Below are 144179 nucleotides of genomic sequence, written 5' to 3'. Positions count from 1 at the left end.
TTTGGGGGGCCGGACTAGGATCACTCACAAGAAGTTTCGTGACGATATCTTTGGAAATGACGAAATGGGAGGCAAACGTAAGGCCAAGGCGGTACGCCTGAATTCGCCGCGCCACCACAGCCCCGCCCTCTGCCGAAAACTCCCATAAAGTGACGCCAAGCAACCCCCACTTGTCTTGAGTTACCAGCTACAAATTTGTGGTGATTAAGTGAAATGGGGCAATTTGGGACCTTTCACAGTAAAACTTGATCTTTTTGGTCCTGAGGGGGCGGGGCTTGTGTGATGTCATCATCCGACCTTTCAATTTACTTTGTGGGTGGATGACGAATGACCACAGAAAGTTTGGTAACTCTATTCCATTCAGTTATGAAGTTATAGCAATTTAAATATTTTTGGCGAGTAGTCAAACTTCGAGGCCTGGCTCCGCCCCTTCAACATATACGAAAACTCAGAATCCTTATCTCATTTTGTTCGCCCATCCCTTCTGAGCAATTTTACACAATTTTTGAGACGATCGTGCGAAAAATGATCGAGCAATCCAATCAGAAACGGACCCTAAAAACGGCAAAAACGGCAAAAAATCGCCATTTCAACCCAAAATGGCCGACTTCCTGTTTGATATTGACCATGGTTGCAAGAGACTTTTCTGTGCGGACTGTTGAGTACTACAAGTGTACCAAATTTCATAACTGTACGATAAACTAAGCTTTATGGAGAGGGGTTTTTTTCACTTTGTAGGGGGCGCTGTTCAGCCATTTTCTTTGCGATTTTTTTGGGACCTTTAAAATATCAAATTTTTCACCAGGCCTGACAAGTGTGCAAAATATTGTGAGTTTTGGGGTATGTTAAGGTCCCCAAAAAGCTGTTCAAAGGGGGCACGGAATAACAAAAAATAATTAAAGCTGCAAGCAGCGTCGTTCGGCCCTCGCAGCTCTGCGCCGCTCCGGCCTCGCTGGCAGCCCGGGGCACCAGGGCACGTCCACGGAACAGAAACGTCGACCACCCCAAAACCAGAAACCGCAAGCGATCACCTCATCCGCATCTCACCCTGACTCAGCATCCCCTCTGAGCACAAAATTATATTACACGTCTCACAACTAGGGCATACTCTACCTTTACGACTCTGGTGGTGTGATGACACAGACCAACTGTAATGCTTTTCTGACCACGCTGTTTGAAGTTATTGTAGGTTAAACTTATCTTGGTGCACTGGAAAGCTTTCAGATCTTGACAAATATGGGCATTTCACCATAAAACAATAGACTTCCTGTAGTAGGGGGCGGGACTTAGGGGATGTCAGCTGTCCACATTGTCATTATCTTTAGATGTGGTCAGTGATCACACAGACAAAGTTTGATATAGATCTGATCATGCACATGGGAGTTATTGTCAAGAAATGTAATGGCGAAAGGTCAAAGTTTGAGGCTTAGCCACGCCCACACCTTTCAACTTTTGAAAAATCAGACGGTTGAATTTTTTTCCCTATGTCTTAAGAGGATATAGCAGAAGTTTGAAGGCAATTGGTGAAAAGGACGATGGGGCATAATACTCCAAACAATGCCTGCGAAAACCACTAAATCGAGTACTTGGACCAAAACGGCCGACTTCCTGTACGACTTTGCACTTGGCTCCAAGAGACTTTTTTGTAGGTCCTGAGACACCACATTAGTGTACCTAAATTTCGTAATCCTCAGTCAAAGCATAGCTTGGGGCTATTAGTTTAAATGGTCCTAGGGGGCGCTATTTCAGAAGTTAGGCCACGCCCACAAATTTCAGATGTCTATGTCGCTTGGGGGTCAGACTAGGATCACGCACCAGAAGTTTCGTAGCAATATCACGATAACTGAAGAAATGAGAGGCAAACATACTTCCATGGCGTGATGGCGATTTTCGCCATGCTCCTGAAGCCCCGCCTTTTTTTGAAACCTGCCAGTACTGGATACCAAGTGACCTCAAGTTGTCTACTGCTGTTTGCCAGAGATTCCTGCTGATTGGGTAAAAGGAGTCCAGTAGGGAAGTGTGAAAAAAAGAGTGGCGTGGCGACAGGTCAAAGTTTGAGGCTTAGCCACGCCCACACCGTTAAACTTTTGAAAAATCCGACGGTTGAATTTTTTCCTCTTTGTCTTAAGAGTATATAGCAGACGTTTCAAGGAGATTGGTGAAAAGGGCGACGGAGCATCACTCTCCAAACAACGTGTGCGAAAACCACTAATTCGAGTACTTGGACCAAAATGGCCGACTTCCTGTGCGACTTTGTGCTTGGCTCCAAGAGACTTTTTTGTAGGTCCTGAGACACCACATTAGTGTACCAAATTTCGTAATCCTCAGTCAAAGCATGGCTTGGGGCTGACAGTTTTAATGGCTCTAGGGGGCGCTATTTAAGAAAATAGGCCACGCCCACAAACTTCAGCTGTCTATTTCTCTTGGGGCTCAGACTAGGATCTCTCACCAGAAGTTTCGTAGCGATATCACCAAAACTGAAGAAATGAGAGGCAAACGTATTTCCTTGGCGTGATGGCGATTTTCGCCATGCTCCCAAAGCCCCGCCTTTTTTCGAAACCTAACTGTACTGGATACCAAGTGACCTCAACTTGTCTACTGCTATTTGCCAGAGATTCCTATTGATTGGGTAAAAGGAGTCCAATAGGGAGATGTGAAAAAAAAGAGTGGCGTGGCGAAAGGTCAAAGTTTGAGGCTTAGCCACGCCCACACCTTTCAACTTTTGAAAAATCCGACGGTTGAATTTTTTCCCCTTCGTCTTAAGAGTATATAGCAGAAGTGTGAAAGTGATTGGTGAAAAAAGCAACGGAGCATCACTCTCCAAACAACGTGTGCGAAAACCACTAAATTGCGTACTTGGACCAAAATGGCCGACTTCCTGTGCGACTTTGCGCTTGGCTCCAAGAGACTTTTTTGTAGGTCCTGAGACACCACATTAGTGTACCAAATTTCGTAATCCTCAGTCAAAGCATAGCTTGGGGCTATTAGTTTAAATGGTCCTAGGGGGCGCTATTTAAGAAAATAGGCCACGCCCACAAATTTCAGATATCTATGTCGCTTGGGGGTCAGACTAGGATCACGCACCAGAAGTTTCGTAGCAATATCACGATAACTGAAGAAATGAGAGGCAAACATACTTCCATGGCGTGATGGCGATTTTCGCCATGCTCCTGAAGCCCCGCCTTTTTTTGAAACCTGCCAGTACTGGATACCAAGTGACCTCAAGTTGTCTACTGCTGTTTACCAGAGATCCCTGCTGATTGGGTAAAAGGAGTCCAGTAGGGAGCTGTGAAAAAATGAGTGGCGTGGCGACAGGTCAAAGTTTGAGGCTTAGCCACGCCCACACCGTTAAACTTTTGAAAAATCCGACGGTTGAATTTTTTCCTCTTTGTCTTAAGAGTATATAGCAGACGTTTCAAGGAGATTGGTGAAAAGGGCGACGGAGCATCACTCTCCAAACAAGGTGTGCGAAAACCAGTAAATCGCGTACTTGGACCAAAATGGCCGACTTCCTGTGCGACTTTGCACTTGGGTCCAAGAGACTTTTTTGTAGGTCCTGAGACACCACATTAGTGTACCAAATTTCGTAATCCTCAGTCAAAGCATGGCTTGGGGCTGACAGTTTTAATCGTCCTAGGGGGCGCTATTTCAGAAAATAGGCCACGCCCACCGGATGTTCACATCAGATCTTTTAGGGGGCCAGACTAGGATCACTCACAAGAAGTTTCGTGATGATATCTTTAGAAATGACGAAATGGGAGGCAAACGTAAGGCCACGGCGGTACGCCTGACTTCGCCACGCCGCCACAGCCCCGCCCTCTGCCGAAAACTCACATAATGTGACACCAAGCAACCCCCACTTGTCTTGAGTTACCAGCTACAAATTTGTGGTGATTTAGTGAAATGGGGCAATTTGGGACCTTTCACAGTAAAACTTAACCTTTTTGGTCCTGAGGGGGCGGGGCTTGTGTGATGTCATCATGTGACCATTCAATTTACTTTGTGAGGTGATGACGAATGACCACAGAAAGTTTGGTAACTCTATTCCATTCAGTTATGAAGTTATAGCAATTTAAAAATTTTTGGCGAGTAGTCAAACTTCGAGGCCTGGCCCCGCCCCTTCAGTATTTACGAAAAGTCAATTTTATTGTCTCATTTTGTTCGCCCATCTCTTCTGAGTAATTTTACAGAATTTTTGAGATGATCGTGCAAAAAATGATCGAGCAATCCAATCAGAAACGGACCCTAAAAACGGCCAAAACGGCAAAAAATCGCCATTTCAACCCAAAATGGCCGACTTCCTGTTTGATATTGACCATGCTTGCAAGAGACTTTTCTGTGCGGACTATTGAGTACTATAAGTGTACCAAATTTCATAACGGTACGATAAACTAAGCTTTATGGAGAGGTTTTTTTTTCATTTTCTAGGGGGCGCTGTTCAGCCATTTTCTTTGCGATTTTTTTGGGACCTTTAAAATATCAAATTTTTCACCAGGCCTGACAAGTATGCAAAATATTGTGAGTTTTGGGGTATGTTAAGGTCCCCAAAAAGCCAGTCAAAGCGGCACCGGAATAATAAATAAAAAAAATAATAATAAACAGAGCAAAAACAAGAGGCCTTCGCAGCGCTTTCGCTGCTCGGGCCTAATAATAATCAGAGCAAAAACAAGAGGCCTTCGCAGCGCTTTCGCTGCTCGGGCCTAATCAGAGCAAAAACAAGAGGCCTTCGCAGCGCTTTCGCTGCTCGGGCCTAATTAAAGCTGCAAGCAGCGTCGTTCGGCCCTCGCAGCTCCGCGCCGCTCCGGCCTGGCCGGCAGCCCGGGGCACCAGGGCATGTCTGGCAGAACAGAAACGTCAATCATCCCGTCACCGGAAACAGCAAATGGCCTCCTAGTCCGCACCTCACCCTGACTAAGCATCCCCTCTGAGCTCACCATTAAATTGAATTGTAAGGTTACGGCATACGCAAGAATTCGCCATGGCATCAAAGCCCCTCCCTTTCTGGAAAGCTATCAGATTTGAATGGCCATTACAGCATCATGAAGACAGTGCATGACCTAGGTGTCATGTTGACTAAATTAGAGGGGACAAATATGGGCATTTCAGCATAAAATAATAACTTCCTTTAGTCAGGGGGCGGGGCTTAGATGATGTCAGCTGTCCACATTGTCATTGTTTACAGATATGGTCAATGATCACACAGACAAAGTTCGAAAAAGATCTGATCATGCACATGGGAGTTATTAAGTCAAGTAATGGCGAAAGGTCAAAGTTTGAGGCTTAGCCACGCCCACACCTTTCAACTTTTGAAAAATCCGACGGTTGAATTTTTTCCCCTATGCCTTAAGAGTATATAGCAGAAGTTTGAAGGCGATTGGTGAAAAGGGCGACGGAGCATCACTCTCCAAACAACGTGTGCGAAAACCACTAAATCGCGTACTTGGACCAAAATGGCCGACTTCCTGTGCAATTTTGTGCTGGCTCCAAGAGACTTTTTTGTAGGTCCTGGGACACCACATTAGTGTACCAAATTTCGTAATCCTCAGTGAAAGCATGGCTTGGGGCTATTAGTTTAAATGGTCCTAGGGGGCGCTATTTCAGAAATTAGGCCACGCCCACATATTTCAGCTGTCTATGTCTCTTTGGGGTCAGACTAGGATCACTCACCAGAAGTTTCGTAACGATATCACGATAAATGAAGAAATGAGAGGCAAACGTATTTCCATGGCGTGATGGCGATTTTCGCCATGCTCCCAAAGCCCCGCCTTTTTTTGAAACCTTCCAGTACTGGATACCAAGTGACCTCAAGTTGTCTACTGCTATTTGCCAGAGACTCCTGCTGATTGGGTAAAAGGAGTCCAGTAGGGAGCTGTGAAAAAAAGAGTGGCGCGGCGACAGGTCAAAGTTTGAGGCTTAGCCACGCCCACACCTTTCAACTTTTGAAAAATCCGACGGTTGAATTTTTTCCCCTATGCCTTAAGAGTATATAGCAGAAGTTTGAAGGCGATTGGTGAAAAGGGCGACGGAGCATCACTCTCCAAACAACGTGTGCGAAAACCACTAAATCGCGTACTTGGACCAAAATGGCCGACTTCCTGTGCAATTTTGTGCTTGGCTCCAAGAGACTTTTTTGTAGGCCCTGGGACACCACATTAGTGTACCAAATTTCGTAATCCTCAGTCAAAGCATGGCTTGGGGCTATTAGTTTAAATGGTCCTAGGGGGCGCTATTTCAGAAATTAGGCCACGCCCACATATTTCAGCTGTCTATGTCTCTTTGGGGTCAGACTAGGATCACTCACCAGAAGTTTCGTAATGATATCACGATAAATGAAGAAATGAGAGGCAAACGTATTTCCATGGCGTGATGGCGATTTTCGCCATGCTCCCAAAGCCCTGCCTTTTTTTGAAACCTTCCAGTACTGGAGACCAAGTGACCTCAAGTTGTCTACTGCTATTTGCCAGAGACTCCTGCTGATTGGGTAAAAGGAGTCCAGTAGGGAGCTGTGAAAAAAAGAGTGGCGCGGCGACAGGTCAAAGTTTGAGGCTTAGCCACGCCCACACCTTTCAACTTTTGAAAAATCCGACGGTTGAATTTTTTCCTCTATGTCTTAAGAGCAGATGGCAGAAGTTTGAAGGAGATTGGTGAAAATGGCGACGGAGCATCACTCTCCAAACAACGTGTGCGAAAACCACTAAATTGCGTACTTGGACCAAAATGGCCGACTTCCTGTGCAACTTTGCACTTGGCTCCAAGAGACTTTTTTGTAGGTCCTGAGACACCACATTAGTGTACCAAATTTCGTACTCCTCAGTCAAAGCATGGCTTGGGGCTGACAGTTTTAATGGTCCTAGGGGGCGCTATTTCAGAAAATAGGCCACGCCCACCAGATGTTCACATCAGATCTTTTGGGGGGCCGGACTAGGATCACTCACAAGAAGTTTCGTGACGATATCTTTGGAAATGACGAAATGGGAGGCAAACGTAAGGCCAAGGCGGTACGCCTGAATTCGCCGCGCCGCCACAGCCCCGCCCTCTGCCGAAAACTCCCATAAAGTGACGCCAAGCAACCCCCACTTGTCTTGAGTTACCAGCTACAAATTTGTGGTGATTAAGTGAAATGGGGCAATTTGGGACCTTTCACAGTAAAACTTGATCTTTTTGGTCCTGAGGGGGCGGGGCTTGTGTGATGTCATCATCCGACCATTCAATTTACTTTGTGGGTGGATGATGAATGACCACAGAAAGTTTGGTAACTCTATTCCATTCAGTTATGAAGTTATAGCAATTTAAATATTTTTGGCGAGTAGTCAAACTTCGAGGCCTGGCTCCGCCCCTTCAACATATACGAAAACTCAGAATCCTTATCTCATTTTGTTCGCCCATCCCTTCTGAGCAATTTTACACAATTTTTGAGACGATCGTGCGAAAAATGATCGAGCAATCCAATCAGAAACGGACCCTAAAAACGGCAAAAACGGCAAAAAATCGCCATTTCAACCCAAAATGGCCGACTTCCTGTTTGATATTGACCATGGTTGCAAGAGACTTTTCTGTGCGGACTGTTGAGTACTACAAGTGTACCAAATTTCATAACTGTACGATAAACTAAGCTTTATGGAGAGGGGTTTTTTTCACTTTGTAGGGGGCGCTGTTCAGCCATTTTCTTTGCGATTTTTTTGGGACCTTTAAAATATCAAATTTTTCACCAGGCCTGACAAGTGTGCAAAATATTGTGAGTTTTGGGGTATGTTAAGGTCCCCAAAAAGCTGTTCAAAGGGGGCACGGAATAACAAAAAATAATTAAAGCTGCAAGCAGCGTCGTTCGGCCCTCGCAGCTCCGCGCCGCTCCGGCCTGGCCGGCAGCCCGGGGCACCAGGGCACGTCCGCAGAACACAAACGTCGACCACCCCAACACCAGAAACTGCTAACGGCCACCTTGTCCGCAACTCACCCTGACTCAGCATCCCCTTTGAGCCCACCATTATATTTTATGTCTCACCACTAGGGAATCCTCTATCTTTACCACACTGGTATGTGTGATGACAGTGACCAACTTTAATGCTATTCTGACCATGTTTTTTAAAGTTATCGAAGGATAACGTTATCTAGGTGGCGCTGTGACCAACTACAGAAAAGTCCCATTGAGGTCAGCTTTGGTGACATTATATAACATTCACCAACCGTTTGTGCCTCATTGGCTAAAGGGCATGATTGTTCATTGCCATATTCAGTTTCGGGCAAATCGGAGGCCGTTTGTGGAAGTTACAGTCAAATGTAAGGTCATGGCGTCACGCCAGCATTCACCATGGCATCAAAGCCCCTCCCTTTCTGGAAAGCTATCAGATCTGAATGGTCTTTAAAACATCATGAAGACACTGTATGACCTGAGTGTCATTTTCATTAAATTAGAGGGGACAAATAGGGGCATTTCACCATAAAACAATAGACTTCCTGTTGTCAGGGGGCGGGGCTTAGGTGATGTCAGCTGTCCACATTGTCGTTGTCTTGAGATGTGGTCAGTGATCACACAGACAAAGTTTGAATTAGATCTGATCATGCACATGGGAGTTATTAAGTCAAGTAATGTCATGGCGAAAGGTCAAAGTTTGAGGCTTAGCCACGCCCACACCTTTATACTTATTTAAAATCCGACGGTTGAATTTTTTCCCCTTTGACTTAAAAGTACATAGCATAAGTTTGAAGGTGATCGGTGTAAAGGGCAACGGGCCATCAATGTCCAAACAACGTGTGCGAAAACCACTAAATCGAGTACTTGGACCAAAATGGCCGACCTCCTGTGCGAAATTGCGCTTGGCTCCAAGAGACTTTTTTGTAGGGCCAGAGACCCTACATGAGTGTACCAATTTTCGTAATCCTCAGTCAAACCTTGTCTTGGGGCTGACAGTTTTAATGGTCCTAGGGGGCGCTATTTCAGAATATAGGCCACGCCCACAAATCTCAGATGCCCATTTCTATTGGGGGTCAGACTAGGATCACTCACCAGACATTTTGTGGCGATGTCACGATAATTGAAGAAATGAGAGGCAAACGTATTGCCATGGCGTGATGGCGAATTTCGCCATGCTCCCAAAGCCCCGCCGTTTTTCAAAACCTGCCAGTACTGTAGACCAAGTGACCTCAACTTGTCAGCTGCTATTTACCAGAGATTCCAGGTGATTGGGTAAAAGGAGTCCAATAGGGAGCTGTGAAAAAAAGAGTGGCGTGGCGAAAGGTCAAAGTTTGAGGCTTAGCCACGCCCACACCTTTATACTTATTTAAAATCCGACGGTTGAATTTTTTCCTCTATGTCTTAAGAGTATATAGCAGAAGCTCGAAGGCGATTGGTGAAAAGGGCGACGGAGCATCACTCTCCAAACAACGTGTGTGAAAACCACTAAATCGCGCACTTGGACCAAAATGGCCGACTTCCTGTGCGACTTTGCACTTGGCTCCAAGAGACTTTTTTGTAGGTCCTGAGACACCACATTAGTGTACCAAATTTCGTAATCCTCAGTCAAAGCATGGCTTGGGGCTGACAGTTTTAATGGTCCTAGGGGGCGCTAATACAGAAAATAGGCCACGCCCACAAACTTAAGCTGACCTTTTCTATTGGGGGTCAGACTAGGATCACTCACAACAATGGTCGAGGTGATATCACGATAAATGAAGAAATGAGAGGCAAACGTATTTCCATGGCGTGATGGCGAATTTCGCCATGCTCCCAAAGCCCCGCCTTTTTGCAAAACCTTCCAGTACTGGAGACCAAGTGACCTCAACTTGCCTGCTGCTATTTACCAGAGATTCCTGGTGATTGGGTAAAAGGAGTCCAATAAGGAGCTGTGAAAAAAAGAGTGGCGTGGCGAAAGGTCAAAGTTTGAGGCTTAGCCACGCCCACACCTTTATACTTATTTAAAATCCGACGGTTGAAATTTTTCCTCTATGTCTTAAGACTATATAGCAGAAGTTTGAAAGTGATTGGTGAAAAGGGCGACGGAGTATCACTCTCCAAACAACGTGTGTGAAAACCACTAAATCGCGCACTTGGACCAAAATGGCCGACTTCCTGTGCGACTTTGCACTTGGCTTCAAGAGACTTTTTTGTAGGTCCTGAGACACCACATTAGTGTACCAAATTTCGTAATCCTCAGTCAAAGCATGGCTTGGGGCTGACAGTTTTAATGGTCCTAGGGGGCGCTATTTCAGAAAATAGGCCACGCCCACCAGATGTTCACATCAGATCTTTTGGGGGGCCGGACTAGGATCACTCACAAGAAGTTTCGTGACGATATCTTTGGAAATGACGAAATGGGAGGCAAACGTAAGGCCAAGGCGGTACGCCTGAATTCGCCGCGCCGCCACAGCCCCGCCCTCTGCCGAAAACTCCCATAAAGTGACGCCAAGCAACCCCCACTTGTCTTGAGTTACCAGCTACAAATTTGTGGTGATTAAGTGAAATGGGGCAATTTGGGACCTTTCACAGTAAAACTTGATCTTTTTGGTCCTGAGGGGGCGGGGCTTGTGTGATGTCATCATCCGACCATTCAATTTACTTTGTGGGTGGATGACGAATGACCACAGAAAGTTTGGTAACTCTATTCCATTCAGTTATGAAGTTATAGCAATTTAAATATTTTTGGCGAGTAGTCAAACTTCGAGGCCTGGCTCCGCCCCTTCAACATATACGAAAACTCAGAATCCTTATCTCATTTTGTTCGCCCATCCCTTCTGAGCAATTTTACACAATTTTTGAGACAATCGTGCGAAAAATGATCGAGCAATCCAATCAGAAACGGACCCTAAAAACGGCAAAAACGGCAAAAAATCGCCATTTCAACCCAAAATGGCCGACTTCCTGTTTGATATTGACCATGGTTGCAAGAGACTTTTCTGTGCGGACTGTTGAGTACTACAAGTGTACCAAATTTCATAAATGTACGATAAACTAAGCTTTATGGAGAGGGTTTTTTTTTCACTTTGTAGGGGGCGCTGTTCAGCCATTTTCTTTGCGATTTTTTTGGGACCTTTAAAATATCAAATTTTTCACCAGGCCTGACAAGTGTGCAAAATATTGTGAGTTTTGGGGTATGTTAAGGTCCCCAAAAAGCTGTTCAAAGGGGGCACGGAATAACAAAAAATAATAATAATCAGAGCAAAAACAAGAGGCCTTCGCAGCGCTTTCGCTGCTCGGGCCTAATTAAAGCTGCAAGCAGCGTCGTTCGGCCCTCGCAGCGAAGCTGCTCGCCCTCCGTCCGCACCCCCTCCGCTCCATCCCCGACGCTCTCCAAACCCAGCTCCCCGCCGCTCCGTCCTGGCCGGCAGCCCGGGGCACCAGGGCACGTCCACAGACTGAAACGTCCACCACACCGACACCAAGAACAGCTAAAGTTCACCTCGTCCACACCTCACCTTGACTCAGCATCCCCTCTGAGCCTACCATTATATTACATGTCTCACCACTAGGGCATACTCTATCTTTACCACACTGTTGGTGTGATGACACAGACCAACTTTAGTGCTTTTCTCCCCATGTTTATTAAAGTTATCGAAAGTTAAAGTTATCTAGGGGGCGCTGTGATCAAGTCCAGAAAAATCCCATTGAGGTCAGCTTTGGTTGACAAAGACAGTTTTCTGTTATTTTGGCATCAAACGGACGTTGTGTGTGTTATCTAAAGCCAGTGAGCTGAAAGGGGCGGAGCTACAGGGATTTGAACCAACAACCACATCAATGTGCTTGGTGCAGTCACGTGATGTCACAAGCCAAGTATAATGCCATTCTGACTTTGACTTTAGAAGTTAATAAAGTTTGAACCCTTCTAGGGGGCGTTGTGATCATTTACAACTAAATGCCATAGAGGTCATCTTTGGTCATCAAAGATGGTTTTCTGTTAATTTGGCATCAATCAAACGTTGCATGGGTCATCTAGAGACAAAAAGCTGTAAGTGGGCGGAGTTAAAGTGAATTGAACAATTGATCACATACATGTGTTGATTGCAGTTGTGTGATTACTCCCACAAAGTTTGATGTAGTTTGCAGCTTTTTTGCAGAAGTTACAAAGGTTTTTTGTATCTAGGGGGCGCTGTCCCAGATTTAGGAAATATTCCATGAAGAAGTTTGTAGGTTGATGACAGTCATTTGTGTGCAGTTTGGTGTGAATTGCATCATGCATGTGTTATTCAGGGCCTAATATCTGTCAGGGGGCGGAGCTAAAGCGATATCAACAACTTACCACAGGATTGTGGTGGGTGCCATTGTGTGAGTACACATAGCAAGTTTGGTGCAGTTACGACCTCATCTGTAGGAGTTATTACAGTTTTAATGGTGTGTAGGGGGCGCTGTGGTGACATTACACAACTTTCACCAACCGTGTGTGCCTCGTTGAATAAAGGGCATGATTGTTGATTGCCATGTTCAGTCTCGGGCAGATCGGAGACTGTTAGTGGAAGTTACAGTCAAACGTAAGGTCACAGCATCACGCCAGAATTCACCATGGCATCAAAGCCCCTCCCTTTCTGAAAAGCTATCAGATCTGAATGGTCATTACAACATCATGAAGACAGTGCATGACCTTAGTGTCATGTTGACTAAATTAGAGGGGACAAATATGGGCATTTCACCATAAAACAGTAGACTTCCTGTAGTCAGGGGGCGGGGCTTAGGTGATGCCAGCTGTCCACATTGTCACTGTCTTGAGATGTGGTCAGTGATCACACAAAGTTTGAAATTGATCTGATCATGCACATGGGAGTTATTAAGTCAAGTAACGTAATGGCGACTGGTCAAAGTTTGAGGCTTAGCCACGCCCACACCTTTATACTTATTTAAAATCCGACGGTTGAATGTTTTCCTCTATGTCTTAAGAGTATATAGCAGGAGTTTGAAGGTGATCGGTGGAAAGGGCGACGAGATATCATTCTCCTAATAACGTGTGCGAAAACCACTAAATCGCGTACTTGGACCAAAATGGCCGACCTCCTGTGCGACATTGCGCTTGGCTCCAAGAGACTTTTTTGTAGGTCCTGAGACACTACATTAGTGTGCCAAATTTCGTGATCCTCAGTCAAAGCATGGCTTGGGGCTGACAGTTTTAATGGTCCTAGGGGGCGCTATTTCAGAAAATAGGCCACACCCACAAACTTCAGCTGTCCAATTCTATTAGGGGTCAGAGTAGGATCACTCATCAGAAAGTGTGTGGCGATGTCACAATAATTGAAGAAATGAGAGACAAACATATATCCATGGCGTGATGGCGAATTTCGCCATGCTCCCAAAGCCCCGCCTTTACTCGAAACCTGCCAGTACTATAGACCAAGTGACCTCAACTTGTCTGCTGCTATTAGCCAGTGATTGCTGGTGATTGGTTAAAAGGAGCCCAATAGGGAGCTGTGAAAAAAAGAGTGGCGTGGCGACAGGTCAAAGTTTGAGGCTTAGCCACGCCCACACCTTTATACTTATTTAAAATCCGACGGTTGAATTTTTTCATCTATGTCTTAAGAGTGTATAACAGATGTTTGAAGGTGATTGGTGAAAAGGGTGATGGAGCATCCTTCTCCAAACAACGTGTGCAAAAACCACTAAATCGAGTACTTGGACCAAAATGGCCGACTTCCTGTGCGACTTCGCACTTAACTCCAAGAGACTTTTTTGTAGGTCCTGAGACACCACATTAGTGTACCAAATTTCGTACTCCTCAGTCAAAGCAAGGCTTGGGGCTGACAGTTTTAATGGTCCTAGGGGGCGCTATTTCAGAAAATAGGCCACGCCCACCGGATGTTCACATCAGATTCTTTTGGGGGCCGGACTAGGATCACTCCCAAGAAGTGTGGTGGCGATATCTCTAGAAATGACGAAATGGGAGGCAAACGTAAGGCCACGTCGGTACGCCTGATTTCGCTGCGCCGCCACAGCCCCGCCTTCTGCAGAAAACTCCCATAAAGTGACGCCAAGAAACCCCAACTTGTCTTCAGTTAGCTGCTACAAATTTGGGATGATTATTTGAAAGGGTGAATTTTGGAAAATTTCCCAGTAAAACTTGACCTTTTAAGTCCTGAGGGGGCGGAGCTTATGTGACATCATCAATCGACCATTCATTTGGCTTCGGGGGGCGATGACGATTGTCCATAGAACATTACTTTAACTGTAATTCTTTCATTTATGAAATTATAGCAATTTGAATTTTCTTGGCGAGTGCTCAAACTTTGAGGCCTGGCCCCGCCCCTTCAGTATTTACGAAAAGTCAATTTTATTTTCTCATTTGAATCATCCATCGCTTCTGTTCGATCGCACACTATTTTTGAGACGATCGTGCGAAAAATGACCAAACTGTTCAACCAAATATAGACCCTAGAAATGGCCAAAATGGCTAAAAATCGCCATTTCAACCTAAAATGGCCGACTTCCTGTTTGATATTGACCGTGGTTGCAAGAGACTTTTCCGTGTGGACTGTTGAGTACTACAAGTATACCAAATTTCATAACTGTACGATAAACTAAGCTTTATGGAGAGGGGTATTTTTCACTTTCTAGGGGGCGCTGTTCAGCCACTTTTTTATGAACTTTCGCATTGCCAGTGAAATACGTAAATTTCACGCACTTTCTATATTGGGCCAGAATTTGGTGACTTTTTGGATATGCTAAGACCCCCTAAAGGCCAGCCAAAGACGCGGAAGAAAAAAGAAAGCGTAATAATAATAAACGGAGCAGATACAATAGGCCTTCGCAGCTTCACTGCTCGGGCCTAATTAAAGCTGCAAGCAGCGTCGTTCGGCCCTCGCAGCTCCGCGCCGCTCCGGCCTGGCCGGCAGCCCGGGGCACCAGGGCACGTCCGCAGAACACAAACGTCGACCACCCCAACACCAGAAACTGCTAACGGCCACCTTGTCCGCAACTCACCCTGACTCAGCATCCCCTTTGAGCCCACCATTATATTTTATGTCTCACCACTAGGGAATCCTCTATCTTTACCACACTGGTGGTGTGATGACAGTGACCAACTTTAATGCTATTCTGACCATGTTTTTTAAAGTTATCGAAGGATAACGTTATCTAGGTGGCGCTGTGACCAACTACAGAAAAGTCCCATTGTGGTCAGCTTTGGTGACATTATATAACATTCACCAACCGTTTGTGCCTCATTGGCTAAAGGGCATGATTGTTCATTGCCATATTCAGTTTCGGGCAAATCGGAGGCCGTTTGTGGAAGTTACAGTCAAATGTAAGGTCATGGCGTCACGCCAGCATTCACTATGGCATCAAAGCCCCTCCCTTTCTGGAAAGCTATCAGATCTGAATGGTCTTTAAAACATCATGAAGACACTGTATGACCTGAGTGTCATTTTCATTAAATTAGAGGGGACAAATATGGGCATTTCACCATAAAACAATAGACTTCCTGTTGTCAGGGGGCGGGGCTTAGGTGATGTCAGCTGTCCACATTGTCGTTGTCTTGAGATGTGGTCAGTGATCACACAGACAAAGTTTGAATTAGATCTGATCATGCACATGGGAGTTATTAAGTCAAGTAATGTCATGGCGAAAGGTCAAAGTTTGAGGCTTAGCCACGCCCACACCTTTATACTTATTTAAAATCCGACGGTTGAATTTTTTCCCCTTTGACTTAAAAGTACATAGCATAAGTTTGAAGGTGATCGGTGTAAAGGGCAACGGGCCATCAATGTCCAAACAACGTGTGCGAAAACCACTAAATCGAGTACTTGGACCAAAATGGCCGACCTCCTGTGCGAAATTGCGCTTGGCTCCAAGAGACTTTTTTGTAGGGCCAGAGACCCTACATGAGTGTACCAATTTTCGTAATCCTCAGTCAAACCTTGTCTTGGGGCTGACAGTTTTAATGGTCCTAGGGGGCGCTATTTCAGAATATAGGCCACGCCCACAAATCTCAGATGCCCATTTCTATTGGGGGTCAGACTAGGATCACTCACCAGACATTTTGTGGCGATGTCACGATAATTGAAGAAATGAGAGGCAAACGTATTGCCATGGCGTGATGGCGAATTTCGCCATGCTCCCAAAGCCCCGCCTTTTTTCAAAACCTGCCAGTACTGTAGACCAAGTGACCTCAACTTGTCAGCTGCTATTTACCAGAGATTCCAGGTGATTGGGTAAAAGGAGTCCAATAGGGAGCTGTGAAAAAAAGAGTGGCGTGGCGAAAGGTCAAAGTTTGAGGCTTAGCCACGCCCACACCTTTATACTTATTTAAAATCCGACGGTTGAATTTTTTCCTCTATGTCTTAAGAGTATATAGCAGAAGCTCGAAGGCGATTGGTGAAAAGGGCGACGGAGCATCACTCTCCAAACAACGTGTGTGAAAACCACTAAATCGCGCACTTGGACCAAAATGGCCGACTTCCTGTGCGACTTTGCACTTGGCTCCAAGAGACTTTTTTGTAGGTCCTGAGACACCACATTAGTGTACCAAATTTCGTAATCCTCAGTCAAAGCATGGCTTGGGGCTGACAGTTTTAATGGTCCTAGGGGGCGCTAATACAGAAAATAGGCCACGCCCACAAACTTAAGCTGACCTTTTCTATTGGGGGTCAGACTAGGATCACTCACAACAATGGTCGAGGTGATATCACGATAAATGAAGAAATGAGAGGCAAACGTATTTCCATGGCGTGATGGCGAATTTCGCCATGCTCCCAAAGCCCCGCCTTTTTGCAAAACCTTCCAGTACTGGAGACCAAGTGACCTCAACTTGCCTGCTGCTATTTACCAGAGATTCCTGGTGATTGGGTAAAAGGAGTCCAATAAGGAGCTGTGAAAAAAAGAGTGGCGTGGCGAAAGGTCAAAGTTTGAGGCTTAGCCACGCCCACACCTTTATACTTATTTAAAATCCGACGGTTGAATTTTTTCCTCTATGTCTTAAGACTATATAGCAGAAGTTTGAAAGTGATTGGTGAAAAGGGCGACGGAGTATCACTCTCCAAACAACGTGTGTGAAAACCACTAAATCGCGCACTTGGACCAAAATGGCCGACTTCCTGTGCGACTTTGCACTTGGCTTCAAGAGACTTTTTTGTAGGTCCTGAGACACCACATTAGTGTACCAAATTTCGTAATCCTCAGTCAAAGCATGGCTTGGGGCTGACAGTTTTAATGGTCCTAGGGGGCGCTATTTCAGAAAATAGGCCACGCCCACCAGATGTTCACATCAGATCTTTTGGGGGGCCGGACTAGGATCACTCACAAGAAGTTTCGTGACGATATCTTTGGAAATGACGAAATGGGAGGCAAACGTAAGGCCAAGGCGGTACGCCTGAATTCGCCGCGCCGCCACAGCCCCGCCCTCTGCCGAAAACTCCCATAAAGTGACGCCAAGCAACCCCCACTTGTCTTGAGTTACCAGCTACAAATTTGTGGTGATTAAGTGAAATGGGGCAATTTGGGACCTTTCACAGTAAAACTTGATCTTTTTGGTCCTGAGGGGGCGGGGCTTGTGTGATGTCATCATCCGACCATTCAATTTACTTTGTGGGTGGATGACGAATGACCACAGAAAGTTTGGTAACTCTATTCCATTCAGTTATGAAGTTATAGCAATTTAAATATTTTTGGCGAGTAGTCAAACTTCGAGGCCTGGCTCCGCCCCTTCAACATATACGAAAACTCAGAATCCTTATCTCATTTTGTTCGCCCATCCCTTCTGAGCAATTTTACACAATTTTTGAGACGATCGTGCGAAAAATGATCGAGCAATCCAATCAGAAACGGACCCTAAAAACGGCAAAAACGGCAAAAAATCGCCATTTCAACCCAAAATGGCCGACTTCCTGTTTGATATTGACCATGGTTGCAAGAGACTTTTCTGTGCGGACTGTTGAGTACTACAAGTGTACCAAATTTCATAACTGTACGATAAACTAAGCTTTATGGAGAGGGTTTTTTTTCACTTTGTAGGGGGCGCTGTTCAGCCATTTTCTTTGCGATTTTTTTGGGACCTTTAAAATATCAAATTTTTCACCAGGCCTGACAAGTGTGCAAAATATTGTGAGTTTTGGGGTATGTTAAGGTCCCCAAAAAGCTGTTCAAAGGGGGCACGGAATAACAAAAAATAATAATAATCAGAGCAAAAACAAGAGGCCTTCGCAGCGCTTTCGCTGCTCGGGCCTAATTAAAGCTGCAAGCAGCGTCGTTCGGCCCTCGCAGCTCCGCGCCGCTCCGGTCTGCCGTCGCACCAGTGCACGTCTGACAGAACAGAAACGTCAACCACCCCGACACCAGAAACCGCGAATGGCCTCCTAGTCTGCACCTCACCCTGACTCAGCATCCCCTCTGAGCTCACCATTAAATTGAATATTAAGATTACGGCGTTACGCCAGAATTCGCCATGGCATCAAAGCCCCTCCCTTTCTGGAAAGCTATCAGATCTGAATGGTCATTACAGCATCATGAAGACAGTGCATGACCTTAGGGTCATGTTGACTAAATTAGAGGGGACAAATATGGGCATTTCAGCATAAAAAATAAATTCCTGTAGTCAGGGGGCGGGGCTTAGGTGATGTCAGCTGTCCACATTGTCATTGTTTACAGATATGGTCAATGATCACACAGACAAAGTTCGAAAAAGATCTGATCATGCACATGGGAGTTATTAAGTCAAGTAAAGTAATGGCGAAAGGTCAACGTTTGAGGCTTAGCCACGCCCACACCTTTCAACTTTTGAAAAATCCGACGGTTGAATTTTTTCCCCTATGTCTTAAGAGTGTATTGCAGAAGTTTGAAGGTGATTGGTGAAAAGGGCGACGGAGCATCACTCTCCAAACAATGTGTGCGAAAACCACTAAATCACGTACTTGCACCAAAATGGCCGACTTCCTGTGCGACTTTACGCTTGGCTCCAAGAGACTTTTTTGTAGGTCCTGAGACCCCACATTAGTGTACCAAATTTCGTAATCCTCAGTCAAAGCATGGCTTGGGGCTGAAAGTTTTAATGGCTCTAGGGGGCGCTATTTAAGAATATAGGCCACGCCCACAAACTTCAGCTGTCTATTTCTCTTGGAGCTCAGACTAGGATCACTCACCAGAAGTTTCGTAGCAATATCACGATAACTGAAGAAATGAGACAAACGTATTTCCATGGCGTGATGGCGATTTTCGCCATGGTCCCAAAGCCCCGCCTTTTTTCAAAACCTGCCAGTACTGGAGACCAAGTAACCTCAACTTGTCTACTGCTGTTTGCCACAGAATCCTGGTGATTGGGTAAAAGGAGTCCAGTAGGGAGCTGTGAAAAAAAGAGTAGCGTGGCGACAGGTCAAAGTTTGAGGCTTAGCCACGCCCACACCTTTCAACTTTTGAAAAATCCGACGGTTAAATTTTTTCCCCTATGTCTTAAGGGTATATAGCAGAAGTTTGAAGGAGATTGGTGAAAAGGGCGACGGAGCATCACTCTCCAAACAACGTGTGCGAAAACCACTAAATCGCGTACTTGATCCAAAATGGCCGACTTCCTGTGCGACTTTGAACTTGACTCCAAGAGACTTTTTTGTAGGTCCTGAGACACCACATTAGTGTACCAAATTTCGTAATCCTCAGTCAAAGCATGGCTTGGGGCTAATAGTTTAAATGGTCCTAGGGGGCGCTATTTCAAAACATAGGCCACGCCCACAAAATTCAGCTGTCTATTTCTCTTGGAGCTCAGACTAGGATCACTCACCAGAAGTTTCGTAGCAATATCACGATAACTGAAGAAATGAGAGACAAACGTATTTCCATGGCGTGATGGCGATTTTCGCCATGGTCCCAAAGCCCCGCCTTTTTTCAAAACCTGCCAGTACTGGAGACCAAGTAACCTCAACTTGTCTACTGCTGTTTGCCACAGAATCCTGGTGATTGGGTAAAAGGAGTCCAGTAGGGAGCTGTGAAAAAAAGAGTAGCGTGGCGACAGGTCAAAGTTTGAGGCTTAGCCACGCCCACACCTTTCAACTTTTGAAAAATCCGACGGTTGAATTTTTTCCCCTATGTCTTAAGGGTATATAGCAGAAGTTTGAAGGAGATTGGTGAAAAGGGCGACGGAGCATCACTCTCCAAACAACGTGTGCGAAAACCACTAAATCGCGTACTTGATCCAAAATGGCCGACTTCCTGTGCGACTTTGAACTTGACTCCAAGAGACTTTTTTGTAGGTCCTGAGACACCACATTAGTGTACCAAATTTCGTAATCCTCAGTCAAAGCATGGCTTGGGGCTAATAGTTTTAATGGTCCTAGGGGGCGCTATTTCAGAAAATAGGCCACGCCCACCAGATGTTCAAATCAGATCTTTTGGGGGGCCGGACTAGGATCACTCACAAGAAGTTTCGTGACGATATCTTTGGAAATGACGAAATGGGAGGCAAACGTAAGGCCAAGGCGGTACGCCTGAATTCGCCGCGCCACCACAGCCCCGCCCTCTGCCGAAAACTCCCATAAAGTGACGCCAAGCAACCCCCACTTGTCTTGAGTTACCAGCTACAAATTTGTGGTGATTAAGTGAAATGGGGCAATTTGGGACCTTTCACAGTAAAACTTGATCTTTTTGGTCCTGAGGGGGCGGGGCTTGTGTGATGTCATCATCCGACCTTTCAATTTACTTTGTGGGTGGATGACGAATGACCACAGAAAGTTTGGTAACTCTATTCCATTCAGTTATGAAGTTATAGCAATTTAAATATTTTTGGCGAGTAGTCAAACTTCGAGGCCTGGCTCCGCCCCTTCAACATATACGAAAACTCAGAATCCTTATCTCATTTTGTTCGCCCATCCCTTCTGAGCAATTTTACACAATTTTTGAGACGATCGTGCGAAAAATGATCGAGCAATCCAATCAGAAACGGACCCTAAAAACGGCAAAAACGGCAAAAAATCGCCATTTCAACCCAAAATGGCCGACTTCCTGTTTGATATTGACCATGGTTGCAAGAGACTTTTCTGTGCGGACTGTTGAGTACTACAAGTGTACCAAATTTCATAACTGTACGATAAACTAAGCTTTATGGAGAGGGGTTTTTTTCACTTTGTAGGGGGCGCTGTTCAGCCATTTTCTTTGCGATTTTTTTGGGACCTTTAAAATATCAAATTTTTCACCAGGCCTGACAAGTGTGCAAAATATTGTGAGTTTTGGGGTATGTTAAGGTCCCCAAAAAGCTGTTCAAAGGGGGCACGGAATAACAAAAAATAATAATAATCAGAGCAAAAACAAGAGGCCTTCGCAGCGCTTTCGCTGCTCGGGCCTAATTAAAGCTGCAAGCAGCGTCGTTCGGCCCTCGCAGCTCCGCGCCGCTCCGGTCTGCCGTCGCACCAGTGCACGTCTGACAGAACAGAAACGTCAACCACCCCGACACCAGAAACCGCGAATGGCCTCCTAGTCTGCACCTCACCCTGACTCAGCATCCCCTCTGAGCTCACCATTAAATTGAATATTAAGATTACGGCGTTACGCCAGAATTCGCCATGCCATCAAAGCCCCTCCCTTTCTGGAAAGCTATCAGATCTGAATGGTCATTACAGCATCATGAAGACAGTGCATGACCTTAGGGTCATGTTGACTAAATTAGAGGGGACAAATATGGGCATTTCAGCATAAAAAATAAATTCCTGTAGTCAGGGGGCGGGGCTTAGGTGATGTCAGCTGTCCACATTGTCATTGTTTACAGATATGGTCAATGATCACACAGACAAAGTTCGAAAAAGATCTGATCATGCACATGGGAGTTATTAAGTCAAGTAAAGTAATGGCGAAAGGTCAACGTTTGAGGCTTAGCCACGCCCACACCTTTCAACTTTTGAAAAATCCGACGGTTGAATTTTTTCCCCTATGTCTTAAGAGTGTATTGCAGAAGTTTGAAGGTGATTGGTGAAAAGGGCGACGGAGCATCACTCTCCAAACAATGTGTGCGAAAACCACTAAATCACGTACTTGCACCAAAATGGCCGACTTCCTGTGCGACTTTACGCTTGGCTCCAAGAGACTTTTTTGTAGGTCCTGAGACCCCACATTAGTGTACCAAATTTCGTAATCCTCAGTCAAAGCATGGCTTGGGGCTGAAAGTTTTAATGGCTCTAGGGGGCGCTATTTAAGAATATAGGCCACGCCCACAAACTTCAGCTGTCTATTTCTCTTGGAGCTCAGACTAGGATCACTCACCAGAAGTTTCGTAGCAATATCACGATAACTGAAGAAATGAGACAAACGTATTTCCATGGCGTGATGGCGATTTTCGCCATGGTCCCAAAGCCCCGCCTTTTTTCAAAACCTGCCAGTACTGGAGACCAAGTAACCTCAACTTGTCTACTGCTGTTTGCCACAGAATCCTGGTGATTGGGTAAAAGGAGTCCAGTAGGGAGCTGTGAAAAAAAGAGTAGCGTGGCGACAGGTCAAAGTTTGAGGCTTAGCCACGCCCACACCTTTCAACTTTTGAAAAATCCGACGGTTAAATTTTTCCCCTATGTCTTAAGGGTATATAGCAGAAGTTTGAAGGAGATTGGTGAAAAGGGCGACGGAGCATCACTCTCCAAACAACGTGTGCGAAAACCACTAAATCGCGTACTTGATCCAAAATGGCCGACTTCCTGTGCGACTTTGAACTTGACTCCAAGAGACTTTTTTGTAGGTCCTGAGACACCACATTAGTGTACCAAATTTCGTAATCCTCAGTCAAAGCATGGCTTGGGGCTAATAGTTTAAATGGTCCTAGGGGGCGCTATTTCAAAACATAGGCCACGCCCACAAAATTCAGCTGTCTATTTCTCTTGGAGCTCAGACTAGGATCACTCACCAGAAGTTTCGTAGCAATATCACGATAACTGAAGAAATGAGAGACAAACGTATTTCCATGGCGTGATGGCGATTTTCGCCATGGTCCCAAAGCCCCGCCTTTTTTCAAAACCTGCCAGTACTGGAGACCAAGTAACCTCAACTTGTCTACTGCTGTTTGCCACAGAATCCTGGTGATTGGGTAAAAGGAGTCCAGTAGGGAGCTGTGAAAAAAAGAGTAGCGTGGCGACAGGTCAAAGTTTGAGGCTTAGCCACGCCCACACCTTTCAACTTTTGAAAAATCCGACGGTTGAATTTTTTCCCCTATGTCTTAAGGGTATATAGCAGAAGTTTGAAGGAGATTGGTGAAAAGGGCGACGGAGCATCACTCTCCAAACAACGTGTGCGAAAACCACTAAATCGCGTACTTGATCCAAAATGGCCGACTTCCTGTGCGACTTTGAACTTGACTCCAAGAGACTTTTTTGTAGGTCCTGAGACACCACATTAGTGTACCAAATTTCGTAATCCTCAGTCAAAGCATGGCTTGGGGCTAATAGTTTTAATGGTCCTAGGGGGCGCTATTTCAGAAAATAGGCCACGCCCACCAGATGTTCACATCAGATCTTTTGGGGGGCCGGACTAGGATCACTCACAAGAAGTTTCGTGACGATATCTTTGGAAATGACGAAATGGGAGGCAAACGTAAGGCCAAGGCGGTACGCCTGAATTCGCCGCGCCACCACAGCCCCGCCCTCTGCCGAAAACTCCCATAAAGTGACGCCAAGCAACCCCCACTTGTCTTGAGTTACCAGCTACAAATTTGTGGTGATTAAGTGAAATGGGGCAATTTGGGACCTTTCACAGTAAAACTTGATCTTTTTGGTCCTGAGGGGGCGGGGCTTGTGTGATGTCATCATCCGACCTTTCAATTTACTTTGTGGGTGGATGACGAATGACCACAGAAAGTTTGGTAACTCTATTCCATTCAGTTATGAAGTTATAGCAATTTAAATATTTTTGGCGAGTAGTCAAACTTCGAGGCCTGGCTCCGCCCCTTCAACATATACGAAAACTCAGAATCCTTATCTCATTTTGTTCGCCCATCCCTTCTGAGCAATTTTACACAATTTTTGAGACGATCGTGCGAAAAATGATCGAGCAATCCAATCAGAAACGGACCCTAAAAACGGCAAAAACGGCAAAAAATCGCCATTTCAACCCAAAATGGCCGACTTCCTGTTTGATATTGACCATGGTTGCAAGAGACTTTTCTGTGCGGACTGTTGAGTACTACAAGTGTACCAAATTTCATAACTGTACGATAAACTAAGCTTTATGGAGAGGGTTTTTTTTTCACTTTGTAGGGGGCGCTGTTCAGCCATTTTCTTTGCGATTTTTTTGGGACCTTTAAAATATCAAATTTTTCACCAGGCCTGACAAGTGTGCAAAATATTGTGAGTTTTGGGGTATGTTAAGGTCCCCAAAAAGCTGTTCAAAGGGGGCACGGAATAACAAAAAATAATTAAAGCTGCAAGCAGCGTCGTTCGGCCCTCGCAGCTCCGCGCCGCTCCGGCCTGGCCGGCAGCCCGGGGCACCAGGGCACGTCCGCAGAACACAAACGTCGACCACCCCAACACCAGAAACTGCTAACGGCCACCTTGTCCGCAACTCACCCTGACTCAGCATCCCCTTTGAGCCCACCATTATATTTTATGTCTCACCACTAGGGAATCCTCTATCTTTACCACACTGGTGGTGTGATGACAGTGACCAACTTTAATGCTATTCTGACCATGTTTTTTAAAGTTATCGAAGGATAACGTTATCTAGGTGGCGCTGTGACCAACTACAGAAAAGTCCCATTGAGGTCAGCTTTGGTGACATTATATAACATTCACCAACCGTTTGTGCCTCATTGGCTAAAGGGCATGATTGTTCATTGCCATATTCCGTTTCGGGCAAATCGGAGGCCGTTTGTGGAAGTTACAGTCAAATGTAAGGTCATGGCGTCACGCCAGCATTCACCATGGCATCAAAGCCCCTCCCTTTCTGGAAAGCTATCAGATCTGAATGGTCTTTAAAACATCATGAAGACACTGTATGACCTGAGTGTCATTTTCATTAAATTAGAGGGGACAAATATGGGCATTTCACCTGAAAACAATAGACTTCCTGTTGTCAGGGGGCGGGGCTTAGGTGATGTCAGCTGTCCACATTGTCGTTGTCTTGAGATTTTGTCAGTGATCACACAGATAAAGTTTGAATTAGATCTGATCATGCACATGGGAGTTATTAAGTCAAGTAATGTCATGGCGAAAGGTCAAAGTTTGAGGCTTAGCCACGCCCACACCTTTATACTTATTTAAAATCCGACGGTTGAATTTTTTCCCCTTTGACTTAAAAGTACATAGCATAAGTTTGAAGGTGATCGGTGTAAAGGGCAACGGGCCATCAATGTCCAAACAACGTGTGCGAAAACCACTAAATCGAGTACTTGGACCAAAATGGCCGACCTCCTGTGCGAAATTGCGCTTGGCTCCAAGAGACTTTTTTGTAGGGCCAGAGACCCTACATGAATGTACCAATTTTCGTAATCCTCAGTCAAACCTTGTCTTGGGGCTGACAGTTTTAATGGTCCTAGGGGGCGCTATTTCAGAATATAGGCCACGCCCACAAATCTCAGATGCCCATTTCTATTGGGGGTCAGACTAGGATCACTCACCAGACATTTTGTGGCGATGTCACGATAATTGAAGAAATGAGAGGCAAACGTATTGCCATGGCGTGATGGCGAATTTCGCCATGCTCCCAAAGCCCCGCCTTTTTTCAAAACCTGCCAGTACTGTAGACCAAGTGACCTCAACTTGTCAGCTGCTATTTACCAGAGATTCCAGGTGATTGGGTAAAAGGAGTCCAATAGGGAGCTGTGAAAAAAAGAGTGGCGTGGCGAAAGGTCAAAGTTTGAGGCTAAGCCACGCCCACACCTTTATACTTATTTAAAATCCGACGGTTGAATTTTTTCCTCTATGTCTTAAGAGTATATAGCAGAAGCTCGAAGGCGATTGGTGAAAAGGGCGACGGAGCATCACTCTCCAAACAACGTGTGTGAAAACCACTAAATCGCGCACTTGGACCAAAATGGCCGACTTCCTGTGCGACTTTGCACTTGGCTCCAAGAGACTTTTTTGTAGGTCCTGAGACACCACATTAGTGTACCAAATTTCGTAATCCTCAGTCAAAGCATGGCTTGGGGCTGACAGTTTTAATGGTCCTAGGGGGCGCTAATACAGAAAATAGGCCACGCCCACAAACTTAAGCTGACCTTTTCTATTGGGGGTCAGACTAGGATCACTCACAACAATGGTCGAGGTGATATCACGATAAATGAAGAAATGAGAGGCAAACGTATTTCCATGGCGTGATGGCGAATTTCGCCATGCTCCCAAAGCCCCGCCTTTTTGCAAAACCTTCCAGTACTGGAGACCAAGTGACCTCAACTTGCCTGCTGCTATTTACCAGAGATTCCTGGTGATTGGGTAAAAGGAGTCCAATAAGGAGCTGTGAAAAAAAGAGTGGCGTGGCGAAAGGTCAAAGTTTGAGGCTTAGCCACGCCCACACCTTTATACTTATTTAAAATCCGACGGTTGAATTTTTTCCTCTATGTCTTAAGACTATATAGCAGAAGTTTGAAAGTGATTGGTGAAAAGGGCGACGGAGTATCACTCTCCAAACAACGTGTGTGAAAACCACTAAATCGCGCACTTGGACCAAAATGGCCGACTTCCTGTGCGACTTTGCACTTGGCTTCAAGAGACTTTTTTGTAGGTCCTGAGACACCACATTAGTGTACCAAATTTCGTAATCCTCAGTTAAAGCATGGCTTGGGGCTGACAGTTTTAATGGTCCTAGGGGGCGCTATTTCAGAAAATAGGCCAGGCCCACCGGATGTTGACATCAGATTGTTTGAGGGGCCAGACTAGGATTACTCACAAAAAGTTTCGTGACGATATCTTTAGAAATGACGAAATGGGAGGCAAACGTAAGGCCACGGCGGTACGCCTGAATTCGCCGCGCCGCCACAGCCCCGCCCTCTGCCGAAAACTCCCATAAAGTGACGCCAAGCAACCCCCACTTGTCTTGAGTTACCAGCTACAAATTTGTGGTGATTAAGTGAAATGGGGCAATTTGGGACCTTTCACAGTAAAACTTGATCTTTTTGGTCCTGAGGGGGCGGGTCTTGTGTGATGTCATCATCCGACCATTCAATTTACTTTGTGGGTGGATGACGAATGACCACAGAAAGTTTGGTAACTCTATTCCATTCAGTTATGAAGTTATAGCAATTTAAATATTTTTGGCGAGTAGTCAAACTTCGAGGCCTGGCTCCGCCCCTTCAACATATACGAAAACTCAGAATCCTTATCTCATTTTGTTCGCCCATCCCTTCTGAGCAATTTTACACAATTTTTGAGACGATCGTGCGAAAAATGATCGAGCAATCCAATCAGAAACGGACCCTAAAAACAGCAAAAACGGCAAAAAATCGCCATTTCAACCCAAAATGGCCGACTTCCTGTTTGATATTGACCATGGTTGCAAGAGACTTTTCTGTGCGGACTGTTAAGTACTACAAGTGTACCAAATTTCATAACTGTACGATAAACTAAGCTTTATGGAGAGGGGTTTTTTTCACTTTGTAGGGGGCGCTGTTCAGCCATTTTCTTTGCGATTTTTTTGGGACCTTTAAAATATCAAATTTTTCACCAGGCCTGACAAGTGTGCAAAATATTGTGAGTTTTGGGGTATGTTAAGGTCCCCAAAAAGCTGTTCAAAGGGGGCACGGAATAACAAAAAATAATAATAATCAGAGCAAAAACAAGAGGCCTTCGCAGCGCTTTCGCTGCTCGGGCCTAATAATAATCAGAGCAAAAACAAGAGGCCTTCGCAGCGCTTTCGCTGCTCGGGCCTAATAATAATCAGAGCAAAAACAAGAGGCCTTCGCAGCGCTTTCGCTGCTCGGGCCTAATCAGAGCAAAAACAAGAGGCCTTCGCAGCGCTTTCGCTGCTCGGGCCTAATAAACAGAGCAAAAAAACAAGAGGCCTTCGCAGCGCTTTCGCTGCTCGGGCCTAATAATTGCAGATGAATGTTTCATCCATCTGGCAGAAGAGTCTGTGGTTGTGATTGTTGCAGTGAGAATTGGTTGTGGTTAAATTACCTCCAACCCTGTAGCATGGTATGAAAATGACACAGAAAGCTTACCCTGCAGTAATTACCATGAGTGAATTGCTCACAAGAATACACAATTTCATTAACTAATAAACTATTCTATGAGACATGTTAAGGTGATTATGTCTTCTACCCAAATACTGATTGGCTCCTGAATGCTGATTGGGTTTTTCTGCTAGGACTAAGTCCTTCTACTGAATGGATCACTCTGCATCATTTGTAGTAGTGACCAATACGCTCCCTCTGCAATGACTGAAAATTCTCCCAAACCTCGGGGAATGTGCACACATACCCAAACACACATGCACACAGAAAGACATTAGCTTCTACCACACTCCCACTCAAACACTGTAATTATTTGTAAAACATTTACTGACAATGTGAGAGGAGGGTTGCAATGGGAGCTACACGGTGTGGAGATTATTGAGCAGAGTTACAGTCTATGCAATTAATCTGAATTATCTGTTGCTGTATCAAATATAAATCAAATTTTTCACATATATGCCCACTCATCTTTTATGAGTAGCTGTGTCCAAACGTTTTACTCGCAGTTATTAGAGACATCTGTTCAATTGCTTGTTAACACTAAGCCAGTCACGTGGTAGCTACTCAATTCATTTAGGCATCTGGGAATGGTGAAGTTCAAACTGAGTCCCAAGATTTTAAGGACTTTAAACATAGCACAAGGTGTCAGACGTGTTGGTTTGAGTAATTCAGAAATCAGTGATCAGCTGGTTTACTCAATCCCGTCTGGAGACTACAGAAAATGTCCAGCAAGAATCAGTTGTGAGGCTGAAATTGTCTTGATGAGGTCAGAATTCAGAGAAGACCTACAGACTGGTTGTAGATGAAGCTCAGATAACCTCTTGTTACACCCAAGGTCTGCAGAATAGTATCTCTGAACCTCAGACTATTGAACATCGAAGCAGATGGACTCCATCATCATCATCATCATCAACCTTTATTTATAAAGCACATTTAAACGGCGACAACTCCAACCAAAGTGCTGTACAAGACAATACATCACCAAACTAGATACAGCAGCATAAAATAGATAAAACAAATAAAATCTATAGTAACAAACAGGAAAGCACAAGGGTACAACTTTCTCAGCCAGGAAGGCCAGGGAATAGAAAAATGTCTTTAAACGTACTTTAAAAGTGGGAAGGGAGGGGGCGAGTCAGACCGTCAGGGGGAGTTGGTTCCAAAGTTTAGGCGCACAAACTGAAAAAGCCCGTTCGCCACAGGCCATATAGGGGGGACAAGCAGAAGGTGCTAGTCAGAGGACCTCAGGGTTCGCACTGGAACACAGGGGCTTAAAAGATGTGCCAAATAAGAGGGGGCCATTTCATGAATAGATTTGTAAACCAACAGGAGAATGTTGAACTTAATACGAAACCGAACACACCTGTGTAAATTTGCCAAAACCGGGGTGATATGCTGCCGTCGGTCTATGCCCGTAAGAAACCTTGCGGCAGCATTCTGTACCAATTGGAGGCGTACCACTGAAGAGGAGGGAATACCATATAAAAGAGAGTTGGCATAGTCCAGACGTGTCTTTACGAAAGCATGAACAACTGACTGAAGATTTTTTTTGTTCAGGACAGATTTTAGTTTGGCCAGCCGGCGAAGATGAAAGAAACATGACCTGACTACCTGGTTTATCTGTGCATCCATTTAAAAAAAAGCGTCCAGAGTGACCCTCAAATTTGTAGTTGTCGGCTTCACCAAAACTGACAATGAAGGGGGCAGAGATGGCTCCCCAGCAGAGGGGGAGCAGGGGGCAAAGAAAAAAGCCTCCAGTTTGGAGCTGTTAAGATGGAGAAAATTAGCCAAGAGCCAGGACCTGACTTCCCTCAGGCAGTCAGTCAGTGGCTGCACAGGGTCAGCAGTTATTAGAGCCACATAAAGCTGACAATCATCAGCGTAGAGATGAAAATTTACCCAGAATTTTCTAAAAATGGCTGCCACTCCAGCAACAGAGGACGCCACCAGGTGTCAAGGCCATCAGCGAAGAATGGGAAACTGAGACTATAATTCCCACAAGGTCACCAGAACTGGACCATAAGAGACTGGAAAACCCTTTCTTGGTCTCTCATGACTCTAGATTTTAGCTGCAACCTTCAGATAGTCTGGTCAGAATTTGGTGTCATCCTGCCTTGTATCAACAGCCCAGGCTGCTGCTGGTGTAATAGTGATGGTGGTAGGGGGAGGGAGAATTACTTTCTTGATCTAATTAGGGTTCCTTAGTACAAAATGAGCATTATTTAAACACCACAGCCTACCTGAGTATTATTGCTAACATGTCAATTCATTTATGAGCACAGTGGGCCTATCTTCTGATGGATAGTCCCAGCAGAATAATTCACCATGTCACAAATCTCAGATTATCTCAAACTCGTTTCTTTAACATAAAAGTAAATTCAGTGGACTCATCACCAGATCTCAAACAAATTATGATCCTTTGAGATTTAGTGGAACAGGAGTTGTTGACAGCACCTGTGTGACCTGCAACCTTCTGATTACGGATTACGGGGCAAGCACTTAACTCCTATGCCACCACCGCCCCACATTTGGTTAAAAATAAGTGTCCAGAAAGTTTTTCTGCAACTTGGAGTGGATCTAGGCAGCACAGACTAAAAATATCTCGACTCCAGGTCAGTTCTTTAAATAAGTCTTTCAAATCAACCATTTGTTTTAGATTTAAAATTTTTAATTCAAGCAGATCTGTTAAAAAGTACAACATTTAGACCTTTCATTTCTTGAGGAATTAATTGCATAAACTGTAATTTTGGATTATTCTGACCAACACCAAGAACACATTTTGTCCAATGCACATTTAGGATGGTTCTTTGATTTAGTTGTTCTCTTTACTTCAGTAGAGAAGAAAAAACAAAATCAAATCAAGATGTAGATAGATTATGTGTTATATATTATGTTTTCTAGTCAAGGAGTTAAACACATTTGCACACTTATTAAAAATGAAGTTTGAAAGGATCTCATTTTGTAATGAACAATTTTTGGAAAACAATAAGATGTTTACCATTGACGAGAAGCTCTCTCAGTGGTTCATACTGGTAAAATTAAGTCCCACTTCTGATATTTCTGGAAACAGCAGGGGGTGGAATCACTAATAAAGGGTTTACAAATACAGGATCCACATGCTTCTTCCAGCAAATGTACATACACACACGGGCGCGCGCGTGTCCAAAAAGCAGGTCTAAAAACGGGACACTAGTTGGTTGCATCCATCTCCTCTGTTCCGCAGCATACCTGCGGCAGAATGCGCGTCTCTGTGGCAACCAGAGCAGACAGAACGGGTTGCCACAGCGTGTCATTCCATCCGACACATCTCACTACAGACGTCAGGACATCTATTAGCACCGTGTCCTCCTCTGATAGTGTTTCCGCGCAACCACACCGTGGAGAAGACGAAAAGTGGAACGCAAATAGATTAAATAATGCGTCAAGACCTCTCTTCCTCTCCTTCATAACCCACATTTACCCATATCCGCGATATTCTCCAGATCAGACGCGATTCTTACCTGCTTCTGTTGTTCTAGTAGGGAGCGGAGGATGCGCAGGTGGTTGGAGATGCAATAAGCCTCACTCACCAGGCTGAGGGACGAATCCAAGAAATCCAGCGCTGATTCGGAACTCCCAATTGAGTCACGACGTACGTCGCTAGGGCGTCTCTCTGTTACAGCCCTGAAAATGGAGAAATAATCCTGAAAGTGATTTTTCTGTGGCTTCTTATGGAATGGTTTAATGTATTCACTCGGTATGCTAATGAGCATCACTGAGTTTACAGCGCATTGTGTATTGCTCAGGGTAACACTGAGAAAGATATTAATAATAAACCAAAAGTGATAAATAGCACCCATTAAAATACAAAAAAAAAAAACAGAAAATCGACATTGCTAGCTAACTATAGTCGTTAAATAAAACTGATGTTAAAGCATAAAACCACTTATATGGCTAACTAACTACTCATACAACTAAAATAAAATGCGTCAAAAGCTCACAAAAACAATGTAGGCTCACCTATAAAACGTCTTAACAATGTAAAGATTACAAAAATATCTTGTTTTGGTATATGAAAACGGTTGGAAAAGCGCGAAAACGAGAGTGCGCGACACTTAGTGGAGTATGAAGGCACTACTAATCAATCCCAGAAAAAGTCATGGTTTACTAGCAGATTATCGATACATGCAATTTGCATGACGCAAATTGTATGGAGCTAGGATTGGGACAATATTCAGCGTAACTTGTACCAAGTTTTGTAACTTCGAACATGTTTCATCACATGTAACTTTGGATTCGTAACTTGTAACTTTAGTTTTCTAACTTGTAATTCTCAATTCGTACTTGTGTTTCTTGTTTAGTAACAGGAACATTGTATTTTGTACATGTATTTTTATTTTTTATTTTTTGTAAAATCAAACTTTTAGTTTGTACATTTACTACTCATTTTGTAACATCAAACATTCATTCAGAAACATGAAACTTTCGTTTTGTAACTAGTAGACTTCCAAATTGAAAAAATCAAGGTACAAGTTTGAAATCAAAACTCTCAAAACACACATTTCATTCTACAGGTACAGACCTCAAATCTACAGTGTTACAGATCTTTTTGTCTCGATTCTAGTGTCAGTGGGAGGAACTTGGGTGGAACCAATGAGAGCACGAGTCTTAGCTACCAATCACGTTTCTCGAATTCCTGTCCAATCATTGGGAGAGGAGGGCAGGGTTCTGTCAGAGCTGTAGAAAGAGAGAGTTACGACACGCTTTGAACTCACCGACTCACGGTCACGTGGTTCATGGAGCTCTCAGTTCCAAACATCCCACAGCTCCGTGAGTCAGTTTGAACGGTGTATGGTGGGACAAATCACAAAAATTTAATATAATCACATTTCCTCTGGCGATTCGTGGTAATTATTGAATAATATTATATAATATAATATTATATTATATTATATTATATTATATTATATTATATTATATTATATTATGTCCTAACTCCTTCACAAAGTAGCCTATTTATATTTTTCCGAGCATTTGTAGGAAGACAAACACCCGTGACTGTTCTACATTACAGGAACACGACAGTCCTAACACACTGTAGAACACATTTAGACCATATACATTACTAAAATATACTATAGCAATAAATTTGATGCAGTAATGCAACAAACTTATCTAATATAAGCATATTTAATAACTTTAAGTCCTACAAGAAGCCCTAAACTCAAGTTGTAATATCCATTTTAAAGTGTTTATTGAAAGCTAGAATTCTGCTCCAGCTTACCTTGAAGAAAATATGTAGCTGTTTATGCTTTGAATGATGATCTATTATGTTCAGTAGAATACATTTTACAATCATTACTTTATATTTTTATGTGAAGACAGTACATGCATCTATAACCAGTTTATCTGGCTTCTATAGCAACTTATTAAAAAGAAATTTTCAATAAAACTGTATGGTTCATCACAGTATAAAAAAGTGCTAACTGTGAAAAAATGAATACAATCTTGTACAACGTGTTTAATAGCATTTTTAATAAAGCATTTTACCAACATTATGTTTAGTCATTACATATGCACAAATAAGCTGAATCATTAATTATGAGCAATGTACTCAAGACCTAATGAAACTCTTTTGAATAACTTTATTTTGATTATTATTAAAATAAAATGTGTCAGTGGGTTAAAATTTGAAATGACTAATTTTAAGGTTGGATAAAATTTTAAAATGTAATTTTACATCTCTATTTTTTTGGTTTAGTTCAATATTTATATATGTACAAAAATAGTATTTTGATAATACCTTTATAGGTTGAATATCTTACATGGTTGGCTGCCCTGCATATAGCAAACGGTCTGAGGGAGGAATCAGAATTATGGCTTACCCAAAGATGTAGAGAGAAGAAGAAAATGGTTGGCTCAAGTCAGCAGGAGCAACCTCACCATGACCAGAGTTCACAATAACAAAAAGCTGTGTGCAGTGAGTTTAATGTGCACTCTCAAATGTTTTCTATCAAGGCTCTACATGTTCTGCTCTCATCTGCACAAGGCTGCAATTAAACTGTTGAATATGGCAGGAAATAAACTAATACACCACTCTACAGGTACATTTTGAGGAGGGACAGTTTGCTATGACCAGGCAAGGCAAGGTGAGACTCAGGGCTGATGCTGTGTTTGTTCATCGCCCTGAACCAAGGAGGAGGAAGGACCCCGCAGTGAAGTACAGCAGAACCACTGCATGTTGATCCACTGACCAGTGACCACACATGTTGTACTCAAGTAAACTGTGGTACAAATCTTTTGAAATATTAAGACATTTTTATTTATTTTATTTTAAAATTATTCTTTATTCTAACAGTGCCATTATAATTTCAGAGAATGAGGAAAGCAGCAGTGAGGCAAATGAGATGAGGGAAAGTGAGAGGGGACATGAGATGGTAGCAGGAGAGAGGGACATCCCAGGTAGGAAGCCATGAGGAGCCGGCGTCAGGGCCAGTAGGAGAAAGGAACAGGCTATGCAACCAGGGAACCCAGCTGGAAAACCTAAGGGAGGAAACAGAAAGTCAAAAAGGCATGAAAAACACAAGAGGCAGTAAATGGAGTAAACAGACAATCAGAAAGGCAGTACAGCTCTGTTTTTCAGTGGGTTCAACAGGCTACAGGTTTCTTCAGGACATGAGTATCCCTCTGCCTGATGTTAGAACCCTGCAAAGACAAATGCAGCCCATTAACTGGAACCAGGTGTGTTAGGAGAGGTGTGTGGCATGCTCAGTTTAAAGGTTAAAAATCTGACAGAGATGGAAAGAGAGTGTGTGCTTACTGTGGATGAGATGGCAATCACTCCAGGTGTTCATCACTCCATCACAGACCAAACTGGGATTTGCTACCACCGTTGTTCCTGGTCAGCTCTCCGCTCAGCCACTATGAAAACATGAAGATGGACACACAACACAGTTTAACCTTTAATGGTTAAATAAGATTTTTGTTTTAGTAACTCTTTGACATTTATTTATTGATAATTGTGTTATTGTTAATTCTTATTTCTTGTCATTCCTTAATAACAAAATTGCAAATGCTAAAATTATAAAGCTAGTGGAAATGAGCAGTTTTATGGAAAATGTCCAATTTTTAAAAGTTATAGTTCGACTACTGTTCTTGAAATATCGTAATTTTATTCTTATTACTTGAGTCTACAAAACAGAACAGCATATCTTCTTACGTTCGTTATCCTGTTTGTCTCATGCTTCAGCAGTTTGTTGTAGTCAGTGTTATTAACTGAAAAATATTAAATAATTACTTGTCTTCACAATCACATTTTCTTTATTATTGTTCTCTCCATTTGTGATTCCATTTCTGATGAATGTTCGTGTTGATACAGCAACCAGCAACGTATTGTACAAAGAATCCCAAATAAAACTAATAATGTAAAAAGTTTATAACCTATCTCAAACTGTGAGGAATATTTTTAAAACGTAGAATAAAACAAGCTGAAAGAAACCCATCTGCAGCTTATCCTTCTGCTCACAACGAACAAGCTGCACACAGTTAGCTCATTAAAGGTTATCTAGCTAAAACTGGCAACATAAAATATCATCGTTGGCTTATTTTGGTACGAAGCGGTTAGCTAACGCTTCACAATGCAACAAAATGATGACATTTCATGAACTTACCGGAGAGAATCCTTCCGAAACACCGAAAATGAACTGCAGTCAATGCAGCAGCAGTGGCTGTTTGGAACTATTCGAAGCTACATGAACCACGTGACTCCCGCATTCCGTGTCGTAACTCTTTCTACAGCTCTGACAGAACCCTGCCCTCCTCTCCCAATGATTGGACAGGAATTCGAGAAACGTGATTGGTAGATAAGACTCGTGCTCTCATTGGTTCCACCCAAGTTCCTCCCACTGACGCTAGAATCGAGACAAAAAGATCTGTAACACTGTAGATTTGAGGTTTGTACCTGTAGAATGAAATGTGTGTTTTGAGAGTTTTGATTTCAAACTTGTACCTTGATTTTTTCAATTTGGAAGTCTGCTAGTTACAAAACGAAAGTTTCATGTTTCTGAATGAATGTTCGATTTACAAAATAAAAAATACATGTACAAAATACAATGTTCCTGTTACAAAACAAGAAATACAAGTACGAATTGAGAATTACAAGTTAGAAAACTAAAGTTACAAGTTACGAATCCAAAGTTACATGTGATGAAACATGTTCGAAGTTACAAAACTTGGTACAAGTTACGCTGAATATTGTCCCAATCCTAGCTCCATAAAATTGCAATTATCTTTAACAAAATTGTAACATGTTGACCCAGCCACTAGATGGTGCTGTGTTGTTGCAAGTCATGGGGAACCAGGAAAGAAGAGGTGAAAAGTTTAGATGACGGAATAAAGTGGAATTGGGACAGAGATCGGTATGTGTGAGCATTTAATAATAAGCTTGGTATCCAGAGAGGATAATACATGGTGTCAGAGTAGCGGTTATATACGCAACCCCTGGCCGTCGGACAGCGCAGACATGGAGGCTTACAGCGTTCCCACACCGCGCATGGATTGGGACTCCAGCAACATGCCCGAGGCATGGCGGCGCGTCAAGCAGCAAGCCGAGCTAATGGTCGCTGGTCCTCTTCGGGAGAAAGAGGAGGCAGACAAATGCAGCTACATTTTTCTATGGGTCAGTGAGAAAGGACGGGACGTCTACAACACGTGGACGCTCACCGCAGACGACTCCCGAAAGCTTCAGACGTACTACGATAAGTACACCGATTACATCACACCGAAAGCGAACCTAATCTACGCCAGATATAAGTTCCATGAAAAGATGCAGGGTGAAAAGGAGGCGTTTGAACAGTTTATTACAGAACTGAGACTGCTTGCTAAAGACTGTGGGTACCCAAATACAGATTAAATGGTCAGGGACCGCATCGTATTCGCCACTAACTCGCCACACGTCCGAGAAAAGCTACTCAGCCAAGGCACAGAGCTCACGCTTGAGAAAGCTATAGATATAGCACGATCACATGAGCTAGCAAAGCAGCAGCTAAAATATATGGGCCACTCGAGGGGCCAGGAAACTGTGCATGCTATCGGCAGGAATCCACACAGACAAGAACATCAAACAAGAAGCGTGAAATCAAAGGAACACGCCAAAGTAACACTGAAAACGTGCAGCTATTGTGCTGGACAACACAATAATAAAGACATCTGCCCAGCAAAAGGAAAGCAATGTGCAAAATGCAAGAAAATGAACCATTTTGCAAGAGCATGCAGGTCAAAACTCCCTTCGCAGGCAAAAGTCCACCTCAAATCAGTACACTCTGTAAGAGAGAACATAGAAGTGACAAATGAGGACACAGATGAGGAGCAAGACTGTTTCTACATTGATAGCATCACAATAGAAAATGAAGGAAGAAACGATGAGCAAGCATATGCTGACATGCAACTTGGTTTCCCCCACAGACAGTGAGGTTCAAAGTCGACACTGGGGCACAAGCAAACACAATTCCAGCCAATATGTTCCAGACGCTCTTCCCACATGTGACACTGAAGCCTGTCACACACAAGCTCACCGATTACGGGGGACACTCACTCAGTGTGGAAGGAAAATGCCAGCTAAAATGCAAACACAAAGACAAAACTCGCACGTTGGAATTCCACGTTGTTAACACAAGCGCCCCACCTGTATTAGCAATGAAAGCTTGCCGTGACCTAAATCTGGTCAGGGTCGTGATGGCAGTGACGGAGGAAAGAGACAAGACAACCAACAGTTTGCAGGCAATACTAGACGAGTTTGCTGACGTGTTAATTTCCTGGTGAATGCAGTTTCCATGTAAACCCAGAAGTCGCACCCACTGTCAGCCCACCTCGTTGAATTCCCATCGCTCTGCGAGCCCGACTCAAAGACGAGCTTGACAGCATGGAAAGGAATCGAATCATATGCAAAGTGACAGATCCTACGGACTGGGTGAATGCACTTGTTGTTGTGGAAAAACCCAAAACAGGCAGACTCAGAGTATGTCTGGACCCCAGACCCCTCAACAAGGCTATACAAAACCCCATTACCCTCCACCCACCTTGGAGGATGTCACCACAAAACTTGCTGGGGCCAAGTATTTCAGTGCCTTGGATGCCAGATCGGGCTACTGGGCCATCAAGCTAAGCCATGAATCATCTCTGTTAACCATGTTTAATACTGTGTTTGGCAGGTACCGCTTCCTCAGGCTGCCTTTCTGCATAATCTCAGCCCAGGATTAGTTCCAACGACGTGTGGATGAGACCTACGAGGGCCTGAGGGGCGTGGCAGCCATTGTGGACAATGTGTTGGACTTCGGAGCAACCAAACATGAGCTTGACGATAACATGAGGGCCATGCTGGAGCGCAGCAGGGAGAGAGGTGTAAAACTGAACCCCGACAAGTGCACCATCTGCGTCAAAGAGGTCAGTTACTTCAGTCACACATTGTCACACAAAGGACTAAAACCAGATCCACAAAAAGTAAAAGCAGTCCAAGACATGGCGCCCCCACAGAACAGGGCAGAACTGGAAACAGTGCTGGAGATGGTTAATTATTTAGCAAGATTTGCCCCACACCTGTCAGAGATAAACGCGCCGCTCCACCAGCTGTTAAAGCGGGACGGTGAGTTTGTATGGGACAAGAACCATGACAGATACTTTCAACAAATGAAGGAGCTGATCACTAGAGAACCAGGCCCAGTCCTCTCCTTCTTCAACCCCAAGAAAGCGCTATGACTCCAGGTCGACGCATCTGAAAGTGGCCTTGGTGCTGTGATGCTGCAGGATGGCAGGCCAGTTGCCTACACATCCAAGTCACTTAACAGCACCGAGTGGAACTATGCCCAAATAGAAAAAGAGCTGTATGCTGTTCTCTTTGGCTGCAAGCGGTTCCACGAGTACATGTACGGTCGATACGTGACCATTGAATCGGACCACAAGCCACTAGAGTCCATACTCAAAAAACCACTAACAGCAGCACTACCACGGCTACAGAGGATGATACTACAATTGCAAAAGTACAACATCAGCATCATCCACAAGCCGGGGAAAGACATCCCGGTAGCTGACACGCTCTCCCGGAAATCCATAGAGTTCCACGGTAAATCACTCTGTGATGGGATGGATGCGCAGATCCACACTGTCCTCAGCAACATGCCTGTCAGTGATCAGAGACTCTCGGAGATAAAAAACGCAACAGCCCAGGACCCTCAGCTCAACGCTCTGAGAAGGACCACATTGAGTGGATGGCCGGATAAAAGGCCTCAATGTTCGCCTGAAATCCAGGAGTTTTGGAACCACAGGGATGAGATCTCACTGATGGACGGGATCATGTTTAAAGGAGAGAAAATGATCATCCCAAAAAGGCTCAGAAAGGACATGATAGATCGGATACATTCCAGCCATATGGGAATAGAAAAAAGTGAAAACAGAGCCAGAGACCTTCTGTTTTGGCCAGGCATGGGAAAGCAGATCGAGGAAGCAGTCCAAGCCTGCAGCACATGCCAGGAGAGACAAGCTACTAACCCCAAGGAACCCCCGCTGTCACATGCAATACCAGAACGACCATGGCAGGTTATAGCCACCGATTTGTTCACTTGGAACTCGGAAGACTACATCATCATTGTCGATTACTACAGTAGATTCTTCGAATTGGAAAGACTGCACAGCTGCACTGCAGAAGCAGTGATCCACAAGCTAAAGTCAGCCATGGCCAGGCATGGTATTCCAGTGTCAGTGATTAGTGATAACGGCCTGTGCTATGCTTCAAGTAAGTTCCAACAGTTCGCAAAGTCATGGAGTTTCACCCACAGCACTACTAGCCCCCATTATCCACAGAGCAACGGCCAAGCCAAAACGACTGTCCAGACAGCAAAAAAACTACTGGACAAGGCCAAAGCTGAACATAAGGATCCCTACTTGAGCCTATTAGAATACCGGAACACCCCTGTGGGCAACTTAAAGTCACCTGCACAACTTCTCATGAGCCGGAGACTCCGCTCCATCCTCCCTGCAACACCAAAACAGCTGGAACCCCAAGTAGTTTGTCGGCAAACAGTGCGTGAGAGGAGAGAAGTCTGCCAACAGCGCCAGCAAACTTATTTCAGCAGAGCAGCCCGACCTCTGCCTCAACTATGTCCTGGCGCACCGGTCCGGTTCCAGCAACAAGATGGTTCCTGGAAATCAGCTATGGTCAAAAGTTGTACCGACACACCCAGAAGCTACAACATAACCACAGATACAGGACAAGTTTATTGTCGTAACCGCTGAAATCTCCGCGAAAGCAGAAACAGCGTAGGAGGTGAGCAGTCCATTCAACCAACAGTCAACAGCAATGAGAGCGCTGTGGTTTCTCAGCCCCCGCCTGCGGAGCCCCCTGATAAAGACATTACAACACCCGGATACACGACTCGATATGGGCGTGTTACTAAACCAAGACAGGTCTTGGAACATGTAATATTGTAAAGGGTGCAGGCGGATCGCTGCCCTAAAAAATAAATAAATAAATAAATAAATAATTAAAAAACTGTTCACATGTTTGTTGTTTCAATGATGTCACTAAATGCATCTGCTTATTATGGTAATGATATAGCCAGTATTGAATTGAGTCAAATGCTATGTTATTAATGGATGTTATGTTATTCAGGATATTTATTCCCGTAGTTTCAGTTGCCTGAAAAAATTTTTTTTCACAGGCCTGAGTAGCTTTGTTGATGTTGTTTTTTTTTAAGAAGGGGGGTGTAACGTGTTGACCTATGTTCGCCCAGCCACTAGATGGCGCTGTGTTGTTGCAAGTCATGGGGAACCAGGAAAGAAGAGGTGAAAAGGTTAGGTGACGAAATAAAGTGGAATTGGGACAGAGATCGGTGTGTGTGTGCATTTAATAATAAGCTTGTTATCCAGAGAGGATAATACAAAAACGACCCAAACATTAATGTGCAACAATAAAAATAAAAAAGGAACTAATATTTAACAGTATATATTTTATAGGTTTGTGTTGCTAAAATGATTTAAGATATATTTTATACTTTTTTCCTTTTTATAGTGAACTTTTAGAGTATGAAATCACTAATGGAAAACAGCTCCAGAGTGTTTCACTGGGTGTATAGCGGTAGTCATCTAACCTATCATATCTCCACTTCACAGTTATACTGTAGTGCATAGCTGCTCCTTGCTGGTGGATGAATGAGGAGTTCTGAAAATTCACTGCTGAGTGTGTAATGTTTTCCCAGGTTTTTGCTAATTCTCAATTATTGCTATTATTGCAAACTTTCTTTACACCTGAGAAATGTTAAATAACATTTCATTTAGTCTGAAGATAAATGGTGTGGATTTTAGGGCTATTGGTGTGTAATTTAGGTCTTAACCATCATCCCATTGTCGCTGTGCCAATTCACGCATCTGTGATGTCAACATGGAAGTGACAAACATTGCAGTTCCACCCTCATCCGCTATAGGGCTGGCACCAGAAGCGAACAAATCCTCATTGACTCCCGTAGGTTAAAATAACAATTTCACGGCAGAAACAAACATGTTTACAGTTTACTGTTATGACAGCTATGAGGGGGGTGACTTTTTTGTAACTCTTACATTTAAGTGTAATTAGATGCTTGAAATTATAAATAATTAGGTTTGATTGACAGGTAGTATGAGAGCTAGCATTAGCGGCTGGCTCCTAGGAAGGCCTTTTCAGTCCACCACAGGAGCACACAGAGACAATCAACCATTCACACACACCAACTCAAACATGCTTGTTTGTGGTCTGTTGGAGGAAACTAGAGTACATGTTGAAAACATGCAAACTCCGTGCAGAGAGGTTGCTCAAGCAGGAATCAAACTGGCGACCCTCTTGCTGTGAGGCAGTGCTGCGCCATCATGCACCCACACATTTGTCTCCATATCATTTCCAGGTGTATTGATATTTAAGTAATGGCTGGTAGAGTTGTTATGTGTATAGGTACTACTGCATATTTTACTGTAAATGACTAGAAATAAACCAGGTTTAATGGGCAAAATGTCAGATTATTGTTATGAAAGCTAACTTTATTAGCACACTACAAGTTGACCAATTTTGCAATGATGGCATGTAACTGTACATAAGTAATTTTACTGTTTCTGTTCTTTACTTAAGTAATTTTCTTGAGGCCTACTTTGGTCTGATGGAGACCAGCAACACACTTCCTCATCCACATTGAAGCAGACTTTAGCCAACATGGTCTTGACTCATGATAAATCAGAATCAGAAGGCTTTACCATATGTGTGAGAAATCACAACATTAGGAAATTGCTGCGGTACATGGTGCAAAAAATAAATAAATAGAAATATGCATTTGTGCACCATTTTCAGTAACTAGAAGTGACCTATATCACAGCTGAGCTTCAGAAGGCAGGCTTTGGAGTTCCTTTTTGGATTTCTCACCTTTGATTGGAGAACAGCAATGCAACACTACCACTGACTTGCAACATGGAAGTTTTTCCTTCACAAATAACACAAGCCTGAGGAGTTCTGCTGTGTGGTGAAATTGCTAATGCTAATAGTTAGCTTCTACTAGCTTAGCTTCTAGTAGCTGATGTGTGTGTGTGTGTGTGTGTGTGTGTGTGTGTGTGTGTGTGTGTGTGTGTGTGTGTGTGTGTGTGTGTGTGTGTGTGTGTGTGTGTGTGTGTGTGTGTGTGTGTATGTGTATACACAAATACATATACATACATACATATATATATACCCATATACATACATACATACATACAGACATACATATTATATATATATATATATATATATATATATATATATATATATATATATATATATTTACACACACACACACACACACACACACACACACACACACACACATATATACATACATATATATATATATACATAAATACATATATATATATACACATATACATATATATATATATATATATATATATATATATATATATATACATATACATAATAAATGTTTTCTACTTCATAAATTTGGGGTAAGTCTGTCTCAGCTTCATTATGCCACTCGTCACTTACATTTTGGAGCAGGCTACACAGGCAACACGCAGGGTGCTGAGAATTGATTTACTGGCAGAGACTTAGATTTTTCCATTATACAGCGCACATGTTGCCAAGACAGATTAGCTGGAATCAGGTCTTATTGGCCTAGATATTTAAGAAAACACCCCTTTTCTTCTACACCACAACTACACTTGTGTGCCTTGCTGTCTTTACAAGTTATATCTAGCCAAGTTGCAGAGTCACAAAAGTGATCAGTTGGAGCAGATTGGAATGAAATATATAAAAGGATGAAGTAGGTTTTAGGTCTGCCATTTAACATGTTAATTTGATTCTGCTCTTCCCAGGAGGGAGGAGAACAAAGCCATAAAATAAAAGTAAGAAAAGGCAAGTGAGAAGAAGGATGATTAAAAAGTGTGTCGTCCAGTTATAGGATGTGATATTTGTGCTTTGAAAGCTGAAATAAAAGATTTTTAAAGAGGTAGTTGTCAGCTCTGATGATAAATGGAAAATATGCATGTAGAGGGACAGCAGAGCTCAAGTAAATGCCTTAAAGAAGACCTTTCCAGTATTTCTACAAATACTTTGAGGTAAGTTTAGTTGATTCCAAAGCAGTGGTAAAAGAAGAGGAAAGATAGTAGAAAGTCTTGTTTCTAAACAAAAAATATGAGAAAACTGGTTGGGCTTTAAATATTGTTTAGTACATCTTCCATATTGTTTATCCTGGCAAGAAAATAAAAGTTTGACACTTTATGCATCTTCTAAACGTATGTTTTAGAAATTTTAATCACTTGTGCACAACATCAGGAATTTTTTTAGCTATTAAATATTAAGCATACTGCTCAGCCCAAGCATAAGTGCACACACAAGTTATTATAGAAATGATCAGCTAAGTCATTGATACAGAACTCATGGATAAGCTTGCACTTCTTTATGAAAGAATTCACAGTAATTTGTGTAAAAGCAGTCCAGTACACAGTGCTGGTGCCGACGGTATACAACAGCATGCAGTGAACAAATGACTACGCATTAGCAGAACCACAGAAGAGTAATACTGTATTTACAAGTTTAATTTAGATGCAAATTAATTGTAAACTCATAGTAGGGTCATCAACATATAAATATTGGACAATGGGTTTCCATAGACTCCAATAACACATTTTTGAAGATAAATGGGAGGTGGCCACACACCGCCATTTTGACCGTGTCACAGGTTCCATCAAGCCCAGACAATTCCACAAAAGGGAAGAGAGGTGGAGCTGAGGGTGGGGCTGTAAGGCTGGGATCAACTCACGACACCCGGTCGAACTAGCTACAAGCTAACCTGAAGCTAACCCAAAGCTAACGCGGAGGTGGGAGCTAAGCTAATGGAGGTAGCAACCTAGCTACAACCGGAGTTAACTGTGCACAACACCAGAGCTTCTGAGTCAGAGATACGCAGGGCTGACTGCTGGGTAAAACCGGGTGGAACACAGAGGTCTCCGATAGTTCCACAAGCCGGCAGCCCGCGCAGCAGACAGGAGCTGTGATCAGACAGAGATGAGCCGAGCTGCGGGGAGGGGAGAAACGGGTGGAAAACAGAGGTCTCCCGAGAGCTCCACAAGCCGATAGTCGGAACCCAGCTCCACCAACATGTTATATTTCAACCCATTTTCTAAAGTGCAGCATTATGTTAAATGCACTGGGTTTTACCCTATTACATTTAAATTTCATGGTTAAACAGTACATGTTAAAATCTAAGCTCAGCTCGGCAGTCACCTAAAATACATAAATATAATTTTACTTACCGAAAAAAATGAAGTGAAGACTCCTTGGACGCTCTATTAGTGCAATTAATGCCACAGCAAGTCATTTTGTCCAACAATTGCACAAAAAATATCCAAAACAGAATACACAAACACGGAGACTCAAAATCCCGAAACAGTTTCCGGGCCAGACCGAGGCTCTACTGAGGCCTTTCCACGGAGCTAGCTTTGTGGTCATGTGGGTCTGAGGCGGCGGTCACGTGGGTCGGATGCTCATTAATTATACAGAAATTTAGGCTTTTGATACACTTAAACAGAAGAGTGAGAAAAAAAATTCACCCCCCTCAGAGTTGTCATGAGTATAAACTAGATAATTTAAACCAAAAACATGTTTTGGTACCAGGCTGTAAACATGTTTATTTCTGCTGTGAAATTGGCATTTTTAACATGGGAGTCAATGAGGATTTGCTCGCTTCTGACACCAGCCCCCAGCGGATGAGGGTGGAACTGCAATTTTTGGTACTTCCGGGAATGCTTCAATTTTTGAGCCACATTGTGGGGGCTCGAGTAAGGTGTTGTACAGACAGGAAGAGAGGTTCTGCAGGAGTATCCTCAGCTGATTATTCAACTCCCATAAACTGTTAATCAAAATGTGGAAATGCACACACACACATACGCACACGTGACCTCACTACATTGGCACAGGGCCTATAAGATGCTGGTCTTGCAGATTAAACACTAAATCCATGAAAAATACTTTTTCTGTAAAACAAAGTCAGCCAAACAATTTGTTTAATCTGCTGTTAAAATAAAGAACACAATATTAAAGTGTCAGTCTCAACATATTATTGTGAACTTTGATTTTTTAACCATTTATACTATAGGAGTATTTGTGATCATGTTTGAACCAGTTGCTTCTAACATATTTGTACCAGCTCTAAATAAAGTGGGCAAAACCTGAAACTTGTACTGAAACCAGCCAGTAGGGGGCGATCCAATTCTTTAATCTTCATCAATACATTATCTACATGCTGATGTAGAAACCTAAATGACAATTGCTGAAGAGTTTGTCCATTATTAAATATGGACCCACTTACATGGGAAACTCTTTATATGATGATGAAAAGCACACACAGTGATGCTTCAATGAGAAAGTAACATTAAAACGTTCTTAAGTATAACCTTAGATTTTTTTTTAGAATCTTTTTAAAAATTGGTCTAAATGACTGAACTGAGCTAAACCAGACTAATATTGTTAGTTTGCTGAGATGGGAAAAAAATACAGTACAGTGTAAAAAATCTGTTTAAAAGCCTTACCATCTTACAGCAACGAGCGATCTGGTTGTACTGTACATATTTCCCTCGTGGAGCAGTTTGACATTTCAGGAAAACAAACCGTTTATACAAACAATGAGATGAAGAAATTCAATAAGACTAAATATTCAATATGGTAAAATGTTAAATGGGACCCAGTTGGATTGGTTTGTCAAACCTTTTGTTTGGTATGTGTAAAAAAAATCTCCACCCATTCCCAAATTGCATACAGTGTTAATCTACCATTTAGAAACACTACTCTCCTTTTTCTATTATCACATTTCATGAATATATTTATTTACCTAAAGGTCCTTTGAAAAGTTAAGTAGTAGACAACATTAATATGATACAATTAGCAACTAATATACAGTATAATATATTGCTTGACTACTTATCCCTTAACGGCTGCAGGGTTGGAAATATTTTAACATTTCAAAATAAAAGAAGGAAGGATGAAGGTAAACCATCAGGGAGCGTGAGGTTGCCGTGTCGCCTGTGAGCCAACGCTGCTGCACCAGCATTTGTGATTCGGCAAAGGCCGGCAAAAGCTCCAGAGTTGTTTAAATAATCAAAGCCAGCAACAAGAGCGACCAAAAGGTTATTTCTTGTACCCCTAAGAAGCCACAGCATCTAGAGCAGGGGTGTCAAACTCAGTTTTGCTCAGGGGCCACATTGAGGAAAATCTAGTCCCAAGTGGGCCAGGCCCGTAAAATTAAAGTATGTATAAATTAAAAACTGCTTCAGATTGTTTTCTTTGTTTTAATACGGTCAACATAAACCAAAGCTGGAGCCTGAGGACAGTGTATCCAAAATAGTTTAAGCACAACTTCACTATTAATAATAAAACACCTGAAGTGTATTTGAAAATGTGAAATACAAAACAAAAAGCCCAGACTATTCCTCAGTAATTCAAATAACTGATTCACAGATCACATGGCTATATCAGTGTCATGCATGTCTTTGACTCCTGATACCTGACATCTCTTAGCTTTCACCAGCAGTTGAACTGAAAAATGAAAGCTTATTTTCAGACTTTACATTGTAAAGTCTGAAAATAAGGTTTATACAATCATCTCGCGGGCCGGATTTAAACTGTGTGCGGGCCTGATCCGTCCCGCGGGCCACACATTTGACACCCCTGATCTAGAGGCTTACGCTGAGCTAACAATGCTAACGGTGAAATAGAAGCAAATACTCATCTCTAAAATATCTCAAGCTACTTTTTAAATTACCAACCGTGAGATGTGTGTGTGTGTGTGTGTGGCAGCTGTAGAAATGCAACCTATCAGTACAGTCAATGAGGCAACACCGCAATCATGGAGTCCATCCTCACCTCTTCAGTTATCGTGTGGTATGCTGGAGCTACCACCAGGGACATGAAAAGATAGCAGCGTGTCGTGCATTGTGCTGATAAGCCATTGGCTGCAAACTCACCTCTATACATGACCTGTACACCTCCAGGACATCGAGGCGTGCAGGTCGGATCACAGCAGACCCATCTCACCCTGGGCAGTCTGTTCAACTCGCTCCCATCTGGCAGGAGGCTTTGATCCATTCAGACCAGAACCTCTCACCACAAAAACTATTTCTTCCCCTCTGCGGTCAGACTTGTGAATGACAATCGTGGACCTGCCCACTCCAGCTGCTTTGTTTCGGTCACGTTACCCTGTGTTGTGGTTGCACCTGAACTGACCCGTTCTGACCAGTACCTACACTGACTTGTATAGCTGCTTCTCTAATTATTGATTCCCTATATTATTAAAATTTCATTGTTTATTTCTTAATTCTAATTTAGTTTATCTTTTTTTTCTTTCACCAAGTACTGCAGCAATGTCCTATTGTTGTGACTTGCATGTATGGCAAAAAGCCCCTTCTGATACTGAAGTGAATAAGTCAAACGAAACTAAATGAGTCCTTCAGAACTAACCATAGACAAGAATATGTAGACACCCCATTGGGCACTGGAGGGTGTAACAGCATTGCCGCCATACTGGGTGGGTTCCTCACTCTCTAAACTAGAGTCAGTGCAGAGTGGGCAACTATGTCCATTTTCTGATTTGTGAAGAAGCATTATAAAATGTATTTTTTTTTTGTTGTATAAACACCTTCCTCAGAAATAAGTGCTGTAGGGGTGATGAGGGACCCATCAAATATGGCGGCCCACTACTATGGCAGCATTAGTCCACAGGGTGTATACGAATGATGTCTGTGAATAAAAGAAAGCCACCAGCCAGACAGTAAAAACACTTCCTCTATAGAGAGCCAGTCTCCTACCTTTCCGGTTGGCTCACGGGTCCCCGGAAGAATGAAAAAATGAATGCATATTAACGAGACTAAAAGAGCTATTTTCTAAACCACTTTGTCTCATACTCTGGATTGCACATATGTTGTACTTCAATTCAAATGAAAAGTAATGTGTGTGTTTTGACCATGCTAGTCACGTAATTAGATTTATCAGCTTGTAAAAGTTTGTAATTAGCATCAGACGACGGCATGTCGCATCACCACTGAATGCCCTCCCCCCAGCGCAGCTACGACTTAACAAATGGCCAGATTTATGGTGGTTCTTTCCTCCTGAAGGAAGAATTTGAAGTTCGATTAACTTACAGCCACTTTTCCCCAGCTTTTCTCTGTTTGATTCAACGTCAATTTTGTGAAGCACATTGGTTCTGGATGTATTTGCCCCCTTTGAAAATAAGCACGTTGTTGGCATCAAAATGCATCTTAAAACTCACAACATCTTAAGTGAAATCTATGGCACATGACGAAAGGGATTAGAAAATAAGAGTTCTTAGCCCTATTGACTTGCATTCATTTTTTCGATCTTCTGGGGACTCAAGGTCTGGAAGATGGGTGTGACTTAGGCTTCCTATGCTGGAGACATATTACTGTAATAAGTGTATTAAGTGCTCCCTACTGAAAAACACCCTAAAGTGCTATCAGCTATGACAATGCATTTATCTACTTATCTACTTACTGTGTATGGCTCGTCTTTGCTTGTTTTCTTGAATCTTCTGGTGCCAATCTGTAACTGGCAATAGCCATGAACAGGGCCAGATTAACACTTTGTTGTACCCTGGGCAACAATATTCAAGGGCCCCATCATCAAGACCCGAGGATCACCATAATATGGTCATATACAGAATATTTTACTGTAATATGCAGTAAATATACTCAATGCCTGATGTCACGTAACCCACTCAGGGTAACCTTTGACCCACCTTGTGTGGACTGACCAATGAGGTGAGGGTCTTAACTTGAGGCCCTCTCTTCATTGGTCAGTCTGAATGAGACTGACTCTCAACCGACGTTCATAGTCATAGGCAGCGAAGCGTCTCTGTGCAGCGCAAAAGCCCGGGTGGACAGTTTGTTGAATATAGGGTGATCATATTTCCATTTCCAAAAAAGAGGACAGGGGATCTGTGCCTGTGACGTCACACTATGGCTAAGCCACACAAACCACGTTGGGACCCATTTTTTTGTAAGAACTAAAATTAATATCAGATTTTGCCAATAAAAGGGCTCTAAAACAATTCATTTAAATATTTTGCATATTTATTGCAAAATCTAATTTTGCTGCTTTAGTGCTGCAACAAGGTTTTATTAAACTACCTACATTTTACTTTTCAACACTTTGTTTTGTTTTCTTGTTTTTATTAAACTATTTTCCTGTCCTGTCTCTCATCTTCCTGCATCTCCTCTAAACTCTCCAGAAAAACTGCTGCCTGGATTCTTACTTTTTCACCTCATCAGTTACTTTTGAGCAGATCAAAGGGATCTCCTGACCGCAAAGCGGAGTGCGTGTTTCGATGCTGCGTCAGTGAGGTGAAATCACCGCAGCACAGGAGATGAGCTCCGCAGTAGCACAGCGCTTCAGGCACAAATAAGGCAGAAAGTAAAGAACATGTGCGGACATGAATGATCGTATGTAATTATATATTTTTGGTTGCACCACTTTGAATGGACCGCGCGCTGGACGCAGCTGCCTGGAGCTCGCCAACGATCAGCGCTGTTCCGCTCTCTGTGCTCTCCACTCAAAAGAATACCTGGTACGCTGAGTCTATAAATGATGTAATATAGGTAGAAACATTTTTTCCGGCTCTCCCTGGATGTGTAGGATATCCAGCTCCCCCATAATTCGATCCCTGCTCCTGGATGAAAAACCGGACATTTTCATCAATACAAGAACCCCCCGGACAGAGAGTGAAAAGTGGACATGTCCAGGGAAAAGAGGACGCATGGTCACATAAAGCAGGAAATTACAGATACAGTATTTTGCTCGTGCCCTTGCTGCCATGGGCCTGGGCACTTTAGAGTTCGTGGACCCCTGGGCAATTGCCCAGTTGCCCATTTGGTTAATCTGGCCTTGGCCATGAATGTCACAAAATAGGAGAGGTGATTACAGTAACCAAATCTGATTGCAGGATCTTACTTTATTCTTACACATTGCACCTTTAACACAAGCTTTAAATGAGCTTGTTGGTAGATTTTCTTACCTTTAGTTTCTCTTGTTTTGGCTTTATTATTAATGTATAAACACAATCGTCCTCATCCAAATCAATGCAAGAACCAAATGCTAAATGTTATGTTGTATTCCACTGGATCACTGTGAGCATCTACAATCCATTTGGCTGCATTTGTTCTCTGACCTTGCTGGGAAGCTGAAACACAGCGGGTCAAAACGTCTCAACCTTAATAATAAAGCCAGGCACATTTTTTTTAACTGCAGTGAAGTCATACACATTGTGTGTCCCTCTGCTAAGTAAAGGGCTGAGTGAACAGAAAGAAAAGAACATGCAGTTTCTTAGTCACCTTTGATTTATTCTGCTTGTCACTTAAAATATTACATTTGTTGCTCTTTATGACAGAATCCTTTATGTCTTAAAAGCACAACAGCCCAAAAATCCATTTCACCTTTTAAATGCCTTTTCTGTTTAATAAGAACTCCCAGGGAAAAAAAAATAATAATAATATTAAAACACAATAGGCTTATCTGTTAGAGTCACAATAATGTAGAAGCACAATGGCCCAAATTCCTTGTGCAATTATGTGCCAAAGCATAATTACTAAGGGTGGAGCACACTGCAAATAAGTCACGAAAGAAAGTAACCTGCATCATTATCATAATAAAGAGAAGCAGCCATTGGTAACTGTGACAGTTCATCGAGTTAGTTTCCTGGAATCTTTTCTACATAGAAAGAAAAAGCTCTACAATGTGTAACAAATTAATCTTTTTCATTTTTCTGTTCGTCAGAAATGTTGCATGTGTGTACTCTGACCAAAAAATTCTGTTTTTTTTACCAGCAAATGCCATTTTTTAACATTTGTCCAATGACAAAGAACAATTTTACCAACATATCTTCTTGTTTTGTCTGAAATTCACCTAATACAGCTGATAAATGAATGCAGGAGTTAAAGAATATGACCATGGAGAAAGATAATTGGCTACCTAAGTGCTAATAAAATAAATTAAACCATGTACTGGATTGTTTTAACACCAATAAGTTCAAAACACCTTGACACATGAACATAGTCTTCAACTGCAGAGCTCTTGGTTCTGATTTGCAGCAGGATTTCTAAAAGATGACCCAACCCAAAAAATAATGTGACTTTATGTTGTTTTAACTTCATGGTAAATCCCAGGAGCTTTGGGGTGTTGATAGGCCTTTACTGGGGGCTTGAGTCTGAGACAAACAGGTTTAAGCTTCGGCGGTGGTTGGAAGAACTCTCACAAAGAGAGTTTTGCTGTTAAGAGCTTTTACTGATGAATCAGCTGGCAGTTCTGGAAGAAAAAATAATGTAAATATTTACACTTTTTAGGATTAAAATAGTCTTCTTTTAACTAAGAACTTTTAAATTAAAATAGTTAAAGGTGCATTATGTAGAAACTAAGTAAACATTACACCCTGTGGTAAAATGTGGTTACTGCAACCACTTTAAAAAACTATGGAGCCTTTTGTCGGCCGTTGTCAAATTACAATTGTCGCCGCTGCAGCATTAGCCCGCGGGAGACATGGCAACTCCACACTCACTGATGGTAAACAGTAGTTACATCCATTTCTTTGTTTGGAAAGAAGAAAAACTGACAATCCCCGCAGCCAGCTGGAAATGAAAAATGTTTCAGTATAACCTTCCTTCCAAAAGATTGAAACATTAGATTTTGTCACTGTAAAATTTTCACTATATCCTTACATACTGCACCTTTAATTATTTCATGCCATCCATTAGAGTTCAGAGATAATAACCCACTTATTTTAGTTAAAATGTGTTACCATGACTTTGGTCCTGGTCTAGGTAGAGTTTAAGCCGCCTACTGCGAAGGCCGAAAACTTTAGCTGTCTCAGAGAGCAGACCAGAGTAATCAAGCGCATTCTGACCCATCGGGTTCACCAACAGGAGGGTACCAACATCTCCAGCCTGGCACTCTGAAGAAAACACAGGATATTAGAAATTTCCAAAATAGGATTTGATCTGAATGAAGAATTTTACTAATCCTAAACTTAAAGGTCAACTTTACTCATATTTTCAATACTTCTGCAGTGGTCTTTAGTAGGAATGAATGCCTCTTAAGTCATACTGTGTGTGTGTGGGGGGGGGGGGGGGGGGGGGGCACACTCTGGTGCACCTGTCTGAGGAGGTAGAAGGCAGCTGGAGCCAGAAGTAGCTTCAGATGATAAGATTTGGAGTCTTATTTCCCGATATTTGGACATCTCACCTCTGATTGGCTAACAGCAATGCAACTCTACCACAGACTCGGTTTGCTGTGCAACGTTAATGTTTTATCTTCATAAATCGCACAAGTCTGCAGGAGTTCTGCTGAGTGGTGGAGTTGCTAATGCTAACAGTTAGCTTCTACTAGTCGAGACATTCTCTGCTGCTTCATGGACGTTAAACCAACAACAGCCTTTCATGTCACGAGTCAAGATGGGTGAGTCCATGAATGTTAAGTGACAGTGCGACGTAGATCTGTCAGGTTTTTCTGAACTGAGCATTTTTCTGTCTATTTTCTATGAGAAGCTAATGCAGGAGATAGGTGCAGGAGACTATTTTTATGTTTAGCCTGCATGAAAAACTTTATAATCAGAAATAACTAATACGTGTTTTTTTTCCCGTAAAGTTGGCCTTTAATCTCTGGGAAAAGGAGTGAGTAAAAGCAAAACCTGCGCAGGAATTAAAGTTGTCAACAATTTCTCCCACAGAATTCAAAAGCCTTCTTCAAGGGATAAAATAAAACATTGCCCCCATCTCAAATATGAAAAACTGACTTCCAGAAAATGAGAATGTATATTAGACTTGGACTCAGACTGAGAACAATCAAAAACAAATGATCAGCTGTTAAGCAGCGAAAGCCTTAAAGTAGAATAAAACCTCTGCAACAGTTCCTGATTATAATAACACTTTTAGGAAACATTGATTGTAATGACTAAACACATGTCCACCCTTCCTCTTGAATAAGGGGAACGTGTGTGTGTGTGTGTGTGTGTGTGTGTGTGTGTGTGTGTGTGTGTGTGTGTGTGTGTGTTGTAGGTGTTTCTCACCAGCTGGCTGTGCGTCGCACAGCAACAGGTTAACATAGGGGCACAGTAGGGTGTCAGCAGCAGGGGGGGCAGAGCCCAGAGAGGAGGGGTCTGACACCACCAACAAAGTTTTGCCACTCAGGGCTTGCAGATCAGTTTCGTTGGACAATTCTGTAAAAAACACACAAAAGAACATGTGAGCAAATAGTTTTTAGAAAAATAGAAGAAAACAAAATTCCGTTTTTGTTCATTTATAATACTGGTCAGTTTTAACATGCCATGGTGGGAGATAATTAGCACACACAATTTATTGTTTTAGAAAACATCACATACCGGTTCCACCACTGAAGAATCTCAGTGAGGTGTTGTTGGTTCCAAAAATGTTCCTGCAGGCATTCTTCAGTTTGTTCCAGTCAAGTCTGTTATCCCCTCTGGGGTTCTCCAACAGCACAACACCCTCTGAGGAGAAAATACACACAAATACAAACAGGATCATCAAAGATACATATTTTGCTTGCATAGCACCAAATTTGTGCTATGTGTGTGTGCAGTCACAGACAACCAAAACATGGTTACAGTAAGACTTTGTGTTACCTTGTTCTTTGTGGTTGACCTTCACTCTGAGGTTGACATATGTGCAGGCTGGTCCGTTTAGTATTGCTCGAGGAGATGAAGATCCTTTTACTATGGTCAACTCCAAGTCTGAGCCCTTCAACTACAAATACAACCAAACAAAAGCTCAAATGAATAAAAACATAGTCTGAAAAGAAGGAATGAGGTGACGAGTACTACATTTATAGATGCAAGGTATTAATACCAATATGAGAGTAATCATGTGTTAAGTGTGACTCATACTTGTGATTTCATACATTGATCGGCATCAGCATGTTTCATGAAGAAACAACAGCCTGCATGTTCGTGAGTATGAATCACACCATGACAAACAAATCCCACTTCTCCTGAAGGCATCGTCTCATACCGGAGTCGTTTCCTCTATGATGACGCTGGCAGTATCGGGAACAGGGAAGAGCAGAAGTGGAGCCTTGGTGGTGGCCAGAATAAAGTCGGTGTGAGCCTGGATCACAGATGCCAAGTATTCCCCCTCTGGTCGGCAGCGGTAGTACACGGTTATTTCATCAGACGGCACCAAATGTCCCTGATAATCAAAAAGATATTTTTTATGCACGAAAATAAAGAAAGAAAACTAAAAAGATTCTGTTCATTCCTGTGATGCTGTGAGACAAAGTAACGGTACAACAAAATGCTGCATAACTAATATTTCAAGCCATGGTATCAAACTCCAGAAGATGCAACAAATCACTTTTTAGCAACAAGTTGCTTTTTGACCATTGTTTTCATTAGTAATAGAAAAAGGGAGTACAGCTCCCAAAAAGAAGAAAAGACAAGGGTAAAAAAAAAAAACTACTGGAAAGACTAACCAGAAAAGGCATTTTGGTAATAAAACGCAGAAAACAGACAGTATAGTAACAAATAAAGACAGAAGAGGATGATGGGATGTTTAGCTGGAACAAAGCCCATCTATTTTGGCATCGCTTGCTGCTTGCTCCCACTAACCTTGCTGCATCCAAACCCATTGATCTCATTCTAATCTACAGTGTGCAGCTGTGCACATCTGTGCATGGCCATACACACACTCCCTCTGCAGTGCACACACACCTCAAGGGCAGAAGAATGGGAAAAGCTAGATATAAAAGAGCAGTCAATCAATGGAGGAAAGTTTTATAGGCTTCTACGAGTCAAGGTCCTCGTTCTGATGGTGTGTGTATATGTGTGTGTCCAGCTCTTAGTCTATAGAAAAGTTTAATTAATATTTCTCAAGTGGCTGAGGGAGGACTTTGGCCAGTTTTTAGATTTATCGCATCACAATCGACAAGCTACTATTGAACATGTGCACAAGTTTTTTTTTTTTTAAATCATTTCCCATCCACGGGGTGGAAAATTCGTCATAGATCTCAGTTTGAAATAACTGGAGGAATTTAGCCTGGCTGGACGCCAGAGCACAGCGCTGCTATAGGGGGACGGAAACAAACTGTTTGTTTCTTGTGAAAACAAGAGGCTGCTGGCTAATCCGTCTTTGCTCCCCAGTTTCCTTCAAAGCTCCAACATCAGAATCTGAAAGGGGCCAGACTGTAATTAAGCTTCTATTAAGTCTGCCTTATGATGGAGAAACCTCTAACTGTGACGCTGTAGTGGAAAGATTTCAAAACCGCCCTGACAATAGAATAAGACATAATAAGGAAGGGAGGGAGTAAAAGAAGGTAGAAACCAAAACAAGAGTGGGACATTATTTTGTATCTTAAGGGTTTCAAGTTGAAGCTTTAGGATTGGCTGTAGAAATAACACGAAAACAAGTAAAACCTCTTCAGGACGCAGGAAAGACACATCATAGTAACAGAATGGAATGTGCTAGCTGATTAATGTAACATAGTGAGCTAGATAATCAACACTGGGTTGCTGAATTCAGTAACAGTTTGTGATGTTTGTCAGTCCTAAAAAATGGTCCCACCTTCTTACGTAGTTTCTGAATGCGGTTGATGACCTCTCTGGCAACACCCTCATCCAACATGGACTGGTCCGGGGTGACGTCCAACAGCACGAGGACCTAGGCCACAAAAGATCAGGAGGGAAGAATATTTCATCAGCTCAGATTATCCAAAATAACATGAATTGAGATTAAATGATTCAGGTTTTAAGACTCAATACCAATTTCTAAAACTTGTTAAGCTCTGGCATGCTGCTTTTGATTTATGTCAAAGAAACATAACTAATAAAATATGTTAATATTTATTTTCCTAAATAAATTTTATAATTCATGATTCTGGGAGAAAACATTTTGACAAAGAAGATCTGCTTTTGCTAGTGTGAGTTTATGGAAATTTCTATTATCTTTATTGCTGCTAGTCAACGATGTGTTCACAGACCTAAATATGACTTTTGAGCCTCTGATCAATGTTGTTGCAGCCGTTTGTCCCAGCTCAAGTGTCCCGCTCTGAGAGCCAGTTGCTGCTTGTGGCTCCTAGAGCTCAGTTGAGGACAAGAGGGGATAAAACGTTCTCTGTGGCAGGACCGAAGCTGTGGAACGCTCTTCCCTTATCTGTTAGGCTCTCCTCATCAGTGGTGGGTCTTAAACTGAGGCTGAAAACCCATTTTTATGGTTTGGCTTTTAACTCTGTGGGTTAGATGTCGCTGATCTTTTACATGACTTTATTTTATCTTTACTTGCATGCCTCATACCTGTAAGGTGCTATACAAATAAAGGATGATAAACACAGCTGATCCGTTTAATTTGGTGATGAACCATTGTAGACACTAAAGGCTGGGGAAACATTTCAGCTGTTAGAGTAAGGTGTTAAAAGACGAACGCACAGTGAGGAGTTAAGTTTTGCTTTCGGGTCTACAAACGGACATTAGGGGGTGCTAAAAGCAAGCCACAACTGCCTAGTCTCCCTTTAAGGCCTTCGTTCACTCTGCTCCTTCTGCATGCAACAGGCTGCAGGAAAACTGGAAATTAAATGAGTTTATCTCCCTGACTACATTTAAAACCAGACTAAGAACCCTTGCTGCCTTTAGGCCAGGACTCCCTTGAAAATTAGGTTTTTAACTTCAGTGGGACCTTCCTGGTTAAATAAAGAATAAATAAATAAGTTTGACTCAATGTAGTAGAGGTGGTGGATATAGTTAATCATGATTGTTCTATATTCGTATTGAATGTTAGTGTCAAATCTTAACAAAAAGAACTTGTTCAAAAAGAATATTCACAAACTCTGTTTACAAAACCCTCTGAGCTAGCTGGCTCTGCCTCACACTACATAGGACAATGTCCTTGCAGGCTTCAGATTTATAACTACTCAAAATTGGGTTTGCGGCTCTCGGGTCAGGGGTTTTAAGATTTTTGGCGTCTGCGTGATTGATCTCGGTGGCTGCCTGGTGGGGTCTGAGTCCCTGGGTTCTGTTGGGTCCCCGGCGGGGGTAGTCGCCCCTGGGTCCCGAGTTGCTGGGTTCCGGGCTCGGCCGGCTTGGGGGTGGGATGCTGCAGACGGGCCTGTGAGCTTGCTGCTGATATCCCCCGGGACTCTGGCGGCTGCTGGTTGTGGCCCCCCGGGGCGATCCTCTGCGCCTCTTGAGGGGGGCAGGGGCTTTTCTGGTTACAGTCTCCCTGGGGTCCCTGTGCTCTGGGGCAGCTCCTGGATCTCTGGGACTTGGAGCTACCTCCATCTCCTACACAACTTTGGGGGGCAGATCTGTAGCCCTCACACTCTCTATTGGACGCTCCTATAGAGAAACCTTACATATACAAGCGCGGGTACACACACAGGTGCTCACATGGTGCTCTCATAAGAATGGACTTGGGCACGTTCAACACATGGCTTAAGGCTGTGGTTGGCACTAAATGCACTGTGAGTTATTATCGTGATTGTTCAGTTAAACAATGTTGATTATACATTTCCTCATCAGGTTGACGCAGTGATAGCTTGCTCCTGTTCTACTGTTATGTGTCCCTTTTCTTTTTTCTCCTTCTGCATGTCTAGAAGTAGACTCTTGTTCATCATTGATTGTTTATTTTTGTGGAAACCCCTCCCCCCTTCCTTTTGTCTCTTCCTTTCTCTTCACCTCTGTCTCAGTGTCTGGTCGGAATTACAAGCATTCAAAAAACAATAAGAATAAAGTTTTAAGTATCAGGCGTGACATTAAAGCAGAAGCTTTGATGCTCCACCTGAGAGTAAATCTGTAAGGATTGTCACCAGCATTCAGACATTAATTCTGTTTGCTTCACAGCCAGACAGGACACGAGGAAAAAATAATAACTGGGTTATGTAGTGACCTCTGACCTTTACATATTATACATTTATATAATAAAGAACCATCTATGTGATTTTCCGCAAAATTCAGAAAATGAGGATTAGAAAGTCCCTCTGCTTAGAAAATAAACAGAATTCATTAGAAAATTATTGGATTTTATTAGGAATTATTATGAAAGATCAGAATATTTCTAAATGTTGTAATGGTTCATAAGGGTGTTGTAGCCTAATGTTAATGTTCCTTTAAGTGACAAGGTGACTGAAACTGAAAGTTGGAGGTGTGGGTTTATCTCAGTTGTTTGTTAAATTACTATAATAAAAGCCTGTTAAGGACAAAATGTCATTCTGTCTGGCGTTTCAGTTCAGCACAAATATCACAATAATAAGAAATGACCCCGCTTTTATAATACAAGCTTCCGGTGTGCCGTGCGCTCCTGCAGGCAGCTGCTGCAGAGACCAGAGACAATCTCTGATGGATTATTGAAAAAAATGTCTGTGTCATGGAATCAGACCAAATTATCAACAAAGAGTCTGCAATTTGTGGTTTTCAGGAAGATTCTTTTTTTTCTGGCAAGTTAAGAAAAGAGTCACGTCGGCCATATTGTCAGAAGATTTAAAGCTTTTCGTCAGACAATTTCAGAACACGCCTGTAATGTCCGATGTGTTTTTGCAAACACTGGAAGCTACAAGACAATATAGTTTCACACATAATCACATCTGATATAACTCTAAATTAGCTAAAAAATCACCCAACTTTTCATATCAAAACATTAAATTACATACACAGTAAAAATCCTAAAAAAAAAGAAAGTCTGCATTAGTCAAAGGTTTCTGAAAACTAACTCAAACCAAAGAAGCAGCAGATATCTTAATCCGTAATAGCTGGGATGGTCGTGAACTTGTTTCCAAATGAGGACTGAAGGTAAAAGTGTGGCAGACCAAGTACATAAAAGCTTCTGAGGATGAGAAAACAAAGAGAGGGAACAGAGATGCAGACAGATGGAAGCTAGAGAGTCCGTTTGAGCAGGAGACAGAATTAAAAGCCGGCTCAGTACAGTGGTATTAAGGTGCAGCCGTGTGGTGTGTATACGGTTGGAAGAGCACTGATTAGAAAGGGCCTGTGGGAGACGCATACGTGCCGCTTTCCACTTAACCGTGAAATGATTTCATACATCACACACTCACAGCAGTGACATATAAATGCATTTTACAGTATATGGCAGCTTGGTGCAGCAGCAGCATTTTCCCTACTTTTTTAAAGATCAGTTACATTTAGTAGCTCAAAACACCCAGCATGTGAAGTTAATGTAGCAGACAGGAGAGGGGCTGGGCAGGAGGATCAATGCCTATTCATCGTTTCACTATGCTACAGCATCAAGAGGTGATAAAGGTTTTGCAAGTCATTCAGAGTCATCACCTTGGGTTTTTGTTACGAACGTACCTGTGCATCAGAGTGAGCTTCGTACTGTGCAGTAGAGCCAGAGGTCTGATCGAAGGTGTACATCAGCCTCAGGTCCTCCTCGTGGAGCTCTTGGCCATCCACCACGATTGATCCTTTAATTTAACCAGACAGCAGCAGCACAAGATTCAACGTGTTTACCAAAGGGATTAATTGTGATGAATGGAATTCTGTCTAGGAAGGACTAATCAGACCATTAAAACGTGTTTTCCCCAAGCCAATACAGATAAGACTTACTTTTACTCAAACTCAGTATGATGAACAGAAAGTGCATATTTAGATTAAAGTAGTATTTAAAAAATGTGGCTCTGTATTTGTAAAAATCTTTAAAAATATCTTTAACTGAGTCTTTAGTATGCAAAGTCTCTAAAACAACATAGAAAACTGTCTACCTATAGCAACACTATATAGCCCGGAGCAGCAATTAGCCACGTCCTGTGTTCTAACTAACAACCATGACCATGTTACACTGTCCTCTTTGCTCCTGCACCCCCGGAGGCTGAATCAAACAGTCTCACTGCTTCTCTTTCATCTGAGATTTCCACGCTTTGGTTTCCTTCTTGGCCTTATTCAATCTTCTGCCTTAACCTCTTTTCTTCCACCTTATCAGACATATTGGTGTCAAAGGTACAAGTAGGGACTTACACGGTTATTGCTGCTAGACTCCTATCCCTGTGATCTAAGCTGGAAAATGTTTTAAAATCAGTAAAAGTGAAATTCTATTTTAGAATAATCATCAATAAATACTTGACTGCAACTCTAATGTTCATGCTTTAAAACATTTGTGTTTTAACCCAATGATGCTGTACACATTTTCGTCTGTGTATTTTCCTTTTTCATCATTTCTTTCTGCAAGATCCTTCTCTTTTCTTCCTACATCCTTGCTCATTTTTTCCTCCATCTGGCCTGACTTCAAACATCCAAGTGATTGGAAATCTGAAGTTCCCATAGCCCAGCTGACCTCTGCTGTACTGTTCCCCTGAGACTCTACGGGCTCTCCTCGTCTTTCTATAATCGGAGAGACAAGATACCTTGACCTGCTTTGATCCTAAGCAGAGCTCTGATTGCATTCTGAGGATAAACTGACTGTGTGTGTGTGTGTGTGTGTGTGTGTGTGTGTGTGTGTGTGTTTTAAGGATTTACTGTTTATATTATATGGCTGCTCTACTGCTCTTCAATTGCTCATTATCTGATAAGCAACATCATTATCCCCCAAATTAAAATGAAATTGTAATATTTTTAAACCGGAGACAAATTTTCCCATCTTTTTAAGATTAAACTGTTATTAGAAACAACATTTTTTTGGACTCAGTTCAATGTAAACTTAGAATGCTGTAACTGGAAAACACACAACAAAAAATGGCAACACAGCAATCGGATTGGGGAAAGATCTCCATTAAGGAGAAGTGACTGATTTAGCCATTTATAGATACATACAGCAACTGATCTCCAGGAAGGTCCTATAGACCCAATCGTTCCAATACTTTATGGAAGACCTTAAAGGTGGAGTTTTGACCATATTGTTTGGAATGCTCTACACATCTGATGGCAACAAATGAATTAAATGTTTTGTCAAAGAAAGGAATAATTTTCAAACACCTCTGAAATGAAAAATCCTGGAAAAACCTATTTCAATCATTGTGAGCTTCCAGTTCTTAATGACTGGATCCTGATCCATCCATCAAACTGCTCTTGGACCGTCCCTTCCCCCTTTGCACAATACCCTCTATGTGCACAAATCACACATTCTTCACTTAGAGCAGCTGAACAGGAGGCAAAACCTGAGCTGGACTGCAGAGTGAAACGGACAAAATATTCCTTTCATACTTTCTGTTTATCTGGTTCGGTTCTTGTTGAGAAATGTTTAAGTGACGGACCTGTTGTCTCTGGGTGCTGCCTGATCTCTGTTAGCTGGCAGAGCAATGTGTGTGTGTGTGTGTGTGTGTGTGTGTGTGTAGCTGTCTCTGAAGCAGAGTGAGTGGAAGGAGGTTCTGCATGGGTTATATTTCATCCCGTTGTTTGTGGGTTTTTCTCAGATTCGTGGTGGCATTGAGCTAATGTGATTTTGAAATTAAAGGTATAGAAAGTCGTTCAAGAAAGCTACATTAAATAAAATTAAAAATCAGGCTTCCCCCTAGAATCACAGAATCACAGAGGGTGTTCTGTACAGCTGGGTGACATTCAGAGGAGCAGATCCATGGATAGTTTATGATAAAATAATAAAGCTAAGGGGCCAGCACTGGATTGGATCAAGTTTTTCCAGGATTGTGCATTTCAGAGCCATTTAAAACTTTTGATGAAACATTTATTTATTGGTTGCCATTAGTACATGAGCATTTCAGGCAATATGGCAAAACATTTTCCAGTATGTAATAAACCTACAACATTTTTTTATGAGTTACGTGAGTGTGTTACATTAGGAATTGTAACAGAAAAGTTGCTAACAGAGGGTCGAAAATGTAAGATGAAGTTATGTTTTTATGGTTGCTTGCAGTATTCAATGTGTCAGAGCTGTGTCATACAATTTCTGTGACCATCAGATTCTGTTACTCTAGGGGGAAGCCTAAAGAAAGGGGGTTGGGTCTTCATTGTGGAGAATCGGGGAGCAAACTTGCACATCTAAAATAATCCTAAACTACAAAAAATAATAGATGTTAAAGAGAATGTTACGGTGTAGCTTTTTACACATCATCACATTTATGTTTCACACAGAATGCATTACAAGCCACCAGAGCTGCGTTCCACCATGGTCAGGCTTTTAGTGTAAAAAAAACAAATGTCTACAGTTATTGTAAAAGTTATAGAATAAAAAAAATGCATTCACTTGAAATGTTTATGGTTGGTTTTAGACAGTGGATGAACATGAGTCGTCCATATATCACCTCACAAAAGCCCTTTAAAGATGTGGTTCACTCATTTAATCAAAACGTTTGCAGTGGTCTAGTAGGATGACTGCCTTGTAGGTCGTACTCAGGGGGAAAAGCTCAGATACTCCTGTTTCAGGAAGTACAAGTCAGCTGGAGGAGAAAGTAGCTTCAGACAGCAGACACTTATTTTCTGATATTTTGACCTCTCTCCTCGGATCGAACAACAGCACCGGGACTCTACCACTTACGCTGTTTGCTCTGCAACTTTGATGTTTTATCTCCACAAATATCACAAACCTGAAGGAGTTCTGCCATGTGGTGGAGCTGCTAATGCTAATAGTTAGCTTCTACTAGCAGGGATGTTCTCTGCTGTTTCCTGCACGCTAAACCAACAACAGCCTTCCCCGTCAAAAGTCAAGATGGGTGAGTCCATGAATGTTAAGTGACAGTGTGACGTAGATCTGTCAGGATTTTCAAATCCTACATTGTCACTGTTTATTATCTATCAGAAGCTAACACAGGAGATAGGTGTAGGAGACTATTTTGATGTTCAGTCTGCATGACTAACTCAGAGGGACTGACTCTTATCAGAAATAATCATAAAACATGTTTTTCATCTTTAAGGTGTTCTGGAAATAAATCACAAACATTTATCAAAATGACATGAAGAATTTCTGTGTCCTCACTGGAAAAAACAAGGACTTTAACTATGAAATGAACAGCTTCCCACTGCTAATACCTTAGCTCTCATGAGAAGGTAAAATAGATATTTAAAATATTTAAAAATCCTTTTTGATTTTTAGGTTATTGTAGCAAAAACATTAGTATCAAAGAGCGAATGTGCATGTAGCTCCTGAAATGGTAAGATCCGTGTAAGTAAGCCTGTCTTTGTTCAGTAATACCTGTCTTCTGGAAGACTTCTAGTTGCTCACTGGTGAGCTTCTTGATAGAAGCAGTGACAGACTTGAAGGCGCCCTTTAATCTCTTGCCCAGCACCATGTGGTCTGGCTCGGCTCTTAGGCGGATACCGTACTTGTCCTTGTCAGTTGAAAATGTCAGCTGTCGCACATTTAGCTCCTATGGGATGGGAAAAAACATTTTAAAGTCAGACTATATATCCTGTATATCATAAAAGACAGTTAAAGTACAAATAAGACACCTGTCAGTGGTGATGCAGGAGTGTTCTTTTGTTGATCTTGATGAGTGACTTTTTATTTAAAATATGATATGCCATGTGACCCAAAACTACAAATTTACCCAGGAGCAAAAGAAAAACCATAAAAGCTGATCTTGAAATCCTCAGTAAGCTCAGTCAACATTGACTTCTTCAGCCTAAATGCAGCAAAATATGTGATACAATAGAATCTGGTGAAACAAAAGAAATACTAAAAACAACTTTACTGAGAGGCTCGCCATCCACTCCTCCTTTCAGTCAATCACACTGTTCATGTTGAGGCAGAGTTCTGGCATAGTTAACTTTTTGACAGCGAGCAACAGACTGAGTGATAAAGGCAGTGTGGGTTGAAAAAATCTGAGCTGGCTACAGGATTCAGTCAAAGCACTGATTTCACATAAATAACCTGCTTATTTTCAGAGTAAATATAGTATTGTGTTTGAAATTACTTGGAAAGTGGCAACATACAGTATACTGGTGCATTACAATGGACTGAGGCTTCTGTCGGCACAAACAGTGATTCATTCGATATTCTACTGAGCATCTTGAGCTCAGTGGAGACAGCCATCAGAGAAGACACCAGCAGGCATGTCAAGTGAAGGAAAGCTGACCATAGCTCAAATTCAGAAGCAAGAACTGCAAGCTCCAGTTTTATGACTGACCTCTTCCTTCTTAACATGTTTGGCCACAAGAGAAACAGTTCAGCATGTAAACAGTGTCACTGAAGAGCTGACCGATGCAAATCCTCTACTACAGCATCCTGTATTTGCAGGGAACTAAATATATACTTAAATATATTTACTTATGTATATATGTATATGTTTACATTAGGGGTGTGCATTGGCAAGGATCAGGGAATGTTAAATTCAACAATACAGGGAAGACAATATGGAATATCGTGATACTAAAAAACTGACAATATTTGAACATTTTAGGACTGACTTTAATCGGAAAACTCGGGCCAGATGCTCCCAAGACACATCCAGTGAGAATGCTGCTGTTGTGTCCTTGGGCAAGACGCTTAACCCGCCTTGCCTGCTGGAGGTGGTCGGAGGTACTGGTGGTGTCAGTTCATGGCAGGCCTCACCTCCGTCAGTGCATCCCAGGGCAGCTGTAGCTACATCGTAGCTCATCATCACCACTGTGTGAACGGGTGAATAACTGATTGTGTTGCAAAGCACCTTGGGGGGGGTTGTAGAACCCTTAGAAGGCGCTATACAAATACAGGCCACAATGTGATGCCCATTTAAACTTTTCCTGCAACTGATGAGTCTGTTCGATGTTTGAAACTGACTTTTTTGTTGAGTGGATAAATAAATAAATAAATACTTAGAAATGTTGTAACAAATGCAACACAATAAAAACGAGATACTTACTTCTGCTAGATACAAACCAGAAAACCAGTTTCTGTCAGCATTTAAAATGTTGCCATATAAAATGGGGTTAAATGTAAAATATCCAAACAAAGCAGATGTATAAATATCAATTACATCTGAGCAGAAAAGTGTGTAAAGATGCACTTCCCTCTGATGTTCTCCCCATCTACACATTCAACAAACTGAAGTGGTTTTGAAACAGGAACACGATTCTTGATGGTTTTTTATTTTCATAAATTGCATGTTCAACAGTATCTATCAGCACAAAGCAAATCATCAAAAACAAATTGCTGCAAAGCACTTTATGAGGAAGGGAGAAAAAAATATCTGGCAACGCGTGTTCCTACAGAGTTACTTACTTCAAGGATGTATTTCTGCAGAGACTGGATGTCTTCCAGAGCTTCTGGGTCCTGGTGGATAACCACTACCTCCTTCAGTGGGTACTGAAACACACGCCAAAGTGCTAAAACAATGAACTGCAGTGATTCAGAATTTGTGTGTGTGTGTGTGTGTGTGTACATATAAACTGCAACAAGATGGACTGACTCGATGTCAGCCCAGATTCACTTTTCAGACCAATATGGAACAGATCGGTTAAAGATTAGCAACATCGACCGTACCGATACATCAAGAATGCTTAGTTAAATTGTTTTTTCTTTTTTTTAGGTATAGGTCGACAAAACATGAACATAAATGTTGATTTCTCAGATAAATTATATAAAACAAGGCTCAAAAGGCACCCATGAACCTAAAAAGTAAACAACCTCAGGTTGTTATTTTAAACCTTACATTTAGTCTCCTATTACAGTATTCTCACGGCACCTTCCAGCAAGGTGTGTAAAATGAATGGCTGGTGATCTACCTTGACGGGCAGGGTCTTCCTGTCTCTGATCACTCTGCCCAGCTCAATCACTGACTGCATCTGAGAGACAGCACGTTCAATACGCTTGTCGATCAAACTCTCCCTAAAAAAAGTAAGAAAGATGTTTTTAAATAAAACAGGATGCACTGAGTTTCTCGTGTAAAAAACAGCGATACCACATCCACATTACAGTTCTGGCTGGTTTTTGTCTTGATACATCTACACCTCACGCCACAACAGAAGGGATATCTTCTACAATTTTGTTTTATCAGTAAAACGTACAACTTCAGGCCCAGACAGGAGTTTGCTCAATTGGTAAAGTAAATGACTGATAATCCTCACCTTCTAATTAACAGAAAAGAAGAAATTCAAATGGGTCTTCTGCAGCACAGAAGATAACTACGTACAGATACAAGGGTGTTTCAGAATTGTTAATCATTTGCAAGAAAAATCCACTAATAAGGAATGACGAGGTCTCCCCTCTGTTAAAAGGGCCATATCATGAAAAATCCACTTTGTGGTGCATTTTACTTTGTGATAAAAAAAAAAAATTTGCTGCATTCATGCATTTTCCTGTTTCGGCTGCAAATTAGAGTTTTACTTTGAAAATCTGTAGCCTTTCCTTTGAAAATCTTGGTGTCAATGGAAACTAGTCTCATCATCAGGCCCTGCTCCTCTCCTAAAAGCTAGTCTTTGGTCTGAAACCTGTCTCAGCGGGCCAGCTTAGGTAACTGGTGTCATGAAGCAGACTTGGTAGTCTAGTGGTTTGAGCGCTAGACTTGCATGTAGTCTTGTGCAAGTTCGCATCCCGGTCTGAGGAGTCACTTCATTTCTTTAGAGGCACAAAATATTTTGCAGGAAATAATCAATAAAACTAAAATATAAATACATGAAATCTGCTTCAGCTAGCTACATGAATCACTGCCGACACCACCAGCGGTCAAGCCCACATCACCACATGGCCAAACTGGGATGGCAGGGAGATGCCTTCACCACTGGATTACCGTAGCCAATACAGCAACTGACTTGTCTAAGATGATGCTGTAGGCACATTTTGTCAGAGCGGGCGTGGGCGGAGTTACAATGAAATGCAGCGTTTTATTTCCGGGTAGAAATCCAGGCGGACAAAAATAACTCATTATTTAAGATAAATGGCATCTCAATAGTGCCAACGGTAATATTTTATCATCTATTGTGCCTACCTTTGCTCTGAAAGGTTTAAAATAGCATAATATGGAGCCTTTAAAATTAAAACAGACATGGTTCAACTCTTTCATTTACTCATTCTGCATGCTCCTTCATGTGGAAACACAGACTAAAGAAGGAAGAGATCCCAGGGACATCCAATCACTAAACGAGAAGACTGGAGCAGCTGCTCTCCCCCCTGATTGGTGGCTGACCTTCGGGAGGTGGGTGAAGCAGTCCCGTCTGATAGCAGGAAGGACAAGCCGCTCATAAAGCTGCAGCACTGACAGGAGAGATTATATGAACCATAATTCAAGCTTTGTTTCTACAGCAAAAATCCCAAATATGGGTTATTATTCATGTCAGAACTATTCCTTGTTAGTTCAAAAAGGGCAAAATTAGTTTAGACAACTAGGAATCTGTCCCCCTCATTTCAAAACAGATCCCCCACCAAGCCACATATCTTAGGGAAGTAAATTATGTGAGGGCGATGAAACCGTATTTCAGGCAGGTCTGTTCTGGATGGCCGACAATCAGGGCAGTGTCAGTGAAGAGTGTGAGCTGTGGGTGCAGGGGGTGACCTGATCAGAGGTTGTGACTGCCTTTGGATTCATGTAAAGCAGCTATTTAGATCCCACCCTATAAAAAGAAGCCAAGCAGCCATCCTATATATTTGTCAATACATAGTCAAGCCACAACCCATAGACAGAGCTCAATTGTGGCGCAGAACCTACGGTACAGCTTCTGCACGTAATTGGACAACGTGTTGTCTAGTCAGGAAAACAAATAACATGACGCATTAATTGCTGCAATACCAGTCAACATGACAGTCCGCCGTACACACAGTCCTTTTTCAAAATAAAGGAACTAAATACCTCCATCTGCTCAACTGTAAAAGAAAAGCCAAAGTCTAAATCATCCAAAGGTGATGAGCCTGAGCCGACGCCATCTTTGTAGTTTTTGTAAGACACAGCTCTGGCACTAAGCACGCTCGACATCTCTTTACAAACAGAGTGCTACGATTGGCCAGGCCTAAAAGTGTTCAAGCCAATGGTGGCCTGCTGAGGCTACAATGGAGCGTGGCTAGACCAACCTGACAAGCTATATAGCTGCCCTTTTGCTATATAGCTGCGGTTGTAATAGTAGTAATAAAAATGATTCAAGCTGAATGCTGGTCAGTGACAAACATAACACTTAAATGATCATTTGAAGCATTTCTAAATTTCTTAGAACTGATGAGCAAGTACACAGAGGAAAGTAACATGAGTATCTGCAGGAACGAGGATGTAAGGCAGTAAAATGTGTAAAAAAAATAAATAATAAAAATAAGTGCTGACAGTCAGAAACTATAATACTGTAAACCAATGGGGTACCTTAAGCTTCAAAATCTTCCACTCTGGCAAATTTTGAGTGTGGTACAACTGTAGAGAAGTAAGGCCACACACTGTGGCTGACACTGATTAGGCTCTAAATAAGGAGTGGGTCTCCAGTGAGAAAAGGGGACGCACCAGGGGAGTGTGATATGAATGCTGCACAGTGCTGTGTGGAAAGAACAGCCATTTAAACCCCCATGACCTCCATTATATTCATTCTGTTGACAACCAGTTTGAGCGAGAATTCAACCTGCTGAAAAGTCCTTGACCAGGACAATAAATAACCAAAAAGGTGAACAGATGTGAGCGGAAAAGGAAGTAAGAAAGAGAATCCATGACAGACAGAACTAAATGAGGAGTGATAATTATTATTATTATTAACTTCTGTCTGCTTGTTAATACAGAAACAACATCACGTGTCAAGGTCCTTTAGAAGAGAAACATGTTTTATTTTGTTCCCCTGAATGACTGACAAACCATAAAATAATAAAGAATAACAGACTAGAAAATAAAAGTAAAAATATTAGTATATAAATCTTTCTTGGTGATTTATTTTTTTGGTTATTTTTATTGCTATCTAAAACATACTTGAAGTGGTTTTAGGAAAACTTTACAGGTCAGAGGTTGAGCGACGCTTTACTGAATGAATGTATCTCACCTGACTTGTGGCAGCATGAGATAGTGGATGCTGTTGGTGTCCTTTTCTTCAACAGAGGCGGGGTCAATGAGGTGACGCAGATTTTGGTACATCATTTCTGTAATGAAGGGTGTGAAAGGAGCCTGAGGAGAAGGAAAGATGAAGGCAGGCAGAGAAAGGAAGAACAGAGAGAAAATTTACATTTTTTAACATAAAAGGTCTGAAAGATTTTTTTTGTACATCTTTTCATTAATAAGTGTAAATTTTTAAACAAACTGTAAAGTTGTGAATATTTTTCTAATTGGACTACTGGATTTAAACCCAAGCTAATTTATTTGCAAAGATCACAGCTGATCTGTACTGACCTGGGTTAGGCTAAGTGCCTCATAGCTCACATGCAAACACCTTCAATGTGTTGTGAATATAAGCTCCTACTGCTCGTGCATAATTCATAACACAATTTCAGTTTTTGCACCCCCATCCCCTTTCTGTCTTGGTTTCACCTGAAACCCAATGACTCACCATCAGCCTGCACATGGAGAACAGAACGCTGAAGAGGGTTTCCAGCGCCCACAGGCAGTCCTCAGTGCCACGCTCACCCTACAAGGATCACAAACACATCCATAAGTTCTCTCCCCTCAAGAGAAATAAAAATATAAAGACTCCACTGCAGACACTTGCTACGCACCCCACAGTCAAAGTCAACACAACGACTGAAGGACAGCCACAAAATCACTAATCAACACAATTTACTCCATAAAACAACAAATCTACTAACTATCTCTTCAGTACTTATTACATTTATGTTTCACCAGAGAAAAATTCTCAGATACGAAATGGATCTAGTGATACATTTCAATCAGGAGTTAATTTTGGAGCCGTTTTCTCACCTTCAGACGGCGCCTGTTGGTCCTGACGTACCAGTTGGTGAGCATGTCCACAAACTTGACCAGGCGAGGCACGACCGTGTACAAGCGGTAAGCTGCAACCAGAACCAACTGTCGAATTACGCTCCAAAGAATAAAGCATGATCTGGTTGCAGGCTCAGACATATTTCATGTTACTAAAGCTTAACAAGTATTTATTTAACTGAGAACATCTTCTGACTGTAGCCGAGAATAGCAGGAGGAGGTGAAGAAACATTTCTAAAAATGACAATAATTAAAAAGAGAGAGACAGAATGTGTCACCGTTCATCTCAGCCTTGAAGAACTGAATGAGAGACTGTGTGAACGACTGGATCCACTTGTCCATAATGTTGTCGCTCTGCTTCACCGTGTTCTCGTTGTACAGGAACTGGATCCTATCCTCCTGGATAATCATTGCAAACACAACAATTGTTTATATGTTCAGCACAGTTCATCACTAATGTAATCTGATTACAGTAATTGTATATTTTGTCTATTTAAAGTAGCATCGACACAAATATTTAAGGAGGGAAACATATTTCAGCCTTTTGCTCCTAATGATTTTAATCAAATTTTTAACAAAAGGAAAAATAAATGAATTTTAGTTCTGAAAAGTGGAAAAATCCTTTTCATCAAATTTGCAAAGAAATGATCATTTTTGGTCTGATTCCTTTCACTAGACAGTAAAAATAATACGAACACATTCAGATGAAGTCAAATAGCTTTTTTAATGTGATATTCAAGCGATGGTTTGCTTTTTTCATATAGAACTATGGGCTTGAGAATATAAATAGTTGGAGAAGAACAATTGTGTAAAGTTTTATTTATTTATTTATTTTACAAATATACCTTTTCCAATCTCTGAACATTCTGCACCAGGAAGCGATAGGCGTTGTACCACGGCAAGAAGACGTCCTTCAACACGTCTCGCACACCTTCCTCTTTGAATCGTAGGTTCTCCGCTCGCACCACAGGTGAGTTGATGAGATACAATCTAAACAAAGGCACAAGGAAAACATGGTTGTTTATAAGAATAAACAAAATGATTTTTTATATAGCTCCTCTCAAGATAAAAATCACAAGGAGCTTCAAAAGAACAAAAAAAAAAACAATTAATATATATATATATATATATATAAAGAGAGAGAGAGAGAGAGAGAGAGAGAGAGAGAGAGAGAGAGAGAGAGAGAGAGAGAGAGAGAGAGAGAGAGTTAGTGAGTGAAGCGGCTGGGATGAGAATCAGCTCCTCTAAATCGGAGACCGATCGTTCTTGATTCAGAAAAGGGTAGAATGTCTTCTCCGGGTCAGGGATGAGGTCCTGTCCCAAGTGGAGGAGTTTAAGTATCTCGGGGTCTTATTTATGAGTGAGGGAAAACTGGAGCATGAGATCGATAGGTGGACTGGTGCTGCATCTGCAGTGATGCGGGTGTTGTACCGGTCTGTCGTGGTGAAGAGAGAGCTGAGTCAGAAGGCGAAGCTCTCAATTTACCGGTCGATCTACGTTCCTATCCTCACCTATGGTCATGAGCTTTGGGTAGTGACCGAAAGAAAGAGATCGCGGATACAAGCGGCCGAAATGAGTTTTCTCCGAAGAGTGGCTGGGCTCTCCCTTAGAGATAGGGTGAAAAGCTCAGTCTTCCGGGAGGGGCTCGGAGTACACCCGCTGCTCCTCCACATCAAGAGGAGTCAGTTGAGGTGACTCCGGCATCTGGTCAGGATGCCTCCTGGACGCCTCCCTGGTGAGGTTTTCCGGGCATGTACAATCGGGAGGAGGCCCAGGACACATTGGGGGGACTATGTCTCTCACCTGGCCAGGGAACGCCTTGGGATTCCCCCGGAGGAGCTGGCACAAGTGGCTGGGGAGAGGGAAGTCTGGGCCTCTGAACTTAGGCTACTGCCCCCGCGACCTGACACCGGATAAGCGGATGAAAATGGATGGATGGATGGATATATATATATATATATATACTGTATATATATACAGTGATCCCTCGCTACTTCACGGTTCGTTTATCGCGGATTCACGACTTTGCGGATTTTTTCTTTGGAGCCTTATTCAAGGGAAATTCGCCGATTTGCGGTATTTTTCTATGAGAAATATCAAGAAATTCCTGTTTTTTTTCATCAATTTCATCATAAAATGCACTTTTTGAAATAAAACTATAAAAAAAAACAAGTAAAAAATTTTTTCTTGAGTTTTACCCACAAAAAGAGAATGTGATCATACGATAATTCAATATAGTACTGTATGTCAGACTGGTCGGCTGGATTCGGGAGTTGAGCTTGTAGGGAGCGTGGTTTCACAGACGCGGAAGTGAGAGCGTCGGTGAAACGCCGGCTCACGATCTAGGAAACCCCCGAGCGTTCGAGCGTCAACGAAGTGACACGGAAATGCCAGGCTTTCCAGAAGTAAGTAAGATAACTTACTATGAGCTGATAGTTCGTGGGATGGATCGGTAGGTTGGAAACTCTGATCATGAATCTGAAGAAACGATGACTGAGTGGTGAGCTGGAAAGGCGACTTCCGTTTATAGCCGTGACGTAGGTGCGGCGTGGAGGGAATCCCCGCGAGGGGCATGCTGGGAGTTGTGGTCCATAGTGGAGGCCGGCTAGCTGGAAGAGGCTGGCCTGGGAACTTGGGTTCTGACACTGTACTGTAAATATGGTGTCCCTACTTCGCGGATTTTCACCCATCGCGGCCAGGTCTGGAACGCATCTACCGCGATAAACGAGGGATCACTGTACATATATATATAGTGATTTTAAATGAGGTTGCATATATAAGTGAACCAATAACTTTTAACCCGACGGCTGAAGACAATTTTAAGATAATGTGATTTTACCAACTCATCTTGTTTTGCCTCTAATCCATGAAAGTTAAAACAAACAAACTTCATGTAATTACCTTTAACTGGTTTATTGAGCATCAACTCTGACATAAGTTTAAAATAAAGGCCTGAATAGGCAAAGCCATCAAGCACTAAATTATACACAAGGGACTGTAAATCAGGTAAAGGTTACAGTATACTGATGTGACAGAGAAACCTTGCAGAGTAGCCTTTGGTCTATTACATGCTCAGGCTGCTCAACTCAGCATAATTAGCGTACCATAAGTGGCTTTTCAGGAAATAAATAAATAAAATAAATGATTGAGGAGCCGGGAATAAGGACAGATTGTTGCCTTCTTCTTTTTTTAATTTAGCAGTTTCTTCATCTTGAAATATATATATATATACATACACAGTGGGGCAAAAAAGTATTTAGTCAGCCACCGATTGTGCAAGTTCTCCCACTTAAAATGATGACAGAGGTCAGTAATTTACAACATAGGTACACTTCAACTGTGAGAGACAGAATGTGAAAAAAAATCCATGAATTCACATGGCAGGATTTTTAAACAATTTATTTGTAAACCAGGGTGGAAAATAAGTATTTGGTCACTCAAGGAAAATCTCTGGCTCTCACAGACCTGTAACATCTTCTTTAAGAAGCTTTTCTGTCCTCCACCCGTTACCTGTATTAATGGCACCTGTTTGAAAACATTATCTGTATAAAAGACACCTGTCCACAGCCTCAAACAGTCAGACTCCAAACTCCACTATGGCCAAGACCAAAGAGCTTTCGAAGGACACCAGGAAAAGAATTGTAGACCTGCACCAGACTGGGAAGAGTGAATCTACAATAGGCAAGCAGCTTGGTGAGAAAAAATCAACTGTGGGAGCAATTATCAGAAAATGGAAGACATACAAGACCACTGATAATCTCCCTCGATCTGGGGCTCCACACAAGATCTCATCCCGTGGGGTCAAAATGATCATGAGAACGGTGAGCAAGAATCCCAGAACCACACGGGGGACCTGGTGAATGACCTGCAGAGCTGGGACCACAGTAACAAAGGTCACCATCAGTAACACACTACAACGGCAGGGAATCAAATCCTGCAGTGCCAGACGTGTTCCGCTGCTGAAGCCAGTGCATGTCCAGGCCCGTCCGAAGTTTGCCAGAGAGCACATGGATGATACAGCAGAAGATTGGGAGAATGTCATGTGTATGAAACCAAAGTAGAACTTTTTGGTATAAACTCAACTCATCGTGTTTGGAGGAAGAAGAATACTGAGTTGCATCCCAAGAACACCATACCTACTGTGAAGCATGGGGGTGGGAACATCATGCTTTGGGGCTGTTTTTCTGCTAAGGGGACAGGACGACTGATCCGCGTTAAGGAAAGAATGAATGGGGCCATGTATCGTGAGATTCTGAGCCAAAACCTCCTTCCATCAGTGAGAGCTTTGAAGATGAAACGTGGCTGGGTCTTCCTACACGACAATGATCCCAAACACACCGCCCGGGCAACAAAGGAGTGGCTCCGTAAGAAGCATTTGAAAGTCCTGGAGTGGCCTAGCCAGTCTCCAGACCTCAACCCCATAGAAAATCTGTGGAGGGAGTTGAAAGTCCGTGTTGCTCGGCGACAGCCCCAAAACATCACTGCTCTCGAGAAGATCTGCATGGAGGAACGGGCCAAAGAACCAGCTACTGTGTGTGCAAACCTGGTAAAGACCTATAGTAATCGTTTGACCTCTGTTATTGCCAACAAAGGTTATGTTACAAAGTATTGAGTTGAATTTTTGTTATTGACTAAATACTTATTTTCCACCCTGATTTACAAATAAATTCTTTAAAAATCCTGCCATGTGAATTCATGGATTTTTTTTTTCACATTCTGTCTCTCACAGTTGAAGTGTACCTATGATGAAAATTACTGACCTCTGTCATCATTTTAAGTGGGAGAACTTGCACAATCGGTGGCTGACTAAATACTTTTTTGCCCCACTGTATGAACATATGGTGCAGCTACATAGTTGTTTATTTATAAGGCCATATGTCCATAGCACTCTGATTGCTCAGAGCAAAAGGGAGAATGTACTAAAATGTGTGGCATGCATGACAGCGTGCATGTATTGTGCCGATTATCTGATGTATTTTTTAAATGCTACATGTTTTGTGTTTAAAAGAAATAAAGTCTTCTAAAGCTGCAATGCAAATAACGAGGCCATGCACGCACACGCACGCACGCACGCACGCGCACACACACACACAACATTCAAGTACAAATTTGACCTGAGGGCATCGGCTCCATAGTTTTGCACAATCAGCCCTGGATCTGGGTAGTTCTTCTTGCGCTTGCTCATCTTCTGCCCATCACTGCAGGAATAAAACAAGCAAAGACATTAATAGACATCATCACGCGTTCATGCACCAAAGAGCATGTTGGAAAGGAACTGTGCTACTTGGTACTTAAATTAGTCAAGTCCTTCCAGGTCAGCAAACCCATGAGCACAAAACTACATTCAGACCTCAGGACTGAGGAGGAAAGACCGTGTTGTACAGGATCTCTTTAACACTGAGAGGTTTATTACTATTACAGTTATTAATTTATGTTTTAACAACAAGAGCTGAATAAAAAGCAACATGAACTGATATGTATGTAATGGAGAAAATGTCAGCACCTATCAGTTTAAATGGAACAGGCTGGTATTAGAGCGTATTCTGAAGCCTGCCACTAACTTGTAGTAGAGCTTCAATTTCCACATTACACTCCAGTGGCCAGATCATATGAACACATTCCTAACAAGCAAACTGAATTAAATCACACTGCTATTACAATAAACAGGGCTTGTTATTATTATGTCATATGTGAGAATACCAGGTCCATCATACAACCTTTAGCATCACGACTTTACTTGTGAAAAATCCCACTCCATTTTGGAGCCATGCACTCTGCAATATAACCAATGCTCCCCCAAGTTTATGAACTTAATGTAATTACTTGATATTTTAAGTTATTAATAACATGGATATGCTGTAAAGTTTAGTTTAGTTTAGAAGCAAAGAGTTTCAAATGTTCACATGTTTTTAGGTCTGACCTGGCGAGCACCAGTCCATTAACAATGACGTTCTTGAAGGGCGGTTTTCCAAACAGTGCCGTGGAGAGGACCAGCAGGGTGTAGAACCTACAGAGTCAGTCAGAGGACAAAGCATAGCTCATTCTCAGCTGCTCTCTCATCATTATCATGAGTATGTCTCCACTCATCTATCACTCTATTCCATCTATGGCCCCTCCTGACTCTCCTCTTCAGACTTAATCAAACACAGTTTACCAGCCTCTGGTCTGGTCAATGCCTTCAGCGATGAAGTCTGCTGGGAAACTGTCCTCAAACTCCTTCCTATTTTCGAATGGGTAGTGGACCTGAGCGTAAGGCATGCTGCCGCTCTCAAACCAGCAGTCGAACACCTCCGAAACCCTCCGCAGCACGCCTTTACCACGACGTGATGGGATTGTCAGATTGTCAATGCTGGACAGAGGAAACACAAAGTGAAAAAAGTAAGAGGAAAGTTGGTGAGACAATTACAGGCAATAAAAGTTTTACTATTAACCCTCTGGAGGCAGGCGTTGCAGATTTGCAACGTTAAAACCCACCTACCTGGTTACTCCACATACGAATTTCATGAGCACTTTTTAACTCAGAAGTACCCCTGAAGGACTTAGTTGTTCGTCCTTATATCAAAACTTATTTTGAGCCTGAGAGGGTTCACTTGTGACTTTTCGGCATGTGCCCGTAAGGACCAATTTCTGTGCTTTTTTAGGCACCAACTGAGTACCCGAACTGGCGCTTGTACTCAGAAAGGTCTGGTAGAGTCGCTGGGTGGGACTTGTGGTTAACTCATGCTGATTAGTTGTAACTCTGTGGTTTAGCTGTTGCTATCATTTTACTATGAATTTACATTGTAATCTGTGCTTTTTCTGTTGGTTATATCTGTTTGTATTAGATTCCTGTATAGCATTTTGGTGGCATCATTCATTTCTGTAAGGTGCTACATAAATGGAGGTTGAGTCGAGTACTTAGTAGGAAATGACATAGGGAGACATCACTAAACACTCGGCATTTGGATAATTGGAAGGGGAATGGAAGGAAAGGACAAAAAGCAGTGTTGAAGCTGCTTTAAAATCACTGTTTCTAAAGTCCCAATGCTGAAAAAAGGTGTTGTTGACGAAAAAGAAGAAGAAGAAACAATATTTTATATAGCGCCTCTCAAGATGGAAATCACGAGATGCTTCAAATTTAAAGGAAGGGGCATCCTGGCCAATCACAAGCTTGTGCTCTCCATCTTGTTAAACGGATGTTTAGAAGTGGGCTCAACTCTGTCCATCTCTGCGTGTCTGTAGGAGATCCCACGCAACAACGGATTATGGCATTGCGTGTCTCCGTACTGACGGAGACGGACAAGCATAAATTAGGCTTTAGCACCACAGCTGTGATGGTGAATAACTACAAAGATGGCGTCATCTCAGAAATGGCGCTTGTTTGAAACGGCTTTGGCATCAACTTTGGATGGTGTAGACTTGGGCTTTTCTTTGAGACATGAGCAGATATAGGTATGGTGCATTTTAAGCAGAGGCGATTTGAAAGACAACTGTTGTCTCTGCCCCACGACTAAGTTCTTTCAGTGAGTCGTGGCCAGACTTTATATTTGTATTTATATATATATAGAGGATGGCTTGCAGTGCAAGGTCTCCTACAAACTGAGCTTCTTCTGGTCATTGCATGCTGCTTTTTAGGTCACACAGTTCTTCTCCCCGTTCCTCAAATGGATTGAATTACATCGTACTTTCAACAGAACAAATGTACTGATCAGTGACATCACTCATTGCCGAAACGGTCTCAACATGCAGACGTCTTAGCAAATTCCTGAAAGGGTCAATTTTGTATGGAGACACAGTGGCTGAGAGGACCGAGCCACCGTATTTTCATCGTGTCCTTTCCCCTTCCCTGAAATTTCCTGGAACATGTAATAGTAAAAATGCGGCTAATTGTGGGCATGAGAAGAAACGCTCCGATCACAGCTTTCATTAGAGATCCAGGTTTAATTAATCACCTTAACTGATTTTCTCTGATTTATGTTTAGAAACAAAAATCTTTCTACAGTGAAATGTCGTGTTGTGTCTTTTGTATGCTACCATAGATCAACAGATCCAAATAAAATACTGACAGACAATTTTTAAAGCTATCCCCCCATAGTTAAATGTTAGGGTCTTTTTCACTAAATAAATTGTGTCATTTTAACACATTTAAAGTGTTTTACAAAGCTAGTAAAAGGTTAAAGCTCTTACCCTTAATAGCAGACCACTTCACACATAATAATGTGGCTGACATTCTGCCTGGCAAAAGTGACCTATTTATCCCTTTAGCAAATAATTCACTGTCCAGTTTATCACAGCTCTTTAGACAGATCAAAGTGTGCGTTATGGATGAGACACAAGACTGAATGTGACAAAAGTACAGCCTGAAATAGATGGATTCGTTTTAAGCTTTTGTGTGAAGTTTAGTATTGGTGAATAATGGTGGAGATTTATGAAGCTGAATAGCAGCAAATTATTCTGATACAGCGAGCAACGGTCTCCAGTTGGCTCAGAGTTACGCCTGCCAGCTGCACCCCCCCAGACCCTCTTATGATGATGTGGTTAATAATCCTGCAGCACCGCCTATTCAGTGAGAAGACTTATGGATTAACTTTGTTGTGTTTGGTTCAGGTGTGACTGGGCCTTCCCGAGTGGTTGGGTGCACACAGTTACAATCAAATAACAAACAGCATTAGGGAAACAAATGTTTAATCATAATATATACATTTTAGATTATTTTAGTAGCTCCCTAACTTTGAGACAGCAAAATACTGAATGGGTGACTCATTAAGGGTGAATTTCGAAGAAAGACTTTAAGTGCATTGACTCTACTTTAGCGGGAAGAAGCAAAATCCGACATTTATTACACAACTTTAACTAGTTATTACAAAATGCCTGATCAATACTTTTTGGTGTTTATATTTCTAAGTCTAGGTATATACCGCAACATAGAGAGTAAAATGGAGTATACCAAACTTTACTCAAAACGGCATCAGGGACAACAGTCACAAACAGCACATGTTCTACTTCAAACTAGATCTGAAGTGTTGAAAAACCTCTAATGATTATTGAAGTGTTGAATTTAGCAAAGACAAACTCGGCTGTGATAACCCTGCATCCTGATGCTCATTCACTGGTTCCACAGAAAACCATTTTCAGCAGGCGGTTTGTTTTTGTGATTCATTCAAATCTTTTGCAAAACTGCATCATTATTCTTCATCATCATAATCAATATTTCTACTAAATATTGCGATATACAGGTGAAACCCAATGATTGGAATATGGTGCAAAAGTCCATTTATTTCTGTAATTTAACTTAGACTGAGAGACCATCTAAAGGTTCAGAAACCCTTTGGAGGTATTGGATTCATTAACTTATTACAGTGTGACACTGACTCTAGAAAACTGAACCTTTACACAATATTCTAATTATCTGAGATATATAATTTGGGTTTTCATAAGCTGTATGCCATAATCATCACAATTTTAACAAATAAGGACTTGAAATATCTGGCTTTGCATGGAATGAATATATCTGATATGTTAGTTTAACCCTTTAAGTTGAATTAGTGAAATAAATTAACTTTTGCACAATATTGTAACTTTTCAAGTGTCACCTGCAATTACATAATTGTACAGCCTTAACTCCAGCTGTTGTTTTTAACATGTAACAGACTGAGATGCAAATTAGTTTAAAGATAAAAGCTGTCAGAATTATTTTACATCTTTCAGGGCTGCTAAATAAATAAATAAATCACAGGAGGTTGATGAGAGCAACCTCCTCCCCACCCATATGTTGAAGAGGGTTAGACCTACGCAAACGGCAGAACGTCTTTAGCAAATTCCAGTTTTGGTTCTTTTTTAAAACACAGGAAATGTTTCTCTTTACCTTGCTGACAGTTTCGTTTGCCGACTGCAAAACATCCTCAGAGCTGACGCTGATGGTGGCGTCACTTCCTACTCCGTTTATCCGCGGGCAGCAGAGGGCGACAACGTCCTCTGCTGCTCGCTCTCCCCTCTCCGATAATGCAGTCCCATGCACGATCCAATGTGTAGACCCCATCGTCTCTGTTCATAGTCTCACACCCACGTCTCCTTATCTCTATAGCTTCTTTTATCCAGCAGATAAAAGAGGGGCAGCAGAGGGTGACAACGTCCTCTGCTGCCCACGGATAAACAGAGTAGGAAGTGACGCCACCATCAGCGTCAGCTCTGAGGATGTTTTGCAGTCGGCAAAGAAAACTGCCAGCAAGGTAAAGACAAACCTTTCCTGTGTTTTAAAAAAAAGAACCACAAATGGAATTAGAAACTAGACACAGTAAGAACATACCAAAGGTGCCATTAGCAAATCACAAACAGAAGAGTCACGTGATCTGTGTGCCAGAACCGCTGTCTGGTTTATACAGACCTGCCAAGTGACAGGAAACCGTTACAAAATTAAATCCACACAATTAATGTAGTCACAAGAAAAGGCATCCTACTGAATCAAGCATATTCTCCAGTGCACATTTAGACTGTGGATCTATGGCTAGCCATCGTACAAACATAAAACGCAATTTATATTCCAACAAGTAGCTGCTTTTCATGTTTAATTCACAGCTCACCTTTCCCGATGCAGATCTGTAACTTTGACTCCAGTCAGCTCCTCCAGTTCAGCCATGGACCCAATGCAAACAACCTGATGAACAAACACAATACACATGTCAACTTAAACCAAAGGACTATACTTCTTACATTATAGAATAATTTGTCTGAAAACAAAAGTGTTTTTTCGTAGTTAAACAACAAACAGGACTTTCTGCATCAACACAAGTTGAAAGTAGGCCTGTTCAACACACTCCAGGGGTAACTTCACCTTAAAGTATGATAAAGTGTGTTATCTGGTCTCCTCAGAGAGATAACATGTAGGCTCTGCTCTAGATTTACCACAGCACCAGGTAATGTGGCCCAGAAACAGCTTGGCGCACCACTATACGAAAGCAGACATAGTAAATTTAAATAAAAAATAAATAACGCAGAAGGAAACACAGCTAAAAGGAAAGATGCTGGGAGAAGCAGGCATTCAACCACACTCAGAACATGCAGATGCTTACAGCTTTAGATATGGTGTGTAGTTTTCTGCTGAGGGGTATGTGTGCGTGAGAGTGTGTAAAGGAGACACCAGGGAGTGCAAGTGCTCTGGAAACACTCACAATGCTATTTTCAGCAAGCAGGTCGCTTGCTGTCCCTCTTTCAGCTAGGGGACCAACACTTCATTTTTCAAACGCTCAAATAACCCAATTCTGACATGTCTTTTCAAAACTTTGCACAGTCAGTCGGCTTCGACGTAAAACGAACATTTACAGTCTGGCACGCTTTGCTTAAATCTCTCTCTCCCTCAGTGTTTTTATACTGGGTTTCCTGCATCCCATCTCCTCTTTTTCCATTTTCCTGTCTTTCTGCCATTAAACCCCAACAGTTGTTTGTCTTGAACATCTTTGAAGTTCCTTTAACTGAAGTGAAACCAAACAGCATTTTGATTCATGTTTATTTGCTGTTTACATTATTGAATCATTCATGTGTTGAGTTTATGAAGGCGCTCTGTAACAGTGCCTGGAGGGAGTCGACTCCTGACTGCAGAACCGCATCACGCTACACGGTCACCTCACTCTGCAATACCAGGAAATCTCTTCTACACACAACAAATGGGCCAGATTTGTTGAACTATGGTGGTGTGCATTTTCACACTGCTAATCTATACAAACATTTTTGTGCTTGTGCAGCAGACTAATCTTTTAGAAAAGTCTAATTATTATTTCTCTGCTAAAAGAAACTTTCTATGGTAAATAACTTTTAAACTACACCGTCTCACATTCAGCCTTGCAGAAGATTTAAGAGCTACAAACATGACAATAACTATCTTGGTATTTAGTCATGACAGAGAAATTTAAGGGTCTTACGCAGTACAAAAACACGTTAGCATGGAAGTGCAAGGGTGTGTTTGTGTGTTTTATGTTCTCCTGACCTCCTCGTAGTCGTCGCTGACCCACAGGGGGATCGGTGTGCCCCAGTAACGATTTCTGGAAATAGCCCAGTCCCGTGCGTCTCTCAGCCAGTTTCCAAAACGTTTTTCACGTACAAACTCTGGAACCCTGCAGAAACACAAGTTAGCACATGTTTCAATTGTCAAGAACAAAACGAGTTTTAACCACACTGCAAAAACCTTTTAAAAAGCTGATTTTTATATGTTATCTTATTTTCAGTCTGAAAAGTAAATAAATATCTTCTATAGAAAATTTGAATAGAATAAAACAAAGTAAATTTTGTAAAAAACAATCCTAAGTTTCTTGTTTTGAGTAAACAAAAATCTACCAATGGGCTAAGCAAAAGCTGCTTGGCTAGAATTCTTAAAACTAGCAAAAATATGTAAATATTGATTTATTTGCTAGTTTTAAGAGTTCTAGCCAAGCGGCTTTTACTTACCGCATGGAGTTTGATGAGAGAAGTGCTGTTCACTACCAGAGAATATTGTGATTTCAAAACAATTCCTTAATGGTAAATAGCCTGTATTTAATATAGTGCCTACTAGAGCTCAAGGACGGACACCCCCCCCCAAAAGGCAATTTACAACACAATCAGTTATCCCCCGACACCTTAGTGGTGATGAGCACCAATGTAGCCACAGCTGCCCTGGGGCAAACTGACAGAGGCGAGGCTGCTAAACACTGACGCCACCAGTCCCTCTGACAAATCTAAGACTTTTTAAGACCTTTTTAAGGCCACTTTGACCAAATTTAAGCTATTTAAAAAATAAATTTAAGCTATAATTTCCAGCTATTGCCTGGAACCGGTGCTAACCACGTCGCGAGCGCGGGATTAGCCATCCAGTTACCACTAAACTTGCGCTTCCCCATGGCGAAAGCTCCCACTAGCTTAAACAGCTAATGTGCTCATCTAAAAATAGCCGTCGCCGTCGTCTTCCTCAGCTTATCCCGGGTTGCGGGGGCAGCATCCCAACTAGGGAGCTCCAGACCGTCCTCTCCCCGGCCACCTCCACCAGCTCCTCCGGCAGGACCCCAAGGCGTTCCCGGACCAGATTGGAGATGTAACCTCTCCAATGTGTCCTGGGTCGACGCGGGGGCCTCCTGCCGGCAGGACATGCCCGAAACACCTCCCCAGTGAGGCGTCCAGGAGGCATCCTGACCAGATATTTATGTTTATGTATTTGGCAGACGCTTTTGTCCAAAGCGACTTACAAGTGATAATCGGCATGTTGCCCTTGAGGCTAACAACAACAATAACAACAACAACTTGACATCAATCATGGAGAGGAGGGAACAAGGAGTGGGCTGTAGAGAGGGGGGACGGGTGCAGGGAGGGTGCTAGTTTAGAGGATGCTCTCTGAAGAGCAGGGTCTTCAGGAGTTCCTTGAAAATTGAAAAGGAAGCCCCTGTTCTGGTAGTGCTTGGAAGGTCATTCCACATTTGTGGAACGATGCATGAGAAGAGTCTGGATTGTCCTGAGCGTGGTGTAGGCACTGCTAGCCGACGATCCTGTGATGACCGGAGTGGCCGGGCCGAGACGTAAGCCTTTGCAAGAGGATTCAGGTAGATGGGAGCCGTACCATCTCGGACTTTGTATGCCAGTGTTAGCAATTTGAATTTGATGCGTGCTGCTAGCGGTAGCCAGTGGATCTCAATGAACAGAAGGGTGATGTGTGCTCGTTTTGGCTGATTGAAGACCAGACGCCCAAATGCCAGATGCCAGATGCCCAAACCACCTCAACTGACTTTCGATCCGGAGGAGCAGCGGTTCTACTCCGAGCCCCCCCGAATGTCCGAGCTCCTCACCCTATCTCTAAGGCTGAGCCCGGCCACCCTATGGAGGAAACTCATTTCGGCTGCTTGTATCCGTGATCTCGTTCTTTCAGTCATTACCCAGAGCTCATGACCATAGGTGAGGATTGGGACGTAGATCGACCGGTAAATCGAGAGCCTGGCTTTCTGTCTCAGCTCCCTCTTCACCACGACAGATCGGCTCAGCGTCCGCATCACTGCAGACGCTGAACCAATCCGCCTGTCGATCTCCCGATTCCCCCTACCCTCACTCGTGAACAAGACCCCGAGATACTTAAACTCCTCCACTTGAGGTAGGGCCTCTCTCCCGATCCGGAGTTGGCAAGCCACCCTTTTCCGGTCGAGAACCATGGTCTCAGATTTGGAGGTGCTGATCCTCATCCCAGCTGCTTCACACCGACACTAAAAATAGCCCCCTTTCACAACCAACTGAATGTGTACGGTTCCGCTTTTGCCAATATCGTACACAAAAAACGCTGAACACTAAGTAGAAATTCACGAAAATTTTATAGAAATAAAAGAATCTTGTTTATTAGGTCTTTGGTAATTTAAGACATTTAAAGATTATTTGTCATTTTTAAGGATTTTTAAGGCCTTAAATTTGGAAAAGCCAATTTAAGACTTTTTAAGGACCTGCGGATACCCTGATATAAACACTAGCCTATCTTCATGAAACCTCGCTCAAAAGGTTATCGATCCTTTCAAGGTATCCTCCTGTTTTTTTTTTTTGTTTACACCCTTATCTCCTTTCTTAGTTTCCCATTAACTCTTAGCTGTAATCCACCACCTCCCAATCTCCTCTTCTTCCTCTTATTCTCCCTGCCCTTCTCTCTGGCTGTGCTGCTCGGGAGATCAGTGCAGTGTTGAGTAAAACTCGTGCCAGGATCCACGTGCTAAGCAAAGAGTTCATCAATTCCCATTTGTAGGAGGCATTTCTATTTAGGCCCCCAATATATCAATTTAATGAATTTTGTTTCCTGCTGCTGCAGCTCACCAGCGAGCCTCCATCTTTCTCCCTCATCTTCTCAGCTCATGCTGAAATTAAGAATTTAAAGCATGAAGTCTTGTGTTCGAAACAGAGAAGTTATTTAAGATACACAGGCTTATATTACAAGCCTGAGACAGTGGGGGTGGGTTGAAAAAAGATTAATAGATGGAGGTTTTGTTCCATGAAGAAAGATGATTAGGAGGATAGAAAAATAATTAAAGCAGATGAATAAAATGGAGGGTTAAGTGAATGTGCCATCATGGCTAAGCAGCCACAGCGAAGCCGATTTTAGTCAAAATTTGACGAATCATTGGTAACACAAAAAAGAAAGGAATGAAAAAATTAGCAGAACTGGGGTCTCAGCCTTTTCTTAAATCAAAACTCTATATTTATGCAGTTATGAAGATCAGGATTCTTTAATAATTCATCACCGTATAAAGTTGGCCTTCTATTCTCTGATCAATGAGTGGCATAAACTGCAGTATTTCCCCTACATAGGCTCAGGCGCTGAGGTGCCACGGCTGAAATTCCAGCGCCACGCCTACGATCCCCAGCCCCACCCCGTCACAGACAACGAACGGCATCAAGCAGCAACTGTCTTTTTGAGATCCAAAAACAAGTAGGAAAACACAATATATGCATCTGCATCACAATATGTAAACCATTAAACACGAACTTATCACAGATTTAACATATCTATCACATACAGAACTAAAAGGAGAGTTTTTCCTAAAACTGGTAAATATTTTGATATATTTTCTTATATTGTGTCAACGTTAGTTTTAAACATGTGAAATGTCCTCATATCATAGCTTACATGCTGAATGAAGGCTGATGATGAAGTGGACAGGGTTCAACTGGAGTTACCTAATAATTTGGCAGCTCAGTGTATGCAGCACCAGCAGCCTTTAGACAAGGACTATAAACCTTAAAGCTGTGTGCGCGTGTGTGTGCGCGCGCGCGCGCGTGTGTGTGTGTGTGATGCTGTACACGTGCGTCTGTGCATCTTCACCTTCCTTGCGGCTAGTCATTCATCTTGGCTTGACAGTCCCATCACCAGAGGCAGCTACTGTGGCTCAGTAAAGAGCACTGGGAGCACCATGGGTAATTCCACTTAGCAAACCAGTCATTCCAAACTATTCTTCTGTAGAATTAGCAATGCGTAAATCTTTTCAATAAAAAGAGAAATAAATTGCCCCATGATGATATCCCATTTATACTCTCAAAATTCTCAAAAACTAATTTTAAGCTAGTAGTTGTTGAAATCCTTCACTATCTTTCCCCTTTTTTTAAAGTTCCTCCACCCAGAAATGGACGTTCTCCATCGACAGGCCAACAACTTGATGGAGTGCCGAGCTACAGCTGTAATTGGTTTGGGACTGCATCAGCTTTCTGCCCCCTTTCGAAACATTTAAGACCACTTGTTTGGTGAAATGCTCATCACTGACGCGTTACGGTCACGAAAGCACAAGTTGGTAAACAGCTCACCAGTAGCATTTTCCATTGCAGTCCAGAAGCTTCTCCACCATGTGCTCCACTCGCACAAACCAGCTGGGGACAGCTTTGTAGATCAGGGGGGTGTCAGACCTGAAAAATCAGTTCCAAGAGATTATTTCATTCAATCTCAACATTTAAGCGTGGAGGAAGAGGCATGTTTGTAGATATAAATAAAATAAACAGTCACAATGGTCTCAACTATCTAATATTTCGAGTACATTTCTAAGTTTGTGAACATGAAAACAAAAAGTTTGAAAGTTTTTTAAGGTGGCTTTTGTAAATCGATTCTCTACAGAGTCCATAAAAATGCTACCCACACTGTGCATAACACTGACCTTCATGTCCAATAACAATATAATGCCACGGTTTAAGGTTTAAGGAGGAATTACAGTATTTTCAGGGCTATAAGTCGCACATTTTTCCATAGTCTGGCTGGTCCTGCGACTTATATACCAAAGTGACTTATAAACCAAATTATGTATACCGCGCTGCTGCTGGTCGGCTCCGACCCAGGAATGAGCTCCCCTGTCCCGCTGGGAGGGTTTCAAACACCGCCATCACCTGCTGCAGCCTGTGGCGGGGTGCTGCTGGCCGGCTCCGACCCAGGAATGAGCTCTCCCCGCCCGCTGCCAGTGGTGCACATCCAGTCATCCTCTGTTCCCCACCTCAATGCCCCTCAATGCCTCAATGTTGCATCAGTATACCGCTGATGCAACAGGTTGTTTATTCTGTTATTGTTACCGGTACTTGTCTTGCAATGTGAAATGCTTGGTCTGAGATTTTGTAAGAAAAATATTAAAATTTCCCTCCAAAATGCGACTTATATAAGTTTTTTTCTTCTTCGTTATACATTTTATGGCTGGTACGACTTATACTCCGGAGCAACTTATACTCCGGAATATACGGTATGTCTAATTTCATCAAGCCTGCATCTGACCTCTACACCTTTATCCTGCGGGGTGGAATAATCTACGAGTATTAAAAGCACTGTAGATAAGAACTCAAATTAAAGCTGTTAGTTTAAAAATAAAGTTTATAAATAAAGCTTTGATTGATTGATTGATTTAAGAGAGTAAGAAGAAGGTAATCTCAGAGGAAATCAGTAAAATAAGGTCTAAAGTGAATTCTGTCAGTGTCTCACCTCCAGCAGAAAGGGTAGTTGTGTTTGAAGGTGCAGGCATTGACCAGGCGTCCCCTTTCCTTCAGCATCTTAATGATGTTCTTATCAGCATCCTGAAACAAAATGAAGAGGCGTCTGGTCTTAAACGACTGAAGCAACTGATGCTTCAATAAGCCCAATAGTACCTCTGCACATCACTAGTCTGACCCAGCCATTCCACTGGAGGCATAAGCAGAACATAACGTAACAGACGCGAGCTCCATTCCAGCCGGGAGGGTTTCAGACACAAAAATGGTGCGAAAATGTTCCAAGCCGCTGCTGTTGAGAGGTCACAAAATCACGGGAGAATTGCAACACCACGTGTGATTTCAGGAGTTCACATGATAAAAAACAAAGTAAAAGACAACAGCATGCAGCGTCCAAAAAGGTCTGTAGTTTATTTTCTGTTATGTTTCCCTTGGCCACAGAGATTTCACAGGAAATAATTTACTTCTTTGGTTAGTTAAGCAACCGTAAATCTGCATGTGACTTTTATTTTGAAACTTTCCAGATGTTTTACACCACTTTTGTGTTTGACTTCCTGTCTGTCCCAATCTGATTTGCGGAGTTTGACTTAGGCTCGAAGCGTACGCAAAACGTCCCCATGCTTTTAGAACGCTTCCAAAATGTTGTGCTTCATGGCCAGTGGAAAAGCACCCATCCATTATAATGGTGGCTACTTGCTTCGCAGATGTAAACCGGCCTTTCCACTGAATGATTTGGTGGTGTGTAACTCCATGTTGAAGTGACTGCAACTCTATTTTTATGTGTTATGCTTCCAAAATGTGTCAGACTCCCCCGTTCAGATCGGGCTGGAGAGGAAAAGACTAAAAAGCAGTGTAAAACATCCAGAAACTTTCAAAATTAAAGCCATGAGCAGATTTCCAGTTGCTTAACTAGGAAAAAAAAAAAGGTACACCTTTTTCTGTGAAACCTCTGCAGCCGAGGTAAATGGAACAGAAAATAAAAACAAAACAGATCTTTTTGAATATGTGCTGCTGTCTTTCTCCGTGCTTGATGTCATGATCCGCTGTGTGGAATGCTTTTGCTGCTGTTTTGCACGGTGAGAAGGGAGCTTGCAGGTAAAAGGCATCTATTACGTTATGCAACGCTTACACATCCAATGGAAAGGCTGAGTTATGCGACGGTTATGCGGCCAGTGGAAAGACCCAATTAAACTTGCTTTATTATCCAGTGTTTGACTTAATACACAAGTTAAACTATTTAGAACAAAACATAGAAAAATAATATTTAATTAATGAAATATACTCAATATTAAGTTACACGCAAATGCAGAAAATACTAAGTTTATCATGAAAATGCCATCCCACCTTTTATTTATGAACCTATTTTTACTAGGGATGTAAGAAATTATTGATATCACACTATATTGTGATATATTGCATCGTCTCCCCTGTATTGCGATATGCATCGCATCGTCAGAACTTCACCAATACACATCCCTAATTTCTACTATTGCATATTTTCATTTGTTTTTTTCCAAATCCACAGCTGCCCTTTGCGTTTAATGCAGGTGAAATAAATTGATGCTAAATTTCTTACAAAAGGAAGAAGCCTCTGAATCCTTGAACGCTCTGTTTTTATGCAAATATGAAAAAATAAATTCTCAATTATTGCAGCCAAGGTCAGAGCCTGCCTAAACAGCAATGATAAATATCTGGGAGAAGAACAGTGTTTTCCTGTTCAGCTCCCTGTTTATGATCATCTCATAAGTCTAGTGACTCATCACCAACTATTCATCTTCCTCGAGCCGAGCTCGCAGTTCAATTCACAGGAAGCTCATAAATTAAAGTTCTCAGCAAAGTATTAAGCAGAGCCTGACCTCGTTGTATAGATATGTTACTTTTTTCTATACATCATCAACCAAAAGTTTTGAAAAGTTAATTAAAACACGAATTAAAGCACAAAAAAGGATCAATGGCATTTATAATTTAACAACTATGAACAAGAAATTTTATTAAAAAAAAATTTGCCCTATCCCAGTGGAATGGTCAAACCAATTTAACCATTGGTCAAATGACTAAAATAATATAAAATAGTGAAAGGCCTCACTATAAAAACCACTAACCTTTTGCTAGTGTATGAAATTTAATGTGTATGTCTGTGATGTGTTTCTTTCTTTTATTACTGTTTTGTTTATTTTTATGTTTTCCTGTGCATTTGTGCCATCATCTAGAATATTTATATGCACTGAAAGTTCAACAGATGTTCATTGATGAGCATTGTCCCTTCCAAATGAATGAATAATAGACATAAAGCTAATTTCTTACACAAACTGACTTAAATCTGGAGAGAAAATAAAGAAAAAAAAATAGATCATTAGCTGGAGGAATATGATCACTGAACAATTTGGTATGCACTCACTTAAATCTTTATTAGACAACAGATGTTTAACATTAGTAGAAATGATCAGCAGCTGTATTTTGCCTAAACATTCTGAGGGTTTTAATGTAAGGATGGTGAGAACCAAAACTGAGACAAAAAGCAGCTTGAAGACAAGTACAGAGAAGTGACAGAGATATGACAGTGGGGCTGACTTGGCAGGAAAAAGAGGAAAGGTAAATTTAGCCAGAGTACTGCAGGAGCAGGTGTAGAGGAAAGGAAACGAACAAGGAGAAATGAGGGCTGCCAAACACGGGAATGAGAGGAGACAGCGAGAGCCAATAAAAAAAATGACAGACTATGGGTTGAGAAAATAAGGTGAAACTTTCCACTGAAGGTGGCTGTAAAGGAACAGCAGTAAAGGCAGCAAGGTAATGCAGAATGGGGTCAATGATGAACTATAGGATAAGGAGGGCTGGATATTATGAACCTGATGGATCTTTATCTGTAGCACATAAATCTTAAAACTGCAGAAGTATAGACAATTGTTGTAAAGTCCAATAATCTTTTTTTCTATGATTTTATGGCTCTTTGTGCAAGCCAGCAAATCACCAGACAAGGTTTGCTTGTGTTGACACCGTTATTGGAAATGTGCAACAATATCCAGCCCTGCGTTTTTTCAAGACAGATTTTTTTAAAGTCTTTGTCAGTAGACTCCGTGTAGGTTAAGGTTTTCTTCAGGACTGATCTGGATTTGCCTCGGCTCACTTCCTAGCTTTTTAGTTTTCCTTGGTAATTCCAAGCCTCTGTTCTTCCCCTTCCAGCAGCTTCCGATAAGTCGCGATCTCTGCATCCAGCTTGAGCTTAATGTGCAACAGTTCCTGGTAGTCTTGAAGATACTTGGTCATCTCCAGCTTGGTGTCACAGAGTTGGGCCTCCAGCTGGGCGATGACGCTTTCTAGACCACCCACCTTATCCAAGTGGGAGATCTCCATTTCCTCCAGCTGATGCTCCAGGGCGGCATTGCGAGCCCTCAGAGAATCGATCTGGCTTTGTAGGTCTGTCACCTGATTGTGGAAGGTTGTGATCTCATCTTTCATAGTCTTCATCTGTTCTTCGTGTTTGCCTGCGTGCTCCTTCAGGGTATCAAACTTGCTCTTGTACCACTTCTCTGCTTCCTGGACATTGCGGGCAGCGACTGCCTCTATCTCTGCGCGCATGTTGCGCAGATAAGCAGCCAGGTCAGGACGATCTCCAACCATCTCAGCAGAAATCTTGGAGTCCTCAATCTGCTTCATCAGGTCAGCAACCTCTTCGTCATGCAGCTTCTTGAGAAACTCGATCTCTGCTACGAGCTGTTCAGTGCGCTTCTCCAGCTCAGCTTTTTGCAGGGTAGCGTTGTCCACATCCTGGCGAAACTCTCGCAGGATAATTTCTGCTTCTTCTTTGAGAGCCATCTCCTCCTCCAACTTCAGTCTCCACACTTCAACCTCCTCTTCTATGTAGCCTCGTTCGATATCGGCTGCTCCCTTCTCATTAGTCAGGCTCTCAATCAGTTCCCGCACCACTTTGAACTTCAGCTCGTATTCTTCTCCGACGCCTACGGGGCTGTCCTTGTAACGGCTCTGCAACGCGGACAGCTCAGCTTGAAGAGAGGCATTTCTCTGCTCCAGCGCCTGGACTTTCGTGATGTACCCTGCAAACTTAACATTGAGCTCTTGCATCTCCTCCTTCTCGTTGGCATGGTGCTGGTGTATCTCGGTTCCCAACTCAACAGCGGTTCCACCATAACCTGAGCGTCCGCGGCTGTCGTACGAGTTTCCACGGCACCGGGCTGGCGAAGGACTCTGAACCCTCATCCTGCCACTGGAACTGCCGACTTGCAAGCTCTTCTGGATGTAGGATGAAGCTCTCATGTTGTGTAAAACACCGGGTTTGCTTGAAAACTGCCTCTGTCGCTCGCTTACGCCACCCACGCCGAGACTGGCTTCCTTGGATCACATCTTTGTTTTTATGCGGCTCTAAAGAATTTCTCAGGCAGCCCTGAAACTCAGGCTAGGATTTAACACATTTCAAAAGGGGATTATGACAGACTTTCAGAGCACTGTGGCTGCACGCTCTTTATTAGCTTACGACGTACCGTTAGCAACTCGGCAGGTTAAGTCCACTCCCTGGCCTTCGCACCACAATGTGACATAGTGGCCACATCATGTAGCACTGCTATTTTTAACTGATTATCCACTCAGAGTGAATTGGGTGTTGAGAGGGAATCCAGTGTTATGGTAAACAAAAGCAAAAGGCCATGATGTTGCATTCTGCTCCAATTCAGATTTCTAAAACTTCCCATTTTAGAACTTTTATTCTAGTTATCACGACCTTGGGGGAAATAAACATGTAATAAAGAAAGAAAATTAGTAAGATGAGCTGAATACAGAGAATGATCCCGAGTATCACGCTACAGGCCTTCAGAGAGAGTCAAACGTCTGAACGTACTCTGCATGTAAATGAATGGTGTGTCACTCACTTTGACATACTGTCCTGCAAAGTCAGTGACCTCTGAAGTGAAGCAGCCTGAGGCATCCACAGGACAGATAGGAGCTTGGTCTCTCTGGATGATGTTGTATTCGGTGCACACCCTGTAATCATCCTGTGGGAAGAAAAGGTCAAAAATGTCTGAATACTCCTTTAAATTCTTTTGTTATTCCATGTGTACAAGTATTTATTGTAAATGATAAGCTGAAAATACACAATCCTAATGCGGACACAGCTCATTTTAGCCTTCGATGTTACTAATATACATAGTTACTAGGGGTGTACATCACTAGTTTGATAAAGATACAATATAACGATACAACAGTTAGTGACTCGATGTTTACCAATTTCTCAAATTCATTCACAATGCGATTTCGATTTGGTCCCATTTAGGACTCACCAGTCAATATGAAACAATATCCCAAGTGATTAAACACAATTGCCATGACGTCACTAACTTCTTTATTTAACACGTTCGACAAGTGGAAAATGGCATGTCCGCAGGACTTCAAAATAAAGCAGTTTTCAAAACAAAAGTGTGTGATAGTTATCCTATCGATTTTTGCATTTTAGATCTATGACCATCTAATCGATGTATTGTTACATTCCTAATAGTTTTGCTGTACAAGAAACCCCTCAGGCTGCCAGTTTCACCAACCTACAGATATGTTATGACTGCCCATTAAATGTAACACTTTTCTTCCAGCACTGAAACAAGGACAACTGGTATGTGACAGCTATGTATGAACATATGAAACCTACCCAGCTCTAAATGGAATTTGTATTCAAAGTCCCTGTCAGGATCCAAGACCGATGACTCACAGGGTCATTTCACATCTAGTCACAACAAAATAAAATTTGAAAAATGTGTTTTGCCAGAGCTTTCCCTCTTCAGGTTTTATCCTCTATAAGCAAATGTATTCTTATTTGAGCAATTACTATCAAGCAAATCACAAAGAATATGACCACTGAATATAAAAGCTGAAACAAAAAATAAGAACAAATTTTGATTAAAATGACGGCAGGATGCAGATGTGTGAGTGAGCCAACGGCCCCATAGAAATGAGGCTGCAGTGAAAAAAGCAGAGTCCTGAGTCTGCAGATATTCACAGCAGGCATCGGTCAAGAAGCATCCATCTGCACCCTAAAAGGGCAGCAAAGCTATTAGTTAAGACACATCATTCTGATTAAGTTATGGCACTGGCCTCGATATGTTCATTCTGCTGCATTTTAAAAATGTTTTCTTATAGAACCAGTCCTGAAAAAGCAAAACGGTTCACAAAACCCGTTTTCATTTGGGGATTTAGAAAATATGTCTAAAGCTGGCTGCTGCACAGGAAATAAGCCCCACCCCCTTTGTATACACTAAATGGCCCTTTTTTTAATTTAAAGATAAAATCAGAACTCAGACAATTTACTGTTGTTGTTTTTTTTTTGTGCCAATGCATGTTCAGGTTTTTGATATTATATTATGCTGCAATTAAGTATACCATGTATAAAAAAAAACACGCCGTTATTGTGTGAAGAGTAAGAATATCAGTTGGCCAATTTTTACCATGTATCCCTTCAGCCTACTTATCTTATTATTAGAACCGATTTAAAGTCAGGCACATCTGTAGGCAGCCTGGTGCAGCTGCAGAATCCTTTTTTTTATTGTTTAAGTTAATAAAAAATCTGAATGATAAATGCTCTAGCACATTATTTTTAACCGATGTTTCATTTTATTCACCTACTTTTTAGTTTTAATACTTGATCAGTTTATTGATTTGCTAAATTAACTTTGGTTAAAGGTGTAGAACACTAATTTAATCAATACATTTGCTGTGGTAGTAAGAGTGAATACCTTGTAAGACGTACTCGGGGAAAATAAAGCCCCGGTGCGCCTATTTTAGGATCTAGAAGATTGCCAGATCCGAACTGAGCTTCAGCAGGGTTTTTCCTGCATTCAAATTAGCGTGGCGGCCGCCTCCAGCCTGATTTCACTCTGCCCCCAGCTATATGGATGTTATTTTAACTGCAATTGCAGCGTTGCGCCACTACACGGGCGCTGTATCAGCAGCGGTGCACCGAAACACACTAAAACCGCTGCAGACAAAGATCATAAACTGCTTTTCTCGCTAGTTACATATCTATGGTTGGTGCTACTTAACGTCCTGATTTTCTCCCAGGCTCTTCCATATCAGAGCAGGGCTGTACAGAGCGACGAAAAAAAGCTGTCTGTGCGTGTCTGTCCATTTTTAAACGTAGCACTGGTGCAACATTTTTGAATTTCTATTTTCCCCAGAACTTTATTGAACAAAAGTAAGTTACATGCAAGAAAAATGCTTTCTACTGGCGCAGTGTGGTCATCTGGATGCAATGGAAGAAAATAAAGGAACCAGCAAAGGCACAACAGGTGTTACACCAAATTCTGCGACCCATCACAATTTGTGACCCCAGGGGGCAGTGTTGCATTTTGAATGCAAATGTCAGAGGTCAAATGCACTTTTTTATAAACTACATCATCAGAGAAGTTACCAGAAACCGTTTGTGTGATGTAAAAATAATTATAACTGAAGTTAGAGTATGGTCACACAATACGATAGTGGTTATCACATAATGTGACCGTCTGCATCTCAGTAATAATGCAAATGTCTTTAATTTTCACAAAAGATAATAACAACAAAAGGCGTTTCGTGATGTTTGTGTCATTTTATTTCCCTTTTATCTCCACCAGTTCATATGAGTGGCATTGGAGTGACAGGAGAAAAAAAACGTAGCAACCAGATAATCTGCAGTGGTTTCTAAAAAACTGAGGATGTAGATCACAACAATTTATTTCAATAAATGGAAGTTCTGAACATTTTACCTGCGGACCTCGCATGTTGTAAAATCAATGATTAATGCTAGTGTGGCAAGGTGAGGAGGCGAGGGCCAGGGCGAGATTCGATCACCAGACTCCCGGGTGAGAGTCATGCGTGCTCACCAGTCACCACAGGCAAAGGAGCATCCCCTTGGCCAGGTAGCCAGGGCGCATGATCAGTCATGACACTGTGACAGGACGCTCACACTGTCATATTAGCAAACATTTCTTGTCAAAGCCCTGGTTATCGCTGCATTTATTGTCCCGTTTGTTTGCAATAAACATTAACAAACGCTCTTTTTAATTTTCATGGTCCACGCCACACAACTTCCTCAAAGCTTACGTAATTTACGGTTTTAACATAGCATCTTCTTCTTTTATGCCAATTCAGGATGTACAGACGCAACAAAATGCAACACTGCCCCCTGGGGTCACAAATTGTGATGGGTCGGGTGCAACACCGGTCCAAAGTTTGTGATCAAAAGTGCAGCTACACGCAGATTGGCTAATGCTAAAGCTAAAGGGTAGCAGTCTCACGATCAAGTGGTGCACAGAAATATATATGATGATCGTAAAACTATGAAAGACTAAACTCTACAAGCGGATGAAAAGTCCCCACCATCCTGTTTATTCTGCATCCTGCAGTGCTATGGCTCAGAACCGCTGCACACAGAAGCATGAAGTACAGCAAGCCGTTGTAGTATATAATTCACACACCCGCTTCTATCTTTGAACATAAACTTTGAACTGGATTATTGCCAACCCGTACATAATAGACATGCCACCATTACAATGTTAGCAGCAGAAATTAAATGTTATTACCATTTCCAATACAAATGCATGTTAATGAAATGCATTATATTTTACTGGATATATTTATGTGTTATTTTGACTAAGATGAGAGTTATTAATACAAACCTAAAATGTTACTGAAATGTAGGTCAGAAATTAGCAAATTTTTTAAACTATAAATATCAGATGGGAAAAAGGGAACTAAACACCAATCTAATGCATATTATTGAGCCTTTTATAATATTTAGCCTTTAAAAAAGTGAGGCAGTTCAATGAACAGAGTATGCATGTGCTGGCGCAGGGTCAGGATGGTACCACCTCTGCCTCAATTTGAGCCAGGAAAAACCCTGTTCAGACGGCAGGATCTGGAGTCTTATTTCCTGATATTTGGATTCTTGCCTCTGATTGGCTAACCGCAATGTGACTCTACCACAGACTCTGTTTACTTTGCAACACTGATGTTTTATCTCCACAAATAACTCAAGCCTGGAGGAGTTCTGCCATGTGGTGGAGATGCTAATGCTAATGTTAGCTTCTACTAGCCGAGAGGTTCTCTGCCGTTTGCTGGACGCTAAACAAGATATTGGTCAAATCATATATGACCTGCAATTGTGTAGTGCCTTTCTGAGACAGAGGACTCCAAAGCCCTTTACACAACAATGAATTATTGATCCATTCACTCACTGGAGGTGACGAGTTATACTGTTGCCGCAGCTGCCCTGGGGCACACTGACACAGCACCACCAGCAGGTAAAGAGGGTGAAGTGTCTTGGCCAGGGACACAACAACTGACATGACTGATTACAGGGTGAATTCCTAACCCCTGAGCCGCCGTTGCTGTAAAGAAAATCAGCCTAAAAAAATAATCAACACCACATATGTGCAACAGAAAAACCTTCTTTAGAGTGTGTTCCCCAAAAATAAACCACGGTAGCAACTAGAAATTAGACTTTAGTTTTACATTTGTGCAAGAAAAGTAGCGATATCATCCTCTTTTATACATTTCCATTAGCTCTTCACCTCTTTCACTTTAAAAGCAAACAAGTCGCTGCATCTGCTTTAACATTTTTCTAAAGGTACCAGGAGTTTTAAAAATACTGAAACAAATTCAGCTTCAAACCCACAGGTAGGTTTTGTTGTTCTACTCTTTATTTCTCTTCATTTTGCAACTTATTTTCTGAACCTTCACAAACGTGTCAAAGCAGTAAGATCTCCTTACAAATAGAAGGGCATTTTTATTTTGGTTTGTCAAGAGTTTATCTGAGAGGAAACAAAATTATTAGTCTTTAAATGCTTTCCCAGACTGAGAGGAGCGAGGTAAGACACTTATTTTCCTGAGCTATACATCTGGGTTTGGTAAATCGAGTTATTGATGATGGATGTAATTAAATCCAAGCAGGGCCTCTCACAAGTCATTGGCTTCCAGGTGCGATTCACCATGTCTTCAGTCAGGTGGTATAAGCATGTGATATTCCTTAGTATTTGTGCTGCAATTTCTTCCTCTTCTTTAGGGAACCAAAGTAATGAAAAAGAAACGTCTTGTTTTTCTGTGCAGACTTTTCATATGAAGTGACCGTGCTTGCTGTGCTTTAATAAGGTTCAACACTTGGTCACATGATGCTGCAATGTAATCTCTGAGGGGAGAACAAACAGAAGCAAAAAGAGTGGAAATCTTAAAGTTGATGCTCACAGCTCCAAAGTAAGGTGCCTGGTGGACCACTCCTGTGCCCTCTTCCTCCTTCACATAGTTGTCCGTCACCACCTGGAAGGCTCCTTTCTCCCCACACTTAGAGTGAAAAAACAACAATTACTGCACAACTTTGGTGTGTTCTTGCTGTGTTGCTTTTCTAACTGCATTGTTGGTTGTTTCTTAAAACACAGAAAAGGTTTCTCTTTACCTTGCTGACAGTTTTGTTCGTGGCTGCAAACTTCCTCAGAGCTGACGCTGATGGTGGCGTCACTTCCTACTCCGTTTATACGCGGGCAGGAGAGGGGAGAGCGGGAAGCAGAGGGCGACAATATCCTCTGCTGCCCGCGGATAAACGGAGTAGGAAGTGACACCACCATCAGCGTCAGCTCTGAGGATGTTTGCAGCCACAAACAAAACTGTCAGCAAGGTAAAAAGAAACCTTATCTGTGTTTTAAAAAAAGAACCAACAATGCAATTCTGCACAAAATTAAGACTAATAACATATACTCTGCCTTTACGTGCACTAAATGATGGGGGGTTGTGGACACGTGCAGCTTTGATAGCACTGCTTAAAAAAATTCCCATGCATAAAAGAATGTTTTTGTTTCTACAAAGTGTCTTCTTGTGTTATATTATAGCCTTGTTTATCCTTATCTATCTTATTGCAAATTTATTTAGGGTAGAACTTTTTCCACTACTCTCAACCAGGTTTTCCTTCCCCAGAAATGCTTTGTTAGAATAACTTCTAGACCCGAAGCAAGGACATCTTCAGCCTAAACATTTTGACTATCAAGTAGGATTGGGCGGTTTGTATAATTTTTCTCACCGCCAATCGTCAGTCCAAAAAAAAAGATGATGAACGATTTATTCGTGCATGTGATGTCATGACGCACAGACTGATTTGCGAACACAGAAGAAGCCCAAAACATAGATTTTTTTATACAAGCACAGCACATATGTTTGCTGGAAGAGAAATTTATATTTTTCTTTTTGTTTAATTTTGTATTTGTGGTTTGGTAGCTTGACGTATAAACAGCCCGTATTAAACACGGTTAGAATGTTAAAAAGAAGCCTCGTCTTTGTTTCCCTGTGGTGTCCACTGTTGTGGTATTTGATTTAAGCAAAATGTTTATTTCTGAATAAAAACTTCTGGGGTTCTTTCTTTTATAAGTAGGGGATGGAATGAATCGCTGCATTTGGACGCACTCTGAGGAGGCAGTATTTGCTTGCTGCCAGAGGTCACATGATCCATTTATCCCGTCACTTTCATTTTTTAAATAATGAATAATCATTCGTTAAATTTCCATTTTAATTAATATTTAGTCCAACCAAGCTGATCAGAATGCCCCAGTAACATGAACAATGCAATTCAACGATTTCACTTAAATTAGGAACAAGTAACCTGCAGCTCGAACGCACGTTCCTCTGGCACTGCGTAAACTGGTCACCTGCAGCTTGTGTGTAATCAAATGTCTCTAGGGAGCTTGCTGAAGAGGTTATGAGCGTCTAGACTTTTGCCTCAGACAGACTCATGGCTGTTCTCTGTGCGTAGCGTGTAAAATATTCGTCAGTAACAAGCAAATAAATGAATAAACAAATCGCCTCCTGTAAAAAACAACCGTAACGGCTCAGCCCATCGCCTGACCTTACTATCAAGTGAACATTTTGATACGAGTCTTCATTTATAAAATCTTAACTGACAGACAAATCCCCAGTTCAATACGTATTTTAATGTCAATTAAACAATTCACACACATAAAATGCAACACTCTTCTTCATCTAGGACTGTAAAGGAGAGCATTAACTGTTCATTATTTACCAAATCTCCAAGCTTTCTTTTAAAATTTGATTTATGTTTAGTAATCAATGATTTTTATGATTTTATATCTAAATATGTTTAGTGGCAACTTAAGATACGTTTCACTGGCTTTTGCATCCTCCAGCACCGTAATCATAATTGATTCATACCGTTTAATGTATTTCTTTTTATTGTGTAAATAAAAAACATAAATGGTGATAATGTCAAGTCTGTATTTTTTGTGTTGTTTCACTCATTTTTTTATCTGCAGTTATTTATGAAAGAGGATTATTTATGTGGGGCATACATGGGTAACTCTTATAGACACAGCCCTGCTGCCTCGGTGGTCAAAAACAATTTAAACACAAAGTAGGATTCACATTAAAGTAAGAAACTACAATTAGAGCAAGACATTGTTTTCATTGTCTGAACAACTACAAACAAGCTACTAACCTTTGAGAAGTACATAAAAAGAGGTTTGTACTTTTTCCCTTTTAGGACCTTGCCAGCAAATCTAGAAACACAAAATACATTTGGAAAATCAACTTTATGCAAATATGCAGTATTCATAAGCTCCAACAGCAGAGGAAACACCAAGCAAGTTCCAAAATATGTAAATTAAATGAATAAATAACGCATTTGACTAGCAGAAATCCATTTGCTGTTTTAAACATCCACATGCTCTAAGATTTGTTTTATTGTCTAAATTAATGCATCTCACAAAGGTGAAACTGATTATATCATTAGAGCTGCTCCTCTTAAAGCATCTCTTTGCTTGTTTATGGCAAAAACAGAATCCAAATCTCCTGGAATTTTAATATGGGAGCTACACGTGTTTTATTTTATTTTTTGTTAATCATCGGCCAAAATAAGAGCTACACAAAATCCTAGATATTTGGAACTTTAATATTAACGTTGGAAAAGAAAGGAGCAAATGCTTGAAAGTGAATCTGCACAAAGAAGTTGCTTACCAAACTGGGTTTAGTGGCTAAATGTGATGATGTTCATTCAACATTATTATCATTCAATCCTTTAGCAACAATTTCACAAACTTTGTTTTCCTCAGATAGTTTGGTTTTATCTCAAATTGAAACATTGACACTTCTGTAAGGACATTTTGTGAAAGAAGAGAGAAACAATGTCATTGCTACTGTCACTTCATTGTTCCCATATACAGATTGGGAATTGCAGGAATAAATCAGACCTAAATGCTCTCACAGAATCCAACACAGTCTACATCCATTATTCACTCAGGTGCAGTTTTCATTCCAGATGCCATTCTATCTCTGCTGTTAGGCTGATCAGGGAAACAGATTTACCTCCTTTCTGTTGTAACTTTATTTACAACTCTAAAGTCTGGAGGATAAGTTGTAAATCAGGAGAAGCCGCTTACAGAAGGTTTGACAACTGATTTATTCTTTTCTTTCTAGGTGAAATAGTTTAAAATGTGAATGCAATCACAGCTTTCTGAACAGTTTTACACTTTAGCCATAAAGCTGAAGTCTATCTAGACACATTATTATAATTTCAGTCTTTTGCTTCCTTAAAATGTAACTTTCCTACTCACCTGTCCAAGATTGTATATTCAGCCTCTGACTTAAAAACAGCTCCCAGTCTGGCCTCCATCATGATGTAGGTCTTGTCTGTGGCGTTATCTGAAAGAGAGGATTTAAAAATATACGTACGTCTTACGTTGGTAAGTTGGGTTTTCTCCCTGATTGTTTTGTAAAGAATAATCAACAACTAATGGTTTTCTGATGTCACATAGTCTAAACTGAAGCCTGCTGAGATGTGACCTCAGAGTGAACCCGATGAGATGTCCGCTCCTGGGAAGACTGACGACTGCTGTAAATATCAATAATATTTCTCACTGCAACTTGATGGACTCCTCATTGTTTGAAAATGTATTTTTAATAACTCTGTAGAATTGCTAACATCAATTGTTTTATTATTAAGATAACTGTTGATTATTTGCTCCTTGTCATGTAAAGACGCACCTGGATGCTCCAAGTTAGATAACAAACTCTTTCTCACTTGCAGATAATTCAGAATGCCGCTGCCAGACCTTTGGGATCTTCTAGAAGATGGGATCAAATCACCCGTCCTTTCTGCACCAGTTAATTTTAGAACTGATTTTAAGATAATTTAACTGTCTAAAGCCAGGGTAGACAACATCTGACAATCTTATTACAGCCTTCTCCGCCCAGATCACTATGGTCCTAGAACATTATCAGTCTAGTGATCCCAAAGACAATTTGCCCCAATACTGGGTCGGCATGATTGAGCCTTAGGTAGTTTATAGGTGTTCAGACGGAGGCTGTAATGTGGCACAATTGTGTCCTAATTTTACACGATGGCGATATAAAGGAGGTATAAAGGTGGTCTCTGCGCTGCCGTGGACTTCCGTTTAGCTTGGACATAACTTGCTTTTTATGATTGAAGCCGTCCTTCTTAAGTGTTTTTTGGCAAGTCGCTCCTAACAGTGTCACTCACAGTCCCCGTGAACTCTCTGGTGATCTGAGTTCCAGCTCTAATGGAGAGGAGCTCTTCGAGCTCTGCATTGCTCCAGTTTATCATCTCACCTAACTTTGTTTAAAAAGCTAAACGCATCGCCGTGTTTACTTTCATATTCAATATAGTTGCTGGCCGGAGCTCAGCAGTAACTTCCCACGTGATCATGACACCACCCTCTGCTGCGCCAAGGCATAATATGCATTCACAAACCCGGCGTTGTGGCAATATTACCACCAAGCGCGGCGGCATGAGTACCGCAAAATTCCCGTATCGCCATGCTGCCATGTTGCGTTCATAAGACAAACCGGGGCTGCAGTATTAAGCTGATTTGCCAGCATAGCGTCTTCTAAAAAGGGCTCAGGAGAACGTGGGGGGTAGTGACCTAGGAAGGCAGGTTCCAGATCAGATACCAGCTTCAGAGGGAGGCGCAATTCCTGATGACGCACTCAGGCTACTTTCGTCCGTTTGCAGTCAGGAACTTAAATTTGAAAAAATGTAAGCTGAGGCAGGAAAAAGCATGAATGCAGCCAAAAAAGGGTTTAAGGGTATTTCTCATGAGGAAAGGCTATTTCACTCGGTAAGATCCAAAAAGTGAATTTTCCTTGATACGACCCTTTTAAATCTCAATAATCAGAAAATAACGAGTGACTATAATTAATAATTTGCTATGAAATATTTTCAAGGGGAAGTAGAGGTCGTCATTTATAAGTGTCTGTCATCCTAATAGCCCTAGTGGAGTGATTAATTATTTTAACACTAAATTCATGTACAGTACACAGAATCTCATCAGAATATTTATCCCTCAGCTTTGGTCTGATGAGGAAATCTTGCGTATTAACAGCTTTACCCGTGAGCTCTCTCTCGTTTAAGTGTCATGTGATGCAGTCAGTGTTTGCCACTTAGTGTGGTGTAACAGACAGACATTTTAGGAAACTGAACCCTATTGAGGAGGGGAGATGCTGGGAACAGCTGGCACAACGACAGCGCAGAGAGGAGAAACCAAATAGCCGGAGACAATGAGAGAAAAAACAAAAAAGTAAAAGAAACTGGACGGGGGCTAAATCAATACGTGATGTTTCATCCCCCTTTGGTGGTGTAAAAAATTACTGCACAGCTCAGCCGACAGCCTTCGACTCAAACAGCAACAAAGACAAAGAGAAGTATTCAAATGAAGATAAAAAGGAACAATGAAGGGCAAAAGCAGGAGAAGGGGATGATGAAAATGAGGGAAAATGGTGAGATGAAGATGGAGCGAGAGAAGAAAGGAGCTAAAACGACAGGCTGTGCTGATACCATAAAAAAACACATTCATTGGTATTCCAAGACAGCCTCCCATGCAGCACGGTGCAATCAGTGCAGTTAGGATGGTGCAGAGTGTGCTCCAAGAGCGCCCCCTGCAGTGCCAGCTCGAGTCTGACCAGCAAACAGAAATCTAGGTCATCAATTAAAAAACCCACCAGTTTCTCTCACAGGAAACCAAAACCTACAGTAGGAGGGTACAAAACACAAGCCACCTCTCTGGGGCTTTATTTCCCTCCATCTGAACAAGGACGATGCTTTTTTTAATGGCCTGATTTGAAGTTTATCCAAATTTTGCTCTCTCGCTCGAGAGAGAGAGAGAGTGAGAGAGTGAGAGAGAGAGAGAGAGAGAGAGAGAGAGAGAGAGAGAGAGAGAGAGAGAGAGAGAGAGAGAGAGTCAGTCCACACTTACTGGGTTGTGCTTTTGTGAGACATAAAAACACAGAAAAAGTTTAAAGCTTCAATATCTTGCACACTATCTTGGGAAAATTGCATATTTTCCCTTTTGAAAGTTTGATTCGAGTACTCTATGTAACATATTCTGGCAGCACGATTCTTAAATCTGAATTTTATTTGTGTATTGATTTAATTTGATCCAAATTTCTTTGCAAAAAAATAGCCAGTATTTGTATATCGCCCTGTTAGGATTCTACAACCCACCAAGGCGCCTTAAACACAGTCAGTCATTCACCCATTCACACACACACACACACACGTATTTATGCTGTCACATTGATTTTGCTGTTCATGCACCTGGAAAAACCATTGATTTGCCTCCGTGTATGAAACATGCTATACAAATAAAGCTGCCGTGCCTTTTTGTAATAGCACTGTTTAAAAGCAGAACGCACAAGTACTACTGGGAATGTCAACATTCCTAAAGTGGGCGGACAGGTTTAGAAAGTGAAATAATTTTGGAATCAAAGAAAGAAAACTGCAAATTAAATTGATTAATTTATATTCTGTAAGTTGGATAATCTGATAAATTCACTGATTTAAATAAAAACAAGACAAGCTGACTAATGACTTCTTTATAATAAAAAGGACATCAAAATAATTCTGCCTTTTCCATCATAAATCAGTTACTCTAACAGGATTCTGTCTCACCTCTTCTATCATGATTTGAGGCAAAGTTCTATACTTTTATGTCTCTGTGCAAACAAGCTCTGTAAAATCCTGCAGATTTATATTCTTCTAAGTTTTGACAGTTAAGAATTTTCTGCAATAAAACTGACATTTAATTGTCTCGATGGCCTTGTTCCAGTGATGGTGTAAAAGGAGTTAAAGCCAAGCCTTACAGGACCTACAACAGGCTAATAGAACCCGTAAACCAGCAAAGTGCAAAACATCATTTAGACAATCATCGTCTACGCGGGTGGGTGGGGGGGGGGTCTATCCTGCAAATTTTCTTCTTCTTTATGTATTCATGCAAATGTCCTGTCTCTATTTATTCTTGTTTTTATAATTTTTGGTTTAAAAAGCACAGGCAGCACCAAGTAGTGTGAATCAATCACCTGATGGATGGAATGATCTGCTATTTACCTTGTTACATAAACATAAACATGTTATATAAATATCTTAGCATCAACGTGTCGACTCGAGTGGTCAACAAACTTCATGATATAGAAGGTAAAAGGCTGGAGAGCCCACCGACATGTAGCACAAACACCTCGTCTCTCGGGTGCAATTTGCAAAGGCGGTGTGCTTCTGTTAATCTGTTCTTGTTTGTTCTTTCTTAATTAACAAAAACAAGCATCAGCTAACATTTGTGGGTCCAAACCACTAAAACCACACGGGAAACAAGGTTTTTGTAAGAAAACTTTGGCCTGAGGCATCAATGCTCAAACAAAAGTACCAACCCTGGTAATTTAAGTCATTTACAAGAGAAACATGCCCACTGAGCACAAGATGCGTCACAAGTTACTTCTTACTAAAACAAAACTACAGCATCCAGATGTTCTAAATAACAATCCCTATCATGTGTATCATCTGACTGAGCCAGGACAACAATGGGTGATAAACCTTAACACCTCTCACCTTTGACCTTGACGTACAGCATCTCTGGGTTAACACAGAGGGCCAGGTTGCTCGGCAGTGTCCAGGGTGTGGTTGTCCAAGCGATCAAAGACACATCCTCTTCCCCAACCAAAGGAAAGTTGACAATCACAGAGGGATCCTGAACATCCTTTAGGTTACAGAAACAAACAGTTAGTGTTGCTCTGGACTAGAGGTGGACCGATATCGGTTTGTCTATTGCAGATACCAATGCCGATATGTAGGAGACATGGTCAGCCAATGGCCATATATAATGCTGATTTTTAAAGGTGGATTTCCATGGCCGGTATCTAGACATTTTCCACTTTATTTTCATGTTAAAACGTCACTAATAACATTGGTTGGTGCACAAAATTTCTAAATCAATAAAGTTATTTAGAGTATTAATTATGCAGATGTTATTAGTGAACATAAAAATGTATTTATTACAACATCGGGCTGCCCGAGGAGGTGCCTGACTTTAAATCGGCTTTACTAAGGACAAATATCAGCCGATACCGATGTATAAAAAAAAAAAAGCGGTAAATGCCTGCCCCACTATATCAGCTGATTGATAGATCGGTCTACCCCTATTCTGGACCCAAGTTATTTTTAACAACAGCAGAGCCAAAGTAGAGATTTTAATGACAATATTCAAATTAATACAGTTAATAGTTCAATATTACCCTTCACTTAGGGCTGGGCAATAAGTCGAAAATTTAGCATTATCGAAATTTCTGACTCTTATCGAGATAAATTTTCCATGTCAACTGAACTGAAAAGTTGTGTGTAAGTTGGCAACATTCATATCCCTTTAAAAAGCTGCACCAACTCAAGCCATGTTAAGACTCAACATAATACATGTGACAGCCCCATCTAGAGGACAACCTTTGTTCTGCAGTTATTGTCCACTTAATATCCAGGTGAAATCTTCAATATATTATGAAATTGATTTTGGGCCATATCGCCCAGCCCTACCTTCACTCCTAACTAAAAGCAGAACGTCAGACTCTGAAGACATCTGTACCCACCTTGTAGTTCTGATTGGCCTCAAAGTTGGAGAGCGGGGTGTTGCAGGCGGTAGAGTAAGGCATAACTTTAACACCACGATACACAAAACCTGTGTCGTACAGCTGCTTAAACACCCACCTGAATAAAGGGAAGAAACATAAACACAATTTAACATAAAAACAAACTAAGCATACAGGACTTATAGGGTAGTGTGTGCTTTTAAATATGCCCGACTGAAAGTCCTTCTCATTCATAGTCATTTTGGAAAGTGCTGAAAGAACAAAAACAGAAAAGGAAGGGGGGTAGTGGACCATGAAGGAAAGGCAAGTACAGATAAAGTTTGACCATCAGGTTCAACAACTCATTTTGAAGTGCACAACAGGACAGAAAGAGGAATTACTGGGTTCAGCAGGAACGAGCGTTCCTGAAAACAGAAACAGTGAAATGTTCTGCAGAACCTTAGAAAAGAAGCCATGAGATTTAGTCTAAGAGCTAATGATGGGATACAACTCTTCACTGACTCTACAAAATAGGGATGCTTAGATCCAATCGTGACTGGGAATCGTGCCTGATCACGTGATTTTGAAATGAATGGAATGGGTTGGAAAAGACTGGATACAACCTTATATAACAAAAAGTATGACCTTTTAAATTGATCCTGAGATATTTCAAACTGAATAACAACAGCTTAGTTTTAAGACGTTCCCCTACATCGACATTCATTGTTGAATGGACGATGTAACGTCACACCATCTACAGGTGGGGAATTCAGACACCATAACAACGAGCTGTTAGCTAGCAGAGCATCGGCTATTCCTTCACCCTCATACCTATCAATACTATAAGCAGAAGTTCATACCAGACACTTTCCATGAACCACGGATAAAGAGTCTTGTAGTCATGCTTGAAGTCAATCCACCTGCCCATTCTATTCACAGAGATCTGCATAAATAAAATAAAAACAATTATTTCACAGAAGTTTGTGAAGCTATTCAAAAGATACCAACTAGACTCAGAAGTATTTTGATTCTCCTGCTTACCTCCCATTCATGAGAATATCTCATGACAATGTTCCGACACTGCTTGTTGTACTCGGCGATGCCCATCTTGGCCACATCTTCAGGCCCTTTGATCCCCAAAGTCTTATCGATCTCATACTCCTACAGAAAGGAATAAACATGTCTATGTTCTCACATAATCATGTGAGAAGATCAAAAGTACTTTAAAAAAAAAGAGCTAAGAGTTCATCTAACCACAGGCAGGCCATGGCAATCCCAGCCAAAGCGCCGGTCCACGTGGAAGCCACTCTGATGGGCAAAGCGGGTAACGATGTCCTTGATGGTACCAGCTAGGATGTGCCCATAATGGGGTAACCCCGTGGCAAAGGGGGGGCCATCGTAGAAGGTGTACCTGGTCAGGAAATGGCAGAAAAGATGCATCTGAACTATAAAACAGTTTGGTTGGGTAGGAATACAGAGCCATGACTGTTCAGATGACTCTTCAGAGAGATGACTGAACCAGTGACAGGACAGTTATGTAGTGTTCCTGCTGTAACTGAGTGAAAGGTCTGACTGAAGTTCAAAGTGTGGTCCGGGGAAGGGGGTCACAAAAAGGAGGCTCGTGGGCCGGACTCTGCCCCCATATTGAGTACTGCTGGTATAGAGACTTCTAGAAATCTATAAGCCCCCCCAAGGTGCATCACAACACAATCAGTTATTCACACAATCACACTAGTGATGATGAGCTACAATGTACAGTGTTTCCCCATTAAACGTTGCTGCCGTGCATTGTCCGTGAGAGTGCGGATGCAGTGCCACGCCTGAGCCTATGTAGGGGAAACACTGATGTAGCCACAGCTGCCCTGGGGTGTACTGGCAGAGGTGAGGCTGCTGAGCCTTGGTGCCACCAACCCCTCTGATCACCACCAGCAGAGAAGGTTGGTTAATTGTCTTGCCCAAGGACACAACAGCAGCATTTTCCGCCAGGAGCTGGGATTGACCCTACAACCCTCTGATTGCTGAACAACCCGCCTACCTCCTGAGCTACTGCCACTGAATACTATTATTGTACAAATCCCAGTCAAGTCATACCAAAGACTTTTAAAACAATGGGATCCAATGCCTCCCTGTTTTACGCTTAGGGGTTGGATTGGGAGGTTAAACCACCGAACAGTTACTGAGCCCGGCCGTGTCTGCAGCTCACCTCTCCCCACGCGGATGGGTCAAATGTGGAGATGTAACTTCACCAATGTGTGGTGATGACTATTGGGACTTTATGGGTTGTAATGAATTTGGTGTATTTAATAATTTGAAGATGCATAACAATCCCGGATTTTCATTAGTATGACCCAGCATTCGGGCTGTATATTTTAACTCAGGAGTTGGGTTAAATGGATGGACCAACCCATCTTGCTGGGTCAAAATAACTTGAGCTGGGTTGGATGAGTTACAAAACAGTCCAGATTGGGTTATTTTGTTTATAGTGTGCAACAAACCAAATGTTCTCTTGTTGACCATAAAATGTTGATTCTACAAATAGCATTATATGTACATGAGCAACTCTTGATGTCTGAAAGGTTTGAAAGACATTCAGAGAAAACGGCAGAAAAAAGTTCATTTAACATCCATGCAGTCAGTCATGAGACAGACATTAAAATAGCTTTCTAACATCTTCTTTTCAACAAACCTTAAATGGAATGCCACCAAAGAATCTTTAAAAAAAATCACTCAAGTCACGTTACAAGCAGCAAGAATAGTTTCTCTTTCTGTTCCACTGTTTTGGAGACATCAATGTACAACATTTGACTGCCCTAAATTCAAACTGATCCATCACTTAAGACGTAACCAAGAGAAGAGTTCAATTTCAACTTTCATCTCTAGAAAAACAATTTGCTTGTAACTTGACCTAAATGAACAGTTTTAAGGGTCATGGTTGGATCCAAAGTGACAATCCCTCAACGGTAAGGGTGTAACAGTTCACAAAGGAAGTGTTGAACCGCTTTGGTTCGGCCTGTTTGGTTCGGTCCACTTGCGTACCAGTTTGGTTTATTTTTTCCATTAAATAATGAATTTTTATTTGCACTATTTCATTGCAGCGTATAAAAGTTCCTAGACAAATTTCCGCACGGACGCTGTATTGAGTTATGCATGATGGCTGCACGCGCCTGATCTCCGTTTAAAAAGTGTGATCTGCAAATTCTGATCAATGCCTTTCAGAGCGGCTCAAACCAGCTGGCTGTCGCTGCTACTGTGGTGCCTGTAGAGACCCTGAATGGAGTGTTGCATCACCCCTCCCTCCCTCTCTTCTCTCACACTGTGCAGGCACCCAGAAGCAACTATGTAAACAAACACATCTGCTGAACATTTTCCCTGTAACAAATGATGTAAAGTTTTCATTCTACAACAAAAAATATGATGCAAAGGAAGCTCGTTATTTAATACAAGTTTTAAAGACGAAAATCTGGGCAGTGTGAGGTGAGTTTTTAAGGCTTGCTGCAGTGAGGCATCAACAGTCAAACAACACGTGTCTATATGAGCGTGACACTCATTGCTGTGCAAGTAACCTGTGTGAAATAATTAAAGACATCACGCTAGATCAGCAGCCTGTGATGACACCTGGTTCTGCTCATTATAGGAGCCACTTTAGAAAATAAATACAAATACCGAAAATTTATCTAACTGAGCCCTTCAAAACACTGAACTGAATCCGATTATAGCATACCATTACACCCCTACTCAACGGTGTTTAAAAAAGAAGCAGAACAACACACTAGAAAGTTTTCCTCTTTGATTTTCCGTTAGGCCTAATTTACCTTATCTTTCATTGTGATTAATTGAAATTCCTTCTCAAATTACAAGTCAAATACAGAACTGTTCTGCCATAAGAAGGATTTTTTTTACCTCATTTGTAAGCATTCAAAGATTTTAAGAGAGTTTAATTTATTTCAAACAAAACACAAAGATCAGTTACCTGGGCCTGTTCTTAGACTGTTTGAGGCACTCGTTAAAGCAGTCTTCTTCCTGCCAAAACTGCAAGATCTTCTCCTCCTCAGAGGGAAAGGTGATGGACTCAGGGACTGACTCTACCATGACGTCTGTCCAGAAACAAGAAGTTAATATGTCATGAGTTACAAAAATCACTTATTAACCATGTTTGCTTGTTAGATAACGCATGTTATGAATTCAATCTAAGTAGTCTACCGTGTGTGTGGTTGTATTTTTCCTTAAATAACCTTTTATCTGAGATTTACTAGTAAGAATGTTTAACTTATCTCCATAGATCCAGTAAGATCTGTCACACCAAGCTACATCTAGTTTATTAACACACTGATTCTGCGATTGATGTTTCTCTTTAGGTTATAAGGCCGATATTTTACGCTCTGCACATAAGTACAAAAACGTTGTCAACATCAATTTTAATAAACCACTATCCCAAAGTGACTCCTCACTAATGACACCTCATTGTTGTTAGCTAGCGAGCTAAGTTAGCAAGTTTAGGTTTCAATGAGTTAGCCTGGAAGTTAAAACAGACCGTAAAGTTGGTTAAATGCGACTTTACATGCTTCGCATATGATACAAGACACCGCTTTAAATGCAAATACGATCCCAAGTTTGTGCTCAGTTTACCGCAGATACTCACATGTTCGGCTGCCGGCTGAGAAGACACGAGAAATGATGCAAGCTAGAGTCAATGAGCGGAAGTGACGACACAACTTTGCAGCTTCAAAATAAAATCCGTGCTGTAGTAGAATTAGTAAAACGGGAAAATGATCACTACGAGAGAACCATAGAAAACCAAATTTCTAAAAGAAAAAGAACGTAAAAAATATAACTAAACCGTAAATTACAGATGAGATAAGCAGGGGTTTTATATTTAGAATTATACTAAAGACGTGGAAAAACAAATATTATCTAAGTAGTCCTACTAAACTTGTCTGAAACATGGTCAGTAACAAACTAAAATATAGCGACAAACTAAAGAAGACATAGTTCATGATGTCAGGGACGTGTCCAGGGAGTGGCCTGGGGTAGCACATGCCACCCTTAGAATCAGATTGGCCACCCCAGGTGCCACCCCACTAAGTTCCAGTTCAAATCGACTTTACATTGTCGACAAAAGGCTTGGGTTGTAAACTCCAAAATGGTGTGTGGATGTATGCACCTTTCACCTTGTTTTCTAGCCCAGGCCTACAGAACATTTATGTAGTATTATTATTATTTATTTTTCATATTCACATAAATAGTATTTAGAGTCCCACTCAACTCCAGTTGGTGGCAGTAATGCAACAAGAAGTGACTTGCTAATCACCACAAAACTAGAAGATGAAGATAAAAAATGGTGATTGTGCATTGTGAAACTCAAAAATTTAAAAGGAAGTAAAAAAAATAAATAAACGATTTGTGTAAATACATAAATAAGCATAACCATTGGTGCCACCCATGCATAAACAAATGCCCCATATGGGCCACCCCATTTTAAAAGTCCTGGACACGGCTCTGCATGATGTATCAGTGGGGTCTGTCATGAGGTTTTCTTTATGTTATTTTTTATTTCTCTCTCTTTGTGTGTGTGTATAGGGGACAGCGAGATATTGGAATCAACTTTTGTTTCCACCTCCACATAAGAATGACACCAAAAAGACAAATATTTTTGGACCAATTTATAGATATTTTTAAGTAATTTTCCACAAATTTCAACATCCCATTGAAAAAAATGCCCTAAATATTTTTTTAATGTTTTATACATATATCTTCCCAAGAGGAAGCATTTGATCCAGTTTGGATAAAGGAAAAACATTAACTTGACTACGAGGCTCTTTCCGCTTTTAGAATATGTTTGTATGCGTTTATCATAACTTTCAACAAAGAAATTGTAGGCAAGCTATAGCCAGTCCCAAGGATGATGGGGGAGGGAGGTGGGTCAATCCTCATTCATGCACAATCTTTTTAACTAATTGGCATATATGTTTATTTATTTTGGTCAAAATAAATATTTGATATTATTTTTTATATATTAAAATAGCTTGTAAAGGAAATACACCTCCCATTGTTTTTTTCCTTCAAATATAGCTCATCCGAGCATCCCTGTAAGATGCTGAACCCCAAGCTGTTGCCAGTTAATTGAAAGGCAAGCTGGGTATTTAACAAGCTATTTCTATTAAAAAATAATCAAATAATTTTGACCATGCCCTCATAAATTCATAAAGCTAACACGGAAATGCCAAAAATTGCTATTCAATTCTCATCCGCTAGGTGCTGGCACCAGAGCATAAATCCTCATTGACCAAACTGAAAGCAAAATACACATATTTACAGCCTGATTCAAACAACCATTTTGGGTTAAAAATTGTTTAAAAATAAATGCTTGTAAACTGTAAAAAATAATACATTTATAAATAAATCTAGCATATCGCATAAGGATGATGAACCCATCCTCCTGTATATATATATATACATACATATACATATATACACACACGGCATTCTGTATAAAATGGCAAAGGCAAGTGCAGTCTCACACAACAGGCTTGTCTGCTTTTTTTTTGTTGCCATGTCATTCTTTTAACTTTGATGTTGGCTGAAATGTCCTTTTTTTACATTCACCAGATAAAAACAATCAGCCCACGAGATGGAAAAGCTTAACAAAACCAATATATTAATTGTATGCTTTGATTTTAACTTTTAAACATTCTCACTAAATGTTTTAAATTATTTTGCAGTAACACCAAGTCACATTGTTATCTTAGAAGTAGACTTTGTTCATGTAATCTGGAAGATAAGTAACCTTTTAAACAAAATCAAGGCTGGTGTTGGTGTTACCAAAGCATTGTTTTATTGTCATGATGATGACAAAGACAATATGGAAAAAGCAGACATGATGGTGACCAACAGCTTATTTAGCAGCAGCTGATTTCTGTGCTGCCTTCAGGCCCTTCTTGTTGTGTTTCTTAGCAAAGCGCATATTCCTCAGGAACTTTGGGTCCACCTGCAACACAGAAACAGGTATCAGTTAAAGTGAAACCTTTTATTTGCTAAAGAAGACACATTTAATAAATCTGTTGTTTATGTCATTTCATTTAATAATAACAGGCGAGCTTCAGCAGGGATAACACTAGACAAAGGCTCACAAGCCACTTAAGGTCAGATGTTAGGATTTCTACTTAGGACACAAAGTATCTACAGATGGTGCAACTTAATGGAAAATCTCACACGCAAACACCCCTAAATGACCTAAAACTAGGGCTGTAGCGAAGCCTCGACGAAGTCGACGGCTCGATTCTAAAAATTTGTCGATGTCAGATCTGGAAGTCGACGCACCACGCCCACTTGTTGCATCCCCAGGAGTTTGTAAATAGAGGAGGAATCTGCCTGTTTTTCCTCTAGTTCGCCCTCTTCTCTGCCTTCACTAACATCTCCGCCAAATACCGAAGACCCGGAACAACGTCCGTCCACTACTAGATTATTTTCCTGTTTTGCCCCTTCGTCTCCCGGCAACGGACAACAACTTCCGGGGTCAGATGCGCTGCTTCGTGTCTATCGCAGATGTAGAAAATCACCGGGAGCGCTTCTCCCTTCATTAAGGAGCTTCTTTCAGACATGAGGAGAGCTGTTTTGGTGGTAGCAGTCTCTCCTCCGTGCTGGTCTGTTTGCTGCTGGGTGTTTTTGGTTTATTTAAACTTGGTAACTTGAATTTAACGTTGGTAAAGCTACTGTTAGCATCTTCGCTAACAGCTTCTTGCGTTGGGATAAGCTGTTAAGTTTTGGTTTAGAGTTCATCTTTTTTGTGGTGTAGATCTCCCTTTTATTACATTTAGAGTGTTGTGGGTTTTCGGTTTAGTGTAAAATATCACCGTGAGTTTGGTTTAACCCGTAAGACCACTCGCCTCACACACATAAGTGACCAAAACAAAGCAGCATGGAGACACTCCGTCTTCTACCACCTCTCAGGCAGCAGCCTGCACTCCCAAGTTCTACACGTCACCAGAACATAACCAACCAACACAATAAAAGCAGTGTTATACAAAATGGAAGGCCTGTAGTGTTTATTCTCTTACAGTAACAATTTATCTTTTTTTTTGAGGAATTTATTTGAGACTTTCTGGTTTTTGTTAATTGTGCAATAGAAAAATAATCATTAGATTAATTTTCTAAATAGTCATTAGAATAGTCGACTATTCGATAAAATAATCGTCAGAATAATCGTTTTAAAAATAATCGTTTACCCCCAGCCCTACCTAAAACATGCACAATCTGGTTCTCTCTTAAGTGAGATTTTTATGCTTTTGCTTATTTTAACAAAGCACTTTTAAGCCCAGTCTTCATATGTTTCCTCACCAAACTTAATTTCTTAGTAAAATCAAGGAACTTCATTTGCATTTCCATCTGATTTACAGATTAATATTTAAGAAGCCTTCTGCAGCAGACTCAAAGGTCTCCTGAGTTTGTACCTGAATGTGTACAGTTCATTGCTCCAGATGGAAAGGATGTTTTATTGTGCTCGTTTACTGGCACACTTTTTGGACATAAATAAACCTATGACAACAAATATTGGGCTGCATCCAAAGAGAAGCTGATGCACACAGCAAATACTGCCAAGCAAAAACAATCCAATCTTTAAAAAATGATCAATTTTATAGCTGAACAAATATACTATACAAATATACTATATCAGCATGCTGTATTACACCCACCCACATTTAATCCCCTGAAAATAATCCGGATAGGTAAGTGGCAGACTAGCCTCTGAAACATTATTACAACCTAAAATACATGTAGCTCACAAAGTAATGTTCCTACTATAGACAACAGGACAGAGTGCATTGAATGTTTAGTTAAATCTACAAAATGTTATTTCATACATGCTTCAATTAATCTGGTTCCTAAGAGTAGTATCAGAGCCCACTTAGTTTTCATCCAACACCCTGTGTAGTCTGCAAAAACCCATTAATATTTCAGTGAAATCACATCTATTCTATTCTTTTACTTTGCCTGTGTAATGAATAAAAAAGGTCATTTTTCACCATCAAATTGACACAGTAACCTTTCATGCACGCTCCAGAGCTGCAAAGTGAAGGTTATGCCAGCTGGAGGACTCAGACGCACACATCAACCTCAAGTTGACACGCTATAAAGTGTGACCGCTACACCTGACAATTTTGTATCACTTTTAAAAAAGGAAGCACTGACTTTATAGTCTATTATCATTACAGGCTATCATTTGCAGGGCAAGCTGCATAAAATCAAAAACAGAAACAGGAGAAAATGTTCAAACAAGTGGTTGTTTAGACCAAGAAGTAAATGAACGCACCCCTTTCAAGGACTCATAACGCTGAGATCTGGGCTTCTTGATGCCATTCCTGTGCCATTTACGAGCTGAAAATAATAAACAACATTAAACTACTGCAGCTGTCATTTCACACTGCCCCTTTTCTGCAGAAACTCAAATATCACTTACACTGGTTGTGAGTTGTGTGGTTCTTAGACTTTGCCATTTCGACGCTTACAAATCTGGTAAAACAATAAACAAAACGTCAGTAATTAACAACCAACATCGCTAACTAGCTATACTAAGATGCTATCAAGCGTTAGCTTTAAAAGCATCGTTCAGAGTAAAAACCTAATTTCTTCTATAAACACAACGTCATGACCAGACAACAGTGTCAACTTATGCCAATTCAAACTAAAATAAATCACTACGTATAGTTGTCTTAATATTACTAGTACATAGAAATAGCTAGTGAGCGGATAAGACGTTAGCATGTTTATTAAGCCTAAACTGTCCTATCATGTGGGTCGCAGTTCAACCATATTGCCATATATCTGCGATTAATAAGACAACTAATCATAACATCTTCGTGTTTCTTAATATAAATTGAAAACAGACAAAGATGGACAAAGATTGTAATGTTTCAAACGATATCGGGAATAATATACCTGCCACACGAACAGACGTCAACCGGAAAAGAAAGAAAATCAGAACCGGTTTCCGGTTTCAGTGAAGAGGGGAGCTGTGTGAGGGATCGAAGCCCTTTATTTTACCACACCGCCAACTGGTGGTGGAATTTGGAACAACATGCACCAACAGGTACACATGGTGTCACTGTCAACCACAAAAAACCTTTTCATTCACTGAGCTGAGTTAGTTTTTTACGTCATGAATTTTTATTTTATTAATCGAACCAAATTCTTAGACAATTTTCACTAAAATAAATTCATAGTGATTTTAAACAATTACATTTTTGAAATGCGAAAAAGCTGTCAACAATTTAATCAATTATTGTTTGTCTAACTTGTTTGAAAACCTGGATATTTCAGTGACTTTTCCCATTTTTGTCCATGAGTTTCTTCCTGTTTTATGCCAAACTGATATCCACCATGTTCTGTTTTGCTGTTTTTAATCATATTGACAGAAAAAACATGATTTTAAATGACTAACAATAATATGATTCATTTTTATAATCATCGTTCGTCCTTTTTGCCTTTAGTTTGCCATGCTCAATTTGATTTATGTTTTATCCAATCAAATAAAGTTCCAAATTTCTAAAGTTCTGCCTTCAGGTGACTCAGGCATGAGTTCTCATAAATTACCTTTGTTGTATTTTTCTTTTACACCAGGGGCATCCAGAATTTCAGAGACTCATGCAAATCATCTAGTTTCAAAATGCTCACGAGGCACAAAAAACCTGAATTTTAAATTAAAAAAAAGAAGTATGTTTCATTATAATTGTTTTCTTTTTAATATTCACTATTTTGGAAAAAGGTTATTATCAAAACATTGTAAAAAATAAAACAAAGTATGATTATATTTGACTAATACCTTTAACAGTATAACACCAGTTCACTACATAAATATCTATACAAAGCGTCAAATGTAAATGGTCCAGATTTAGGCTAACTAATTACTGTAAATTAAATTTAGTAATAAAATTTAGTTCAATATTATATTCCAATCAGTCAAACTTGCACTATACATGATAATGATACTGATACTGCACTTGTATGGCACATTCTGAGTCAGAGGACTCCAAAGTGCATTTAAAGAAACCAGCAGATTGCATTGAATGCAATCCCTCATTCTGAGCAAACACAGTATGAAGGTGATAGTGGAGAGAAAAATTCCCTTTTAACAGGAAGAAACCTCCAGCAGAGCTCAACAGAAATTAATATCTGAATGAAATGAACCGAGTGTTTTATTTTTTTGTTTTGTCTTAATTGTAAAAAATGATTTGCAAATCCTTCTAGGTATAATACAAATAAAAGAGTCATCACCCGTGGCACCCATGATCTTTACCCAACAAGAAATGTTGCAGGGCTAAAAAAAAAGGCAACACAGGTGAGGTGATCTGTACGCCACACATTCCTTAGCCAATCCATGGCCTACAGTCTCTGACGTCACGTTTTCGGAGCAGCTCGGTATGCTAAGAACCACAATAAAGCCGGTTTATTACCTGGTATGTTGATGTTCGGGTTATGACATGATTGCACAGCCTCACAAAGTCCTGGCTGTTACTAACTGTAATTTTCCTCATTTTTTTCTCGACACCACAGATTTTTTCTCTGGACTCCTGCAGGATTTGGACAACATCGAACCTGCATCAAGGATCTTTCCCCACGATCCTCTAAAATACACCATGTGCAACACTATAAATAGAAATAAATGTTTGTAGTCTTCTGCTGCCAAACATTGAATGAAATGTGGTGGGGATTACGTGGGACTTTATCCTGACAGACCTTTTACTACAACTCACAGCGGAGTGAGATGATGGATAGATTGCATCACAGGCAGCTTTTACGGGCAGATCCTCGGAGATTACTGGGCCTCTGATCTGCCTCTGGGTTCTGATGGATGTGAATGAGCTTACATCTTGTTCTCAGTCACTCACACACGCTCACAGACATTCAGTGGCACACTGAACACACTTTCCTTTCCTTTCCTTTCCTTTCCTTTCCTTTCCTTTCCTTTCCTTTCCTTTCCTTTCCTTTCCAGCTGAGGATGAGTGAATCCTTGCTCAGCCAGAAGAAATCATGCTGCAGCGTCCTATATTTAGACCCTCGTTAGACCACATGAGTCTCTCCTCCTCACCCTGCAGCGCTCGGCTCCGCTCAGTCAATTACAGATCTGAATGCATGTGTTGTTTTTTGATCCGGATTTCAACTTCGTGCAACATCTTACACTCACGGTAATCATGGTATTTGTGCTAACATTATTCTTCAAACTATTATTCTGGTTTATTGATCTGTTAAATTTTCATTAAAAAATCCAGATAATTTACATAAACACCAAATGATCAGAACAAAGCATGAATCACTCTTTTCTGGAGAACATTTTGTTCTCATTAAATATTTTGAAATATCTTATTAGTCTGCAAGTTCATTTAAACATGAGTTATGAGGGATAAATTAGAATTAGAATTCAAAATTTCAGGAGTCAAAGTTTCATGAGGCTTTTATTTTGGTGTCAGAAGCCTTTTAAGATCAAATCCAAGTCAGTTTTCTTTGTAACCGAACTGAAGGACGTTCAGTGAACCAGTGAGAGGAACCATAAAGGAAACTTAACACCACAACAGCATCATCTTCCTCCTGCTGAGCTGCTCTGCTCCTCTTGAGTAAATCTCTGTCTTGCTCAAGGGACCAGAGTCCAGGGAAGGATGACAGCTTAACGTCACTTCTGCTCTGCTGGTGGGAAATTCCAGTTAGACTTTACATCCACCGCCCTGAGGTCAGAAATGGAAGTTTGTTGTTTTTGAATATATAAACTCACAAAACATAATAATATAATGAAAATTTTTCATGATTTTTAGAACAGATTACACAGTTAAAGCAGAGAATTTATCAGTAATAAAATGATGTTAAATTATAAATCACAAGAATGAAGGTGCAAACTCGCCCCATACCGTGCAATCTTATGCAGTCAGAATATTTAGCAGATAACTCAACTAAATCTAAATATAGCTGGTGTCATCTGAATGTGTCAATACTTTTTGGCCAGAGGTTAATTCATATTCACACCTCCAATAAACTAATAACAAAACAGGATCAACGTTTTTCAACAGATGCTAAAGAACATATCTGTTTCAGACAGTAAACAAGTTCAAATCTGCTTTTAATTGGTTCATTGCTTAAAGGCTGGGATGTTCTGGTGATCAAGTGGGTGAAGATCCACACCCCGTAATTTCAATGTCACCAGCTAAATGATGTCTTTGTGGACGTTTGCATAAAACTTGCATCTAAGAGCAGACACAGGAATTAGAAAGATTTCTGGAAGATTTATTGCAAAATATAGACAAATAAAACAAGTTTGGGAGCTTTGGGGTTTCCTGGTTTGTGGATTTTTAGCGTGATTTCAAACCCAATCCCATATCTATGATTCCAAGTGGTCCAATATCAAAAAGCACATTCCAATACCAGCAAAAGCTTCTCGATCTAAGTGTGCTTAGCCGTTTGATGATTTGACGGTAAGTGCAGCCACCAGGTATTTATGGAGGAGATGGCTGATGAGCTGCAGCTGTGAATTGACCCCTCGCAGTAGGCGCCGCTTTAGTAATCAAGAACAGAGAGAGTGAGAGGCAGTCTTAATGACACAGGTCCTTGACGGTACTTGATTTAATGAGAAGTTACTCATCAAACCTTTTAGACACACACACTGGCTCACATCAGTGGGTCGTGTGTCCAAACCGAGGCTTTCTACATCCCGGGTAAAGACATGGATACATTCCCCATGACCTATGGGACCTATTAGACCGGCCAGTAGGCATGCTGAAAACACAATACACATGGCTCAGATGTACTAATGTAGATTTTGGGTGAATTTCTAAATTGTCGCCTTACCACCAGCAGACCTTCATTCTAGGATTGTACTGGTTTGCTGCGACCTGTCTCCATCAATCTCATTCAAAAATTCACATCATTTGTCAGCAATTGGAAGGTCTCTAAATAAGTCAGCAAATAGAAAAATCATCCTGATGCATCAGGGGCAGTAGTTTTAATTAGCTGCATTGGTAGATATTCTGACTGAGACAGTGACAGTGAAAGCGCAGACACTACTACGTTTTTCAGCCCACGTAGACAAATCTCTTGTTGTGAACAGAGTCATGACAAAAATGCTGACCATGTTAGGTGGTTTGCGAGTCTGTCGCCGTCCAGTGTGATCGGCTCTTTGACAGCTCATTGAGCACTCTCACAACCGAAGTCGGCCACCAACTGTCTTCAGTCACTGCTTGAAAACTTACGACTCCCATCTGCAATCAACCAATGAAAGTACACCCAGAGAATGATGCGAAAAACTAGTGACGGTGTCGGTACAAGATCTGCTCAGGTGCAAAATTGGCTCGGGGTCCGTCGACTGCTGATGACATCTAAGTAGTTGATTGGCTGAACATGAACCTTACGGAATTACGCAATCACGTTACGTTGGTCCAGGCAATCTTTCTGTTGGAAAGATGGACAACTTTTACAAAGAAATCCATCATTACCTCTTTGAAAATACACTTTTAGCATGTATATTAGGGCTGAACGATTAACGGCATGTGCAATTAAATTGCGATGTGACAAAAGGAGATTTTCTAATCGCAAAGGCTGCAATTTGGCAGCGAGTGGTTAGCGCACTGCTAACCCATAGGGAAAAACCCATAGGAATGCTAATGCTAATATCGCCGATTACATTGTTACAAATTATGAATTAGAAATGTGCCAAATGATTACATTTGGAGTCTAATAGAAAGTAAAACTACCATCAATCAAATAAGTACAGACAGGTATTTTAATAAAGCCAGAAAACTTTTAACTCCAGAGTTTTGGCTAGCAGCTATGATCATACGCTCGAGCGTAACTATACGCATGGACAAGATGTCGAAAACTCTAAACACAAAATACTTCAATAAACGGGACACACTTCTTTCCTGCAAATACAATTTCACAGGTGTTGCTAATACCTATGATTCTTCAAGGGATGTGCTCAAAGAGGAGTTCAACATTATGAATAAAATGTAGTGTTTTATTTTACAAATACCATTATAAACACAAACTTACGTCTTAAGAAACATTATTTTAATAACGAAACTGCTAAATTCTTTCCAACAGTATAGATGTGTAGTGTATTTTGTCCGAGTGGGTTTGCCGTACTTTGACGTCATCGGCAGTCGAAGGACCCCGAGCCGATCTTGCACCCGAGCAGATCCTGTACCGACAACGGGACCACTGAACGAGAGTAGAATTAGCAACAGTGGAAGCTACACGCAGGTACAAGGACCACTCCTTTTTGGAGTTTAGTACGGAGTCTAGTAAGAGAAGTCTTAACGGCAGGGCCGTTGTCTCTTTTCAGCATTGCAGCTTTGGTTGGCTGTTGGCTTTTAGTGACATACTTTTTGGGGGGTGCACTCATGACGTTAGCTTTTTCTGCTAGAATGAGCCATCTTCCACTTTGGCTCACTGAAATCTTGGATTTACAGAGTTCCACCTCGCCTCATCCATCCATCCATCCATTTTTGTCTGCTTATACGGACTGGGGTTGCCGCGTCGAAAGGCCCAGACGTCCCTCTTCCCAGCCACTTGGGTCTGTTATTCCGGGCCAGCTCTTTGGATTGTAAAGGCAGACCCCTGATCTAGGACAGAGTATCTGCCATAGGGGGCAACACACCAATACATATTCTCCACCTGTCTCTTTTCAGCAAAATCAAGTAATGCTATCATGAAACCAGCATTTGCAGCCATCTGAGAGAAAACCACATCAGTCACTACAGATGCAACACAAAGGCTTCTACGGGCACACTGCTTAAGCTGATGACCTGAATAATTTAGTCACTAAGGTGACTAAACTCCTTTACAAAAAGAAATTAATTATTTTTTAACTGCCTCCTTTCACATTTTACCGGACGTATTAAACGTTGTCACGTTGCTCCATCAAAATGTTGTTTTTTCTTAAAAGTTATCACACCATGAAATCATGCAACCTGGAAACAGGAAATTAAATATTTTCCTTGTAGACGTTATTCCTGCTTATCGATGCCAAACTTGATCAGATAACAGATAAATGTTGAGGGAACAAAAACAGACTTAACGTTGGAGGGTGTGGCAACATGGTGGAATCTGATATCTCTCCATGGCTCTAACCGTTGGTGTAAATCCCACTTCCTGCTGATGTGACTGCTGTATTTGTCTCCTCAGTCATTTCCTCCGCAGTGGGCATGACTGCATCAAATTGCTCCTGTAGGGATACATTTATGGGGATCCTGGAAGGCTGTTGCTCATGGCACAGCCCTGCAGGCTGGCTGCTGCCCTACATAACCTGGAGCACAACAACAGCTCTACCTGGGATCCAAACAGAGATTCAACAGAAAACCTCACATTTTTACAGCAAGGTGACACTTTTACTGTAAAAAAAAAGAAAAAAAAAAGGAGGAGAGCCATCTGCCCGCACTTCTATCTTGTCTGGTTGGGCAGCATTTATAACATCTAATTTTATTTATTTGTACTCCTGTTCTTTGACTTTGCTCCATCCTATGAGCAGTCCTGTGCTCCTGGCACATGGTATCATCAACGATCTGCAGTAAACAGTGAGTCACGACAACAGGCAAATTCAGTCCGTGCAGTAGATGTGCCACCAGACTGTAAAAAATGTGTGAAACAGCACAAGCTTCCCTAATAAAATCTGACTGAATGCAATAAATAAAGGTAATTTGTGACAAAAAAGAAGAAATCAGGACTAATTTTAGCCTAACGACAGCTATGTTTTGTTTTTGGAGCATAGCAAAGAAAAAGCATTAAATATATATTTTTGTTTTAAATATCAGCTAAGAATCTGAAACACTGTTTGTTTCCTTTTTTCCTGTGCTCAGTCAAATCAATTCAAACCTAAAACATGAACCTTATGATTATTTTGGTCTATTTTTTATTGCACACACTTTTTTTCATTGCTCCTCCTTTTTAAGGAGACAGCTCAGAGCAGTGCTCGTGTTTTCTTGGTGATGTGAGGGAATCAGACACCAGTTTGCAGTTGGAAGCTCTTTTTAGACATCACTGATTTGTTTTCTGCAGCTCAAAGGTTATCGACACACTCTGCCCACCTGAGATAACACCCCCCGCCCCACCCCTGCTGTATTTACTACTGTGACAACATTGGACTACCTCCTTGCCAGAAGTCTCTTAATCATCCATTCACCTAAATCAGGATGAAGCATTGAAGCATCTAAATCTTGAAGAATAGTTGCTTCCATGACCACCATAGAATATACATTTATTTACCTTTCCATTGCTTATTTCAGCTTGTTGAAGGAGATTACCACTAAAATAAAACAAACTACATCTGAATGCATCCAAAAAGATGATGTAATTGTTGTGGCAATAAATATATTTTAATTGAGAAAATAATTATGATTTCTATTGTTTGTTGTCCTTTCCTTTTGCCCCCTTATTCAAGAAAAATTGGTTTGCCATTATCTTATTGGGGGGAACCCTTAAAGTCAAAGTTTCTGCAACAGTGGACGTGAAAGAAAGCCGTGTGAGAAGGAAAATTTTAGAAAACGTCAAGTTAAGTATTCTTTATTCCAGACTCTTAAGCCTGGGGCACACCGGAGGTGGACGCGCCGTGCCACGTCACATCGCATCGCGCCCAACATTTTGCAAAGTCAAGTGGTCACACAGGAGGCGCCGCACCGCCGCTGAGCACTTCTTGGAAAGTCCTGCGATAGTCACAACATCACACGGGACTCGAGAACAGGAAGCAGGAAGTGACTATTGTTTATACATGATCAGACTTGCTGTTGTGTTTTGTGAGACTCTAATTCATTAAAAATGGGTAAGTACACTGTTAATGTGAATATTTTAAGATCAGTAGTACTTTAAAGTTATCAAAACTGCAGCTGGGTTTGTGTCGTAAAGCCGTTCCACGTCGTAATGTCTGTTGTAAAGTACTCCACCATGTTGTAAACAGCCGCAGCTCCGTGGCGCTTGAGATAGATCTGGCGGTGCGGCGCTCCCCATGTGCCCACTCTCATTAACTATAATGGCTTCTATTTAAAAAGATGACGTGACCCGGCACGGCACATCCTCCTCCAGTGTGCCCCAGGCTTTAGTCCAATTCATAGAAGTATGAAAACATTGTACAGATTGAAGGGAAACCACTTTTATCCAAACTGGCATGTTTCAAGTTTAATTTTGGTCAAACTTTGTTGGGTTTGGCAAGTTCTGGCCTCCTATGAAAGACTATGAAATCACAGACTGTTGGTGACCTGGCTTTGTTGCAACTGGACTTGTAAGTATTATTATTTTTTGTCCAACAGTGTGGATATTTTTACTTTGTTGTTTATTTAGTAAGATTTGGCTGATGTTAGCATTAGCTCATTATTAACACTAGCTACAGCAGGCTGAAGCAGGATTGTTTATAACGTTGTAATTCCAGTTTCAACCAGTAGAGCGCAGAAGCTGGAAACTGTTTAGTGTAAATGTTTGTTGCTTACTACTTACGTACTCCTCCTTGAACCGTCACCTTATCGTGGTGGAGGAGTTTGAGTGCCCTAAGTGTTTGAGTGCCCTAATGATCCTAGGGGCTATGGGTAGGGTCTCCCATGACAAATGGGTCTTAGGTGAAGGGTGAGACAAAGAACGGTTCAGAAGATCTTTCATGGAAGTAAAAACAAAGAGTCGGAGTACCCGGCCCGGAGGGTTACCGGGGTCCCACCCTGGAGCCAGGCCTGGGGTTGGGGCCCATGAGCGAGCACCTGGTGGCCGGGCTTTCGCCCATGGGGCCCGGCCGGGCCCAGCCCGAACCAGATACATGGGCTTATCCAACTGTGGACCCACCACCCGCAGGAGGAACATGAAGGGTCCGGTGCAGTGTGGATCGGGTGGCAGACGGCGGGAGCCATGGCGGTCCGATCCCCGGACAAGGAAACTGGTTATTGGGACATGGAACGTCACCTCACTAGCGGGGAAGGAGCAGGAGCTTGTGGCAGAGGTTGAGCAGTACCAGCTAGATATAGTCGGACTCACCTTGACACATAGCATTGGCTCTGGAACCCAAGTCCTTGAGAGGGGTTGGACACTCTCCTTTGATGGAGTTGCTCCGGGTGAGAGGCAGAGGGCTGGGGTTGGCTTTTTTTTAGCCCCAAGACTCTCTTCCTGTGTGTTGGGGTTTACCCCGGGGGATGAGAGGGTAGCTTCCCTGCGCCTTCAGGTCGCGGAACGGGTCCTGACTGTTGTTTGTGCTTATGGGCCAAATATCAGTTCAGATTACCCACCCTTTTTGGAGTCCCTGGGATGAGTGCTAGATAGTGCTCCATCAGGGGACTCCATTGTCCTGCTGGGGGACTTCAATGCTCACGTGGGCAATGACAGCATGACCTGGAGGGGTGTGATTGGGAGGAATGGCCCGCCTGATCTGAACTCGAGTGGTGTTTCGTTATTGGACTTCTGTGCAAGCCGCAGTTTGGCCATAACGAACACCATGTTCAAACATAAGGATGCCCACCGGTACACTTGGTACCAGGGCAGCCTAGGTCACAGGTTGCTGATAGACTTTGCAGTCGTATCATCTGACCTGCGGCCGTATGTTTTGGACACCCGAGTGAAGAGAGGAGCGGAGCTGTCAACTGATCACCACTTGGTAGTGAGTTGGATCAGATGGCAGGGGAAGATGCCGGGTAGACCTGGCAGACCCAAACGCATAGTGAGGGTCTGCTGGAAACGCTTGGCAGAAGGACCTGTCAAGACGGTCTTCAACTCCAACCACCGGCAGAGCTTTGACCGTGTCCCGAGAGCAGTGGGGGACATCGACTTCAAGTGGGCCTTGTTCCACTCTGCGATTGTTGAGGTGGCTGTTGCTAGCTGTGGTCACAAGGTGGCCGGTGCCAGTTGTGGTGGCAACCCCCGTACCCGCTTTTGGACACCAGAGGTTCGGGGAGCCGTCAAGCTGAAGAAGGAGGTCTATAGGGTGTGGCTGGTCTGTGGGTCTCCGGAGGCAGCAGACAGGTACCGGATAGCCAAGCGGGGTGCAGCAGTGGCAGTTGCCGAGGCAAAATCTCGGGCGTGGGAGGAGTTTGGTGAGGCCATGGAGAAACACTATCGATCGGCGCCAAAGAGGTTCTGACAAACTGTCCGGTGCCTCAGGAGAGGGAGGCAGCAACCTGCTCACACTGTTTACAGTGGGGACGGGGAGCTGCTGACGTCAACTGGGGCTATAGTCGGGCGGTGGAAGGAATACTTTGAGGAACTCCTGAATCCCACCTATGCGCATTCCGAGGGGGAGCCAGAGCCCAGAGACCTGGGGATGGACTGTCCAATCTCTGGGGCAGAATTTGCTGAGGTAGTCAAACAACTACACAGCGACGGAGCCCCGGGGGTGGATGAGATTCGTCCTGGGTATCTCAAGTCTATGGATGTTGTAGGGCTGTCGTGGTTGACACGTCTCTGCAACATTGCGTGGTCATCGGAGGCAGTTCCTGTGGAGTGGCAGACTGGGGTGGTGGTCCCCATCTTTAAGAAGGGTGACCGGAGGGTAAGTTCCGACTATAAGGGGATGACACTCCTCAGCCTCCCTGGAAAGGTCTACTCCAAGGTACTGGAGAGGAGGGTCCGATCGATAGGTGAATCTCAGATTGAGGAGGAGCAATGTGGTTTTCTTTCCTGGTGGTGGAACTGTGGACCAGTTCTATACCCTTGCAAGGGTGATGGAGTGGGCATGGGAGTTTGCCCAACCAATCCACATGTGTTTTGTGGATTTGAAGAAGGCTAATGACCATGTACCCAGGGGCACCCTGTGGGGGACGCTCCAGGAGTATGGGGTGTGTGGCCTTTTGTTAAGGGCCATTCAGTCCCTTTACCAGAGGAGTGTGAGTTTGGTCCACATAGCCGGTAGTAAGTCAGACCTTTTCCTGGTGAGGGTTGGACTCCGCCAGGGCTGCCCTTTGTCACCGGTTTTGTTCATTACCTTTATGGACAGAATTTCTTGGTGCAGCCGTGGTGTGGAGTGTGTCGAGTTTGGTGGCAGGAGAATCTCATCTCTGCTTTTAGCGGATAATGTGGTCCTCCTAGCTTCATCCAGCTCTGACCTTCAGCTCTTGCTGGGTAGGTTCGCAGCCGAGTGTGAAGCGGCTGGGATGAGGATCAGCACCTCCAAATCTGAGACCATGGTTCTTGACCGGGAAAGGGTGGCTTGCCAACTTCGGGTCGGGAGAGAGGTCCTATCTCAAGTGGAGGAGTTTAAGTGGAGGCTGCATGGTGGTGCAGTGGTTAGCACTGTTGCCTCACAGCACGAAGGTCGAAGGTTCGAAACTCAGCTGCGGCCTTTCTGCGTGGAGTTGCGTGTTCTCCCCATGCATGTGTGGGTTTCCTCCGGGTACTCCCGGTTTCCCCACAGATCACAACATGCCCTATAGGTTATAAATTGTAAGTCGCTTTGGATAAAAGCATCTGCCAAATAAATAAACATAAACATAACATAAACATCTTGGGGTCTTGTTCACGAGTGAGGGTAGGAGGGATCGGGAGATTGACAGGCGGATTGGTTCGGCGTCTGCAGTGATGCGGACGCTGAGCCGATCTGTCGTGGTGAAGAGGGAGCTGAGCCAGAAAGCCAGGCTCTCGATTTACCGGTCGATCTACGTCCCAATCCTTACCTATGGTCATGAGCTTTGGGTAATGACCGAAAGAATGAGATCGCAAATACAAGCGGTCAAAATGAGTTTCCTCCGTAGGGTGGCCGGGCTCAGCCTTAGAATTAGGGTGAGGAGCTCAGACATTCGGGAGGGACTCAGAGTAGAACCGCTGCTCCTCCGGATCGAAAGGAGTCAGTTGAGGTGGTTTGGGCATCTGGTCAGGATGCCTCCTGGACGCCTCTCTGGGGAGGTGTTTCGGGCATGTCCTGCCGGCAGGAGGCCCCTGGGTCGACCCAGGACACGTTGGAGAGGTTACATCTCCAATCTGGTCCGGGAACGCCTTTGGGTCCTGCCGGAGGAACTGGTGGAGGTGGCCGTGGACAGGATGGTGTGGAGCTCCCTAGTTGGGATGCTGCCCCTGCGACCCAGACCGGATAATGTTTATGTTTATGTTTATTCATTTAGCATACGCTTTTATCCAAAGCGACTTACAATTTATAACCTATCGGGTATGCTGTGATCTGTGGGGGAAACCGGAGTACCCAGAGGAAACCCACGCATGCATGGGGAGAACTCGCAACACCACGCAGAAAGGCCGCAGCCGAGTTTCGAACCTGCAACCTTCGTGCTGCGAGGCAACAGTGCTAACCACTGTGTCACCATGCAGCCCAATAAGAGGAGGATAAGTGGAGGAAGATGACGACGACCTTTGTTGCTTGTTGTTTCCTCGTCAGCTCAGAAAACTTAGGGATGTTGATTATTTTGGTATAAAATCCTTCTGGTTGACATAAGGTATAAGGCCTATATTTTCTATTTCTTTTTCTTACCGCACTCTTTTTGTTATTAAACGTTTTTGTTTATTTTTTTTATCTACTCCATTCTTAGTGACTCTGCATTTGCACTCCATACCGATGCACCTGATCTGCATGCTGGCAACAAATTTTGCTGAGGCTCCTTGGTTGATTGATGTAATGGTGGAATGAGTATATTATTGGTTTGGGATTTATTTTTAGCCAAAATCAGAAATAAACAGTAGCTGTTGTTTTGCTGAAATAATCACGATCAATTTCCTTTCCAAAGCTTTTTTAAATGAGAGTGAAACAAATATTTTGTTTTGATTTTCTAAAATAAATGATGCAGCTCTTTGCAGGTGGATAAAACGTGTCCTCCCGTTCACGCTGCTGCAGGTCTGAGCAGAACTGGCTCATAAAAACACACTCAAATCTCTAAAAATGTTCTGAGCTGAATTTAGAGCTTAGATATTTACAGATGAAAAATGTCTGACAATTCACTGTTAAACAAAATGTTATAAAAGCCGAAGCAAGCCAACTACACTATTCACAGTCTGGTGACTCACTTGTGTCACCTGGCTCACTCCTATTCACACAAAGCACACTCAGGTTTATTTTTGCACCTACATGTATTTTTTTTCACAACACACCTATGCACACGTGCACACAAGAGCTCAGTTACTTTCTTTAACCACAGGGTTGTTAGTAGCCACTTACACAATAATATGTGTCTTCAGGACAGTTTCGTCTCACTCTGACCTGCTTTCTGTCTCAATGGGAAGAGAAAACCACTCGAACAGGCATAATCGCTGCTGTTGCTTTCTCTGAAACTGGGTCTCCTGATCAAGCAAAACTGACCGTATATGAGAACATACCTAAGGTGTTTTCAAAGAAATAGCCTTATAATAAGACCTTTACCAGTTTGGTATCGGTCTCACTCTGCCTGTATGGTGGCTCAGCTAGTTAGAAGTGCTACTTCACCGGTCTGAACCTCAGCTGGGTTTGCATGCTCTCTCCGTGCATGCTTGGGTTTTTTCCCACTGACCAAAAAACAAAAAGCAAAATTAAGTTTACATGGTGAAGGGTTGTTTGTCTCGATGTGTATCCCCCTAATGGACTGGCGAATAGGGAATCCATCCATCCATTTTCTTACCTTAATCAGGGTGGGTTGCATGGGCAGTAGCCTAAGCAGAGAGACCCAAAGGTCTCTCTCCCCAGCCACTTGGACCAGCATCTCCAGGGGGAATCCTAAGGCGTTCCCTGGTCAGCTGAGAGACATAGCCCCTCCAGTGTGTCCTGGGTCTTCTTTTAGGTCTCCTCCTGGTTGGACGTGTCCAGAAAACCTCACCAGGGAGGCATCCAGAAGGCATCCTAACTAGATGCCCAAGCCACCTCAGCTGGCTCCTCTCGATGTGGAGGAGCAGCGGACCTACTCCGAGCCCCTCCTGTATGACTGAGCTTCTCACCCTATTTCTAAGGGAGAGCCCAGCCACCCTGCAGACAAAACTCATTTTTGTGCTTGTATTCACAATCTCATTCTTTTGGATGCTTCCTGCTTTTGCGATTCATCATCGATCTGGATGCAGTGCGGTAAACATCTTCTCTGACTGCAGCTTTGATGGGAGCTGCAGAGTGAGAACTGACTGACTGCTTTTCAGTGCTCCTTTTGGTTTGGAGAGGAGCCCACAGAAGCGCTACTGCTCAGACACTCAACAGTATCGGGAACTTGAATAAAGGGGCCCTTATGGAAAGTGTTACAGAACACATTATTACACCTTATTAAAAATCATATTAATTCCCATTACCATGATCTAAAATGACATAATAACCTTACTGCTCCAAATGAACAATAAAAATGTTTTAATGTTTCAAATTCAAATGTTAAAAACAGATCTGTCCTCTGCTGTTTTCAGCATGCTCCTAATGTGCGACTCCTGTTGAAGTCATTCGTAAACTGACCCATCATTTCATCCTAAAACAAATCAGTTTTAGAGAATAGCAGGTGAAGCGCTCGGTGTAAATGTCTCAATATCATAAAAGACTCAACAGGGTTGTTTTTGTCAGTTACATAATTGACTTTTTTCTTCATCCTCATGATAAATTTAGATTTGATCGCTTTAGAAAATAATTTTGCCCATTCCAAGGATAATTTATGTTCACGTCTACACGACATAAGAAGAAAGAAAGAATAAAACTTCAGGTTTCACACGTTGCAAGGTTTATTTTTAACCTCTTACATAATAGAGTATTATGATGGCTTCCTTTGGGAAGAAAGAGAAGTGAGAAGCACCTTTCTTGAACAAAATGCTTCTTCAGTTTAATCCTCATCATTATGAATTATAGTTTGAATATTTAACTGAAATATTGCATTGCAAACTACAGGATTAAAGTAAACAAAGAGCTAAATCTAAAGAGTCATTTACAGCATCCTTATTTTAGGTTTTAAAATCATCCAGTTACATTTAACGTTAACAACACCTCACTGTACTCACTTTCATGTTCTGTGTAAAAAACAAGTGAGAAAAGCAGTTTTGTTACAGCATTGCCTGGGTGGTTTGACCTTTATCCTGAGTCTGCTTTGAAGAGGACGTACAGCATGTTAGAAAGAATATGATGTCTCTAACAAAGACAGATGCTGAGTCATGCTTATTGATGGGTTATTTAGCTCCAGGTTGGGAGAAATTATTGTCCTATTTCTCTTCTTCAGAAACAAATGCTCTCTTCTTCTCACTCAGTGGTTTGATGCTTATGTACAGTTTTCAGCTCCTGTTTTCTGAGAACCCAGATGTATTTCTGAATAATTTGTTCAAGCTACTTTGTGGAGTGGTGATAATTACTTTTGCTTTTAGGGAGAAGGCAAACTTTGCTTTAGTATAATTGATTCCTGAAGAAACAACACACTTAGCGAGGATAAAACACAAGTTCTGGTAAGGTGATTATCTGAATTGAGTTCTTCAGTACCTGCATCTACGTGGGTTTTGAAGAAGAAGAAGAAGAAGAAGAAGAAGAAGAAGAAGAAGAAGAAGAAGAAGAAGAAGAAGAAGAAGAAGAAGAAGAAGAAGAAAATATCATTTCTATAGCGCCTCTGAAGATAAAAATCACAAGGCGCTTTACAAAAACAAAAAATGTAAAAAATATAAAAAAGCATTTAGAAAATGTTTAAAAATATATTTAAAATGGGTTAAAATAGACAATTGTGATTTAAAAAAATGTTAAGAAAGAGAGAGTGAATAGGAAAGAGGGAAATCAGTGGATCCTGAGGTGGGTGGAATAGGTGGGGAGAGCAGAATAAAGAGAGAGTGGTGAAGAAGGTCATACAAAAGCCAGCTTTAACAAATGAGTGTTCAGCTGCTTTTTGAAGGAGACCACTGAGTCCACTGATCTCAGGCTCAGGGGGAGAGAGTTCCAGAGTCTGGGGGCCACAGCAGCAAATGATCTGTCACCTTTGGTCTTTAGCCTGGTGCTGCACAACCAGTAGACTTTGATCACTGGACCTCAGGGACCTGCTGGGGGTGTAGGGACTAAGAAGATCACCAGTGTAATATGGTGCTTGTCCATGTAAGGCCCTATAGACCAGAACCAGGATCTTGAAATGAACCCTGAAGTTGACTGGCAGCCAGTGAAGCTGGAGGAGAAGCGGGGTGATGTGGGTGTGTTTGGAGGACTTGGTCAGAAGCCGAGCACAGGCATTCTGAACCACCTGTAGACAATTCAGGGAGGTTCTGCTCAGACACGTGAAAAGAGAGTTACAGTAGTCTAAGCGTGAGGAGATGAAGGTGTGGACAACTGTCTCAAGTTCAGAGCGGAACAGAATGGGACTCAGCTTAGCAATGTTCCTGAGATGGAAGAAGGAAGAGCGAACAAGAGAACTGACATGAGAATCCAGGGTGAGAGCTGGGTCAAAGGTCACGCCAAGATTCCTGACAGAAGGTTTGGTGTGAGAAGCAAGCTGACCAAGAGAGTCTCTGACTTTGGGAACCAGCTTGTCTGGGGCACAGATGAGGATCTCAGTCTTATCTTCGTTCAGCTGTAGAAAGCTACCAGCCATCCAGGTTTTTATAGAGTCTAAGCAGGTGTGTAACAGCTGCAGCTTAGACATCTCATGGGGCTTAAAGGAGATGTGCAGTTGGATGTCATCTGCATAAAGATGGTAGGAGATTCCTTTGAAGGAGCTCAGGATGTGCTGAAGAGGAAGCAGATAGAGGAGGAAGAGCAGAGGCCCCAGCTCAGAACCTTGTGGGACAACATGGGTAAGAGAGGTGGTGGAGGACCTAAACTTGGAAATGGCCACAAAGTGATCAGAGGGATCATCAACGTGGATGTTAAAGTCACCAACAATCACCGGTCTGGACAGCTTCACAGTGGAGGATAGAAAGTCACTAAACTCCTGAAGGAAAGAACCGTTTGGACCAGGTGGACGATAGACCACAGCACAGTAGAATGGGTCCTTACGCCCGACTTTAATCAGCTGCAGTTCAAAGGAAGCAAAGTGACCAGAGGTTGTAGAGCTACATGGAAGATGGTCTCTGAAAACAACAGCTAGGCCTTCACCCCGACCAGAACCCCGGGGCTGGCTAAGAAAAGAATAACCACTCAGGCAGAGTTCAGTCAGACCAGAATAATCAGATGTTTGCTGCCAAACTTCAGTCAGAAAGAAAATCCAGGTTTTTAGAGAGAATTAGATCATTGAGCAGGAAAGACTTATTGTTAACAGAGCGGGTATTTAATGGAGCCATGCTGAGTGAGGTGGAGGAATCAGAAACTACAGAAACCGCTGGAGTTAGTGGACGTAAATTAGCAGGGTTAGACCCACAGTACTTATAAAAACCACTTATGGAGGGAGCAGGAGGAGAAACCACTGAGGAATGAGGATAAACCGACCTTAAAAAACTTGGACGGATGAACCGCGTTGCAACGAGGCCTGGCGGGAATGCGAAAGTGGCGCTCAGGTCACCAAACAAAGGACAAGAAGCTAGAAGATCACGCCGATGTTTACTAGATAAGCCACACTTTAAGAGAAGTCTTATTCTCACCTGGATTCCTGCTCGTTTACCTCTTTTCCTCCGACATTTTCCCGGGACCGGACAAACATCGCTAGAGGCGCACAGCTCTGGACCGTCGTTTGGCTCCGGGCCAGTGCACCACTGAGGTAAACAAACAGGATGGTACGTCCTCGGTGCATCTTGGGCGATCGTGAACGAACGGAAGAACAAAAGAGTCTGGCGATCATGGGAGATGGTAGCAGGGACACTACTGAATGTCATGACTGGGAGGTCTACGGTCCCGAAGAGCGGTCTTGGGTGCCGCATTCATTCACTGAAGACCCGTCCCTCATCGGGGAGTTCAAGGCTGCCTCAGCTAGGACGCCAGGGGGCGTCTGTTGGGGGGGGGGGGGGGGGGGTTGTACTGTCATTAGCAGGGGTGAGTACTCGTCTCATCATCTCACTATCTCTGAGTGTTTTGGTTTCAGGAGAGGGAGCAACAGCTGTTTCCAATCAGCTGATCAGCGGGCCGATTTATAAGGAGGAAGGTGGACATGACTCGATGCTGGATGATTAACTACTGACTGGTATTCTCTAGCCCTCGCTTATCTCTGCTCTTGAAGGCTCATTGTTGTCTGCTTTCCCTCCATTTTATCCTCATCACTCTCTCTGGACCATTTGAACAGAAGAGTTCATCTGCAGTCGCTGTGTGTACGTGTGTGTCTAATTACAGTAGGAGCTTTCATTGGCTGGCTTCTGCATGTCCACACACACACACACACACACACACACACACACACACACACACACACACACACTGATGCAGAGCAGAGAGCGGTGCTGAAAGCTGGAACCCCAGTGCTGTCAATGTGATGATGAAAAAGTAGCTCTCTCATCCTCTTAATCACACATATGCAGTTCACAGCAAGTTGAATGTGTTGATTAAACACTTTAGAGTAAGAGACTTGCAGAAGAATTTTGGTGCAAAAACAAATGACAACACAAACAAATAAACCAACTGTTGCTTTTTCTAGGCCTAGACCCAGACAGGCACCATAGAGCCTCAACACCAGCATCATAACCATTTATGATGGTCCATCACAATTCATTTGTTCATTTACGTTGAAAACAGCAACAGATTCTGACAGAGGTTCTGTTTCAGACAATGTCTCACTTATTTTAGCAAGGGTAGTTAGAAAAGAACCACGATTTTCACACATTTCAATGTATAAATAAAGCTTCAACAATTATTTTTTCTCAATTCTCAAGTATTTATGTTTGTAAATAGCCCTATTTTATAAAGTTTGCAACTGTAAAGTAAAAAATATACTTGCACAGGCTGATATGTAATTTTTTTCTCTTTTTTTAGAGCTGTTTTTAAGGTGTGGTTGACTGAAAACCCATTTTTAAATCATAATATCTGATTATAATCAGTTACTTTGAGTTGCATGTCTCCTTTTAGTGAGGGTCGCTCAGCCTCAGCCCAGGGCTTAAAAGGCTGAGGCAGCCAGAGTGACGAGTGGGGCCCCCACTAAAAATATCATCCACAAGAGGATGAAATTCATTCAAGTAGGGCTGATGTGGTGCCATAATGCTTTCACTCAGCCTGCTGAGGTCCAAGCACTGAACGAGTGATGGATCCTGAAGACACATCTCATAAATAATAACGAGTAAAGGAACAGGGTGAAGCCCATGAAGCAGCCTGACAAATGTCTTCCATCTACACACCACTGTGGAGCGCCATAGAAGAGGAAATCCCTCTGGATGAGTGAGCCCTGAGTGTCTCAGGAGGATCCTGCCCTGATGATGTATAAGCGAGTGAAATGGCGTCACACAGCCAGTGTGAAATATGCTGGGTCGACAGCGCTTGCCCAAGGGAAGAGTCTCTGTAGTGCACAAACAGGTTTTGTGAGCGGCGAATCCCTGAAGTGCGTGACACATATCGTGCGAGCGCGCACACTGGGCAGAGAAGGTGGGAAGCCGCCTCCTCATCAGAATTATGGGGAGGAGGAAAAAGTCCAGCCAATGAAATTGACCTGGATTTGAAGGAAGTATTAATGTTTTTGGGCACAAAGGCTGGGTTGGGGCATAAAACAGCAGACCCGCCATCTTCACGGATCCTGAGGCATGCGAGAGCCACTGAGAGGGCGGTTAGGTCGCTCACTCTCTTGACTGATGCCAGCGCCAGCAGCAAGGCAGTTTTGAGTGACAGGAACTTGAGTGAGACCTGGTCCAAGTGTTCAAATTGGGCTTCAGACAAGCCGCGCAGAACCACCATTAGGTCCCACTGGGGAAATAGCGGGCGAGACACAGGTCTGTTCCTTCTGACACCTTTTAGAAAACGTTTTGTGAGGGGATGATTGAAAACAGATCTATCTCCAAAACCCCGGTGACAGGATGAGATAGCTGCAGAATATGTTTTAATAGTGCTGAATGCGAAGCCCCTGTCCATCGGCATCTGCAGAAAAGATAGGACATCCGCCAACTGGCAGGAGAGCGCTTGAACATTCCGCTCTGAGCACGATTTCTGGAAAGCTGCCCATTTAGCAGCATAAGATGTGACGGTAGAAGGCGCCCGCGCACTCTAAATCGTGGCGACCACATCATGCGGCAGCCCTGAAGCCTCTAAGCGTGACTGCTCAGCGGCCAGACCCACAGCCGTTGGCCTATTTCTGGAGGATGTTTGATTATCCCATCCGCCTGGAGAAGGGCGTCCGCCCTCCACGGGAGCCTCCATGGGGAGCTGGGCACTAGCGCTCGCAGGTCTGGAAACCATGACGCAGACAAGCGTCTGGGAGCCACCAGAATTACAGAGAGCTGTTCCGACCGAACTCGGTCCAGGAGACGGGGAATCAGTGGGACTGGTGGAAACGCATACAGTAGCGTCTGAGGCCAGGGCTGGTGCGAGAAGGCGTCTGCTCCGAGTGGGGGGTGGTCCCGGGGACTCAGGGAAAACCACAGGCGACACTGAGCGTTTTTGCGAGCCGCAAAAAGATCCACAGAGGGTTCCCCGAACCTTATCCAGATCTGTGATATCAGTGCGGGATGCAGACGCCAGTCGGAGTCGCGGGGTCCCCCTCTCGACAGGATGTCTGCTGCTACATTCAGGACCCCCGGAATGTAGGTGGCTTTGATGGACAGCAGGTGGACATATGCCCAACACAGTAAATCGGTGGCTACGCGCAATAGTGGGAGGGATCGAACTCCCCCTTGGCGATTTATGTAGGCTGCCACCACCTGGTTGTCTGTGTGAACTTCAACATGACGGCCCTCGATAAGGGCAGTGAAGTGTCTGATCACATTCCTCACTGTCATAAGCTCCAACACTTTTATGTGCTCGTGCATGTGGGAGGGCCAGCGATCTGCCACCGTATGGGACAAGCACGTGCCCCCCCATCCCAACAGTGACGCATCCGTAAACACAGATACGTGTGATGTAGGACGTCCGATGGGGACCCCGTGTGAGAGGATGCAGGGATTCCCCCAGTGAGCAAGATCCCCGCCCACTGAAGAGGGAACCCTCAACATACGTCTCTTCTGACGTATCTGGTGTACCCGGAGGCGGATGAACCAGCGTTGCAAGCGCCTTGTGTGCAGCAAACCTAACGGCACCACAGCGTGGGCTGCAGCCATCATGCCCAGAAGTTTCATGACTAACAGGGCTCTCACGATCTTGCGGGGTTGCACGCGGGAGATCACTGTGGTGAGATCTGCCGCTCTCATCGGAGACAAACGTGCTCTCATCAGGGAGGCGTTCAGCTCCACCCCGAGAAACACAATCGACTGGGATGGAAGGATGGAGCTATTTTCCCAGTTTATGGAAAACCCCAGGGTTGACAGATGCTCCATTAACTTCCTGGTTTGCCCTGACGCCTTGTCCTTGGACCGGGCGCATAGGGGCAGATCGTCCAGGTAAAATAAAACCCTCATTCCCGCTGTGCGCAATGGCTACAGAGCGGTCTCCAGACATTTGGAGAAGGTGCGCGGGGCTAGCGAGTAGCCGAAAGGGAGACGATTGAACTGGTATTGAACTCCCTTGAATGAAAAGTGCAGGAACTTCCGGTGTTTAGGAATTACTGGGATGTGGAAGTATGCGTCTTTCAGGTCTATTGACGTGAACCAGTCCCCGGAGCGCACGTATTCTAGGACTTGCCTCATTGTTAACATGCGGAAATGCATCACTGCTATGGAGCAGTTGAACAGGGAAAGGTCGAGAATTGGTCTCATTCCTCCCGACTTCTTCGGTACTACAAAGTAGCGGGAGTAGAAGCCTGAGAGCTCTTGTCCGCGAGGGACTTGGGAAATGGCGTCCTTGGACAGAAGTTCCCGCAGCTCTAGCTCCAGGGCCTGAGATTGTTCCTGTGACGTGAACGTCGTCTCCACGATCCCGTTGAAGGGAGGAGGAGCAGACTGAAAATGGAGTGTGCGACCGCAATGAATGGTCTCCGATATCCATTTGCTCATGAGGCAAAGGCGGCGCCATTCTTGCGCACGTTTCGACAGCGGACGCGTGTTCGAGGTCACGTGAACGATGTCTGAGGACTGGGTTCGCGCCCTTACCGCCGTCACTCGCACCAGAGAACTGGGAGCGACCGAAAGGGCGAGTGTGAAACAGCTGGAAGAGGCTGATCTGCACCGCGGAGCATGGAGTCCAAAGTTAAAGGACGAGTGGGAGCCGGGCCCGTGCACGGGGACGACAAAGTGCCAGCGGATGGAGCCGCGCACTGTGTCGTCGCGTGTGGTCGCGACAGCGCCATGACATCCCGTCCCACCCAACGTTGTGGGGGAAGCGGAATGGGTTGGGCCTGGCTGGAAGCTGGGGCCGGTGCGCAAATGGAGCGCACCCGTACAGCTGGCCGTGTAATATGACTGACTGCGGGAACATGCAGATGTGTTGCAGTGCTTGGTGTAGGGAACATGTGTGAGGATTCGGCAGAGGATTCTGCAGAGGACTGTAGGATTGTGCTCTCTATGTGATGTTTTTTGGGTTTTATTTCAAAACCAACATCATTCACAGAGTTATTACAGTCATAAGCACACACATTCCCCCCAACGAGTCATTTTCGTGGTTGCTTTCGGTGCGGTTCCTGCGACTGTGACTGCCAAGACGGTGTCTGCTGGCTCTTTCAAAACCGTTGCCCACCAACTCTCTGGTCCCGCTTCGGCTCCACCTCAGCGGGAGGCCGGCTCCGTGGGGCGGGCGGTGCAGCTGGGCGCCTGAAGTTTCCGCGCCATTCGTCCCATCCTCTGGAGGAACGGCCGGAGTGCGAGGCTGACCGAGGGTGGACCAGTTCTCGCACCGTGGCTGACATTTCAGCTGTCTTCTGAGCCCTCTCAATGACGCCCCTAAAATGGGGACCAAACAGAACATCAGAGGTGATGGGGCCTTCCAGCATCTCCCTGTGCAGGTGTTCAGGAATGGAGGGCAGGGCCTTGAGCCACAAGGCCCGCTGGATAAGGGTCTGCCAGGCAGCAATGCGAGCAGAACCGGTGAGTACAGCAGCGCACAGATTGAGGATGGCATCAGCAGTTTTAGTAATGATGGTTTTTGACTCGTCAGGAGCGTCAAGCTCTTCCACCATTTTGGAAACGCCAAAGGCAAGAAGGGCGATGTTATTTCCTGCAGCGCCGGTCTGGAAGGCGCACTGGTGTGCGCGGTCGGTGAGCGCGTCAAGGCCAGGCCAGCGTGATGAGCCCCGAGACAGACCTCAGACTTGGCGTGCAGGTCGCCGCTGGAGATGGAGCCCGTCTGGCAGGTCGGGCAGGTCCTGGCTTCGCTGGACATGGTAGGTGAGTAGAATGCTTCTTGGATAATTGCTCTTTAAAGGAAGCTCTTTAGCTTAACTTGAAGAGATAACGGAGGCGAACAGTGGAGTCGCTCCACTTATATACCCACAGGGGTGCCCACCATTAGTGGGCGTACATTTAAGCGCTTCATGATTGGCTGATGCTGAGATCATCCTTCCAATAGCAGCTAGATAAAGGGCTGCGACTAGACGAAATAGAACGCTAGGATTTAAAAAGTCTGCAGCTAGTTAGATGTGGCACGGTGGAGAAACAAGGGCCCAGGTGGGATTCGATCCCCAGACTCCTGGGTGAGAGTCATGCACGCTTACCAGTCAGCCAAAGGGACATCCCCTTGGCCAAGTAGCCAGGGTGCATGATCAATCGGGACATAGTGACAGGACACTCATGGGCTCGACACACGGGAGGCGACATTGCCTCTCCTCCATTCATTTTCAATGAGTCATGCGCGACAAAGCGATAATCGCGGGTCTCCCTCCTACCAAGTGAAACGCGAAAAACGTGCGTGTGAAACTTTGCGCTCATGCACGTGTCGTGCACAGGCGACCCAGCGACGCAATCCCAGAAAGTTGAAACATTTTCAACTTTTCATCGCTGTCGCTCGGACGAGGACCAATCAACGGAGGTTTCATTCACTGACCAATGAGCGGACAGGATGCTCCGTACATCTCCATGCAAACATGAAGGAGAAGTTGATTATTATTATGTTTTATATAGTAAAATCACAAACGTGTGTGATGTCACTGGATTGTAGTAAAAGTTCAACCAGGCAGCAAACCACTCCCTTCATCGCAGACATCACTTTCTCACCTCACATTTTTCTAGAACTGTCCAGTTACACAAAAACATGTTTTAAATAATTTAAAATACATGGAAAAGAATAATGGACTCTATATCTGATCGGTAACAGTAATGTTATCACTGCTTCTCAGAAACAGGATCTTCCAGCATCTGGTTTGTATCTGCTGCTAGGGGAAACATCACAAACTGTTGAAGAAACAGGGACAGAGCTGCAACATTTTTCATTAAATTAGGTCCCACAGCAGCATATATGATTCACAAAGGATGAAATTTTCTTATTTCCTTTTGGAAAAATAAACACCAATGATGTGAGTGGGGGGGACGGGCGTATTTGCAGAACTGGACTGACCAGAAGCCCTTCACCTGCAGAAAAGGAGTTTATTAAAAGCAATTATCAGTAAATCTGACTTTGGAAAAAAAGTGTTATTTTTTAGAATATTTGGGAGCTTTTCAACATGCTGCATGTACATTTCAGGGCGTTTGAGAGGGAAGATACAACAAAATGTGAGCTATGGCCCCGTTAACCCCCACACTGTTTCTGGTCCTCAGTAGCAACCGTGTGACAGACACACAGACTCACAGGATTTTGTAGCAAAAAGGACTTAATCATGTACAAGTAGCATGTCAGTAACATATAGAGTAAACACAGACACGCATTCACTAGATCTGCTCTTGTCCTGCCTGCACTGATAAAGATCAGGCATGAGTAAACATGGCCTATCATTCCATCTGTATGCTGACGATTGCCAGATTTACTCTCCATTGTGTCAGGAGAAAGGTCACTCTATTCAGTCCTTTGTCTCCTGTGTTAATGAGGTGAAGTCTTGGCTAATGTCCAACTATCTACATCTGAATGAGGGAAAGACAGAGCTCATTGTTTTTCACCCCAACAGCAGGATTGTGGATCGTTATGCTGATCTTGGCCCTCTTTCTCCATACTCAAAACCAGTTGTTACCAGTTTGGGGGTGAAACTTGATGTAGGACTTAAATTTGATGCTCACAACAATTCTGTGATCCGGTCCAGTTTCTTTCACCTGAGTCGCCTTGCTAAAATCAAGCATATGCTGTCGAGAGCCCACCTGAAGCGGGTACTGCATGCCTTTGTAATTTCTCGGCTTGATTACTGCAACTCACTCTATGCAGGGTTGTGTCAGTCAACATTGCGTCGCCTACAGGTTGTGCAGAACAGCGCTGCCAGGTTCCTGACTGGGACCAGGAAACGGGACCACATCAGTCCAGTTCTGGCCTCCCTGCACTGGCTTCCGATTTCCTATCGCTCACAATTCAAAATACTCGTCTTTGTTTATCATTTCTTCCAGGGTGGTATTCCCCCCTATCTGGCCACACTCCTGAACAAACATTCCCCATCACGTGCTCTGCGCTCCTCTGACCAAGGCCTGCTCGCTGTCCCTCGGTCTAGGTGTCGTACCCATGGGGACCGGGCTTTCTCAGTCCTAGCACCGTTACTCTGGAACCAGTTGCCACCCTCAGTTAGGCTGTCCCCTTCTCTGCCAGTCTTTAAGAATCACCTAAAAACACACCTCCTCCGCTTGGCGTTTCCAGAACATGTTTGATTATGGCCCTCTATTATGTTGAATCCATTCCACAGTTTTCATTGGTACACTCAATCCATCCACTCAATCCAAATGTGTTTCACACATTTGTATTTTACCGGAATGTTTCATCTATCTTGTTATTTCCATTTTGTATTTTGTAATTTGTATTTTGTAATTTGAATTTCTTTTATTGTTGATTTATTCAGTATAATTACTTACAACTGTACCATGTTCAGCGCTTTGGGCTTCCTGACAGGGTTGCGGAAGGCGCTTTATAAATAAAGCTTTGATTGATTGATTGATTGATTGATTGATTGATTGATTGATTGAGTAAAACAGAGATGTGTTGCCTCTGTATTCAATTCAGTTCATTTATATAGCGCCAAGTCACAACAAGAGTTGTCTCAAGGCACTTCACAAAGTAAACATTTCAGTTGAGTTTAGCTCATTATGCCAGTTAGTTAAAAGTTTCCTACATATGTGTGTTTCTTCGGCTGCTGTCTCGCAAGTTCTCATTAATAAAGGACCGGTAAAACAAGGTACCGTTTCATGTCACACAATTCGTTTCTCAGTAGTTACCACAGAATTCGGTCGGCGCCTTAAAAAGTACAGAATTTGGTACCCATCCCTACTTTGTAAAACGCCTTCTGAGGGTTCCACAGCCTCCCAAGTCACTTCACAACACAATCAGTAATCCACATATTCACACACACATTCACGAGCTAGTCTAGTGGTTGGCAGCAGTGTGCCAGCTGATGGCCCCCTGCAGGAGGTTATCACAGCTTATCTGAATACCAGTGTAGCTTCTTCTGGGGAGAAAAACACTTAGCGACAACATAAAGTTAACAGCTGAAGTAACAAACAATAATGCATTTAGCGAGTAGTGGTAGAAGAAAGTAGAAGAGGAAAGTGGTCAGTTTGTTCTCCAGCAGTCTAAGCTTATAGCAGCACAACCATTATTGAATTAATAGCTCTCTACAGAGTGTGTATGTGAGTGCACGTGTGTGTGATCAAGAAAAGAGGAATTACACTTCCTTTGATCCCCTCTCGTGGATTACTCAGTGTTGTGCATGTGTGTATCTGTGCGAGTGATGGAGTGTAGATGAGAGGTGCAATGGCAAATCCCTCTCATTCAGCAGCTTCCTTCTGTTTCATAAATCATTCAAATAAAAATTAAGCTTGGGAAGTAGATGCAAGGCAGAAAACTCGACTTTGCCCAGTAAAAAGTACGGAAAAAGTGAATAAATGTGTAGGTTTTCAGATTTTTAAAGAAATGTAATGGAAAAGTGCAATTTCAATAAATGTAAATTTCACCAATTCCAAATAAACCTGGTCTGGTACTGTTTTGTATTTTGGGCTTTAAATACTAAATGGCAAAAAAGATTTTTAAGAATGTAAAAAAGAATGTATGTAAAAAAATACATTTTAACAAATTTTTTGTCTGACAAAGAAAAATTAACTTAAATATTCTTAAATATGATATTTAAAAAAAATTTGTTTTGAGTAACAAAAAAAAAAGTCTTCCACTGGGGTAAGCGAGTGTTGCTTGGCAAGAATTCTGAAAAAGAAAGTAAAATAATCCAGTGTTAGATTTCTGAACTACTTTTGAGAATTCTAGCCCTGCTCTGATGTATGCGTGATGTATCTCATAACCCGACTTGTTAAAGATTCCATAAAATTAGGCCCCTAATTACAACAACGTCCAAATTCGCCTGCTAATATAGATCCATGTTGTGAGGGTAGCAGTCCCAGAAGAGAGGTCCAAATCACCCTCCTCCACGTATGCACCACCACCCAGAGCAACTCCAAGCTGAGATTCCAACCTATCTCAAAGTCTTGGGCTCTGCAATGCTAGTCGAGACTAGTTCAGCTAGGAGATACAGCTTCACCTCCTGCTCCTTCCTTGTCAGAGAAGCGACATTTCCCCCTGTGGGTGGTAAGTGCACAGGTGGACAAGCACATGCAGTTGGTTTGGGCTGGACCCCATGGACAAAAGCCCAAGGCCTGGCACCAGGACAGGATCCTGGTTACCCTCTGGGCTGGGTACACTGGTACTCTGATACTTTTTATACTCATGAAAGGTCTTTCACAAT

General features: G+C 42.4%; 3 protein-coding genes across 3 annotated transcripts; all 3 read right to left on the bottom strand.

Annotated features, from left to right (window-relative positions):
• Positions 1-50894: 50894 nt before the first annotated feature.
• iars1 (isoleucyl-tRNA synthetase 1) lies at positions 50895-111296 on the bottom strand. The gene is made up of 34 exons (XM_015959098.3): positions 111203-111296; positions 110534-110657; positions 107818-107974; positions 107605-107724; positions 107424-107506; positions 106585-106702; positions 105557-105704; positions 101274-101361; positions 100160-100220; positions 97909-98004; positions 92577-92699; positions 87692-87783; positions 86542-86640; positions 82235-82361; positions 80835-80908; positions 76430-76624; positions 76196-76282; positions 75390-75473; positions 71121-71265; positions 70554-70674; positions 70255-70346; positions 69887-69964; positions 69386-69507; positions 66170-66272; positions 65667-65750; positions 63660-63834; positions 59873-59985; positions 56139-56234; positions 54591-54767; positions 54206-54326; positions 53945-54070; positions 53633-53782; positions 52367-52519; positions 50895-51876 (listed from the first exon to the last, which is right to left on the bottom strand). Exons 2-34 carry the CDS (start codon positions 110650-110652, stop codon positions 51794-51796), a joined length of 3810 nt encoding a protein of 1269 aa, XP_015814584.3. The 5' UTR covers positions 110653-110657; positions 111203-111296; the 3' UTR covers positions 50895-51793.
• Positions 90372-92073, bottom strand: LOC107385295 (vimentin). Its single transcript, XM_054736123.2, has one exon. It carries the CDS (start codon positions 91966-91968, stop codon positions 90832-90834), a length of 1137 nt encoding a protein of 378 aa, XP_054592098.2. The 5' UTR covers positions 91969-92073; the 3' UTR covers positions 90372-90831.
• A 2076-nt stretch (positions 111297-113372) lies between the features above and the next one.
• rpl29 (ribosomal protein L29) lies at positions 113373-116585 on the bottom strand. The gene is made up of 4 exons (XM_015959099.3): positions 116497-116585; positions 116018-116070; positions 115871-115935; positions 113373-113548 (listed from the first exon to the last, which is right to left on the bottom strand). Exons 2-4 carry the CDS (start codon positions 116052-116054, stop codon positions 113456-113458), a joined length of 195 nt encoding a protein of 64 aa, XP_015814585.1. The 5' UTR covers positions 116055-116070; positions 116497-116585; the 3' UTR covers positions 113373-113455.
• Positions 116586-144179: the final 27594 nt, after the last annotated feature.

This window comes from Nothobranchius furzeri, chromosome 3, assembly GCF_043380555.1.
Source record: "Nothobranchius furzeri strain GRZ-AD chromosome 3, NfurGRZ-RIMD1, whole genome shotgun sequence".
Taxonomy (NCBI): Eukaryota; Metazoa; Chordata; class Actinopteri; order Cyprinodontiformes; family Nothobranchiidae; genus Nothobranchius; species Nothobranchius furzeri.
This window is presented reverse-complemented; position numbering and strand designations above follow the sequence as displayed.

What these genes read in the sequence shown, in the direction of transcription:
- LOC107385295 (XM_054736123.2), bottom strand. Translation starts at nt 91,968, where the DNA reads ATGAGAGCTTCATCCTACATCCAGAAGAGCTTGCAAGTCGGCAGTTCC.
- iars1 (XM_015959098.3), bottom strand. Translation starts at nt 110,652, where the DNA reads ATGGTAGAGTCAGTCCCTGAGTCCATCACCTTTCCCTCTGAGGAGGAG. An exon ending in TGCAATGGAAAATGCTACTG is followed by an intron (nt 82,362 to 86,541) that starts GTGAGCTGTTTA and finishes GTGTTTCTGCAG; the next exon opens with GGTTCCAGAGTTTGTACGTG. An exon ending in GGAAGACCCTGCCCGTCAAG is followed by an intron (nt 65,751 to 66,169) that starts GTAGATCACCAG and finishes CGTGTGTTTCAG; the next exon opens with TACCCACTGAAGGAGGTAGT.
- rpl29 (XM_015959099.3), bottom strand. Translation starts at nt 116,054, where the DNA reads ATGGCAAAGTCTAAGAACCACACAACTCACAACCAGT. An exon ending in CCACACAACTCACAACCAGT is followed by an intron (nt 115,936 to 116,017) that starts GTAAGTGATATT and finishes TATTATTTTCAG; the next exon opens with CTCGTAAATGGCACAGGAAT. An exon ending in GTTATGAGTCCTTGAAAGGG is followed by an intron (nt 113,549 to 115,870) that starts GTGCGTTCATTT and finishes TCTGTGTTGCAG; the next exon opens with GTGGACCCAAAGTTCCTGAG.